At 38.2% G+C, this 144,179-nt stretch overlaps 1 protein-coding gene and 1 long non-coding RNA gene across 2 annotated transcripts; both read right to left on the bottom strand.

Annotated features, from left to right (window-relative positions):
* Positions 1 to 18,728: 18,728 nt before the first annotated feature.
* LOC136881409 (dehydrogenase/reductase SDR family member 7) lies at positions 18,729 to 117,223 on the bottom strand. Its single transcript, XM_067154150.2, has 8 exons — positions 117,095 to 117,223; positions 78,509 to 78,635; positions 65,955 to 66,104; positions 65,738 to 65,847; positions 48,375 to 48,614; positions 33,899 to 34,018; positions 28,209 to 28,372; positions 18,729 to 18,851 (listed from the first exon to the last, which is right to left on the bottom strand). The coding sequence occupies exons 2-8, from the start codon at positions 78,630 to 78,632 to the stop codon at positions 18,779 to 18,781; spliced, it is 981 nt and encodes a 326-aa protein (XP_067010251.1). The 5' UTR covers positions 78,633 to 78,635; positions 117,095 to 117,223; the 3' UTR covers positions 18,729 to 18,778.
* A 9,024-nt stretch (positions 117,224 to 126,247) lies between these two features.
* On the bottom strand, positions 126,248 to 130,291 carry LOC137502368 (uncharacterized). The gene is made up of 3 exons (XR_011018742.1): positions 130,111 to 130,291; positions 129,790 to 129,939; positions 126,248 to 126,970 (listed from the first exon to the last, which is right to left on the bottom strand). It is a non-coding gene; the product is annotated as an uncharacterized lncRNA (long non-coding RNA).
* Between the last annotated feature and the right edge of the window lie 13,888 nt (positions 130,292 to 144,179).

Below are 144,179 nucleotides of genomic sequence, written 5' to 3' on the forward strand. Positions count from 1 at the left end.
CTGAGTGGGAGAGTGTGTCAGTGAGCTACCGTCGTGAGATGGAGCCAGTCGCGTTCACGTATAGTCAGTAGCGACTGTCGATACTTCTCTGTGTGCAGTTGTGTGCTGTTTCAGTACAGTTGTGGCCTGGTGTCCGAACAGTTGTGATGTTGTCTAAGAAGCGTAAATATGAAGAGCAGAATTGAGCTTTCAATACCGACAGGAAGGAAGAATTCGTTTTTGTAGAAAGAAACGGTAAGCCAATGTGTCTTTTGTGTCAAATAACTTTGTCACAGTTCAAGGCCAGTAATCTAAAACACCATTGTGACACTAACCACAGCGGTTTCAACAAAGATTTTCCTGTTGGCTCTCAGTTAAGGAAAACCAAACTGAAATCACTAAAGGAAAAACTTCATGGTCAGAGTAGGGTTATGTCAATTTTTACCAAGGAAGCAGATTTGACAACCGAAGCTGGCTTCATCTTGGCTTTTTATATTGCAAAAGCAAAAAAAAAAATTTACACAGAGAGGGAGTTTATTAAGAACATGGTACAAGTTATTTCTGTTTTAGTACCCGAAAATAAGAAACTGCAGAAACTGGTCAACGAAATGCCCGTTGCTAGACACACAATAGAGAGGCGAGTTTCTGTTATTAGTGCGGATATTTTAAATAATTTACAAAAAAATCTAAGCGAGTGCTCAGCAGTAAGTCTGGCTCCGGACGAGTCTACTGATATCAAAGATAAACCACAACTAGCTATATTTGTGAGGTATGTATCAAAGAACTTGCAGGTGGTGGAAGAACTTTTAGACCTGGTTACTTTGAAGGATACTACTCATGGTTGTGACATTAAAGCAGCCCTGGATGGTGTTTTACAGAAAAACTCAGTCCCTATCGATAATATTGTCAGCATTGCTACCGATGGTGCACCATCTATGACTGGCACGAAACAAGGGCTTATTGGGCTTTTAAATGCTGACACATCATTTCCTGATTTCCTACCTGTACATTGTATTATTCACAGAGAACATTTAGCAGCAAAATATTTTCAATACTCGCATATTATGCAGGTAGTTCTAAAAATTGTGAACTGTATTCGCTCATGTGCCAAAACACACCGACAGTTAAAATATTTTATAGAAGATATGAACAATGATGAGCTTTAGATTTTTTTAATTACTTGATCCAATGAAACAGTTTATGGAAGGAAAATCATTCCCTGAACTTAATGACCACCAGTGGTTGTTAGATTTGGCGTCATGAGGTGAAGCCAGTCGCGTTCTCGCTACTGCGTATACGTGAACGCGACTGGCTTCACCTCACGACACTGGCTCACTGACACACTTTCCCGCTCAAAGCAATATCTTCCTTGTAAAGATATTTCTGAATTGGCCCAAACTGTATTTAGCCTTCATAGCAAGTTGAAGCATTTTGAGAAAGACCTTCAGACTAAAACATTTTCTCACTTCAAATGTTTGAAGAAAATTACTGAAAGCCTGCCTGACGTTCAGATGGAAACTGAAGATTACATGAGTAAAATGTCTGGCCTTACTGAAGAAATCAATGGCAGATTTAATGATTTGAGATCACTTAAAACTTCATTTTCATTCCTGGAAAAGCCGTTTTCTGTTGATGTTGTGGGCGATGGCAGTCCTGTTTCATCACTAATAACAAAGGATACAGCAGCTGTAGAGTTGGAGCTACAAGAACTGCAAGAGGACGAAGGACTAAAAGGACTCAAACGAAGTGGCATTTCTACCACAGAATTTTGGAAGAATGTTCCAGAAGAAATATACACACTAACAAAACAGTGTGCCAAAAGACTAATCTCAATCTTTGGGACTATTTATGTGTGTGAATCACTGTACTCAACGCTTAAATTCATTAAATCTAAATATCGATCTGAACCAACTGATGAACATTTAAGTGAACTTGTGCGAACTGCGCTTACCAATTATCAGCCAGATTTCAAAAAACTAACAGCATAAATGAACACTCAAAATATCTCAAAAGTAAAATCTCATTCCTTGATGTGTACCTGAAAAATAATGTTCTGTGTAGTGTAGAAAATAAATGTTCCTTCATTTGTTATCAAATTAAAAACGTGTCTTCATTTTATAAACCATTTTCTAAACATGCTCCCATTTTTTTGTCTCCTAAATTTGCGGCTCCCAGAAGTAAGGTTAGTGGCCACCCCTGTTATATACCGTATCTCTATATTATAAATAAAAAACATATTAAAAATTTACACCTGAGAATTTGGAATGTTTTTGGCATGAATCAGATAAGTCCTAATACACATTTCCCCTTAGAATTTTCCATTTACTTCCCCCCTCTGAAATGGGCAATTAAGCACTCCACAAGATCGCCGCTTCCTTCGCTACTTTAGAGTCCTATGTCCAGAAGTCCTAGAGCTGCCCTTGGTTTGGTCTCATTGTGAAGTCATGTAACTCATGCCATGTTATGCTATTGTGCATATCACCATTGAGGAATAAATAACTGGAAAATACAACACATATTCAGGCAGAAAGAAATCAAAAATTTAAAACAAAAAACATCAGCTGCAGATGCCACCTTTCCATGCCTGATAGGTATAGTAATTGGTGAAGTGAAGTGCTGTCTAACCTGGAACACTTGATTAAACTTGTAAAGCTATTACCACATAGCCCAACAAACACACAGCTCAATGGACTGAAAACAGTTTGGGTATGGTAATTTCAGTACAGGGACTGAATTATGAAAAAAGTCCATAGTTCCTCCTTTAATAATACCATGAATAATTAACACTGGCAACATGACTGTCTTACAACAGTTCATAGCTACTGGTACAATAAAATAAAATAATGCTTCTTCACGAACTTCATAAATGTGACCGAGAGCATGACACACTGACAACAGTATAGATGTAGTTCATAGGGAGGTGCTCCACTAAAGTATACCTTTTATTACTGTATTCTATGAATTTTGTGGCTATGAGTGTAGGATATTTTTAGTGGAAAGAAATAATTTCAACCATATTTTTATATATAGAGTACAGTACTTCAGTATCATGGTTTTCCACATCATTGTACCACATCAAACTACATGTATTGGACAACATACACTATATCAAAAAAGCATACCGATGGTAGTTCGAGAGAGCCTACAGATAATTTGCAACAAAAGAGTAGTGTTTCCAAAATGATGCAGAATTTGGGCTGGGAAGACTTCAGAGTATCAATTAATCAATCAATTATCTGCATTTAGGGCTGTGTGCTCCTCTGCTATTTAGATAAATACGGTATATGCTTGTGCTAAACCAGCCTATGTTATTCTTCTCGTATGCCCACGGCAGGGTTGGGCACAATGAGCATCGAGTAATAAATAACCGCAAAATACAACACATATTCAGGCAGAAAGAAATCAAAAAATCTAAACCAAAAAAAATCAATGGAAGCTCCAATCAACCAGAGGTAACAGGGCAATAAATAAGTACTTACCTATCATAGTTTGCGTGGACCGGGTTCAAAATGACCAGAAAAAAAGTCATGAACTGAACTCAAGCCTATTAAATCAAAAGGGTAATATTTAAAAGGCTACCCCTCCTACTCCTTCAATAATAATGCCGAGTAGGAAACATACAGTTTATTAAATAAACTTTAGGAAACCAAAATAATATCAACGGCCACATGAAAATCAGAAACATAAAAACAGGCCTCGTGAGATCAATACACAGACCTATAAACCTTTTGACTACCATCATAGTGTCATGTCTACCCATAATAGAATCCAGTCAACATGATCAACCCTCATAAATACAGGAGTATTCAAGATGGCGACTACTGTGTGTGAGTCTGTGATATCCGTAGTAGATAATGGTGTAAGATGCAGTGAAAAATGTGGCAAATGCAGAAGAGTAGTTAAAAATGGGATTCTGTGTCGTAAGTGTGATGAATGGTACCATTTTCGTTGTGCAAATATTGTAAATAGGACTGATATTGAAGAAAGTGAGTGGCTGTGTCCCGAGTGTAAACAAACTGAGAGTGAGGCAGAACAATCAAGAAAGAGAGACTTACGAAACTATAATTAAGATTTTAGGAGTGCTACAAGAGGACTTATGCGCTCTGAAACATGAAAATGAAAGCTTAAAGGACAGAATAAAGAAACTGGAAGATAAAGAAGACATTGGAGAAGAAAGATCGCCGTGGACGGAAGTGACGCGTGGCCATTTTAGGCTTAATGTTAAACATATGGGAGAAACTACGTACAACTTAAAACCGGGAAAAAACTCTTTGCAGTGCCAAAATAGATTTCAGTTATTGCAGCAAGTTCCAGAAGAAGACACACCAAGTTTTCCAAATAATTTTAAATCCAGTGGAGGTAAGCTACAGAAGAAAACCAACCGAAAGTCAAGATCGCCAAAGATTCATCTCTACGCAGACAGTCAAGGGCGGGGTATGGCAGAAGGCATCAAGGATGAGCTGCAGAATCCAGAGACTGAGGTTTTAGGACTAATAAAACCAGGTGCCAAAACTGAAGACGTCCTTTCAAGTTGTGATCCTGTGTTAGAGAAGGACAATTATGTGGTGATTGTGAGTGGTACAAATGACATTGCTGCAAATGAAGGTGAAGAATTAATTACGACTCTCAGAGGTAAGATTTCTAAACTACCTGACTCAAAAGTAATTGTAGTAAATGTGCCACCCAGGTTTGACCTTTTAGAGGACTCATGTGTGAACAAAGCTGTACATGATGTAAATATAAAAATCAAGAGATTAAGTAAGAGTTTTAGAAATGTCTATGTAGTAGATACTTTAGGTCTTGGCAGGCAAATGTTCACTAGACATGGGTTACATCTAAATGGTAATGGAAAAGCAACTCTCTGTAGACAAATTGCTACAATTATCAACAGAGATTTGCAAACTAATCTGTACTTAAGAAAACCCATACCACTAAACTGGCACATACAGGGAAACTTGCCAGAAAACCCAGACCCTTAAATCAAGATCTATGTACAAGGATCTGGGTTCCAAGGAAGTTCTCAACTCATGAGTCAAACATTACCCAATTGCAACAGTCAAGTTTTAGGGAGGAAGGAGGTCCGAGATTGCTCTTGGTAAACTGTCAGAGTGTAGTAAATAAACAATTAAAATTCGGTACATTGATGGAATCTTATGAGACGGATGTGGTGATAGGAGTGGAATCGTGGTTGAGAGAAGGGGTGGGTAATACAGAAGTATTTCCAGAAGGGTATACAGTCTATCGTAGAGACCGAGGAGATAAAAAGGGAGGAGGGGTATTTATTCTGGTGAAGGAAACTTATTGTTCGCATGAATGGTTTACTGATGAAAGGGATGAAATATTAGGGATAAAATTAGTTTGTGATAATATGAAGGAGGTGGGAATTATAGGAACATATAGGCCTGGAAGAGAGGAAAGAGACATGGAAATATTTGAGAAAATAATAGATTATACTCATAAAAACAATAATGATACGGTAATAATTGGGGGAGATCTAAACTTGCCTGAAGTTGAATGGAATGGGGCTGCAAGTGAAGCCCATGAAAAGAAACTGGCAAATAAGTTAATTTGGAAGGGAGGATTTACACAAGTAGTACAAGAACCAACTCGTCTCAATAACTTGCTAGATGTATTCTTGGTTAAACCATGGGAAATTGCTGATAAAACTGAGGTAATTGAAGGAATAGGTGACCATAAGGCTGTAATAATGGATGTAGGACTTGTACCAAAAATGCTTAATAAGAGGGTCACAAAAGACAAGAAATTATACAGAAAAACTAAAGTTGATGAATTTGGGATTTACCTTAAATCACAATTCAGTTGTTGGATAAGTGAAAGGAATAATGTGGATACACTTTGGGCTAAATTTAAAGGAATCATTTGGGAAGGAGAGAAGAGATTTGTACCTGTTAAGAAGGGTAAAATGACCTCAGACCCTGTTTATTACACAAGGGAAATAAGAAAATTAAAAAGAAAATGTAGAATAGTAAACAGGAAAATCAAAGAAGGTAGGGAGAGTAGAGAAAGTAGAAAACAGCTAATGAGGGAACTGAATAGAGTGAAAAAGGAAGCAAAAGAGAATTATATGAATGGCATTCTTCAAGAGGGTAATGACCACAAAGGGAAATGGAAAAAGCTGTATTCATATATTAGGAATCAAAAAGGAAAAGGAATCCAAATTCCTACAATGGTGGGAGAAGGGGGTGAACACTATTTAACAGATACTGAGAAAGCAAACCTCTTTAGTAGGGAATTCCGAGATTCAGTAGAAGATTGTCAGGACTTGGAAACCGTAACAGAAGATAGAGAGGGAGAGACACAGAGGGAAACAAGAAGCTTCTCATTCACAAATGAAGATATTTTCAGAGAAATCCAACTGCTTCAGCAAGGAAAAGCAGCAGGAAGTGATCAAATTACTGGGGAGGTATTAAAGACAATGGGGTGGTATATAGTGCCTTATTTAAAATTTCTCTTTGACTATGTCATAAATAATAGTGTGATACCAAAGGAATGGAAGGAATCTATAATAATACCAATTTATAAAGGAAAGGGTGATAAAAGGAAACCAGAGAACTACAGACCAATCAGCCTGACCAGTATAGTTTGTAAAATACTGGAGAGTTTAATAGCAAAGTACATCAGAGGGATATGTGATGATAAAAATTGGTTCATGAGGAGCCAGTATGGATTTAGAAAGAAATTTTCTTGCGAGGCACAACTGGTGGGATTTCAGCAGGACATATCAGATCAGTTAGATTCAGGAGGCCAGTTAGATTGCATAGCCATAGATCTTTCCAAAGCCTTTGATAGAGTGGAACATGGAATATTATTAAAGAAATTGGAGGGAATAGGATTGGATGTAAGGGTTATAGGTTGGATAAGAACATTTCTAAATTCAAGGGTTCAGAAAGTCAAAGTTGGAAATAATATATCACAGGAAGAGAAAGTCTGGAAGGGAATTGCACAGGGTAGTATAATCGGTCCGTTACTTTTCTTAATATACGCAAATGATTTAGGGAACAATATAACATCGAAAATAAGATTGTATGCAGATGACATAATTGTTTATAGGGAAATAAATAACATTGAGGATTGTTCAGAATTACAAAGGGACCTTGACAGTATCCAAGAATGGGTTGAAGAAAATAATATGAAGATTAATGGAGGCAAATCAACTGTTATAACATTTACAAACAGGAGCTTTAAAACTGAATTTGAATATACTTTGGATGAGGTAGTTATCCCAAAAGATGGCAAGTGCAAATACTTAGGTGTGAGATTTGAAAGTAATTTGCACTGGAAGGGTCATGTTGATGACATTGTTGGGAAAGCATACAGATCGTTACATGTCATAATGAGACTACTTAAAGGATGCAACAAAGAATTAAAAGAAAAAAGTTACTTAAGTATGGTTCGTCCATTATTGGAATATGCAAACAGTGTTTGGGATCCTCACCAAGAATACCTAATAAAAGAACTAGATGGTGTGCAGAGGAAAGCAGCAAGGTTTGTAACAGGGGATTTCAGGAGAAAGAGTAGTGTATCAGAAATGTTAAAGGAACTTGGGTGGGAAACTTTAAGTAAGAGAAGGGAGAAAACTAGACTTATAGGATTATATAGAGCCTATACAGGAGAAGAAGCATGGGGAGATATCCGTGAGAGGCTTCAGTTGGAAAATAATCATATTGGTAGAACTGACCACAAGTACAAAATTAGAAGGAATTTTAGTAGAAGCGATTGGGGTAAATTTTCTTTCATTGGGAAGGGCGTGAAGGAGTGGAACAGTTTACCAGGGGTAGTGTTTGATCCTTTTCCAAAATCTGTACAGATATTCAAGAAGAGAATAAACAACAACAGAGATAATAAATTAAATGTTAGAGGGCATTCGACCAGTGCAGGATATTGTAAATAATAAAAGTGTGTGATTAAATTAATTCCATCCCCTGGTCTAAGGAGTTTGGACAGCCCAAGTAGGGGACTGCCTGTAGGGGTGAAGTACAGTGGGGACTTCGAGGGCCCTGGGACCGTTACGGTAGCTGTGAAGGCCCTTCAGGAACTCTGAAAAGTGGTGGCAAAAGGGGCTCTGGTTAAGACGCAGCAGGTCGTTATGCTACTTAGGTTCCAACTTGAGTAAAATATAAATATGTAAATAAATTCAGTGTTAATTTTAATCTTATACCAGTTGTATAGTATTATTAGAAGTAATTTCACATACCGTACTGTATATGAGTTGACTATGTTTGTAAGATATTATAAGTAGAATTTTGTAAACAATATAAATTTATTAAGGATGATGTGTGTGTTTAATAGAAAAAATTATTAGCGTAAATTGTATAATATTGTATTCTAGGAAAATTTTCTTCGTCTCCTGTTAATTTAAAATTTAGTGCTTGACAATAATGTATTTTAGTGTACCATTTGCCACCGAGGTAGACACCTCATTTGCAAATAAAGAGATTTTGATTTGATTTGATTTGATTTGAAATAAAAATGTACAGAACATAGGGAAAGAAATTATTACCTTAAGAACAAAACATCCTTGTAGCATTACGCAGTCCTCGGCCCAGAGCAATGTATCATTTTGATATTATTTCAACAGGACTAGTATTTACTGAATACGACACACGGTTATAAAATAAAATATAACTCACAGCAATGATTTCCAACTAACTTCACAAAAGATGAAGGCGGAAAGATAAAATATGGCTGGACCAAAGATCAAAAGAAAGAGAGGTTCACATGAAACATGGTGCCCGGGATCGGGGATAAAGGAGTTGCTAAGGAAACACACCAAAAAAAGAAAAATGCAAGTGGCCAAGAAAATGCAAAGATGAGAACAAACAAACGACACAACTAGGCAATATGATATGAGTCCTACATATCTCACATTCAAACACTCACGCAATAGGTTAAAAGGGTCCAAGGAACAGAGAACAACGGTCGGAAAAAACTTGTCTCACATGGATATGCGAAGCCAAACCCACACAAGATCGGAGGTCCAGTTCACATCATCAATACATCTCCTCTCATGTACAACTAAAATGCCAATGCAGCACCAGCCTCCCATGTACTTGTTTTTCCGATACACAACCACATGGCAGGAACATCGGATAGCAAATTGGTACATGAATAATAAGGTTAGAGACCCCCACAACATGAACCGTAGAATAAAGTCAATTTAACACACTTCCAAGGTGCATCAGAGATCAATGATAGCAAGACACAGATCAATGTACCGAATTGTGACACCAAGAAGAAACATAGCTAATATAAATAATGTCACGTGGACAACAACAGTACAAACCAAGATGGGCCACAAAAAAAAAAAAAAAAATAAATAAATAGCTATGGAGAATAAAGAAATAGTAGCCAAGCATAGGCTAGTGCTACATGGTGATATAAAACAAACATGGTCCACGAGGCCAACCCCAAAAGAAAGGGATAAAGAATGGTGGAAGAAGCACAAAAATAGTAGATAAATTGCCTGAATCAGGCCATTCATATAACTGCAATAAAGTACGTTGGAAACCTTCGAGACCAATAGTGCTCACATCAGAAATGGTTGAAATAATGCTTGTAAAAACATGCCTCGAGAAATTTCATTTCAAAGAACTTGGAGATTTATCGAACATTTCCCTTAATAAATTATTACAATCCCTTACTCCTCGTCCTATAAATTAATATGTGCCCCAATTTGTCCACTTGAATTCCAAGTTATCTTCATATTGTGATCTTTTCTACTTTTAAAAGTGCCACTCAAGCTTATATACCAAAGTCATTCCACGCCAGAGGCACATCCAATGAGAGGCTAGGGGGCACTTTAGCTTCCCCTCCCCACCCACCTACTTAAATTTTAAAGTTGTTTTGTTTGATGAAACAGTTTTGTTTCTGCATTACATGCATAGGTTATGTCACAAAAGTTCACTAGTGATGAATAGTAGTACAGTGACTACAGGATAGTAAGTATTGGATTCGTCCTAGCAGCGGCCAAAGGACTGGCAACAATAGGCTGCATATTGGCGGCAACTGCCGAGTCCAGGCCTTCAAAAACAAGTTACAAAGAACTTGTGGATACCCAAAAAGAAATTGGGGTAGATGCTCCACCTAATCAATCTACCCCAATTTCCTTTTATGTATTGTCTATATCAGCATGGAATAAAAATTAATTATGAGCTTGTGGATTGCAGTGCATTAATGCATTAACACTCACAGAGAATATGTTTCTTACTTCACAAATAATACTTGAAATATTAGCTGAAAATATACTATTTTCTATGCAATGAATAACAAATGTAAATTTTCTAGTGTTTCAATTTCATCATTGTTTAAAAAGCCAAAAAATATAGAAGATAAAACATATCAAAATTCTGCAGATAATGGCTTCTTCTAATGGCATTGACATGATTACTACTGAAAAAAGAGAAAAATCTGCAGATGATGAAATTAGTATGAGTACTTTAGTCGTCTTCTTCTTCTTCTTTTTCTTCCATTCCCTTTTCCAGATTCTCTCTGGGTAGGGTAATATACCAAAGCCCCCCACCTTACTCGATCTTTCCACCATTCCTCTTCTAGTACTTTATTGCTATCGACTCCTCTATTTGCAATACAGTCCACAACAGAACTCCTCCATCTCATTCTAGGATGTCCCGTAGGCCTGTTTCCAGTATCTGTATCCATGAATGTTCTCTTCGGTATTCTCTCTCCTGGCATTCTCATCATGTGTCCAAACCATTTTAGCTTTGCTATATCAATCTCTTCTTGAAGTTTACACACTCCCATGCTTCTCCTTATTTCCTCATTTCATATTCTATCTCATCTTGTCTTTCCTTGTATGCTCCTCAAGAATCTCATTTCAGCTGCTTGTATCTTACTTTGGTTCCGCTTAGTTAACGTCCAGGCTGCTGAAGCATAGGTCAGTATAGGTTTATAATAGGACGAGTATAAAACCTTCTTGCACTTCATTGGCATATCTTTGTTCCATACAATGTATCTCACACACTTGTAGAAACTTGCAGACTGTTGTATTCTTAAATCAATTTCTCCATCCAAATTTCCATCTTGTGATATCATGCTGCCCAAATATTTTAAATTTTTCACTACTTCAAGAGGTTCATTTCGTATTTTTATCACTCCCCTGGATTTTCTGTTACCTCTTGTCATGATCAAAGTCTTACTTTTCGCAGTACTAATCTTCATTCCAGAATTTCTTATCTCCTCATTCCGTAAATCAACTTGTGTCTGTACTTCCCCTTCATTATCTCCCCAAACTACGATGTCATCAGCAAAGAGCATAGACTTTACTTGTTCGCCCATCATCTTCTCCTTGATATTATGTAGAATTCTATCCATGATGATAATGAAGAGTAAGGGAGACAGTACACTCCCCTGTCTTAAGCCTGTCTCAACTCTGAACCATTCAGTTTGACCCACTTTGGTTCTAACACAGCTTTTGCAATTTTGATACAATTCTATTACCATCTGCATTGTTTCATTCCCAAACTGTGCCTCTGTCAAGTTTTCCATACCAAATTCCTTGGGACACTATCATATGCCTTTTCAACATCTAGAAACGTTACTACCATGCCCTTTCCATATTCGCAATACCTTTCCATCATTTGACGCAATGTAAATATTGGGTCAAATGTGGACCTGCCTCTTCTGAATCCATACTGGTGTTCTGCCAATTTTCCCTCTACTCTGTCTCTTATTCGTCTATCCAACATTCATTCAAGGATCTTAGCTGTATGAGGTATCAGTGTTTTTTTCGAGATTTTACTAACGTGCACATCATTGAAAAATCAAAGAACACCATACAATTCAACCAGATATTCAAAGACTGTCATATAAAGAGTGTATGGTTCTTACCTGCAAAAGTAATAGGTGATCTGCAGTACATATCTGAGTGGAGGTTTAAGGATCATTTCTTTTGTTGAGTACTGTAGTTGCTGCCCTTAGAAGCTTGTAGTTGCTGTTTGGTAAACGTACATTGGTGACATACTTTTCTATTTGATATCATGTGCATCCTCTACACAAACAGAGCACTTAACAGTTCGGTGTTCATATTAGCATGGAACTCAGTCTTGTTCTTCCTCACCTCACGCAACTGAAAAATCGCAGCTACACACATACTACAGAACACGCGTGAATGAGATTTTGAGAAACGGAGTAAACAGGCCCACTCATTCGAGTATTCCTCCCTAAATTTTTGAACTACTTTTGGTTTATTACTAGCGTTACTAATCATGTAACGTCACCACACATATTTTCCTGCACAAGAAATCGCTTCATTATTTCAAACCTTTTGTAGTTGTAACACACGACTAGCATATATCCTAGAAGAGCAATTGACAACCAAAATCGCAATAAATACTTCAACAGTCACGCACGCAGTATCCACAAGGAAACGGAGTTTGTCACCACTTTGCCACCAAAACAAAGACAAAACAACTTGCATATTTGCATGGAAGTCTGGTCATGTGACGAACAAAGACAACAGCTCCGCAAGATATACCACTTTACAGGTGCCTATTTCTCCGGTACTGGAAGCACACATGCGTTCAGTGCGTGAAAACTCGAAATATTCTTAAATCAGGGACGCGAAAGGGGTATAAATGATTACTGAGAAATCCGAAAATAACATTCTGAGAATTCAAGCTGTAATGGCATACCTTGTGTATTCTTTTGAACACTTCATACACTTAGATTTTAAAATCAACTGATTCGTAAAGGCGTAATTGTGATGGGTAATTCATAATTATTACGATTGAATCATAATAGTTGGCATCTCTGCCTCTGTTGCTCTACCTGGAGTGGCTCGTACCAATTTCTCACAGACACCTGTCCTGAGTTCTGATCCTGAATAGAGCCCTTAGCCTGCAATCTTCTTCCCCTTAGAACATTAGACCACCTGTCTTCTACAGTCCCCTCTTTCCTTCCCCTCCCTCTTGTACACCTACTGTAACCTGTACATTGCTTGGGGGAGACCTATCTTCCTTCCTGTCTTCTGTGAGAATCCTAATTATCTCCCTCAAACTCTCCAACTCCTCCCTCATACCCCTCAATGCCTCGCCACACCCATAGTTCCTACGCTTGCACTCTTTAGCCATTCTTTATGGAAAAAATGAAAAGAAAAGAAAAAATAAAATAACTTGTTTTGTGCAAAAAAAATGAACGAAAAGAAATATTGTCTAGGTTAGTACTCAAAGATCACACACAATTAGGTAATGAATATACTACTACACTATAACACTACTTAGTCATATTCTATCTTTATCCTACAACACCCTAACAGATAAAAAATACTGTTAATTACTGAATACCGAAAGGAATACACAAAAATTACACAATTCTATACTGCAGTTAAGGCTGTCCTAATTAAAACAACAGAATTTTAGTAAGAGAGTTTCTACAGATACCTCCTCTTCTTCTTATTTTATGACCACATAGGATCCCTTTAGTCAGTCCGTCGTTCAGGTCTCTTTGAAGGGATTGTTCGCGCTTAGCGGTCCTCCCAGTACTTCTTCAGACGCTCTGATCTTCGTGCCCTTTCCTCAGTTGAAAATGTGCGTGTTGTTGGTTTGTTTTGTGTAAGGGTAAAGCGGAGGTTTGTATTCTTGAGTTTTGTATTCAATTTTATCTTATTTGTGGTGTCTTCTGTTGTAAGGCCTATTTCCTTCAGATCCTCTCTTACTTCTCTGATTCATTTACATCCTGCTGTGGTATTTTTTGAGACGAGATTGTGTTGTACTAGTTGTTTCAGAAGTCTCGAATCCTGCATCCTCATGATATGTCCAAAGAATCCCAGTCTCCTCTTACGCATAGTATCTGTAATGGGTTCTAGCTCTTTGTACACGACTTTGTTAGGTATTAACCGCCACTGTCCATCTTTCTGGTATTTTTTGTTGATGCAGGTTCTTCCAATCCTCCTTTCAATTTTCTGAAGTCTGTCAGTCTTTGATTGTTTATTCAGGTAAAAGAGTGTTTCTGCTGCATATGTAGCTTCTGGTTTTATAACTGTGTTGCAGTGTTATATTTTTGTATTTATTGATAGACATTTCTTTTTGTAGATATCCCATGTTAATTTTTGTGCTTTAGCTAATCTATTTGTTCTTATTTGGATCAAGATTTTTTTCATTTACGTTATGTGTTATTACTTCTTCAAGATATTTAAATTGAGTTACTATTTTGATTTTATTACCATTTATGGTGACTTCTTTTAGCTGTGTTGGTTTTTGGGGCATAATTTCTGTTTTTTCAAATGATATTTTGAGGCCAATTTTATTTGCAATGTTTTGAAGTTCTGATGTCTTGGTTTTTGCTTCTTTTATGTCCACTGCTAGTAATGTTAAATCGTCAGCAAAACCCAGGCAATTTGTTTTGATTTTTCAGCCAATCTTTATTTTGGGGGAACATTTCCTAAATCATTCCCTCATTACCATTTCTAGAGCACAGTTAAATAATAATGGTGAGAGCCCATCTCCCTGCCGTAGTCCAGTTTTAATTTCAAATGTCTCTGATGTTTCACCCCTAAACTTCACTTTTGATTTGGTGTTGGTGAGAGTCAATTTTATCATGTTTATTAATTTGGGGTGTAGTCCAAGGTGTCTTAAAATTTTAAACAGAGATTCTCTATGGATGCAATCATAAGCTTTCTTGAAATCTACAAATGTTATCACCATATCTCTGTTTCTTCTCCTGTTATAGTCCATTATCAACTTAACACTCATGATCTGATCAGGACAGCTCCTCCAGGGTCTGAAACCTCCTTGATATTCTCCTAGTTCTTTCTCAAGTTGTAAACTTATCTATTAAGGATGATTATTGAAAATATTTTGTATGTTATGTCTAGGAGCGAGATTCCCCTGTAATTATTAGGGTCAGTTTTGTCTCCTTTTTTGTGCAGTGGATGAATGAGGGCTGTTGTCCAGTGTTCTGGTAGTTCTTCTTTAATCCAGATAGAGACAAGTTGTTGATGGAGGGCAACTTTTCCTGATGTTCCTGCATATTTCTAGATTTCCGCAAAGGTCTGATCTTCTCCTGGCGCTTTGTAGTTTTTTAATTTATTCAGAGCTTGGTAGACTTCCTTTATTGTGGGGGGATTAAAGTTCTCTGGTGATGTTTTTATCGGGGTGTTGGTGTCCAAATGAAGGAGTTCTGTAGGTTCCTCACAATTTAAAAGCTTGTTGAAATGTTTAGCCAGAATTTCTGCATTGTCTGTATTGTTATGGGCCAGCTTACCATCTTCATCGTTCACCAGTACGGTCGGGGGTTCATATTTTTGGAGCTGCTTTCTGAAGGTTTTGTAGTAGTCCCTTGATTGAGTTTTATTGAATTGTTCTTCAAATAACTGCAGGGTGTCCTTATGATGTTGTCTTTTTATTCTTCTTAAGACTTGGGTAGTTTCTTTTCTCTGTTTTACTAGCTTTCGATAGGATATTTCTGTTCTTTGGGACTGATGTAATAGCCATGCTTGATATCTTTTCTCCTTTATCCTACAACACCCTAATAGATAAAAAATACTGTTAATTACTGAATACCGAAAGGAATACACAAAAATTACACAATTCTATACTGCTGTTAAGCCTGTCCTAGTCTACTATACTACACAAAAATTTTACAATAATAAACCAAGCACGCCTATTTCTAATAAGATATTACTCGTATACTACTGTACAGTACACTACAATAACTTTAAACTACGTTCAGACGTATCCTAATTACAATACCGGTACCGTATGTCACTACTAAGCACAAACAGAAATTGAAATTGCAAGTTTGAAATTTGCACGAACTACTGTACTCAAAGATTACCAACAAGGTTAAATGCTTAGGCAGATTATTATTAGTACTATGCTCTAATAGATACACACACAAAGTTACACACGAATATAGCAGGTAATATACTGTACTATCTAAATATACCGTATCTGCACTACAATTCTAAACTAAAATGTGGTTATATGGATTTTAGTGCTGATGGATTACTATTATTTTCCCTACTATGCGGGACAGAGAATATAAGTGTCCTTAAATGCCGAAAAATAAGAGGTTAATACAAGAATTTCTGTCAAAACTACGCCAGAGGCTTGAACTGCAATATTATTATGATAGGCTCTATAGGAATTTAATTATTAACTTTTAATCGATGTATGAACGAAGGTGCAAAGTACAGTACAAAGTATGCCGGGACCTTAGGCTACAAATTATCGGAATAAAGTAATCGGCTGATTTTGTGTTTGTTTACACAACTACCATGTGCCTGTAGCCCGTTCTCTTTGATCTCGTCGGAATGTACGGTATCAACAATCGTCAACAATCCAAAAACTGTTAAGTACCGTAATTATCCAGTGAAATACCGGGTAATCTCTTTAACTTCTTTTTAAATTGAAGTTTACAGGCGTATCATGCTTTTTAATTTAGTAAATTATTACCTTTGCGATAGTTTGAATGGATAACTATACGAAATACCGGAACTGTTGCGGCGGAAGTTACGGTACTATTATTCCTTATGATAATCTGCCTTTGTAAGAATTATACCAACGAACCTACAGATATTTACAAATATTTTTAAAGTTAAAATTATTACCTAAAGTATTTTCTAAACCTAAATTCGAAACAAGGTACATCTAGCTAGCCTACTTAACCTAGAAAACGTAATTTACTGAAGACCAACTGAAGTAGTTGTTATAAAATTTAAATAAATATCACTACTCCCCATTTCTACCAGCAAGCACTAAACACCACTATATAAATAGCACTAAATGAATCACAAACACACAAAATTAAGTTATTTCAATAGGTTTTAAGTACTTTATCACTACAATGATGCAAGAGCTCTAGCAACAGTCAACCGTTCACAAGCGCATCCAACAATGGTTTATAACGTGGCTTTTGAAATACCATTGGTTCAATTCTTTGCACAAGATATTTGGAGAATGTTTGCATCAAATCTGCCCTGCGCACACTCGAATTAGCTGACCAGTCTTGCTGATGTATGGCTGTCGACCGCAAAAGAAATAGAATATGTGTCACTGTCTCAAGGTTAACACATGCAGTATATCAGCTCTTCCTGAGTTCTAGACAAGCATACTACTGCTCCACACTTCAGTACAAAATGAAAAGACATTCAATAAAGATAAATGTTACATAAGTTGTCCATTTCTCTCCTTATTAATGGAATGTACCGATTTAGATTGGTTCTTACATTCCAATTTCATATATTCATTATGGCCGACCTGGAGATTCAACACTGAACAGGTCCCTCTGCAGCTGCTCACGATCCTGTATCTCATTTATTACTCTTTACAGTATAACATCAGCCACAAACCAGTTCTTTACTCATATAATTTATATATAAATAAGAAAACATAAAGGTCCAATAATACTGCCCTGTGGGACCCCCCGCTTAATCATTACCAGATCAGATAAAACTTCACCTACTCTAATACTCTGAGTTCTATTTACAAGAAATTTAGCTGCCCATTCAAACACTTTGTCTAGTCCAATAGCCCTCATTTTCATCAGTAATCTCCCAAGATCTACCTTATCAAAAACCTTGGATAGTAAGAAGATAGTAAGGTGATGAGCTGCTTGAGTAAGCAGTATGTTAAGAATTGTGGGTGGAGAGATTGTGCAGAATGATGTTCATAGACAAATAAGCTTGAATCAAGTTTTTAAATGTAGGAAAGATCATAATAGGAAGATAAAGTTGGAATTCAAGAGGACAAATTAGAGCAAATTATTGATTATAGGAAGAGGAATTAGGAATAATTTACCAACAGAGATGTTTAATAAATATCCAACATTTTTGGAATCATTTAAGAAAAGATTAAGAATAAACAATTGATAGGGAATCTGCCACCTGGGTGAGAGCCCTATATTCAATTCAGCGGTAAACTATTTGACTGAATCACCCGCACCTGTCCCAACACTGAAGAAGTTTCGCTATACCCTCCACAATGAAGGATGCTGGTTGCTGAGATCTTGGCTGAAAGGCCAGTGATCTGTAAGACTCCAGCAAAAACACCACAAAATGCCTACTGTTGTGTTGGCAGCATGCTGACATGTGTTACCATGGAGTACAAGCACACTTGCTGACAGTCTACCTGGTCAAAGCACCTTGTTTGCAACAAGAATTGAATCATAACACCGTATATTCATTCAGACGTAACCATTAAACACAAATGTTGCTTCAATTCTTTCCTCTACTTATATCAGACTGACCACAAATCTATCCTGTTACTACAAACAACCAAGGCATGCAGTACTGCCACTTCTTGCCTGTCCTGTCAGTTATCTGCATTGTTGCCAGCTCTGTGTCTGTTTCAACCAAACAATTCTTACATAGTACATGATATCTTTGAAATAAAACCTCACTTCTAACACAGACAGTATATTTTTCAGTCCATTGTTCTTTTTGCTAGGGGCTTTACGTCACACCGACACAGTTAGGTCTTATGGTGACGATGGGGTAGGAAAGGCCTAGGAGTTGGAAGGAAGCGGCCGTGGCCTTAATTAAGGTACAGCCCCAGCATTTGCCTGGTGTGAAAATGGGAAACCACGGAAAACCATTTTCAGGGCTGCCGATAGTGGGATTCAAACCTACTATCTCCCGGATGCAAGCTCACAGCCACGCGCCTCTACACGCATGGCCAACTTGCCCGGTCAGTCCATTCAACAGTGATTATCACTAAATACATTCGGGCATCATCACAAATACATTCCATAGCAAAATATAGTAATAAACAAAATTAGTTTCACAAATTTATTTAATTGACATGAACTTCAATTCAGAACACATCTACTTAGTCTTTAGTGTATCTTTGGTGTCTCGCAGCTTCAGGAACTGTTTTGGTCCAATGTATGACATTACTCTGAAACGAAGAAAACACACATGATCAATACTTCAACTATCATGCTCAGATTAGGATGGTGGTGGTGATTATTATTTTAAGGGAAAGTACAACTAGGCAATGGCTATTTATAGAAATCTCTTAAGGCCGATAGTAGTTAAAGGGGCATTAGGTGATTTATACACTAGTGAGGGGATAAATTTATTAAACACAGGATGAGCAACATAAAGCAGAACCAGTCCGCAGCCTGGCAGCGCAGCCTGCACACAGGAGGTGCATGCGTGACAGGAAGTCCACAGTAAACACAGTGCATTGTCGCGTAAGCTATTTCCAACAAACAAATAACACAAAACAACAACAAAATAAAAGTACTCACATATCCTGTATCATGCCAGGAGATGTTGAAACTGCCTTCCTTCGTTGTTCAAACATTTCTGGCACCTACTTAGGAAATTGTTCATTACCCTCTGCAGTTCCCTCTGAGAAATGGCAGCAATTTCTTGACAAATATTATTTTGAAGTTCATCTAAAATGTGTGAATTCATTTTGTACACTTTCTCTTTCAATGCCTCTCAGAGATAAAAATCGCAGAGGGTTAAATTGGGGGACCGAGGAGGCCATATGTTGTTCTTGATAACTCTATCTTCAAACATTGCATGGGTTTCCTGCAAGGAGAACTGGGCTGTATGTGCCATCGCAGAGTCTTGCTGGAAAAACGCGACACCTCTTTCCCTCTCAGTTAATTCTCAAAAATACCGCCGCAAAATGGTTTGCACATACCTATCAATATTGATAGTTTCCGAAAACAAATTGGGCCTATTATTCTCTCACCGCTAATAGCACACCACACTCCTATTTTTTACATCATGCAGGGGTACTTGGTGAAGCTGATTAAGCTTTTCAGTACTCCAATAACAATTGTTTTGTGTATTAATATAGCCACTTAGGTGAAACCACAATTTGTCCGAAAAGAACATTATATTAGGGTCAATTTCTCTGTTATGTATTGCATTCAAAACCCATTCACAAAATCACATTCGTAATGCAGGTCTTGCACTGCAGTCATCTTAGACAGCTTTAACTTCAGTAACTTCGTACCAATTCGAACAGAACTATGGGAATTTTCTATTTCCTGAACAAGTCGTCAAAGTGATTTTGTAGGAGACCTATCCAGAGCGTTACCAATGTTACCTACAGTTTTTTGTGCAAGTACTGTACGTGATTTATTAAGTTTCTTATCAAGAAGATTTCCCATCTTACGTAATTTATTTACTAATCCACTAATCGAAGTCCAACCTGGAACTTGAACATCAGGAAACTTCTTTTGAAATAATCTCTTTACGGCCCTCACACTTTCTGTACGCTCATATTAATAGTAAATGAATACTCTTAGGGGAACAGAATACCGATACCCGACTTGAGCCACCTGAGTAATTTCACTGAATTCACACACTGTACTAATGTCACCAACTAAACATGTGCCACGTTTGCAAAGGTTCAACAAAGACTGAAACCTGGAGCAGTAGCACTGTGGTGAGTACATCCGGCACTGCATTTCGTCACTGGCCGACTCACTCACTGAGGAATTCCCCGCGCACAGGATGGAGCGGTTCCGAGTAAGCAACTCAGTATATCTGCATTTATTTGAGAGGTCCTCTTGAAATTTGTCATATGCCCAAGTGGTGGTGGTGGTGGTGGTGGTGGTGGTGGTGGTGGTGGTGGTGGTTGTTTTAAGGGGAAGTACAGTTGGACAACCAATCTTTCTTAACAGTAATCAGAGGAAAAGTGGAAGAGTCCCAAACTTCTGAAGAATGAGGGTATCGGCAAAAGAAAGACAAGGGCTACTAAGGACGTAAAACTGAAAGACATCCTAGGCCTCACAAATCTAATAACATTGGGGTCAGAAGAGAACAAGAGTCGACTGAGGGAGGTTGGATAAGAAAGATAAAAGTAAAATATGACGCACTCAGCTAGGGGTCCGTGGTTGCCAAAATGGAGAGTATACCTCAGGACCTTATGACAGGCAAGGGATACCATGGATGTAAGGCTATTCCACTGCCCCATCCACAGGAAAAATATGCCTATCGTATTCATATATGTTATACAAGGTAACATTGTTTTCAATTTAAGACTTTTAACATTTTGTGTGATACATTCTCTAAAAGAAAAGATGTAAATGGCAAAATTTTTCACATCTGTCAGATGTACAGGATGAACCACAATAAGATTAATATGAATAATTATATGATATTTTTTAACTTCAAGACAAAGTTGGCATCAGTATCTCCAAGGACAAAGTTATATGTGAAACAAAATAATCTCAAACTAAAATGTAAACACATAACAATAAGTCTAAAACTACAAAATAGTTCATAAAATATCAATCAACATCACAATTAAGAAATATACAAAAATTCACTTCACACAATTAACAGGTAAAAAAATCATAAAAGTAAGCCTTCAAAAAAGTACCCAGGTAATGCATGTAGCAATACCACATCAAGACATGTGATCTGAATTATTCATAATGAATGCTGTACACCCGCATGGGTCCTTTAGTAACTGAACTGAACTGCTAGTTGCTTTACGTCGCACCGACACAGATAGGTCTAATGGCGATGATGGGACAGGAAAGGCCTAGGAAGGGGATAGAAGGGCGGCCATGGCCTTAATTAAGGTACACCCCCAGCATTTGCCTGGTGTGAAAATGGGAAACCACAGAAAACCATTTTCAGGGCTGCCGACAGTGGGGTTTGAACCCACTATCTCCCGGATGCGAGCTCACAGCTGCGCGCTCCTAACCGCATGGCCAACTCAACCGGTGGTCCTTTAGTATTATTATAAGTTCTGGTTTAATGAGAACAAGGTAATTACAAATTATTACCAAAGTAAAGACCTGAAATTATGTTATTGTTAAGAGTTAATTGTAAGCTACACGTATTCAAACTATGCAATACTACATATGTTGGAGACACAAACACACACTCTCTTTCTTTCTCTCTCTCTCTATTTATATATAAGTACTACTCACTGCATATGACTTGTGTTGCGTCTACATATCAGATTTGTTTGATCATTCCTTTCGGTCCAGTTTTATATAAAAAGCTTAATTTTGATGTGGCAAGTAATTTCCCTGTATATTTACTGCGCTTTCCCTATTTTCCCTGTTTTTCCAGAAAAAGGCTACCCAGAAAGACTTCTAATTTGTTTCATGGTGTTCAATTTGAACATTTACACATTTGACTAGACATCATCATCACCATCATCAATGTCCCACTCCACTCCCACATTAATGTAAAATATATTTTTACCATTCTAAAATTTTAAAAAGAGAGTGATTTCCAGTTTTCTCTAATTTCAAACCACCAAGAATGCAGTGTGCAAATAATATATTTTCCTTTTAAAATGTTATCTGATCTGATCATAGATACAGATTCTCAGATAATATTATGTTTGATAACTGAATCAAGGAAAACAGACTGTACATAAGTACCAGGTGTCCACAATTAAACTGACAGTGTTCTGCGTGGCACAGCACAAACTGTAATGATCATAGGAGTCTGAAATTTCATAGCTATGCCAAGCGCTATGCTATGCGTTCACGAATTACACCACAAAAATTATTAGTTCCAAGTCTTATCACCACACAAAACTATGGCGCTGTAAGCAGTCAGAATGTTCAACATTCCACAACTCTGACGTCAGTTCCATGGTGGCACATACTGACTCCTTTTTGGAGCAAGAAACCTTCAGTAATGACTGCATCATCCCTAGGCATTTTCTAGATGCGTGGCCTTTAAATGCCCCGACCTATATTCACGTGACTTCTGGTTGTGGGGATATTTGAAGGATTATGTCCATCAGGAACATATCCAGTCTCTGCATTATCTAAAAGCTAGCATATAACCACATGTCGCTCTCATTTCAGCCGATACGCTGCGAGCAACTGTCGACCATGCAGTGTTACGGATGCAGCATGTTGCTGAATTGGGAGGCCATTTTGACATTTTTTTTTGTCACCAGAAATCCTAATATAAATGCCAGAACCACTGTTATCATGTGTTTGATCTTTCCTGCCTTTCTTCTGGGACCCTACCTCTGCTTTCAGCACCATAGTTTCACCTGGTAACAAGAATTGGAACTAATAACTTTTGTGCCATAATTCGTGAGCACATTACTTAGTTAGTATATCTATGAAATTTCAGACTCCTACAATCATTACAGCCTGTGCTATGTCATGCTGAACACTGTCAGTTTAATTGTGGACATCCAGTAGCCTATATATCAATGATATGTGTAAAGAAGTGGAATCAGAGATAAGGCTGTGTGCAGATTATGTTATTCGGTACAGAGTAATAAATAAGTTACAAGAAAGTGAGCAACTGCAAAATGACCTCGATAATGTTGTGAGATGGACAGTAAGCAATGGTATGATGATAAACGGGGTTAAAAGTCAAGTTGTGAGTTTCACAAATAGGAAAAGTCCTCTCAATTTTAATTATTGCATTGATGGGGTGGAAGTTCCTTTTGGGGATCATTGTAAGTACCTAGGTGTTAATATAAGGAAAGATCTTCATTTTGGCAATCACATAAATACGATTGTAAATAAAGGGTACAGATCTCTGCACATGATTATGAGGGTATTTAGGTGTTGTAGTAAGGATGTAAAGGAGAGGGCATATAAGTCTCTGGTAAGACCCCAACTAGAGTATGGTTGCAGTGTATGGGACTCTCACCAAGATTACTTGATTCAAGAACTGGGAAAAAAACCAAAGAAAAGAAGCTCGATTTGTTCTGGGTGATTTCCAACAAAAGAGTAGCGTTACAAAAATGTTGCAAAGTTTCGGCTGGGAAGACTTGCGAGAAAGGAGACGAGCTGCTCAACTAAGTGGTATGTTCCAAGCTGTGAGTGAAGAGATGGTGTGGAATATGAAGATAAATTTGGAATTCAAGAGGACAAATTCGGGCAAATATTCATTTATAGGAAGGAGGGTTAGGGATTGCAATAACTTACCAAGGGAGATGTTCAATAAATTTCCAAATTCTTTGCAATCATTTAAGAAAAGGCTAGGAAAACAACAGATAGGGGATTTGCCACCTGGGCGACTGCCCCAAATGCAGATTAGTAGTGATTGATTGAATTTATATGCAAACAACAATAAAGAATTTAGTTATTAACTCTGCATCAAAAGTACTGTAATTTTTTATTTATAATATATTTTAAAATAGCCATATTTAACTTTATCATTTTTGAGTCATATTTTGTCATTTTTGAGTCATATTTGGTTGTATATTTGGACAGTTTTTAGGTTTTAAACAACCGATCCATAATTATAAGTATGTCAACTATTTATTTCCTAGAGATTAATTTAACTTGTCTGTTGGAGTACTTCCAAGTGCCAATACACTATGTTTTGCTGTTAAGCACATGTACCTAATACCTTTGGATGAAAATTTTCCACTAGATGAAAACAGCAACTTGTACTTTTTTGTACTTATGCTGATTTACTACAAATCCCAATACTGAACTCCGAGCTTGTGCCCTTCGGGAAGTTTTTGGTTTTTCAATTCTATTGGTGAAAAAGAGACACCTTGGTGGAATGACAGAGTCAGATTGGCTATAAAAGAGAGAAATTGGGCAAAAAAGATGCTAGACAGAGAAAAGCAAAGAGATGCACCAGATCCAGATGGCCAAGAAATGACTAAACTACAGGAACTCTACAGGGTAAAAAAACTTACAGCTAAGAGAAGAGAAAGAGAAAAAATGGAATGAGTTTGTGGAAAAGTTGGAAGAGGACAGCAGAGGAAACAAGAAACTTCTTTACAGACTAATTAAAAACAAGCAAAATAACCTAGAAGACACCAAGGTAATAGAGCAAGACAATGGACCAGTAGTACTAGAGGAAGATGGAATCAGGAGAGAATTCAATACCTTCTTTGACAAGCTCCTGAATGGAGAGGCATAAAATGTAATTCGAAACAGCCCAGTAAAAATATGGAGCCACCAATCACATGGCTGGAAAGAGAGAGGAGCCTTAAAAGTATGAAGAAAGGGAAAGCTGCAGGAATAGATGAGACATGTTGAGAGCAGGAAGAACCCCAGCAATCCAATTGCTATATAGACTCTTAAATGTAGTATGGCAGCAAAATTCCATCCCAGAAGACTGGAAGAAAGGTATAATTGTACCTATATCATGAAAGGCAGCAGATGGAAATGTACCAACTACCATGGCATCACTCTACTCTCTCATGAACTAAATATTCTGGAAAAAATTAAAGAGGATAGATTACGAGAAATTATGGAACCACTTTTAGGAGACGAACAATATGGCTTTAGGCCTGGAAGATCAACAACAGATCTTATATTTGCTGTCAGGATGCTAATGGAAAAACATTGGGAAGAGAGAAACCTTTATATCTACTGTTCCTTGACATCGAAAAGGCCTATGACACCATACCAAGGGAGCTTATTTGGGAGTGCCTGAGAAAGCTCAAAGTTCAAGACAGTCTAATTTCAAAAGTTAAGGTGCTTTACGAGAAAACCAGAAGCTGTGTACAAGTCGGTTCTGGACTGTCAGACTCGTTTGAGACAAAAATGGGAATACAACAAGGTAGTGCTTTGTCGCCACTATTAATTATCATTGTAATGGATACCATATTAAAGGCGCTAAAAGAAAAGAGGCAACAAGATTTAAAAGCATTTGTATTTGCACATGATGTAGTAATTTGGGGTAACTCAGAGAAAGATGTGGAAGAGAGACTGCAGGGGTGGAGTCAGGACTTTGAGAGATATGGATTAAACATCAACAAGGCTAAAATGGTGGTGTTGCAGGTACAGAAGGGAGACAATCAGCCAGAAATCATGCTAAATGGCACTAAGCTGGACAGTGTCACAGAATTTAAGTACTTGGGTCATATAATGTCCAAGGATAACTTAGTTAAATATGAAGTAAACAGTCGAATCAGCAAAGCAATACGTTTTTACTTCCAAGTAAGACTGCTACTATGGGATAAACAAGTACCACTCAAATTCAAGATGACACTATATAAATCATACTACACCCGTATCCTCACATACAGCCTGGAAACTGCTACATTAAGAAGAAAGGAAAACTCGAAATGAAGTTCCAGAAGACCAGGAGTGATAAAATCAGGAACGAAAAAGTCAGAGAAGACGTAGGACTAGAAGACTCCTTACTCCAGAAGATCCAAAAGGTAAGACTGAAGTGGTTTGGTCATGTGAAAAGAATGAGTGCCAATAGGTCTGCAAGAAAGGAGTATGAAAGAGAAATAAGGGAAAAGAGGGGCAGACCTAGAGAAAAATGGACAGACTTAGTGAAGAAGGATGTACAGGAGAGAGGTCAGGATTGGAAGCAGATTGTGAACGAAGAATGGTTCATGGATCGAACAAAATGGAAGGGGCTCGTATACCACACCTGGGAAACTGGAGTTAGTCAACAATGATGATGATGATGAATTCTACTAGTGATCTTGTTGATATCAGATTTTTAGGTACAAAGTTTTACGTTTCTAGGACACCCCATTAAGTCATCTATTTCTTTTTATATCTACTTTTATACACTGCTACACTTCGACCTCCATTTATTTGTAAAGAATACATCCTTAATATCTTGAAAATTTCCCACAACAACTTCTTGAGGTTTGATTTTAAAAATTAATTTGGGCTTTCAAGGAACTTTTACGTCTGAAAAATATTTCCCACACTGTGAAAAATTGCTTATACTGGAATACTTATGCTGTTTTGCTTCTGTGTCCCAATTTCAAACCCCTAGGAAGTTTTAGGAATTGATATTTAAAAAGGGAGAACAAGAAGATATGTGATAATTACTGAAGAATTACATTTATATCTCGGGTAGCAAAAGTACTTGAAGGGGTACTAGAAAAGAGAATAAGAAGAAAAGTGGAAGGACAATTGCAAGAAGAACAATATGGTTTTTCAAATGATCAACACTAGATCCCATCTTCAGTATGAGGTAGTTAATGGGAAAAAATTAGGAATACAGAAGAAATATGATGATGACATTCTTTGATTTAGAAAATGCCTATGATAGTGTACCCAGAGTAAAGGTATGGAAAGTAATTCAGCAGAAAGGATTTAAAAGACACATGATAGAATATGTGCAAGCAATGTACAAAAATTGTTGCAGCAGTGTCCAGACACATGTCGTTATTCATAATGGTTATGGATGAAAGTATGAAGAAGACAAAAATGAAATATGGGGACAGGAAGCCGAAGGTAATGCAGTTTGCAAATGATATTGTGGTGTAGAAAGCAAACAGAGAGGAAGTATAAGAGCAACTCGGCATGTTCAAAATTATGGAATGAAAATCAGCATGGAAAAGAGTAAGATAATGGTGCTGACTAGAGGTGAAAGGAATTATAAAAATAAAGGGACAAAACCATGGAATTGTGGAGAGCTTCAAATACTTGGGAAGCAAACAGATACAGGATGCAGCACTGGACATGGAGATCAGTAAAAAGATTCAACAGGTAAATGAATTCTTTTTTTTGTTTTGCTACGGGCTTTACGTCGCACCGACACAGATAGGTCTTATAGCGACGAAGGGATAGGAAAGGCCTAGGAGTTGGAAGGAAGCGGCCGTGGCCTTAATTAAGGTACAGCCCCAGCATTTGCCTGGTGTGAAAATGGGAAACCACGGAAAACCATCTTCAGGGCTGCCGATAGTGGGATTCGAACCTACTATCTCCCGGATGCAAGCTCACAGCCGCGCACCTCTACGCGCACGGCCAACTCGCCCGGTAAATGAATTCTACCAGTGTGTGAGAAACCTGGTGTAGAAGAAGGAAGTACCAATGAAGAGTAAAGAGGTGATGTATACGATGTAATACTGCCCAAATATCGATATATGCAGCAGAGACCTGGACACAGATAAAAACACAGGAGAATAAAATCCAGGCCAGTGAAATGAAATTGTTAAGATGATAGGAAAAACAAGAAAACAAGAAATGAGAAAGTCGGGAAGGAAATCAGAATGGAAAAGCTTTACGACAGATTGGAGCGGTATAAACGTAGATAGTTTGAACAGGTTAAGAGGATGGAAGAGGGAAGGATGCTGAAGCGGATGATGGAAACCCAGATAGAAGGAAGGAGGGCAAGAGGGAGACCCAGGCTAAGGTGGTTGAAAAGAACCCAGATTGGAACACAGTTAAGGAGGAATAACGGTGGTTGGATACACGAAGATGGAAAGGGGGCATAAACTTCCCAGCAAAGAAGTCCACTGTTCCCGGCAGAAGCTGGACAAGGGAAATGGATGATGATGATGATGATGATGATGATGATGATGATGATGATGATGATGATATAGCTTTAAAAGAATACATAAAATTAAACTTACATTTTTGCAATATTTGGGAAGTATACCAAATAGGTCAAGGGGATGAGAGGAAATAGCGCAATCCAAACTTCAGGCAAACGGTTGGCGAGAGCAACAGCGCTCAAGTACCCACATCGTTCACTTGACAACCTCCGGTCTGTAGAACTCACTTGCTGACCAAACTTCTACAACAAGAAAATACCATACAAATGTTATTCATCAATATTCTACAGGGAGAATATCCAAGAAGTTCCATTAGCAAATAAAAAAGAGAGATAATAATAATAATAATAATAATAATAATAATAATAATAATAATAATAATAATAATAATAATAATAATAATAATAATAATAATAATAACAACAACAACAACAACAACAACTCCACCACTGCCGGTCCCAAGTCCGGGGCCTCATCTTGCAAGTTATGAGGAAGGAGAATGGAGAGGAGCAACACCTCGTTAAAAACCTGGGTCCATGCGGCTCCGGATAGTACTACCCTGTAAGAGGCCCCTGCCTAGGGTTACTATGTGAAACCTGGTAAATGGTCTCAAAGGTGAAAAGACGAATTTCAGATTACCAATGGCGGAGAGAGCGGATGACTTTCATCAGTTATGGAAGTGTGTGATGTAAAAACGATTTACCACAGGTGGACGAACCACCATACGCCAGTGCATCACCAGACATTTGGATTCTGGGGAGTCTGCAACGTTACACAAAGACAAAAAATGTCAAAAACATATCAGATGTAATGCTTTTCAGGCGTTTGCTCTATTAACCAGCGTTTCGTCTTAGGTCTGACACTAGACTCATCAGAGTGAGATGTGTCAGACCCTACCCAAGAGGGAGACCCAGGCTAAGGTGGTTGAAAAGAAACCCAGATTGGAACACAGTTAAGGAGAAATAATGGTGGTTGGATACACAAAGATGGAAAGGGGGCATAAACTTCCCAGCAAAGAACCCCAGGCTATATAAGCCGGGGTGGAAGGCAGCTCAGGGTCAGTTGGTCATGAGAGAGGTCAGCAATTAAACATCTGTGGTATCAGCCCCTCGGGTACGTCACCCCTGATACCAAACCGGGTCATCGGAGTATGCCTCAGACTAGATTGGACTCGACATACCGGCAACAAAAACTTACTCCTCGTCGGAAGTTACTTTATAAGTCTACCAGTGTTACTCCAATTGTCCAACAGTCACGCGCTACTCAAAGCACATCGTCAGTCGACACCATCACCGAGATTCTAAACAAAGTCGACGCTGAACAAGACATGTCTCAGGATAACATCAACGTTCTCACTGCGACCATACAAGCCATGTCGGACCGATTTAAGGATATGGAGGCCAGACTGGGTAGGGTCTGACACATCCCACTCTGATGAGTCTAGTGTCAGACCTAAGACAAAACGCTGGTTAATAGAGCAAATGCCTGAAAAGCCTTACATCTGATATGTTTTTGACATTTTTGACATGCTCTATTGGTGAAAAATATCTAATTCCCTCCATGGGAATTTAGAATTTTCCATACACAAAGACAAGTCGGAGTGTCTTGCAATCTCATCCAAATTTCAACATAGACAACCAACGTACTTAGCAACTTTAAACAAACTCATTGTTAAAAATTGGAAAACTCAAACATCTAACGGATACATTAAGGGACCACAAAACATACTCATAACAGGAATTCTAGAAACAAGATACATACTGTAGATACAGATACCTTCAATTCTGAAGATTTTAGGATATACAAAGGGAAAGTGGGATCAAGAGTGATGAAAAATGCACCACACCTTGGAACAGCCTTTATAATTGACAAAACAAATGTTGAATTCATTAGTTGATTTTGATTCCAAATCTGAAAGACTCTCAAGTCTTACATTCAAAAAGCACAAACAAAATCTACACAATTATCAATATGCATGCCCCTATAAATGAGGATAATAGGAAAAACAAAGAAAAAGTGGAGATATTTTGGAATCAACTAGATGACCTTATTCAGAAAATTCCAGATAGAAATATCATCATCCATCTTGGAGACTTTAATGCACAGATTGGTAAAGAAAAAATATATAAGAAAATTGTTGGAGATTATACTGCCCACAATAGAACAAATAAGAGAACAAATAGAAACGGCATCAGGTTAATACAACTTTGCAGGGCACACAATTTAATTCTTAAATCTAAAGATTTCCAAAAATTACCACAAAAACAAAAGACATGGGTATCCCCAAATCCCATTCTAGGGGAATTCCAACTTGATCATACGGCAATCAAGAAAAGCTTTCACAAAGAAATCATGAATATTGAGGTATTCAGGGGTGCCAATTTGGACTCGGACCACTACCTCTCTAAAATTAAGTTCAAAGTCATCACAAACAGGAAATACAAAGTAAAGCAAATTAAGGGTCGGAAGTACAGCACGGAAAAAATACTAAGTCCAGATGACTTCACGAAAGCAACAGAAACAATTCAGACCCAAAGTTGGTAGAATATCAAAGAAAACCTACTTACTAAATCTGAACAGATAACACCTCAAATAAAAATTAGAAAACATGCCTGGCGGTCACTAGGACGTGATTTACACACTGAAACAAGAAAACAGGCATGGCAAAATTGGCTATCATAGAAAACAGAAAAAAGCAGACAAAATTTTATTACAATTAGGAAACTGGTAGATAAAAATATAAAAAGGGTTAAGAAGGCGCATGAAAACAAACTCTCCTCCAAATTGATGAAAAATTTACCAAAAACAATACGAGAAGCTTCTACAGAACTCCAATTTTGGGATGTAAATGGGGGCATTGCTCACAATAACACAGAAAATTGCAAGAAAGTAGCAGAATACTTTAAGAAACTCTTGAATTGTGAACCAATCGTCGAAAAATTTGAATCAATCCCAAATAAATTTGAAAAGCCAGATTGAGAATCACAGACAACTGAAGAATTACAAAAGATCATTTCAGAACTAAAAAACAACAAAGCATCTGGCAAAAACCAAACAATGGCAATTACGTCCTTTTAATGCGTTTTCAATAAAATCTGGAAAGAAGAACAGATACTGATGCAAGTGTGATAAATGGATATAACTTGAAAACAATATTCTCTCACCCATGGGTAACTAATACAAGTGTCAAGCTTGAATTATTATTATTATCATCATCATCATCATCATCATCATCATCATCATCATTATTATTATTATTATTAATATTACTTGTATGTATGGCTATGAAGTGTTACATACAGTTAGTATTTGTATTATTATTATGATATGATCGCATTGTTTGTGAGGTTATGTCATGTCACATGTGTTGTACATAAATATTTATATAAGTTCAGTTAATGTAAATACCTGGAAATTAGTATTATAACTTATTCTTACCTGTATATATATATAATTTGTAATACATGATTGTGAAACACACAGAATGGTAATAGGCACTAGAATGATGGAGAATATTCTATACATTATAATCTATGTATTAGGCACTCTAGAATTTTCAAGAAGGTAGTTTCTTTTCTAATGTAGCTTTCTAAAAGCCTGGCCAGGCACATATATAAGGAGATGGTCTTGATGGTAATGATGAGTTATTATTTAGCAGGAGTTTCACTGGTGAACATGTGTTGTGATTAACTGACATGCCAATGTAGGCAGTCAGTAGTCAACTGTTTCAACTGTGTTTCAAGGTTGTAATCTCCATATGCAGCGACTGGCATTTTTTTTAAACGGCAGCTTTGTGATGTGAGTGTTTTGTTTGTGACAGCAGTGATTAAGGTTATGTGTGTGTTTAATTTGTAAATACCGGGCGAGATGGCCGTGCGCGTAGAGGCGCGCGGCTGTGAGCTTGCATCCGGGAGATAGTAGGTTCGAATCCCACTATCGGCAGCCCTGAAAATGGTTTTCCGTGGTTTCCCATTTTCACACCAGGCAAATGCTGGGGCTGTGTCTTAATTAAGGCCACGGCCGCTTCCTTCCAACTCCTAGGCCTTTCCTATCCCATCCTCGCCATAAAACCTATCTGTGTTGGCGCGACGTAAAGCCCCTAGCAAAAAAAAAAATTGTAAATAGATGTGAATAAAATAATTTTACCAACTGACAGCATCTCGTGTGCGTCTTTGTGGATACGTTAATACCCATAGAGTGGAAAACAGTTATCATCCACCCTATTCACAAGAAAGGATTGAAAACAGACCCAAACAATTTCTTTAATATTTGGTTCCTTTGATAAATAGACACATGATCCAACTGGAATTCTCTCAACATTGGATTCTGAGATATCCATGTTTTACCTCTTCTTGGTAGTTTTCTGAAGAAAGTCAACATTAATTTCAACTGAAAGGTTTTACAGAGATTAATTAGTCTCATTCCATTTTTGTTCATTCTTTTATGGGCTGTATATTCTCCTACTGTTTTCTGAAAAGCTTTTTCTCTCCCTATTTGTGCATAAAAATCTCCCAATAGTACCACAACATTTAATTTTGGGATTTTGAACATTTCCTCTTCCAGAAGTTCCGAATTCTTCTACTTTATTGGGATTTTTTTTGTTATCTTCATTTATATGTTCATGGCAATTTACGAAGGTATACTATTTATTTTTGCATATAATTGTGAGATGAAATATTCTTTCTGAACTAGATTTGAATTCTGCTACATTATCTATTATATTTTTATGAACATTAAAAGGCAGTACCTAGTAGTGGCATTCCTTTCATAATTTTGATTGCTGGTTTACCCTTAAAAATTCTATGGTTCTTGGTTTCCGTTACATTTTCATCTGAAAATCTTGTTTCCTGTACTGTTAGAATTTGTATTTTGTGTTTATCTAAAAGAATTTCCAGTTCTTTCTGCTTATCAGTAATAAGGAATTTACATTCAAAGTACCTGCAAAAAATTTCTTCTTAAACTTGAGTCTGGAAGAATACCAAGGATGCTCAGACTCATCCTTATTGCAGATGTTAGGACTCCCCAGAACCCTAGGGCCCGATACATTGCATTACGCAATGGTGGGGGTATGACCGATGTTTTGTCTTGGTTTTATAATTAATTATGAACTATGACTCTGTTAATACGTCTTATTGATTAGGAATGAAGACAGTGATGGGAACAATGACAACCCACCAACGCCTTTCTGATTAAAGATCCAACGAAGAAAGTGTCAGGTTTCGATCTTCCTCGACATGAGTGGTCAAAACTTAACCGTTTCAGTAGAGGCCACGGCAGGTGCCGATATTTGATGTCAAAGTGGGGATATTGTGAAAGTGCTGCGTGTGATTGTGGTGCTGAGAAGCAGACATTGCTTCATGTTGTTGAGAGCTGTCCACTGTCAGCATTTAAGGACAGTTTACGGACTCTGCATGAATTGAAACCAAGTGCAGTGGACTGGTTGTCGAAGCTGGACATTCTAGTTTAATTACCTCTATATTTTAATTTGAATGTTAATTGTACATTTTTACACATTATGCTTGTAAATGCCATATGATGATAATAATAATAATAATAATAATAATAATAATAATAATAATAATAATAATAATAATAATAATAATAATAATAATAATAATAGATTAGGATATTTTTTATATGTGAACTGTAAGACTTTCTCTCTTTGTTGCTCCATGCACTATTTTCCATACCACAAATGGACCAGAGTTTTTGAAAATTATTTTGAATACTTAACCAAACAGTGATTAGATTGATTGTAAGCCACTTACCACTCCAGCTTTATCAGTGAAGCTTTCAGCCAAGAAGTTGGTATGAACAGGCCCAGGACATAGAAGAGTTCTATGAATATTACAGCCTAGCTTCTCAACCCAGAGGCTATTGAAGAAACCCTAGAATGAAAGTCAAACATACAACAAAATTTGTAATTTTCTAAGGTAGTGAGGGAATAAACAGATTGATATTGTCTTTGTTGGCAGTGAAGTTAGGGCTCTGGACTCTTTCTTACACTTAACCACTATCACATTACTTGATTAAAATGCTAGAAATGTAAGCCACACTACAAACGAAAGCAATCAATCAATCAATCAATCAATCAATCAATCAATACTGATCTGCATCTAGGGCAGTCACCCAGGTGGCAGATTCCCTATCTGCTGCTTTCCTAGCCTTTTCCTAAATGATTTCAAAGAAATTGGAAATTTATTGAACATCTCCCTTGGTAAGTTATTCCAATCCCTAACTCCCCTTCCTATAAATGAATATTTGCCCCAGTTTGTCCTCCTGAATTCCAACTTTTTCTTCATATTGTGATCTTTCCTACTTTTATAAACGCCATTCAAACTTATTCGTCTACTAATGTCATTCCACGCCATCTCTCCGCTGACAGCTCGGAACATACCACTTACATGTTATAATTCTCATGTTAGGCCCGTATTGAAATGTCCGTAAATACAAAGTATGTTACAAGTGTTTATTTATATATCCACCTATTCAATACAAAGAGATCTTTTTAGAAATTAAATATTATTATAAAATGTTAAGGGACATGTTTCGTCCATATTAAGGGCATCATCAGCCTCAAATTCAAACCTGTATGGTGAAAAATCAGGATCCTGATTGCTCTTACAAGCCATAAAAAGAGGATATCATTATAGGTGTCAGTCTAAACATACAAAATATTAGAATGTCCTTGGCTAAAATTGCAGTATCAAGCTGCATGTCATAAGTTCATATGAATATACTTTCCGGAGCGTTGAAAAACTTGTTGGGGTAGGGCAGTAAACAGCTCAGTCTTTATAATGAAACAGAAATGTGCTTCCTTGAAGATGATAAGAAAAAGCAAAGCTGATACACTGTTACAGATGTCAATATCATATGTTGTGATAAGACAACAGATCTCTTAAATGGCTGTTCAGTTGCCTATAGTCTATTTAACTGGCTGAAGGAGTGAAAGTCGAATGTGTTATGATAAGATAACAGTCTTCCTTACGTAATTGTGGGAGCAAGGAAAAAGCATTCGGTTGTCTAAAGATGTATCTTATTTGAAGGACGAAAGTCGAAGGTTAGAGCTCTTTGGTGTGAAGTCTGTAATAAGAGGAGAGTGAATGCTTAGGAACGTATTTTTGAAGAGAATGTGGGTTTAAAGAAAGGTAAAACATGGAAAATGTATAAAAACACTTACCCTTTCGTGTGTGAAGATGTAAATCAGTTATGGAAAGGTTAGTTGAAGAAAAATAACTTTATGTGTAGGTTCATTTATTTCTTTGACTGTTAATGCAGTTGCTATGGTAGCGTTGAATGAATGACACTTGTACTTCTGGTATTGTATCGATGTGAGATTGGCGGAGGAGGGTGTGGTTGAGGGGAGGGGGTAGGCGGAGCGTTAAGTTTATGTGTTGTTGGTTGCGAGAGATTTACATGGTCGGACAGGGAGGGAGTCGTGTTGGGTTGCGGGAGAATTGTGGGGGCGGGCATGAAGGGAGTCAAGTTAGTTAAAGTAGTGGAGGTTCTAGAAGATGTTAACTTAAGATTTTTAAGAATGTAGTTATGTTTTGAATTTAGAGTTTGCAATAATTTGGGTAAACTTTCGTATAATGGATTCTTGACTTCAATTAAATCATTGAGGTTTAGATTTTTGTTGTAGTGTTGGTCCAAAAATATATAGATGGTTTCAAGTTCATTCATCAACTTTCCTTTGTCTACTCTTTTAATAATTGTGAGGTATCTTTCTATTGTTATGAAGTGATGTCCTGTTTCTTTCATATGGGAGCTCATTGCTGAAAATTTATTGTGCTTAATGGCATTATAGTGTTCTAAGTACCTAGTTTGAAAACTCCTGCCTGTTTGACCAATATAAGAGGCGTTGCATTGCGTGCATGTGAGCCTGTATATGCCTGATCCTGAGTAAATGTTTTTGCTTGAATTGACTGTGTTGTGATTAAAAAATAATTTTTGGTTAGTGTTTGTTGTTATAAACGCTATACTGGTATTTTTGTTTTTTATTGGGTTCAAGATCTGGTGAACGTTTGGATTGTTACAGGTGAAGGTAACGAATTTGGATTTTTTGGGTTTGTCAAGGATGAGGTTTGTTGTTAATTTGAATTTGACCTTATTTATTAAACGGTTAATCATTTCAGGTTTATATCCATTGATTTTTGCTAAATCCTTTATATAATTTAGTTCTGTTTGAAGGTTCTTGGGTGTTAGAGGGATTTTTAAAGCTCTATAAATTAAACTGTGAAATGTGGCCAATTTATGGGAGTTAGGATGTAAAGAAGTATTTTTGATTGTTAATGGGGTGTGAGTAGGTTTTCTGTAAATTTTAAAATCGAAGTTGCCATTAATATGAGTTACTGTGAGATCTAGGAAATTTAAGGATCCACTGACTTCATCTTCCTTGGTGAATTTAATATTTTGGTCTAGGTTGTTTAAATAATTGAACTTAGCACACGAGGGCGAAACGCAGGCAACCAAGAATGAGTTAGCTGGAAAATTTATAATGTCCAATAACGGACTATTATATTGGTATTATAAATTTACTCATTCAGGACAAATATTTTAGGTTCCCTATGGGAATCAACATCTACATCATCATCCTTGTAACCAACAATCTTTACATACTGCTGACTGAATACTTCTGCCTTTTGAAGATCCTCACATACACACTCCCCTTGTTCATTAATTATTCCTGGAATGTCCTTCTTGGAACCTGTTTCTGTCTTAAAATACCTATACATGATGATGATCATCATCATGACTAATTATATCATACAATACATTACTTATATGAATAAATTGTAAACATTTTAATGTCTAATCATTTGATTCTTCTACAGTTTTTTTAAAAATATTTATCAACTTCAGGTAAATTTATATTGGTCAAACAGGGAGGAGTTTTCAATTAAAATATCAAGAGAATGTTTATTCATGCAATTTAATGAAGAGCATAGAGAACAAGTCTCAATTTACAGTATACTTTACAAATTTTCAATATAACAGTAGCCTACGTATATACTAATTAATTGTATTAACAATGATGATAGACAGTCTAGACCATTCTATATTCAGGAAGTAGAAGCTGCTATCAAAATGCTGAAAACCGGTAAGGCTGCTGGCCCTGATATCTTCAACGAATTCCTTCGAAATATGGGTCCACATAGCATAAAGTGGTCACTTCTCTTTTTACTTACATCCCTCAGACTAACAACCTGCCGAAGCAGTTCAAATGGTCAAAGGTGATCGCCGTTCTTAAACCTGGAAAGTCGGAGCAGAGACCTGAAAACTACTGCCCAATAGCACTTCTCAGTTGCACTTATAAACTCTTGGAACGAGTCCTCCTCACTAGGATAGCACCACTCACTGATGCTGTAATTCCCCCAGAGCAAGCTGGTTTCAGAAGAAATCGTAGCTGCACTGATCAAGTTTTGTCTCTTACCACTCACATCGAGGCAGGCTTCCAAAAGAAGTTAAAATCAACAGCTGTCTTTATTGATCTGACAAGTGCATATGATACTGTCTGGCGACATGGACTAATTCTTAAAGTGCTGGAAGTAATTCCCTGCTTGGAAATTTCAAACCTAATTTCCAACATGCTCTGTGAGAGAGAGTTTGTAGTATTCCTAGGTGATTCTAAAAGTCGCAAAAAGAAAATTAAATAATGGTCTGCCACAAGGATCAGTATTGGCCCCAGTTCTCTTCAATCTCTACATCCATGACTTACCACCAACCACAGCTATTAAGTTCATCTATACAGACAACATCGCACTGGTAGCTCAAAGCAGAAATTTTGAGGATGGTAAAGGCATTCTTTCAGCAGACTTGGTCAAAATGGCAACATTCTTCAAGTCTTGGCATTTGATCCCAAGTGCTTCTAAGACCGAGGTTTCATGTTTTTATCTCAGCAACCGACTCGCAAACTATGAGCCATCTGTCTTATTCCTTGGTGAAAAACTAAAGTACAACCCGTTCGCGATATATCTAGGAGTCACACTGGACAGAACTCTGAGCTACAAAGAACATCTCACCAAGCTCTCTCACAAAATCGCTACAAGGAATAACATCCTGCACAAGCTTTGTGGCAGTTCCTGGGGAGCCTCGGCTGACTGCTTACGATTAACGGGTATCAGTCTTGTCTACTCTGCAGCAGAATACTGTGCCCCGGTATGGTTGGAAAGTGCACATGTGCACAAAGTGGATACTAAGCTGAATGATACCATACACTGCATAACTGGTACTGTAAAGTCAACACCTCGCCACTGGTTACCCGTTCTTAGTCATACGCCACCACCCCACCTGAGGAGAAAGGAAGCTCTGCTGAGAGAAGCAAAGAAGATCTGGTCATCTTCCGCATTACCAGTTCACCAGGAATTTTGTTACCCATCGCCACGACGACTTCGATCTAGGAGACCAGCAACTATACTCGCCAGCCGACTCTTGAGGGATAATTTTAATCTAAACGAGAGCTGGTGGAATGAGTGGTCAATTTCAACATCTGGAACAAATGCTCTTGACCTAAATCCAACCCAGAAAATGAAGGGATTTGACCTCCCAAGAAAACTATGGTGTCGCCTCAACAGACTGAGAACTGGGCATTGACACTGCAATTTCTTATGCCATAAGTGGGGTTGGATGGATTCTCAAATGTGTGAATGCAGTGAAGAGGAGCAGACCATGGACCATGTCATCCTGCACTGCTCTCTTCATGCCTACTCCGGAAGCCCCAGCGACCTGTTTCATCCTTCAGAAAGTGCTGTAGAGCGGCTGAAACACTTGAACCTGGACTTATAAATTTGTAGTTATAATCATCATACGATTAAATAAACTATGATGATCATGGGAATGACATTGGTTTAATGATAATGAGATATGAAGAAAAGAACATAATGATGGCAAGGACTGTAACAACTTCATGTAATACTTACTACTAAGTTATGGTAATTACTAGCTAATTGATCCTATTTTAAACTGTTGTTAGTGCCTAAATCATGAGCCTGAGCTAATGGAGAAATTTTGGTTGTTGCAACCAAAATCTAGCTTCATATTTTTCAGAATTCGACAGAGCTTTGAGAGACCTAAACAGGAGCAAAGCACCAGGTATTGATGACATTCCCTCTGAATTACTGACTGCTTTAGGAGAAACCAGCATGGCAAGGTTATTCCATTTAGTGTGCAAGATGTATGAGATAGGAGAAGTGCCATCTGATTTTCGGCAGAATGTTGTTATGCCTATTGCCAAGAAAGTCAGTGTTGACAAGTGTGAAAACTACCATACCATTAGTTTAGTAGCTCACGCCTGCAAAATTCTAACACATGTTATTTACAGAAGACTGCAAAGACAATATTTGAAACTGAGTTGGGAGAAGATCAATTTGGCTTCAGAAGAAATGTAGGAACACGTGAAGCAATCCTGACTTATTGTCTGAACTTAGAGGTTCGAATTAAGAAGGGCAAGCCCACATACATGGTGTTCGTAGATATAGAAAAGGCATTTGATAATGTTGACTGGACCAAGCTATTTGAGATTCTGAAGGTGATCGGGATCAGGTACCGAGATCTAAAATCTATATAAAAATCAGTCTGCAATGATAAGAATCAAGGGCTTTGAAAAAGAAGCAGCAATCCAGAAAGGGGCGAGGCAAAGCTGCAGTTTGTCTCCCTCCTTTTCAATGTTTATATAGAACAGGCAGTAAAGGAACTCAAAGAAGAATTTGGAAAGGTAATTGTTGTGTGTGTCCTCCGCCGCCTGCAAGCTCCGCAACCCGCTCAGCATAGACGCTTCTAGATACCATGAGGAGTGGACTGCAGCGTGCTGACATAATCGTGTGTGACATCAGTCAGCATGTATAAATTGGGCGATGTCTTCTCCACTTGAGGCACTCCCACAGTGTCCAGCGATCAGACTACACCGTATGTCAGACACGGAAGTACCCTCTTAAAAAAGTGTTCTGAACAGGTGGACTAATTCTGATCTGGAGGTATCACCTCAGGAAATCTTTGCCTCAAGTTATCCTGCCTCCCGTATCAACGACATACGTCCTGGCTAGCATTCTGCTACTCTTGAACTTTACCACAAGTTCCCTGCAAGTTCTCCAACTTTGGCCTAGCATTCTGCTACGACGAACTTTACTCCAAGTTCCCTTTATAATTCTCCAAACTATAGATAGTCATCAGCTATCACAAACATTCATTCCTTCGAGCATCCTATCTTATCAAGATAGATATCATTGTACATATAAGACTCCAAGTGTATAAATGTATATTTCTCAGACCATCAGTCAACTAGTTTATGTTGTTATTTAACATGTACAGCACTTCAAGCAGCAAGTCAAATTTCGTTCATTTTTGTATATACTGTGTGCATATTTACAAAATAATAACTTTTATGTTGTGCTTTGTATATCGTGATTCTTGTATACAACACAACAGTAATCACAATCCAAGGAGAGGTAATCAAAACCCTGAGATTTGCCAATGATATTGTTATTTTATCTGAGACTGCAGAAGATCTTAAGAAGTTGCTGAATGGTATGGATGGAGTCTTGGGTGAGGAATACAAGATGAAAATAAATAAGTCCAAAACAAAAGTAATGGAGTGCAGTAGTTCAAAGTCAGGTGATGCCAAATATTAGATTAGGAAATGAAGTCTTAACGGAAGTGGATGAATATTGTTACCTGTATAGTAAAATGACTAACGGTGGCAGAAGTAAGGAGGACATTTTCTTGGGAAAAGAAATTTGCTCACTTCGAAAATAGATATAGGAATTAGAAAATGTTTTTGAAGACTTTCGTTGAGCGTGGCATTGTATGGAAGTGAAACATGGACGATACTTTGTTCAGAAAGAAAGAGAATAGAATAGAAGTAGAATAGAATAGAATGCTGAAGATGAGATGGATAGATCGAATCATGAATGAATGAAGAAATACTGAATCGAATTGATAAGAGGAGATCCATGTGGCTAAATTTGACGAGAAGAAGAGATAGAATGATAAGACACATCTTAAGACACCCAAAACTTGTGCAGTTGGTTTTTGAGGGAAGTGTAGGGTTTAAGAATGGTAGGGGTAGACCAAGGTATGAATACGACAAGCAGATTAGGGCAGATGTAGGATGCAGCAGTTATATGGAAATGAAAACGTTAGCACAGGATAGGGTGGCATGGAAAGCTGTATCAAACCAGTCTATGGACTGATGACTCAAACAACAACACTGTTCACAGCCATTCTGTTATAAATTGCATATTCTGTGAAGTGGTGAGTTACTGTTTTCATATTTTCACAGTAGAACATTAATTAAACTCGTGTTTTCGCCTATGGTGCATTGAAGTTTAATAATGAAAGAAAATATTAATTATCGAAGACACTATTTACAACTATGTGCATAAATCTCTATGTGATCTAAGAGATATGAAATAGGCATCTCTGAGCAGACATTTGTAGCTCACATTCAAAAGAAATTCATTATACTTCCTCATGTATACAAATGTCAGGAAACGTTTCTGGACTCTTCCTATTATTTCGATACCTTTATTGTTAAATATTATAGTAGCTTATTCAAGTCCAGTGCGTACTAATATATTGAAGAGTGTAATAATTGTTGTTTGATGACACCGATTTAATGACAAGAACTCGAAAGGCAATGGAAGAGACATTCATTACCCTTGAACAGGCCAGTAGGAAAATGGGACCGAACATCAACCAGCAGAAAACTAAATATACAGTATGGCTGCTGGGAAAGCATGTAAGGAGAACATGCTAGCCTCAATAACTGTGGATAAATACACCTTTGAGAGAGTTGATCAGTTTAAATATCTGGGATCGACAGTCCCCTACTAAAATGATATCTCCTATGAAATTAAACAGAGATTAATAGCAGAAAACAAGACTTGCCTCCTCAAGGCTCTTGACTCGTATCACCAAATTAACCATCTACAAAACACTTATAAGATCTGTGTTTACATATACCTCAGGAACTTTGCCATTAACAGCAAAAGATACTGAAATGCTAGATGCCTTTGAAAAAAAGATACTTCGAAAAATCATCGGCCCAATTCGTGAAAGAGGAAAATGGAGGAGAAGGTACAATCATGAATTGTGCACTATTTATAAAGATCCACCAATCAGACGAGCAGTGAAATTAGCCAAACTGAGGTGGGCCGGACACTTAGCACGGATGAGTGATACGGATGTCCAGAAAGTCATAAAAAGAAGAAGAATTGTTGTTACTCCATTAAATGGTTTTACATTTCACATGACAAATCCTAACATACATTGGCCCAGGACATAGAGAGTGTTATGAATATTACAGCCCAGCTTCTCAACCCAGATGCTACTGAAGTATTGACAAGGCTGATTTTAAATATCAAATGTGTATTTATTGGAGTAGATATATTTTGCATGCGGCAATAATGCCCCCTTTGTCCCATATAATCCTTTTTTTTTTTTTGCTTTACATTGCACCGACACAGATAGGTTTTATAGCAACGATGGGACAGGAAATGCCTAGGAATGGGAAGGAAGCGGCCGTGGCCTTCATTAAGGTAAAGCCCCAGCATTTGCCTGGTGTGAAAATGGAAAACCATGGAAAACCATCTTCAGGGCTGCCAACAACGGGGTTCGAACCCACTATCTCCCAGATGCGAGCTCACAGCTGCGCACCCCTAATGGCATGGCCAACTTGCCCGGTACCCCATATAATCCAACAGAGTATCTATACACTACCATTTCCAGCACAGACATTAGCAATGTCTTCATCACTTAACTGTTGAAAGCCTTGTTCTCACAAGCCACTCAGAAAAACATTCATTTAAGTTATCCTCATCAATTTCTTCAAACCCTTCATCTTTCTAAGCATGAACAAGAATTTCTTGAGAACTGACTTCTTCATGGATATCCTGTTCTTCTATTTGTGGTAGAAGTTTCCTTCATGACTGCAATAGGGTGCACGGTTTTACTTTTCTCCAGGCTGCTGTGGCAACTCCATGTACTGCATCCGATAAAGAATACTGTTTCCAGAAATTTGTTAGAGTAACAACACTTTCTTCCGTCAAATTTTTCAGGAGTGTGGATCTATAGTAATTTTTCATGAGTGTGGATCTATAGTATTTGCTTCACAGATGCAATAATGCCCTGATCCATAGGCTGTATCAGTGCTGTCATATTCAGAGGAAGAAATCTGGTAACAATGACTCCATCGTCTGGAGTTAACAATTTGTTAACAGCTGTTGACCATTTAAGTGGAGCCCACAATGGAATGCAGACAGCACTTGCCTTCTAACAACCTTGAAATAAGCCTATCCCCACCTCCTAACGGAACGTACACTTCACTATTACAAAACAAGACAGGACAACGCAAGAAGTCATCGACCTGCCACAAAGTACCGTACTAAAAATAACTTACCCCCACAGAGACCATACTGCAGAAATATGTATGAAAAATACTGTAAATTCAAACTTATTCAATTTCAATTACAGTATTTTTAATAAGGCAAAAAGGTGCATGATTAATCCACAAACTGGATATTCTGTGCCGGATAATTGAGAGTGTACAGTATTTCTGTAATTTCCTAAGGTAGTAAGTGGGGGAATGGAGCATGTTAATGCTAAAAAGCATAACATGTTTTAGGCTAAGGATGAACACATGAAATATTTTAAGCATCAATGTACATCTACTGACAAATCTTGCATACAGTGGAGAAAGGCAATCTGCTCATTAATTACGAGAATATATTGAGCCCCATGCTCAATGATTGGAGTCCAGTGTAATTGGGATTAAATAAAATGAAAAATGGAAATAATATATTTATACTGAAAGAATGCATGTCCGTCCCAAGCTAGACAATACAGTGGACTAGGAGGCTTTCGCAACGAGGCTCACAGAACAGGACAATAGTGAAGATAGGAGCACCAGACAATGCAGTCATAAATAAGCCAGCTGGTGAATGTGCCAGCATAAAAAAGGAAGTGAAGACAAGGAATATGCAGGGTGTCGATAGAAAACGATACAGCCACAAGGAACCCTTTAGAAAGTGCCATCAAATCCAGCAGATGTGAGCGGGCAGAAGGTCCCTCAAAACATTTGGTGCATCTTGAAAAAGCGTACAAAAATATCATAGAAAGTAAACACCAGAGTTGAGTTAGAGCAAAATACAAAGGGATTTTGGACATAGATTTATGGTGAATTAGGGAATAAGGAAAGTCTGTATCCAGACTGGGGATAGAAGACATGAACTTCAACATCCAATGGAGAGTAGCAACACTACGAAGATGGAGGAATGGGTTTGAATCAGAATTCAAGGGGAGTAAGACCCAGAAAGTGGGAAAAATTAGAACTGATAAATAGACTGAAGACATGTTAGGCACCTTTCTCGATCTGTTTTAGCTAAGCTTATCTTGTCTTATCGTCTTAGTCATCATATAGAACCGTCTGATAGAAAGAGAGTCGTGTGATAAGGAGAATTAACAGTAGATGAGAACGTATGCTATCGCAAAATGAAATTGAGCCGAGAGAAGAGAGTCATGACTGAACTTAGTTTACTGTAACATTGAACAGAGAACTGAGTTGAACTGGATATTGTGTATAATAGGTTGAAATTAGTAACCAGAAAGGCGAAAGGTAACAGAGAGAGTGAAAATGTGTGCACCTTAGTACCGTATTTTCGTAGACCGGAAACCAGGACTTAGTTATGGACAATTCAGGAATGGTTTCCGTCGTGTCAACCATGGAGTTATAAATTGTGACTGTCCTAAAGGTACTTTGAGAGTGTAGAGGCGTTAGATAGGTCAAACAGAACACAGAACTAGAATATTGTTGCAATTATACTTCAATTGCAAATAAACAAGTAGGCCTCTCTACCTCGTCAGAATTACACTTCGATGGCAAATGCAATGCAAACAAACTGAAGATCCCATGCTCCTTATAAAAGACCCTGGCCTGCCACATGATTTCAATAATGGAGTAAAGTAATTATATCACAGCTAGAGATTTTGCATTGATGTATGGATTATTTGGAAAGTATAGTGAGAGGACAAGAATCATCATCAAAGGCTATTAAAGCATGTGAGGATTTCGGTAATTTGTGTACCATATGTGTTGCATGGACCTGGATGTGAGGCCAGGGTCTTTTATAAGGAGCATGGGATCTTCAGTTTGTTTGCATTACATTTGCCATTGAAGTGTAATTCTGATGAGGTAGAGAGGCCTACTTGTTTATTTGCGATTGAATTATAATTCCAACATTTGCCATCAAAGTGTAAATCATTATTTATATCTTTTTAAAAAGACAATGGATAAGTTGTTTAAAATACTAGGGAAAACATTTTAAAAGTTAAAAACAAAAATATGTACTACTACTACTACTACTACTACTACTGCTGCTGCTGCTGCTGCTGCTGCTGCTGCTGCTGGTGCTGCTGGTGCTGCTACTACTTCTTCTTTGACACTATCTGCCCTATTAATACTATTTGGTGGTATTTTTTAACCTTAATTTAGTGGTTTGTAGCTAAAATCTTCTTTGGCTTTGGCTTGTCTAGTGGTATTTTCTGACGTTAACAAAAAGAAGAGGACTCTCAAGTCTAGCTGGTGGAACTCCTCTCAACTGCAACTGATGTATAATACGGAAGTATTTACTTGTCAGCTGTTGCAATTTGTTGTTGTTATGGAGTTTCCCTGCTGGCCCCTTTAGAACCTGTTGTCGCTTGTGTAGCTGGTGGCTGACTGGCTAGAAGACAAAGACGTTTACATAGTTTCTTCTTTTTTTTTTTCCATGTTATTTTAAACAACTTGTCCATTGTCTTCTTTTAGATAAAATTATCTCTAAAGCTGAAGATGTTCCGTATAGAGTAGGCCTTTCCAACTCGAGCACTTAGTGCTGGGGCGCACCAGCGCTGCACTCAGCAGCACCGTTCCCCTCCTTCCCCACCTAACCCATGCTGTGGTCGGTGCATGTGTACGTAAGAGACAGTACATTCATTCTCATTCTCTCTGTATGTGTGTGTCATTCTCAGAAGAATCTATTTGATAGAACAGACAGCGGAGCAGTTAGTTTCTCCTTCGTTAAAAATGTTGTTTAATCCTTCATGGGTGGATTCATATTTTGTTCTCAGTACCGAAGGGAAAGCTCAATGTTTAATTTGTCATGTTATTTTAAGCGTAAAGTCTTCAACCGTTCGACAACACTACCACAATAAACATGTTTCCACCTATGATAACATTGTTGGTGCAGCAAGAACCAAACAAACTGCTAAGTTAAAATCGGAATTGCCAAGTTCTTCAGAGATATGAAATAACTTACTCATTAGGAATTGTTTTACATGAAATTTAGGAGATTTGTTATCGTTTTTTGGTTTTGTATTATTAGGAACTGTTTAGAATTAGACTTGTGCTGCTAAGAAAAAACACCAGGTGAGTTGGCGGCGCGGTTAGGGGTGCTCAGCTGTGAGCTTGCATCTGGGAGATAGTGGGTTTGAACCCCACTGTCGGCAGTGCTGAAGATGGTTTACCGTGGCTTCCCATTTTCAAACCAAGGAAATGCTGGGGCTGTTCCTTAATTAAGGCCATGGCCGCTTCCTTCCCATTCCTAGCCTTTTCCTATCCCACCGTCGCCATAAGACCTATTGCAAAAAAAACACAAAGATAATTATTTTAATTATTTTATCTCCCTGTCCCACAGATACTTTAGCCCAACACTTTAGAAGGCGCAGTTTGAGCATGGTATGGGCTATTGTTGCTCTGAAAATTGCAAAAAGTGGGCGACCCTTTACTGATGGTGAATTTGTAAAAGAATGTTTAATAGACTGCTCTGAAGTACTGTGTCCACACACTGTGGCTCACTTTGAGGCGATAAGCTTGTCAAAACAAACCATCTCTCATCATGTACAGGAACTTATGTTTGTCTACTTATGAAAATCTTGGAGAATCAGACATCGTTACAGATTTTGCACTCTGAACTCAATGCCCGAATCAAAGAAATGAATGATATGGCACCTCAACTTGAAATATTTATGACCCCATTTTCAGCATGCCTTGAAAAATCACCATCATATTTCCAAACAGAGCTGATAAGAATAGAGTGTGACGCAATCCTAAAGGACAGGTACTACCACTACAGCGGTGGTTTAATATAATTTTACAAAGGTGTTCAACCACAAGAATTTCCAAAATTTCAACCAGTTGCCTTAAAATTTATGTCAATGTTCGGTACAACGTATGCATGCGAACAGATTTTTCAATTCTGAATTTAAATAAATGGAGAACTAGGACTTCTCTGTCTGATGGGGACTTAGAGGCTTTACTTAGAATTTCTACTGCCAAATCGATTGTTTCCATTATTGGTAAATTACTTGCTGCAAAACAATGTCAACAATCGACTTAAACTCTAAATGTAGATTAAGGCAAGTGTAAAGTATGTACAGAATAAATTGTGTGTTTATGTGTTCACAGAACTGTCATAAATAATATTGTTTTCATAAGCTGTGCGCTGACTTGATGACCTGTGGTTCTGCCCCTGCCACTTCCCCTCCTTCCCCCCCCCCACCTCAACGGTGCTATAGCACAGCACCAGGGCTGCTGCCGGGGCCGGCCGGGAGCGTGGGAGCACCTCAGTTGGAATCGCTTGATATAGTGGAATGAAACATGTACTAATTAAGTATCATTCTAAATGTGTGTGTGTTTTTGATTTAGACAAAACACTAATAAATGTATTGAAAAGGTGCGCTATCTCTCAATTACAAATAAGGGAGGAGGCACCAGGAATGATGTGGAAGTGGAAACTGCAACCATCTTCTGCTGGCCAATATAAAGAGCAAGCTGGAGATCTGCAGATCAGTCTTGAGTCAGTCACGAGACAGTCAGTTCGTCCTGAGTGACACATTTGGGAGTCTGAGCCATGCTGAGTTCAGATCAGCATGTTAGATGAAGAGTGAACTGCTAAGGGAACAACACTCTGCTGTTGAGGAGCAGGGTTTCAACACACCAGAGGGCAGTGTGTTCAGTCAAGTTTTAGAGTACAAACTATGTGATGTGAAAACCTTATGCTCAAGTGCACTTGCAAATATCTGTAAATAGTAGTTTATCAAATTTAGTTGACTGTAAAATATGTTACCTCTCTGAGTGCCATTTTAGATGACAAACCACAACAACATAAAGGAAGCCGTGGAGGAAAAAAAAAATCATTCTTTACTGATCACCTTCATAACATTGTTCTCTGGCCAGCACTAATAAATGAACCCAAGAACACAAGCCATACTTACATGAATGGCATGTTTGGTTCCAGTGTAGGTGCCTGAAAAGGGAACTCCTAAGACACCAGCTAAACTTGATGTAACAGCAATATGACCTTCTCCCTTTTTCAAAAAGTAGCGAACTGCAATACGAGATAACGAGACAATGCCAAACACGTTCACTTCAAACATTTCTCTGTCCACTTCAGTCTCAATATCTTCCCACATAGCTCTCTGTGATCTTCCAGCATTATTCACTAAAATATCCAACTGAAACAAGAAGAATACAGCAAAAAACACCCTTTAAGTATTACAAAAATTACAGTATATCAAAGGGAATGCATAATAAGATAAACAAAATTACAGATCAGAATCAGGAGAGAGAGAGAGGGGGGGGGGAGCAATAAAAAGAGGAGACAAGGACAGACAAGGGCAAACAACAAAACACAAAAGGGCAAGGTGAATATCTACATCTTCATATAATGACACCTTCAAATAAATGGATGGTGTTATGCATCAATTGACCAAGCGCCAAAATGGAATTTTCTAGATTATTGCACCATCTGGTAGCTAATGGTGTAAACTTTACGTAGGTTATTGTTCGGACTTTTATTCTCAATATGATTTCGCGGCAAATGAATTTTGACCAAACGCCAACCTCTCAATCATTAAACTGAAGTTTTGCATCAAGTGACCAACTACTATTTCTGAGTCTGAATTACGCATCAAATGACCACACGACAAGCTTGCAGTCGCTTGGTCGTGTGATGCTAAATGTAGATTCCCGCGTAACAGATTCTCGCACAGGTTTTCTTCCCTGCGGCATACGCCCAGAACCTAAAATCCTCCGATATGGAAAAATAGAAGTTGGATGAAAAACTGGAAACGTTTTGTTTTGACCTTGAAAAAACACTGCCATTTTCCCGTATCCCCACAAATGTGGTTCTTTACAAGCTCCAGTTGTGGTCAAAGATTCATAGTGGGAAAGATAATAAAGGTCCTTTTTATGTCTGGTTGGAAGGAGAAGCAGGACGAGGGGCTCAGGAGGTTGGATCCTGCTTGTACAAGCATCTCATGGAAAACATGCACAACGCCAAAGAAGCCATACTGTGGTCAGATTCTCAGAATCGTAATATAAAGATTGTTCTACTTCTGTAAACAGTTTTGGAACAACACCCTACCATTGAAAAGATTACCAAATATTTCTATTTCCAGGCCATACCTTCCTCCCTAACGACAGTGACTTTGGAGATGTAGAACGTGCTTTCAAATTTCAGCAGCGCCTCTATACCACCGAAGACTACATAAATGTAATAAAGATGCGCCGAAAGAAGAACCCGCTTGTTGTGCACAGAATGACCGGACCGGATTTTTATAGTACAGTTCATCTGAAGAACCACATTGTACACAGGAAGACAGGAACAAACAGTGAGACGTTGAGAAATAGAGTGGAAGAAAGATAAAACTTTTAGCAATTTCTTCAAAATGCATTTTGATGCACAACGCACTGTTGAAGTGAACATTAAGAAATCTACAGTTGGTCGCAGCTTCAGAATGAAAATGGATCAGGTCTGCTCATTCTGTTATGGTCCAATAGAAAACCAGTTTCAGAAGCAAAACTGAACGACCTGCGCTCTCTCATGGAGCTAATTCCTGGAATAGACGGTGATAGAGATGGGTTTGATTGTGGAAAAATGGATATTGTACTCGAAAATTCTTAAAATTCTGCATTATATTACACTTGGAGGAACTGTGTGTTTATGATGCCTTAATACTATGATCTACCAGTATAATTTCTTTACTACTGTATATTCTAAAATTCATGTTTTTTCTATGTCATGTTGTATGGTGTTATGTATAATTTAATCCTGTACTTAAATAAGCAATACAGTTAGTTAATAAGTACCATATTTTACACTGCACTGAATTTTTAAAAGTCAAATCAATCACTACATGACAAAATTATTTGTTGGTCAAGTGATGCAAAACAAAAAACTAACATAACGGCAACAAAGCATCAAGTGACCAAGCACTATTATCTCAGATTACTACGTTATATTTCAAATATCCCTAAATTGAATACATTAAGAAGAAAATGTATGTTTTTATCTTCATTTTGGTATATAATACCTCAGATTTAACAGGAAATATGAATTAATACAAAGGATTTTGCGTTTGTGTGAATATCTCAAAATCTACTTTTGGCGCTTGGTCAAGTGATGCAAAATACCATCCAAATATTCTCATTATCGATCCCAATTCTTCTACAGCCATTTCTTCTCACCCCCCCCGACAAGCCCACTTCTGCTTCACACCTTCTTCAAGTGGGTGGGCTTCAACGCTCACGGAGGAACTACCTTGATGGATAGTCTTGATATAGCAAGTATGAGATAAGGAGAAATCTGGATAAATATAGAAAATGGAAATCACTAAAAGATCAATACAGATAATAAAATATTAGAAACAAAGGACAGCCACAAAAGGAGAAAAGAAATCCAATTGGTCAATATAAGTTCCTTCCCATTATCTTTACCTTCAAATATTTCAAAAAAACCTGCTCCAGAGTAACACAATATAACGTCAAAATATTTCTTTGATCAGTGTACCAGGCAAGGTATTCACAAACATTTTAGAATAAAGAGTATTAGCAATGTGGAGAGTACACTTGGGTTAAAACCAACGTCAATTCAGACGAAAGAGGGGTGTCAGAACCGAATTTACACATCAAGTAATTGAAAAATGCCACCAGAGAAATAGACAAGTTACATTTATGTTTCTTAAATCTTAAGTAGTCGTATGACAGAGTAACAAGGAAAAATATGTTGACCATATTCTGGGAATATGGGAAAAGGGGCTTAACACTCCTTACGAATACTCCAGAGGTTTGAGCTACTTTTACAATTTCCGGAGAAGATGAGATGCCGAAATTTAGTCCGTGCCAGTAAATTTACCAACAAGAGGCTGACGTATTTGAGCACCTTCATATACCACCGGACTGAGCCAGGATCGAACCTGCCAAGTTGGGGTCAGAAGGTCAGCGTCTCAACCATCTGAGCCACTCAGCCCGGCATAAGAAATTGTTTACCACCACCTCTTCTATCCTGACGGCCAACACTCTGATGGTGAAAACTGTTCCCACCAAAGAGACTCAAACCAGCTAACTTGATCCCTTATTGATCATGGGTACCAGGTAGGCTAACAGGGAAATAATGACACCCTTGCTCCAATCAGCAGGTATCTTGTCACTCTTTCACACTGCATTGAGCACCCTGTGTAGCCACTGTATTCCTGCTGCTTCAATCATGTCCATGTTGAATTTATCGATCCCAGGGGTTTCTCCTTGTGGCATTTTTGTAAGTGCTGCCTCTATTTCTGCCCATGTAATGGGAGGTTCCTCTGTGTAGATTTCAACAGCTAGTTCTTTCTCTCTCTCTGATCTGCTTCTGACCTGTTCCATAGGTGATCAGAATGATTCCTCAGAACCTCTCTGATTTCTTTCCTGGCAATGTTTCCATTGCGATCCTCAATTGCCTTGATGGTTTCAACTGCACTCTTTTGTTTTTGATCACTCTATACAATGGTTTTATATTGCCTCTGCTGTCTTCCTCCAGTTTTTGAGTAAAGTTCTGCCAGCACCTAATCTTCTCCTCTGGAACTACTCTTTTCACTTGCAGATTTTTGTCCCGGTAAACTTGCTCAAGGTGTCTGATATTCTCCTCGTCCCTTACCTGTTCTGACGTGGACTTCTATCGCGTTCCTTTTGTGCTGTGTTCCTTTTCCTTAGTCAGCCTCTCAATCTTTCATTCCACCAAGATGTCTCATTTCACCTTACATTCACACTTGTCTTTCTGCAAACCTCAACTGGTTCTGTTACAAAGGTATTTTTAATTTTGGTCCACTTTACCTTATAGCTCTCTCAATTCATCTGTAGGCAACTATCCTCTTACATAGTCCTGATGATCAGTCCTCTTTCCAATCTGTTGTAGTTCCCACACTTTGATCTTATTATCAATGACTGTCCGTCCCAAATGTATCAGGTAATCTTGTGACTGACTTTTGCTAAACCAACTGTTTTTCACTATCAAACACTTTCTTATGCAGAAGTAAAAGAGATGTTCCCCTTCTAAATTGTGTCTACCTTGACCGTGTGGTTCCATCTCATCCTCATAACCATTCCTGTCTGTCCCGAGCTGTGCATCCAGGTCCCTGAGAGAACTGACCTCTTTTCACTGATGGTCTCTTCTAGGTCTACCAGGAACTTGTTCTTATCATCTTGACTAAAACCCCTCTGAGAAGCATATACCTGCCCCAGCATCAGCTTCCCCTTTATAAGTAAACCATTGCCTTTTTGGTGAATACCATCTCTTTTGCCAATATCAACCCCACTCCATTCCTCATCTCTCTGTTGTTACCATTCCAGTAGAAGGTCTAGTTCTTTGTCAACTCCCTCTTCCCCTTACCTTTCCTTGGTTTGATATTTTCCTTCTCTCCGTGATGTCTACTAACTCTTCAGACTTCAATTTGGTAAGTGCACCATACAAACCATGTAGCTTCACACCACAGTGACACAAAATCAGAGTGAACAAATCCATTTTTTTTAAGATGAACTTGCAATGTTTGCTGCCTTTATCAGAATCACACAGTATTAGAGGAACTGTTGAAAACCAGATAACATATTGAAAGACACTCACTGTTCCAAAATGCTTGATGTGTCTTGTAGTATTGAAAGGTAGAACAAGGATATTGAACTGTTCAGTTTTTCTTAGATATATAGGCCTCTTTAAAATAACCTGGATAATGTTATGTACAAAATACTGTATAACAAAGCTGGTAAATATCTTCCTTTATGTTATAGCAATAAGAAATTTGTCACATTATGTAAGGTATTATTTTCTCTTCGTATTTGAATACCAACTGCATGATGTATGTAAATTGTGATGTCAGTGCTGTAATACAGTAGACAATGAAGTGAGTGATCAATTTACTTCATCACATACATGCAATAAAATAATGTTCTTCCACAGTGACCAGAAAATCCTAGCTTTAAAACGCAAAATCTATATTGTAACCGTAAAAGTTTGTTTCGATGGCTAGCTGACCACAAGACTCGACACAGGGGTGACCGGTCCTTATCTGACTTGTTACAGAGGAGAGGGAAGTAAGATAAGTATAATGGAATGCTAATTTTTTTTTAAGTTTATTCATAAAATAAAGTCAGAATTTAACATCATCTCAGCACAGCAGTTACAATGAGTACTTCTCCTGGGGTTGAACTGGTCCTGATACATTGCGGGGTCGCAATGTTTGCTCATGATGTCACCATCTTCCGAGCCGGTCTCGAATATCTAGAAGGTCTCGAATATCTCGGAGGTCTGGATGGTCTAGGAGCACTCGTGGTCTTGGTTGTAATGCGGCAGTGGGGTATGAAATGGATTCAAAGTAATTGATCTGCATAAATGAGATTATGGTTAATAGCGATCTTTAACGAGTCACAAGCTGCACTCAATAGTCTTCACAGTGGGATTTCACTAATTAATTAGAAGAACACAGTCATTACTGATGGATTAAGCTGAACTCAAAACTAAACTTGTGATGTATTAATCACGTAAAATAAAAGTCACCTTATTAAAGTTAAGTGTGAGAACATTGTCCGAATAACGACATAGAAAACAAGGTATCCTGTTTTAATACTTCACACAACATCAAAGGAAAAACAATAAGTTCCGTGAATTTAGTCCCGTTCACTATCGAAAATGGCAAAAGAAAACACTGTTCTCTCCGGAACCGTCCTGGGTTCGACACAAGTTATTGGGATAATTATGGAATGTTAAATGCACCAGATCATTTAAATACTGTATTGAGTTTATGCTCACTTAAGAATCTGGACACTTGTAAAAGAGAATCAAACTTCGACGACACTGTTAAATATGATTAGTTATATCAGTCATTCGTAACATAGACGTACAGTTTGAAAAATGTTCCAACCCATTTGGTAGAACAACTATGCACTGTGATGCTTCACTACCGTAAATTCAATAACCTGAACAGTCTGAAAATATTGGATTATGTTTCACTACTAGCACACTTTATCATTTGTGAAAATTAAATATAAACTCATGGACAGTTTTGACGTTTCACTGACGATCACATTTCAACACTTTCAGTATTCAATGTAAAGTTAATCACTTTCGTTCTAATACGAACATCAAATTATATTAGCGTAACATCGTATTGGTGAGAAAATGTAAGTTTCAGTCACACTGTTCTCGTAAATGGTAAAACTCCTCAACTGTTCACATTTCAACTAAGGCACAGTTTCTATCACCACACACATGACAGTGAAAAAGTCTTGCAGTGCGTCGTAATACGCGGACTTAAACTTTCGCAATGGGTCAAACTGACGACTTACATTATGAACGCAGAATACCCAACAGCCGGCCATCCGATCTCGGCTGTGGTACAAGGTGAGCTGGCTTGACAAGCAAAATGCCTGCCTTTTTATTCAGTATCCCCAAGAAATAGTAACTGTTAATATCTTCCGTAATTTTCAACAGATCTATTTGAAACTTGGGAATCATGATTATAAAAAATAGGCTACACGGTGATGTAGTTCATTTATTCATATCTTAATTCATTCAGAAGAAATTAATGATGGAAAGGAATTGAACATTCTGTCGTCTGACGTAATATAGCCTTGACCAAGTTCTCCAGTTTGTGACGTCTCACTTCCCCGCTGCTCGCAGCTGACATGCTCACAGGGGAAGCATGCTCGGCAGGTAGCATAACTCAACAACAATAAAGGTGTTTTAATTTAATCCACCTATTCAATACTTTTATTTTCACTTATAGTGGTTACATAAATAGACTCACAGTTAAATGGGACATGTTTCGCCCTCAATTAAGGGCATCTTCAACCAGAAACAATCATCAAGAGTACAACTAATATTAAAAGTGGAAGCTAAAAGTTTAGTCAATTATTAAATTTCGGGACATAAAAATGTAAAAAATGATACAATATATAAAGATGCTAATGGAAACACTGTCAATGATTAAACTATAATCTTGTCGGAGACTAGAACTTCTTCCATTAAAATTCAAATTAAAAGAGTTCAATTAAAATGTTAGTGGAAAACCAAAGTGGTAATAATATAAAGTCAACGACATGAGGGTGTGAACACAAGCATTAACATGATTGTCATAAATACAATATATCCAAGGCCGCTGATGAAATTCGTCAGCAAGAAGTGAGACAGAAGCATCAGTTGAAAAATTGTAAGTGGCCCTTAGCACCGGTAGGTAATATTATTGGCTGAAACCTTGCCAGGAAATGTCAGTAGATACTGAAAATAATGTTTTCTGTAAGAGAAGGAAAAGATGTAATAAGAAGTTGAACGTAAGGAGAGAATTTGGATTACAAAAATTGAAACAGATGAGGACTTACATGTTAGTTGAAAGTTGTTATTTGTTATCTACTGTTGTGTTAGTTGCTGCCCTTCTGTTAGCTCTGAGTCTGGTGTTGTAACTGTGCTGCAGAGGCGGCAGTGAACTTGGAGGGGAAGGAATAGGGGAGTGTGGAAGGGAGGAGAGGATGGGTGGAGTCAATTGTGACGAGGCTGACAAAGGGACGGAGTCAACCATATTGCTGAAAGTAGGCCTAATATCTGTAGGTATGGGAGGAGTATTAGAGTATGAAGAATTAAATATATTAGGTATCCTAAATTTATTCGAACTAACTGACTTTAATCATTTTGGTATTAATTCATATAACATACTTTTACTGTCCGTGGTTTCATTAAGATTCTGTTGCTTATTGTACGTCTGATCTAAATAGATATATAAACTTTCTAATTCGTTCAACATTCTTCCTTTTTCTATGATTCTAATTATTGCTAGGTCTTTCTCTGTGGATTCAAATCTGTGACCAGTCTCCCTCATATGCAAACTTATCGCTGAGTATTTCCTATGTTTTTCTGCGTTAACATGTTCCATGTATCTTGTCATAAAACTTCTCCCAGTCTGTCCAACATATAAAAAATAACACTGAGTACATTTGAGTCTGTATACTCCTGATCCCAAATAATGATTTTTATCGTAATTACAGTAACTTTTTTATGATTAAAGAATATGGACTGGTTAGTATTAGTAGTTCTAAAAGCTATATTAAAATTATGTTTCTTGAATGTGTTAGTAATCTGGTGTATAGCTGGATTATTAAAAGTGAATGTAGCATACTCAGTTTTTGTTTTTTTTGTTTTGTTTTTTTGTTGTTTTTTCTCGTATCAGATTTGTGGATAACTTGTTCTTAATTTTATTGATTAATTTGTTGATCATTTCTATTTTGAAACCATTTTGTTTAGCGAGGTACCTAATATAATTTAATTGTTTCTTCATATTTTTGGGAGATAGAGGGATTCTAAGTGCTCTTTAAATCAGACTGTGAAAAGATGCTTGTTTATGTGAATTCGGGTGTAAAAAAAAATTGTTTATAGTTGTAGGTGATTGTATTGGTTTTCTAAATATTTGAAAATCAAAAGTGTTAACCTTACATGTAATTGTTACATCTAGAAAATTCAATGGGTTATCGACTTCGTCCTCTTTCGTGAGTTTCAAATTAGGTTCGATTTCATTTAACTTATTTAAGATTTCTTGACTATTAGTGACATCTTTGTTTATGATTACAAACGTATCATCTACATATTTCAACCATAAATCAATTCCTTTAATTTTTGCTATTATTTCATTGTGTTCAATTGAATCCATAAATATGTCGGCAAGGATGCCCAATATTGGGTATTCACCCATTGCTAATCCATTCTGTTTATAAATATTATTGTTAAATAAGAAGTAATTATTGTCTAATACAAAATTTAACAATCTAGTGAATTCTTCTACTTCCATTTTACTAAGATTACTGTGTTTACAAATATTATCATGAATTATATTAACAGTTTTATCTGTCAAAATATTCGGGAACATATTCACGTCATACAAACACATCATCTGGTTTGGACGCATGCCAAATTTAAGCAAAATGTCACACAAGTCAATGGAATTTTTTAATGGTTGTTTATTATTAAAAGTGTAATGTCTTTTCAAAAAATTATGAATGTATTTGGAGACCTTATACGTGGGAGAATTTCGACAATTGATAATCAGACGAATCGGAATATCTTTTTTATTGTATTTTGGGCTCTAGTTTCTGGGAGCCTAGGATTCATATTGATAAGTCTTAATTGTTCTTTTTCAGTAGAGAGAGATGTGGATCTTTTACGTAAGGCCTTTAAGTTGCGTTGAATTTTAGCTAACGGATCTTTAGTCACGAATGTGTATTTGTTATTATCAAAAAATCTTCAGTTTTCTTGATATATGTATCTTTATCCATCAAAACGATCGCACCCCCCCTTGTCAGCCTTGGTTACTATAATATTGTCATCTTCAATTTTTGATTTCATGTTTTTTATTGTTTTCTGTTGTTTAGGATCAAAATTGGTATAAATCTCTTTAGCTAATCTGGGTAATCTCTTCTTTAACTCCAATCTTACTTCGTCTATTTATGTAACCACTATAAGTGAAAATAAAAGTATTGAATAGGTGGATTAAATTAAAACACCTTTATTGTTGTTGAACTAAATTTTCAATACGGACCAAAAATGAGATTTATAACATGTAATATGACAGCCAACCAGGCAAAATGTCGATGAAATAAGTTTCTCTATCTGAAAATGAAGATTTGTAAGTCAGTAAATATTTAGCTTTTCTTAAACGATGTCTGAGGCTAATACTGGTACCTACTTTTCTTAAATCAACACAACGTAAAAACATAAGCAGTCCAAGCCATAATATAACCCAAAATAAGGTAAATGAATTATGGCTTAAAAATGAAATCAAGGCATATTACAGGAAGAAATCCAAATTGAATTTGCAATTATATAACGATCACTTAGCGGTGACACAGGATTTAGCCCCGTTAGAATGGCAGTCATTTTATCAACACATGGAACACAAATTAACATACGCACTTAGTAAGAAACAGGATACAGTGAATAAGAAATTGAATCATTTGATAGACACACAAATACGTCACAGTAAACAAGCAAAACAAGAACAAATTAGAGGCCCATCGGACAATGTTACTCCCATGGTAGTTAACTTAATCAAGGTACAATTTACGGAAGGAGAGAATGACCTACTTAAAAGGGGTCCAAAATACAACTGGCCTAATAAAGATAGAGAAATAGACATCATTAACACAGTTGCAGAAGCGGAGGCGAACATATCAAAACTCCCACGCGATGTACAAGACGAAGTAAGATTGGAGTTAAAGAAGAGATTACCCAGATTAGCTAAAGAGATTTATACCAATTTTGATCCTAAACAACAGAAAACAATAAAAAACATGAAATCAAAAATTGAAGATAACAATATTATAGTAACCAAGGCTGACAAGGGGGGTGCGATCGTTTTGATGGATAAAGATACATATATCAAGAAAACTGAAGATTTTTTGATAATAACAAATACACATTCGTGACTAAAGATCCATTAGCTAAAATTCAACGCAACTTAAAGGCCTTACGTAAAAGATCCACATCTCTCTCTACCGAACAAGAAAAATTAAAACTTATCAATATGAATCCTAGGCTCCCAGAAACTAGAGCTTTGCCCAAAATACAATAAAAAAGATATTCCGATTCGTCCGATTATCAATCGCCGAAATTCTCCCACGTATAAGGTCTCCAAATACATTCATAATTTTTGGAAAAGACATTACACTTTTAATAATAAACAACCATTAAGAAATTCCATTGACTTGTGTGACATTTTATTTAAATTTGGCGTGCGTCCAAACCAGATGATGTGTTCGTATGACGTAGTGAATATGTTCCCGAATATTCTGACAGATAAAACTGTTAATATAATTCACGATAATATTTGTAAACACAGTAATCTTAGTAAAATGGAAGTAGAAGAATTCACTAGATTGTTAAATTTCGTATTAGACAATAATTACTTCTTATTTAACAATAATATTTATAAACAGAATGGATTAGCAATGGGTGAATACCCAATATTGGGCATCCTTGCCGACATATTTATGGATTCAATCGAACACAATGAAATAATAGCAAAAATTAAAGGAATTGATTTATGGTTGAAATATGTAGATGATACATTTGTAATCATAAACAAAGATGTCACTAATAGTCAAGAAATCTTAAATAAGTTAAATGAAATCGAACCTAATTTGAAATTCACGAAAGAGGACGAAGTCGATAACTCATTAAATTTTCTAGATGTAACAATTACACGTAAGGTTAACACTTTTGATTTCCAAATATTTAGAAAACCGATACAATCACCTACAACTATAAACAATTTTTCTTTACACCCGAATTCACATAAACAAGCATCTTTTCACAGTCTGATTTATAGAGCACTTACAATCCCTCTATCTCCCAAAAATTTGAAGAAAGAATTAAATTATATTAGGTACCTCGCTAAACAAAATGGTTTCCAAATAGAAATGATAAACAAATTAATCAATAAAATTAAGAACAAGTTATCCACAAATCTGATACCAGAAAAAACAAAAAAACTGAGTATGCTACATTCACTTTTAATAATCCAGCTATACACCAGATTACTAACATATTCAAGAAACATAATTTTAATATAGCTTTTAGAACTACAATACTAACCAGTCCATATTCTTTAAACATAAAAAAGTTAATTGCGATAAAAATTATTATTTCGGATCAGGAGTATACAGACTCAAATGTACTCAGTGTAATTTTTCATATGTTGGACAGACTGGGAGAAGTTTTATGACAAGACTAGCTGATGTACCCGTGCTTCACTACGGAATTCTAGGTTAGGTAGTGTAAACGTTGTGAGCAAGATTGTATTAAGTTGCATAGCTCTTAAAGTTGCCCTAGAAGCACGACGGGCAAGTCACCAACGTCTTTTCTTATATGAAGACTGGGTTAGGGAATTTTAATTGTAATGGTAGGCCAGCTTGCCTACCATCAGTCACAATCAGGTTGGGGAGTTTTCATTATAATGGCAGACACTCACTCTCCGCCTGCCTGTATAGATTCTCAGAAAGACTCTCTTAGTGGTTTTCCCAACTGAAATGAACATGTGTCATTACAATGACATCAGCAGGAATGGCGTGATTAAAAACAATGCCTTCATATGAAATAGTCGATCAAATGAAAAACCACACATTTTCTCACTTTTAACGAACAGTACTATGCTGCCAAACTAACAGTCCAAAGCTACAGAGCTGGAATGACCAAGATTCAGACATCCATGATCCGTGAACAATCTTCGTCCTTTTTTCGGCGGGGGGAGGGGGGTTTCAAATAGTGGATAATCCCAGGGCAAAAACTATGCCCGTTTACTTATATGTTTCCTGGGAGTACCCGATGAGTCGGAAAATCTCAATTCACCACACTGGCGGGGGAAAGAACTGTCTGACGTGGAGGCAATTTTTCCTCCAAGCCAGAAAAGGAACCACATCTTCGCTGCTAATTTGGAATAAAATTAATGTAGATTTCATGAAAATGAAGAGGAAGAAGCTTTTCCTCAGAAACGGCTCTTTTCAGGGTTGAATTTTGAGTTATTTAGTGAATTGTGGTACTATAATTTGGAATAGGGCTAAATTGTAATTCCAGACCAGTTCATACTTCTACTCCTACTACTAATAACTGAGCCACTGACTTAAGTGCGTACACTGCTCATTCAAAACAGCGCGTCAGAGTAGGTATCGAATAGTTGGCATACTATGATGTACCAGTGTGTTATGTACCAGCAGTATCAGAAAATGTATGAACCAGAGGATTGGCATGCTAAAGAAGAAGGTTATCTAACTCTTCAGTTATTTCCCGCCAATATTCAGTAAGGCTGTTATACTCGGTACGCAGCAGTAATCCGATCTATCGGAGTTGAGCGGCAGCATAAGAGACAAAGAACATTACAACAAACAACGGTCAGTGTAATGTTATTGTTGATCTATGTTACGCGCTTTCGATATTGTAGGCCTTCACATTATTAATTGTCTTCCGGTTCTGAAATACCACTCTTATCATAGTCGGTACGGTAAAACTGAATAAAACATAAATTATATTCTCTATAACTTTTGTTATGTAGTACTTTTCCATAGGACCAAGAACGTAGGTAAGCTATTTAAAAGTTAAATTTTAGATGCCTTCCCCTAAACTACCATTTCACCCAGGGTGAATAACATTGTCTATAGCTTAAACTGTAGTTTATTATTCCCCGAATCTATATACCGATTTTCATTAAATTCTGTTTACCCATTTTGTCGGGGCTCGGCGTTGATATGGACTTAGCAACAAAAATCCAAATTCATGAATATCTGTGTTATCATAGCCGGTACGGTATAAATGCATAAGACGTAAATGATCAGAAATTTAATTCTATATAACTTTAGTTATGTAGTATTTATCGATATGACCACTAATAATATAAATATTTCAGAATTGAATTTTAGGCCTTCCCCTAAACTACCATTTCACTCAGCGTGAATAAAATAATTTATAGCCTAGATTGTAGCGGTTCACCCCCCGACTCTACAAACCGATTTTTATTAAATTCTCTTCAGCCGTTTTCTCGTGATGCGTGTACATACATACATACATACATACATACATACAGACAGACAGACAGAAATTACGGAAAAGTAAAAACTGCATTTTCTTGTTACTGTGGACATGACCGATACAGAAATACCATTCTTTTCAAATTCTGAGCAATGTACAGACAAAATTCTTATTTTATATATATAGATATATGGAACATGTTAACGCAGAAAAACATAGGAAATACTCAGCGATGAGTTTGCATATGAGGGAGACTGGTCACAGATTTGAATCCACAGAGAAAGACCTAGCAATAATTAGAATCATAGAAAAAGAAAGAATGTTGAATGATTTAGAAAGTTTATATATCTATTTAGATCAGACGTACAATAAGCAACAGAATCTTAATGAAACCACGAACAGTAAATGTATGTTATATGAATTAATACCAAAATGATTAAAGTCAGTTAGTTCAAATAAATTTAGGATACCTAATATATTTAATTCTTCATACTCTAATACTCCTCCCATACCTACAGATATTAGGCCTACTTCCAGCAATACGGTTGACTCCGCCCCTTTGTCAGCCTCGTCACAATTGACTCCACCCATCCTCTCCTCCCTTCCACATTCTCCTACTTCTTCCCCTCCGAGTTCACTGCCGCCTCTGCAGCACAGTTACAACACCAGACTCAGAGCTAACAGAAGGGCAGCAACTAACACAACAGTAGATAACAAATAACAAACTTTCAACTAACATGTAAGTCCTCATCTGTTTCAATTTTTGTAATCCGAATTCTCTCCTTACGTTCAACTTCTTATTACATCTTTTCCTTCTCTTACAGAAAACATTATTTTCAGTATCTACTGACATTTCCTGGCAAGGTTTCAGCCAATAATATTACCTACCGGTGCTAAGGGCCACTTACAATTTTTCAACTGATGCTTCTGCCTCACTTCTTGCTGACGAATTTCATCAGCGGCCTTGGATATATTGTATTTATGACAATCATGTTAATGCTTGTGTTCACACCCTCATGTCGTTGACTTTATATTATTACCACTTTGGTTTTCCACTAACATTTTAAATGAACTCTTTTAATTTGAATTTTAATGGAAGAAGTTCTAGTCTCCGACAAGATTATAGTTTAATCATTGACAGTGTTTCCATTAGCATCTTTATATATTGTATCATTTTTTACATTTTTATGTCCCGAAATTTAATAACTGACTAAACTTTTAGCTTCCACTTTTAATATTAGTTGTACTCTTGATGATTGTTTCTGGCTGAAGATGCCCTTAATTGAGGGCGAAACATGTCCCATTTAACTGTGAGTATTTATGTAACCACTATAAGTGAAAATAAAAGTATTGAATAGGTGGATTAAATTAAAACGCCTTTATTGTTGTTGAACTGTAAATTTTCAATACGGACCAAAAATGAGATTTATAACATGTAATAGGTAGCATAACTCCACACACATTGGGAACTTTAACTTAGAACCGTGTTACGGGTATAATATATATAAAACCCCTAATTCAGTCTGTCATTCACAGCGATATTCAGAAAACAAGAAGGTTTCAACAGCTGTAATTGGTACCAGTTAGAGATTGTTAAGTCTTCTTTACAAGAAAAATACAATGAACCTCTCACAACCACGACTTCTGTACTTTTTTAAAGAAAAATATGTTTCTATCAGTGAAGTCGTCACATATTCACCATGATGACATTGGTACACATTTATATCTATTGGCATGATGTTGAACTGCATACATCCTGGCTTCTATTGCCTTCCAGAGATATTTGAGAGACTTAAACTGGTTCCAGTTATGGGTTACAAGAGCAATACAATGATGACCATCATACTTGAACTGTTCAGTGAAAAATACTTTCTTTCCATTCTGAGGTTTATGTCTATTGATAAGTCCAAGATACAACATCTCACCTGAAGGCTATGGTCGTTTACATGTCAATTCCATGTGGTTTTACACCGTGGTTGGCCGGTTCGAGTCCCGTTCATTGAAAATATTTTTACCATCAGAATGTTGGCCGGCAGGGGAGGGGAGGTGGTGTTATAGAATTTCTAATCACTAGAATGCATGTCAAAAGCCTAGATTAAATTCCAAAACTTTCCACAGTGCTCATATGGAGGGAAGGCATTTGATGCTGTTGATGGTGATTCGTTTTGGACAGTTGCATGTAGCTTTCTCACTAGTACACAGATCCTAGACGTCAAAGTACAACTCCAAGCTACAACTGCACCCAATATGGCGTGTAAGGAAATACTACAATACATGTTTCGATCCCATTCGAATGCCGTATAAAATCTGGAAAGTGTAACTTAAGATATATTAATAGTCCATTTAGTATCTGAGAGGAGAGAGAAAATCCACAAGGGATAGCTGCCCTAGAACAAGGGGTACCATAGAGTAACAGCATCAAATAGATAGTAATTTTTGCATTATTTATCTTACGATAAAATGAGCTTACATGAGCTTACAGACTAGTTGTTAATTATAAAACACCTGTTTTTTGTTGTTGTAGATAAAAATGTTTATGGGAGTTTATTGTGTATGATAATTTGATTTAATATTGAATTTTTTATGGATACCATTTCCAGGATATTTTGCTTTTGTTGTATGTGATGATAGGGGCTGCCTGACCGAGACGGTAAAGGCGAGCTCGGTTCACCCGGAAGGACGTGGTTTCAAATCCCCGTCAGGAAGTCATAAAATTTAAGAAACGAGATTTCCACTTCTGGAGCGGCATATGGACCTGAGGTTCATTCAGCCTACCCAAAAATGAATACCAGGTTAATTCCTGGGGGCAAAGGAGGCCGGGCGTAGAGCTAGCCACTCTACCCCATCATGTGCCGAGGTGGAAGCCTTAAACTTCCACCCCTCCAAGGGCCTTCATGGCCTGTACAGAGATGACTTTGCTTTGTATGTGATGATAACATACAGCCAACCCCCTATATATCACCACACAATATACCGGTACCCTCAGTTATCGCCCACGATGAGCAACAAACAGATATTCCTGATGAAAGTGGTATAGTAACTCCCTCGATATAATGCCACCCCTGCCTATCGCTATCCATCATTGGTAGTACTGTTAGAGAAGTGTCATATAGTGTTAAAAGTGTACTTGACATATCGCCAACTGTTGATTTAAAATCAGGAACCCTGAGAATTTATCTTCAAATGGGAACATGCCTTTTACTCAATCCTTTAGGAATATGAAGAAGATGGATACTACTAACCATCATTAGTAGATCACTGTCTCAATTGGCATAGCCCAGGGGATCCACTGTACCTACTGTGAAGGAATGATGATGCATACAGTAGGAATTTCCTTGCAGCTTAACACTGTGGACTGTTTCTGAGAATACTTTTGGAACCCTGGACAAAGCAATTTGAGGGTAGAGAGTTAGGCAGTAGCTCACTTTGACCTGCTATGAACTTTAATCCTGTCTGTGTATCTGTATGTTATACTGAAATCATAAATGAATGCATCTACTTTACTTTACTTATGATAACTGTATAAAATTTGCATGCAACATCTGTTATGGTATTGTACGAATACAAAATACTTACATAAATTAATTGTTGAAGTAATACTATTCCAGAAAATCCCTGTACAGTATATCACTACATAGCATAAGTCATACAAATTAATGTTTTAAAATGTGACCTTGATTTAATGCCACCCTATTTATTGCACCAACTACACTCAGAAAAAACAAAGGGTGTTTATAGCAAGATATAACTGTATTTCAAGACACTTACTGTTCCAAAATGTTTGATGACTTTGTCAAAGCTCTCCTGATGAGTTGCATACGCTGTAATATCGAAAGGTAGAACAAGGACATCATTTTCTGTCAGGTGAGATCCAACTTCTGGAACAAAATCCAATGAAGTCCATGTGTTAAATAGATTAAGTACCATTTAATAAATAAAATACATACATTAATGTTTTACATAACTGCACATGCATACAACTCACCTAGACATTTTGCCTTGACTCGTTCTAGTTCACCAACCCTCCTTGCTGACAACACAAGCTTGACACCACCTCGTGCTAAGGCATATGCCATGTGTTCTCCAATACCACTGGATGCACCGGTCACCCAAACTACTTTCCCTCGAAGACTGTCTATATTTCAGACATTGAGAAGAAGAAAAGCAAAATGACAAAATCAAACATTCAGCGAATTTGATATGACAATCAGCATGGAAGAAAAAAATGTACTGGAAGAATGGAGAAAGGGTGTGATAATTCCAGTATTCAAGAAGGGGAATAGTAAGGAATGTAACAACTATACAGGTATCACCCTCATACACATGTAGCAAAGATCTTTGAGAGAATTAGAGAGAAGACTGAGGGTGAAAGTAGAAAGAAAATAGAGGAAGAGCAATATGGATTTTAAAAAGATAGATCAACTTTTGACCTAATTTTTTTTCATTAAGGAACATGATGGAGAAAAGATGAGACTTCAGAAAAGATTTAGTGATGACTAGGGCCTGGATTTTGATGTAATAACAAAGTGCAAAATATGTAATAGTTTGAATGCATTATTTTTACAAAAAGTTTATATATTCCTTTTATTATGAATTATGGTTATGATAAGAGACAATAAAACTGTTTTAAATACCTCCATATTTTATACCAAAATCATCATTGCTGCTTTAGATAATTTATATAGTCTCTTGCTTACTAATTCTGAGAGTTTAAAGTAATAAATTTCAAGGTTGGGTTCTGTATTGAGTTAAGACTTAACTTAAAATGAATACAAGATTTATTGCTCCACCTTCTCAATACTTAAAATCATTTAACGTTTATCAAAACATTACAATATGATAGTGTCAAGTACTAGTTTCGGTCCGTTTTTTGGACCATCATCAGCCTAGCCGAAATTACAAGCAAAAGACATAAACTAAATTAATATGGATGAACAAGAGGATGGATGGTAGTGGAATGACATACAAGTAAAAACCTTATACATAAGTTACAATAAATATAACCAAAATATGTTAAAATTAACAGATGAATAAAATAATTGTGATGTCGCTTAAAATTTCTTGATGCCAAAGTCTTAGGTTGACGATTAAACTCGTATTGCACATTTAAATTCAAGTGAAGTCTTAAGTTTCTGGAAAGTTCTGAGAGCAAGTTCCACGATGGCGCAGAGGGAATTGTCCAATATAGACTTGACGAATTGAGAAAGCTGGACTTGTTCTATGTAGCATAAACAAATGCTGTGTTTAAAGGAAGTCTCAATTAAGTCGGAACCCAAAGAACCTGAAGAACAAAATTAGAATTAACTCGAAAATCTGATAGAGAAGTACTAAGAGGGTGTGTGTGTGTGTGTGTGTGCGCGCGCGCGCGCGTGCGTGCGTGTGTGAAATGATGAGTACTCACCTTGCGCTTGTTTGGAACGAGCTGCTGGAAGGAGTGCAACAGACCGAGTGTGCGTCACGCAGCGTAGATCAGCAAGAGAGAAGGGATGCGGAGGGGAAGGATGACGAATAATGTTATGCTCTCTAAATAGTTAAGTGTATTACACAGTGTATTGTTGTGGCTAATTTCCTGTTGCCCTCATGCCCTGGAAATGAAACAAATACAGGGTGTCCAGCTTGAATGTATGAAAATGAAAATCCACAGCCTGTTTCCATTCATTTGACCAGGTCAGGAATGGAATGAATTGAAGCCTCCTTCTAGCGGCGAGGATGGGAAATGTGCCGACTGCTGAAGCCTTTCTCACTCCTCTGGGGCAATGATTAATGAATAATTAATGAAATGATATTGGAGAGTGTTGCTGGAATTAAAAATGATGGGAAAACCGGAGTACCCAGAGAAAAACCTGTCCCACCTCTACTTTGTCCAGCACAAATCTCACATGGAGTGACCGGGATCTGAACCACGGAACCCAGCAGTGAGAGGCCGGTGCACTGCCGCCTGAGCCACAGAGGCTCTTGAATGCATAATAAAAGAAAAATTAATATCTTGAGAATTAATAAAGATAATCATTGTCAGTTTGGTTCTAGTAGTAGAGAAACTCAAAATGTTTCTTTACATCCCTAATACACCTCGATATGCGTATTATTAGTGATGCAACAGATGCCGAATCTGTATTGCACTTTGACTTTCTGAACCCTTGAATTTAGAAATGTTCATATCCACCGTATAACCCTTACGTCCAATCCTATTCCCTCCAATTTCTTTAATAATATTCCATGTTCCAATCTATCAAAGGCTTTGGAAAGATCTATGGCTATGCAATCTAACTGGCCTCCTGAATCCGACTGATCTGATATGCCCTGCTAAAATCCCACCAGTTGTGCCTCACAAGAAAATTTCTTTCTAAATCCATACTGGCTCCCCATGAACCAATTTTTATCATCACATATCCCTCTGATATACTTTGCTATTAAACTCTCCAGTATTTTACCAACTATACTGGTCAGGCTGATTGGTCTGTAGTTCTCTGGTTTCCTTTTATCACCCTTTCCTTTATAAATTGGTATTATTATAGATTCCTTCCATTCCTTTGGTATTACACTATTATTTATGACATAGTCAAAGAGAAATATTAAATAAGGCACTATGTACAACCCCATTGTCCTTAATACCTCCCCAGTAATTTGATCACTTCCTGCTGCTTTTCCTTGCTGAAGCAGTTGGATTTCTCTGAAAATATCTTCATTTGTGAATGAGAACCTTCTTGTTTCCCTATATATCTCTCCCTCTCTATCTTCTGTTTCGGTTTCCAACTCCTGACAATCTTCTACTGAATCTCTGAATTCCCTACTAAATAGATTTGCTTTCTCATTATCTATTAAATAGTGTTCAACCCTTTCTCCCACCATTCACCCCCTTCTCCCACCATGGCAGAGGCCATCCAGATGGCACTTCAATCAGTGTTGAAGCCGACTGTCATGATGAATAGTGTCCTATATAATTGGTACTAGTTTCGACCCTACATACAGTGGATCATCTTCAGCTATGATCTAATTGGAAATATATGTTTAAATACAACCAATAATAAAGAATACAATTTAGTCTGTCTTAATTTAAAATCTAAGTCTAAAACATTGATGAAGTCTGACTACACATTTAAAACTGAATCCAAAATGACACATCAAAACTGCTGCAGTTGGTGTTGAACCATGCCATCGTTCTTATAATAACCAAATATCCTTGAGTTGATCTGGGAATTGGTATGCCTTATCTGTATAGTTGAGCCATTTGATTTATAAAATATCTCTTGTTGAACAGTAACATAAGCTAACAGTATTGAACATGTGGACCTTCCTCTACTATTTGATAGTCAATATAGACCATAATGAAATTCATAACTTATGTGTCCTGATGAAGTCTGAAACCAATGCCCACTACAACAGTGCAAGTCTATATGCCTACTGGTTCAGCGGATGATGTGGAAATTGAAAGAATATATGAAGAGATAGAAGATTTAATACAATATGTAAAAAGTGACGACAACTTAATTGTGATGGGAGACTGGAATTCAGTGGTAGGCCAGGGAAGAATGCAGTAGGAGAATTCAGATTGGGACAAACGAATGAAAGAGGAAGTCGGCTGGTTGAATTCTGCACCAATCACAATTTAGTCCTTGCTAATATTGGTTAAAACACCACAAACAACAGCTGTACACATGGACGAGACCTAGAGACACTGGAAGGTATCAAATAGACTTCATTATGATTACGCACAGATTCAGTAACCAGGTGTTGGATTGCAAAACTTTCCCAGGAGCAGACGTGGACTCTGAGCACAACTTGTTGGTCATGAAATGCTGTCTGAAGTTGAAGAAATTGAAGAAAGGAAGGAATCCAGGGAGTTGGGATCTAGACAAGTTGAAAGAAAAGAGTCTGAAGGATTCTTTCAAGGAACATGTTACACAAGGACTAAATGGAAAGGCTGAAGGAAACACAGTAGAAGAAGAATAGGCAGTCATGAAGAATGAGGTCAGTAGGGCTGCTCAAGAGATGTTAGGAAGAAAGGAAAGATAAACTAAGAATCAACTGATAACTCAAGAGATACTAGACCTGATCGATGAACGACGAAAATACAAGAATGCAAAAAATGAAGAGAGCAGAAAAGAATAGGCGATTAAAGAATGAAGTGGATAGGAAGTGCAGGGAAGATAAGGAAGAATGGCTGAAGCAGAAGTGCAAGGATGTTGAAAGTAGTATGGTCCTGGAAAGGTAGATGCTGCATACAGGAAAATCAAGAAAACCTTTGGAGAAAGGAAAACTAGGTGTATGAATATTAAGAGCTCAGATGGAAAACCACTTCTAGGGAAAGAAGACAAGGCAGAAAGATTCCAAGAACATATCCAACAGTTGTATCAAGGTAAGGACATAGATGATATGGTTCTGGAACAAGAAGAGGCTATTGATGCTGATGAAATGGGTGACCCAATTTCAAAGTCAGAATTCAACAGAGCTTTGAGAGACCTAAATAGGAACAAAACACCTGCAATTGATGACATTCCCTCTGAATTACTGACTGCTTTAGGAGAAACCAGCATGGCGAGGTTATTCCATTTAGTGTGCAAGATGCATGAGACAGGAGAAGTGCCATCCGATTTTCGGCAGAATATTGTTATACCTATTCCCAAGAAAGCCGATGCTGACAAGTGTGAAAACTACCACACCATTAGTTTAGAATCTCACACATGCAAAATTCTAACATGTATTATTTACAGAAGAATGGAAAGACAAGTTGAAACTGAGTTGGGAGAAGATCAGCTTGGCTTCAGAAGAAATGTAGGAACACGTGAAGCAATCCCGAATTTACATCTGATCTTGGAGGAACGAATTAAGAAGGGCAAGCCCACATACATGGTGATCACAGATCTAGAAAAAGCATTTGATAATGTTGATTGGACCAAGCTCTTTGTGATTCTGAAGGTGATTCGGATCAGGTACCAAGAAAGAAGAATGATCTATAATCTATATAAAAATCAGTCTGCAGTGATAAGAGTCAAGGGCTTTGAAAAAGCAGCAGCAACCCAGAAAGGAGTGAGGCAAGGCTGCATTTCTCCCTCCCCCCCCTCCTTTTCAGTGTTTACATAAAACAGGCAGTAAAGGAAATCAAGGAAGAATTTGGAAAGGGAATCACAATCCAAGGAGAGGAAATCAAAACCGTGAGATTTTCCAATGATATTGTTATTTTATCTCAGACTGCAGAAGATCTGGAGAAGTTGCTGAATGATATGAACGGAGTCTTGGGTGAGGAGTACAAGATGAAAATAAGTAAGTCCAAAACAAAAGTAATGGAGTGCAGTCATACAAAGTCAGGTGATGCAGGAAATACTAGATTAGGAAATGAAGTCTTAAAGGAAGCAGATGAATATTGTTACTTGGGTAGTAAAATAACTAACAGTGGCAGTAGTAAGAACGACATAAAATGCAGACTAGCACCAAGCAAAGAAGGCCTATCTTAAGAAAAGGTATTTGCTCACTTCGAACATTGATGTAGGAATTACAAAGATGTTTTTGAAGACTTTTGTCTGGAGCGTGGCATTGTATGGAAGCGAAACATGGACGATAACTAGCTCAGAAAGAAAGAGAATAGAAGCTTTTGAAATGTGGTGTTACAGAAGAATGCTGAAGGTGAGATGGAAAGATCGAATCATGAATGAAGAGATACTGAATCAAAATGGTGGAAGAAGATCAGTTTGGCTAAATTTGACGAGAAGTAGAGATAGAATGATAGGACACATCTTAAGACACCCAGGACTTGTTCAGTTGGTTCATGAAGGAAGTGTAGGTGGTAAAAACGGTAGGGGTAGACGAAGGTATGAATATGACAAGCAGATTAGAGCAGATGTAAGATGCAATAGTTATGTAAAAATGAAAAGGTTACCAGAGGATAGGGTGGCACTGAGGGCTGCATCACACCAGTCTATGGACTGATGACTCAAACAACAACGTGTCCTGATGAAGCTGGAAGATAGAAATTAACTCATCAGGTGCTGAGAGTAAATGAATGTAGAAGAGCTGGACTTGATAGGGAGACAAGTACAAGTATTTGAAGATGTGGAGAGTGTCCTTGTCCTTTTGTGTTATCATGTTTGTATTTGTCTCCTCTTTCACTTGCTCCCTCTTCCAGTGGCAAACTGCCATTGTGATTACCCTATCATGAGTTTCTATTCAAGTTCCTTATCTTTCTACACCGGGCGAATCAGCTAAGGTCACTTAACTCATGAACCGTTATTTAAAGATATTGAAAAGTCTATTTTAACTCTCAGTAACATTAACAGGGGCTCGTAATCAAACTAGTAGTATTTTTCCAGAGTGTTAACATCTGCCAATATAACAGTAAAACCTTTGTATTTTATGGAACATTTTCTACAGCTAGCATTAAAGATATGAAAATTGTATATTCAAGGGTGTGTTTATTTTCAAAATCTGACTAGCAGTTCTCAAGAAACTATTATATCTACAAACATGCTTCATTCACCAGCCACTTGCCACCCTGTTCAAAAGAATCACTATCCAGACAACCAAGGTACATGCTACGTACGAATTCTAAGCTTTTTACATACAGCGGTCCTTCACCTTCTTCTGACAGCTAGCTATTTCCTCTAACGTCCACGTATGATACCACTGTATGATTTAAAATGTGACATTTAATCAGTTCACATAATGTTTGCAAGTTAACCAAAGTTAACATTATACCTCAGGATAATGTCTCTTAGAGCCATTGCGTATCATCTCCCCCTTTCATAACACTCATTCATTGAGCTCCTGGGCCAGGCTGTGGATCAGTGACCTCCATCCACTTCTCACACCTCTCTGGACACAAGAGAAGTGCTTCTCTTCTAGAGTTCTCCTTAAATGTTCTGATTCACTTCAACATAGAGTATTATATAGGCTATTATTACAGTAGACTTGTCACACCAAAAGGCTACCTTTGACAGCTTTAAAAGCTTTAAATCATATAAAGTTATGACTGTATGACTGTGTAGTTATGTTTATGGTAGAGCAAATTTGTAGCTTTCAGGAACAGGTGAAGGATCACTGAACATCAACAGGCTTAGGACTGAATGTAGCACAAGCCTTGTCTGCCTGGTTAGTGATTTATTCAAACAGGGCGCCCCACAGATGATGAATGAAGCATATTCAAAGGCATTCCATTTTCTCTAGATAGAGAGAAAATCCAAAAAGGATAGCTGCCTTTGTATAATGGTTTTTTACTTACAGAAGAAAAGGTGGACTGTATGAAGATACAGCCTCATAATTAGTTTTTTCAAATAATATTTCAATATTATTTTGAGTGAATGTGTCTATTATTAACTAGTTTTTTGTTTGTTTGTTTGTTTGTTTGTTTGTTTGTTTGTTTGTTTGTTTGTTTGTTTGTTTGTTTGTTTTTCAAGATTCCCCTGAAGAGGTCCCAGAATGGAAACATTTATTTCATTTGTAATTTTTTGTACCAGGCCTATACAAAACACTATAAAACCATAACTGTCCCAGAACCCACTTACGCTTGTGAAACTCGACTCCAAATTAAAAACGTAAAAACTGATCTACTCCTCAAAACTGAACAGAGAATCATCAGAACTTGCATAAATAAAAAATACCAGGTCGAAGGAGTCTGGAGAATCCTTCCCAATTAAACCGTTTATTGAGAGATTGACCCAATTACCAGCACAATGAAGAAGAAAAGAATCTTGTATTTTCTTCACATCTTGCAACTGCCAGGAAACAGGATTTTATGACTACTAGTGATATCTTGGAAATAAGACAGGACAATGGATTCATGAAATTCAGCAAGATCTCAGGATAGCAGATGCAGAGAATAAAAATAAAAATCAACACCCTTCTTTAAGACTCACAAATTTTCATCAGAAATTACACATAGAAGGGCTATAGAGATTTCAGACGAATTGAGAAAATTTTGATTGGAGCAAATGAAAAAATACTGGGCAGATCACAAGAACCAAACAGTACGACCTTCAAAGAGAAAAAGAACATCATCATCATCATCATCATCATCATCATCATAATTATGGTGAAAATGAAAATCCACAGCCTGTTTCCAGTCATTCGACCGGGTCAGGAATGGAATGAATGAAGCCCCCATCTAGCGGCAAGGATAGGAATTGTGCCGGCTGCCGAAGCCTGTCGCACTCCTCTGGGGCAATGATTAATGAATGACAGATGAAATGAAATGATATTGGAGAGTGTTGCTGGAATGATATATATGACAGGGAAAACCGGAGTACCCGGAGAAAAACCTGTCTGCCTCCGCTTTGTCCAGCACAAATCTTGCATGGAGTGACCGGGATTTGAACCACGGAACCCAGCGGTGAGAGGCCGGCGCGCTGCCGCCTGAGCCACGGAGGCTAGCATAATTATGGTGATTTACAATTTGAAGAGATTCCCTAAGAATAATAGTGGCAATTTCTTCCAGTTCCAACAACTTACTACAGTAATTCCAAATTCCAAAACGAGTTAATGCAGAATTTAGATATCACTCCTTGACCACCAAACAGCAGCCCAGCCCTCCCACTTCTGGAACAGGACGTTGTATTTCTCCTCTATATGTTCGTACTGCCTCTTCTTTCAGCATCAGCTTCTTCTGCTTGTATGTTTCCTCTTTAAAACCTCACTGTTGGATAGATAACAAAGACAATGTTCTGCTTTTCATCAATAGCTATGATGCTAGCAATCTTATGGGAGCCCTCAGATGAAATACATGGTAGTTCTTCAAATACTTCAAACTTGCTCAACTTTTTGAGGAAACTAGCAATACAGCTCTGCAAACTGTAGTGCCTATTGTTTCTCAACAGATCCCCTTTGTGGCAGAAATTAAGAACATGGGGAAAGGTTTCATTCTCATTGCAGTGATGGCAACGGATTTTGAAAATAATCACACCCCTGAAATTACAACGACCATGATTCTAATGACAGAGGTAGAAAGCAGTGCAGCTCCATTTTTAAAAGAACAAAATCACCCACAAATTAAATAAAGGATTTTTCTTCTATATTCTATCTGTTCTTTGTCACTAAAGATAGCTTTCTCTACATTATCATTAGAAGTGGTGGTGGTGGTGATTATTGTTTTAAGAGGAAGTACAACCTGACAACTATCCTCTGTACTGGATGGTTCATCAGCCCCTTATATTTTTTTGAGATAGGTAACCCAACTAATGCATACATCATAGTCATATGAAAAACAACACTACCTGCTTCTTTATGGCCTTTGTACAATAATGTCAATTTATAATAATGCTCACGAATATGGTAGAAATCATTAGCGGCAGTGTTATTTCTATTACCGGTACTTAAACTATAATCAACATGCTAACTATGCACTATGGTTCGTGGTAGCTAAGGTGGTTAAATCACACATCACTGCTCTAGCATCAGCCAAGCTGTTTACTATTAGGTTTGACTCACAGGGTGGAACACTTTTTTTCTTCGATTAACGCTGTTTACAGTAACCGTAATGTGGCCCCATATCAACCTGTTCCTTTCTTTCTTTCTTTCTTTCTTTCTTTCTTTCTTTCTTTCTTTCTTAATCTGTTTACCCTCCATTGTTGGTTCTTTCCTCGGACTCAGAGAGGGATCCCATCTCTACCACCTTAAAGGTAGTGTCCTGGAGCGTGAGACATTGGGTTGGGGATACAACTGGGGAGGTGGACCAGTACCTCACCCAAGCAGCCTCACCTGCTATGCTGAACAAGAGCCTTTGCGGTGGGGGGAGGGGGGGGGAGATTAGAAGGGATAGACAAAGAAGAGGGAAAGAAGCGGCTGTGGCCTTAAGTTAGGTACCATCCTGACATTTGCGTGGAGGAGAAGTGGGAAATCACGGAAAACCACTTCGAGGATGGCTGAGGTGAGAATCATCTCCCTTCTACTCGGTTGACCTCCTGAGGCTGAGAGGACCCCCGTTCCAGCCCTCATACCACTTTTCAAATTTCGTGGAATCAAACCCGGGCTTCTGGGGGTGGCAGCTAATCACACTAACCACTACATCACAGAGGTGGACACCCCTTAAAACCAATAGCAAATAAATATTGATTATTGTATCCCCGCTAAAATGGAGCACCTCTGTAGTTCAAAAAATTTTCCTGGTGGTGGATTCGAACCACTACACTGCTGGTACACACCTGGCGCTCCAGTCCTTAACGGATTCAGCCACAAAGTCAACATACATCATTCTTGTTCGAGATTTAGTAGTTAAGTATGCCTGTTCCACCTAGAAAGTTAATATCCGTGTCAAAGTCTTCAATGATGGTTTACAGTGTTCAGTTAACTTCTTTACATTATAGAGCATGTGGCATAACCTATTAATTCGGTCGTATTACGGGTACCCGTGTTTTTTTCAAGGCACAATTAATCACATGTTTGCAGAATGATCCTTAGTATTTGGCACAAAAATGTACATAGTAGTTTTTCATTTCCTAGCTGCCTCTGAGGATCAGTGGTAGAGTGTCGGCCTCCGGATCCCCAGATAGTGGGTTCAAACCCGGCAGAGGTAGTCGGATTTTTGAAGGGCGGAAAAAAGTCTATTCGACACTCCATGACACATGATGTCGGTATATAAAAGATCACTGGTAACACATTTGGTGTTTATCTGACAAAATTCATTAAATCTTAGCCATAGACACCCAAGAGAGTTTCGGTTTACTCGGTCTGCCATCTAGTAGGCCTAGAGTAAAACAGAATGTCGAAATTGATGAACAGACTGCCAGATGACATCAAATTGAAATGTCTGCACACGGTAGCTGAGGCATTGTTGTTGTTGTTGTTGTTGCTGTCGTCGTCGCCGTCGTCGTTGTTGTTGTTGTTGTTGTTTCCTATGTCCATGGATCAATTTACAGTGATGACACACAGGTAGGGAAGAGCCTTATCAGCCATAAGGAGAAATTTCGAGTTATCTGGTGTTCATAAAACTAAATTACAAGGTTCTTTAAGTTATATGCATTATTTGGGTTGCCTATCTCAGAAAAAATAAGGGGCTGGTGAACCACCTGGTATAACATTAATCAGAGAGAAAATGGAAGGGATCCAACACTTTAAGGTATTGGCCAAAGGAAGGCAAGGGCCACGAAGGGTGTGAAAATGAAAGTCTCCTTACACCTCAAGTGCTCGAGGATAGATGAAAGACAGGAGCCTGGCACAAGTAAGTGGAAGCAATACCAGGACTCAGCTAAGGGCCCCGTGGTCGCCAACCCACACTCCCAAGTTGAGAGTCCCTGGGGCCACTTTTAGTCACCTCTTACGACAGGCAGGGGATACCGTGGGTGTTATTCTACTGCCCCCACCCATGGAGGGACATTACCATTAGAATTATTCTTTATCTTTTATTCTATATTGTAATTAGATTACTGAATTTATATTGTGTGCTATTCTTTTTCTTTGTTAGTGGCTTTACGTCGCACCGACACAGATAGGTCTTATGGCGACGATGGGATAGGAAAGGCCTAGGAGTTGGAAGGAAGCGGCCATGGCCTTAATTAAGGTACAGCCCCAGCATTTGCCTGGTGTGAAAATGGGAAACCACGGAAAACCATCTTCAGGGCTGCCGATAGTGAGATTCGAACCTACTATCTCCTGGATGCAAGCTCACAGCCGCGCGCCTCTACGCACACGGCCAACTCGCCCGGTGTGCTATTCTTTGTCGGCTTGGCAATCTCAATAATAATAATAATAATAATAATAATAATAATAATAATAATAATAATAACATCTCAACTGATAATGGCACTCAGGAAAAGTGCTGCAAGTTCAGTTATGAGACCCTTAGTAACATTAGTAAAAGTAAAAACATATTTTGATAACTTCAACAGTTTATGAATTATATGAGGTGAATAATCCTGTTTATAACTTGAAAATTACTCCTACATCACAGTGACTCAACATGTTGAACAGAGCACAGTAACAAGACCTCAAAAAGTTTTAACTCACCTCTGTAATACAGTAGGGTTTTTTTGTTTTGTTTTTTGTTTTGTTTTTTAACACAGCACTAACACATCCAAGGTTTTTGACAATAGAAGAATGGGAAAGAGGTAGGACTGGAAATGTAACAGCTGTTGCCTTAATTAAGGTACATCCCCAGTTTTTGCCTGGTGTAAAAATAGGAAACCACTTTCAGGGCTGCCAATGATGGGATTCAAACCCACTCAAGCTCACAGCTATGCGATTAACTGCACAGGCAACTTGCTTGGTACATGCTTGTATCCTCCCTCCTAGTTCCCCATCATTAAGATGCACAATTTTATGTATTTCCTTTCCAATGCATGTATTCAGTATAGAATAGAATACATTCATGCAATATCATCATATGATCATAAATAATTGATATTCTATAACACAAACAATGACACTCCTATTAAAGATGTTCACGTCCCATTATAGAGCAATGATGTCTAAAAGAATCTACAAATAATCCATCAAATTTCTTGAGAAGATGTATTCACAACCAAACATAAATACTAAAGATATTAAAAAACAATACATTCAATTGTGGCTAAATAATCACCAACATATATTCCCACATAAGCACAGAGACTGACTTACCTACAGATTTCCCAAACTTTTCTGACCATGCCAATGCCAAATCACAGTCAACGAGCAGAAGGACCACGATATATACCACGAAGTATATAAAAGTCAAAAGACCAATGAATGTGAAGAAGTCCATGTCCTAACAAAAAAAATATATATATATATTTATGAACTATTAACCAGTATGAAGGAGATATTAAATGATGTAAGGTCATCACATACATACATACATACACACTAGAGGCCTGCAAAAGCAGTTTAGAATCTGTTTGACTTTGACTCAGCCAAATATTTTATGGCAGATCAGTCTTCCCCTTGAATATACCATTGCTTAAGAGACAACACCACATAGCCGACAGAATACAGACAAATGCAGTAGTTCAATATCACATAACTAGACTGCCTGACAAACAAACTGAAGCACCCAGAAGAAATGGTCAGATGTTAATGTAACTTCATAAATGATTAGAGTTGCAATTATCGGTGACAGGTAGAATGGCCAACAGAATGCATTAGTTTTGTTTATGTTTAGTGTTGTTACTAAGCCTGGTAGCGCACATAAGGGGCATGAACAGCATCAGATGTTGAGCAATCACTGTGAAGGATGCGGAGATGCCATTCACTCATGTGAGACGGCGTTATCAGCACCTGACAGAGTTTGAAAGGGGCCTCATTGTGGGTCTCCATTTGGCTGGCTGGTCGAATTGTGCAATGTCCAGATTTGTGGGGCATTCAGATGTGACAGTGCTGGATGCCCGATGCTGGACTGCATAGGGATGTGAGGGCAGGCATATTCTCATCATGGTTCCAGTTGACCATGTCTGATCATCGCAAGGAAGGATCCCCGTATTCTTCACCATGCAAACTGTAACCACTTCACATCTGCGCCTGCCATCCGAGAACACGTAATGGACTCCCTGCAACATTCTGCGTCATCCCGTACCACTGGTCGGAGACTAGCAGCAGCTGGACTAGAGAATTACTGTCCTATGCGTAGGCTGCTGTTAACACCACAACACAAATGGCTGCGTTTGGAGTGGTGGCATAACCGGGAAGCATGGACTGCTAATGAATGACGTTGCTTTGTGTCCAGAGATGAATCGCGGTTCTGTACTACCCTCATTAACCAACCTCTGCGAGTATGGCAGCAACCTGGGGAGAGATCCCATTCTTCCAATGTTTTGGAGAGGCATAGCGGTGTTGCTCCTGGTGTGAGGAGCCATCGGGTATGACTTAAGGTCACGGCTGTTAATGATTGATGGCACTTTGACAGCACAACGGTACATCACGGATATCCTGCATCCTCACGTGTTATCTCTCATGCAACAGTATCGTGGTGCCATTTTTCAACAAGACAGTGCTTGTCCGCACACGGCACATGACTCTATGAGCTGTCTGCATGATGTTGAGGTACTCCCGTGGTGAGAAAGATCCCCAGATCTGTCCTCAATAGAACGTGTGTGGAACCAGCTCGGACACAAACTCCATCCCAGTGCCAGTACCCAGGATATCAAGGATCAATTACAATAGTTGTGGGCCAGCTTGCCTCAAGAGAGGATACAACAGCTTTATGACACCCTTCCCAACCAAATCAATACATTAATCCAGGCCAGAGGTGCTGCAACACCATACTGATAAGTGGGCTCATAGTGCCAAGTTCCTTGTCAATTTGACTCAATTTTTTAATCATTGAAATAACATCACATACCCTCTCAACACGTGAAGTTTCAATTTGTTTCCTCCTCCCCTTCTGGATTCTTCAATTTTATTTCAGGCATTGTAACATACAGAAATAGGTTTTAAATATGTTTTGATATATGCCTTCTCCATGACTGTGAAATAATGCTTTATGAATTTATAAAAACACACTGTTACCAGTCACTTTCAAGACTAAAAATAAAATCGATATGAATCCACAACCACCAATAATGCAATCTCAACCTAAAATTCATAAATCTGGTCAGACCAAATTGTAGCCTGTGAAAAGAATAAGAATTATATCAGAAGAACTGGAGGTTCTACTGTACATAACATAACTGATAATCAGTAATAGATAGTAAGTAAGGAACAGTTAATTATAATTAACAACATCAGGCTGTCTCCTTGATGAAAAATCTAAGAATTTTATACTAATTGACAAAGAAGACAATATTGCATTCTCCCCTCCCACAGTTTCATTAGTAACAAAGTCCTTCAAGTGGGTAGGAGGTCATCTAGTGCAAGAATTTTGCCTTAAAATTTGCTTCTCATCGAGTTAGCTGTTCTCTTTAGGATGCAGCTAGTGTCCACCAGTCTGTGTATCAGGAGACCTTGTTTGATGGACCTGAAATGGTTCACTACTATCTCCTAAAGGTTCTATAGCTGTGGGTCCATAAATGTAATTTCCAGTGTGAGGTGTCTAGTAGTTGTTTCCCTTCTGTCAGGGTACCTGATATAGGCATATTGATTGGTTAAAAATAAGATACCTCAAAGAAGCTAGATCTGAGTTACATGAGATTGAAAGTTTACATCTATAAAATCAGACATTCCTGGTAGCTTCTTATTCTTTTATCCTTCTGAGCCACTGTAGAATGATACATAATGTTTTGTTCCTGTTCAAAACTACTGTATTTCAAAAGAGTGCAGTTATGAAAAGTTCAACACAACAATATTGCCCGCTGGTGAATCATCAGACATTTATTGGTAGGTATCTAAGATCGGTCAACTTTGAGTAATCCTAAAATCAAATCACTAAATGACCACTCCTATAATTGCAGGCGAAGGCTTACCCTAGTCCGCAATACATTCTGTACCTAGCGGGTTGCTATGCGAGTAACACTTTCGTTAATGTTTTGATATATGTCATTTTCATCCTTAATAATGTGCCTGCATGCAGCCATCTTTGATTACTACCTGTCAACCCAGAAAGCATACACTTCCTCTGATCATGGAAGAATACTATTCTCTGATAGATACTCTTTGATTCTTTGACCTTCCCCAGCTTCTAACAATACACAACAGATGGCAGGACGTTCCTAATAACTTACATGCTGCTAAGAGAAAACAGACGATGTACGCACAGACAGCAAAGTATCAAGTCGACTAGCCTTCTGTATATGATCATTAATAATGCGCAGGGACAAACTCTTGAAAAAGTGGGCATCTTCTTACCCGAACCAGTATTCAGTCATGGCCAATTGTATATTACATTATCTCAAGCAAGATTGTTTGAAAATGTTAAGATCCAGATATACCCAAATGGTCGATGCGCAGTCAATATTGTATGGAAAGAAGTGTTATAAACTACATTATGAATGAATCAGTTATTAAAAATAGGGGAGGATTTCCACCAATCAATACTTATTTATTGTATATATTAAACTAAAGGACCGGTTTCGACCTCATATTCAAGGTCATCTTCAGCTGAACCATACATACATATTTATATAATGAAGCTTTGATTAAGATTGTGGTGTTGAAGGAATGCCATATGATGATGATGTACATTTAGTTACATACAAATGGGGCACGTCTTAGCGTGAACTGGCGTATATGTCATTCTGTACAATATTGCACCTGTATGTCTAAAATGTTGAAGGTCTTAAAACTAGTGTATAAAACACGTCTTTTCCTAAACTAACTTATATATATGTACAAGACATTACAAGCTCGCATGTCAAACACAACTCAGCTACACCAACAGCAATAAACATAACATTATTGCACAGCTACAAATGTTGAAGGTCTTAAAACTAGTGTATAAAACACGTCTTTTCCTAAACTAACTTATATATATGTACAAGACATTACAAGCTCGCATGTCAAACACAACTCAGCTACACCAACAACAATAAACATAACATTATTGCACAGCTACAAATGGGAAAGGAGCCACTACTTTGAAACCAATGTCATCCAAATTTACGGACGCCAAAAAGACAACATGAATTGGTTCTAATAAAAGGGCAACACACACAGCAGAGCTGAACATATTTTACTTGAATTTCATCCATACATTTGGCACCTTTTTAAAATTGAAAGTGTTTTATCTCACATACGCACAGGAAGACAAAACTTTTATCCATGCAATTTTACAAACTCCAAGAATAGCAGCTGAAGCGTACAACTGTGAATAAGACTTAAATACGGAAGTTAGTCGATGTATTGACCACCAAGCAAGAACGAATGTTCATATGCATGAAGTGTTTTTATATATTGTTTTTATCTTGTACATATATATAAGTTAGTTTAGGAAAAGACGTGTTTTATACACTAGTTTTAAGACCTTCAACATAATATTTTAGACATACAGTTGCAATATTGTACAGAATGACATATACGCCAGTTCACGCTAAGACGTGCCCCATTTGTATGTAACTAAATGTACATCATCATCATATGGCATTCCTTCAACACCACAATCTTAATCAAAGCTTCATTATATAAATATGTATGTATGGTTCAGCTGAAGATGACCTTGAATATGAGGTCGAAACCGGTCCTGTAGTTTAATATATACAATAAATAAGTATTGATTGGTGGAAATCCTCTCCTATTTTTAATTGTGCAATTGTCAATACGGAAATGAAGATTATAGATTACGATGAATCAGTTATTACGTACCAGTATTAAATGTTCATAAAACTATTAAAAAGGGCAGGCAAAACAATATGGCTATGACAGCCACATAGAAGACAAATTATCTGACCTATTTTTAATGAATGCTGCGGAGCAGCACAGGTCCACTAGTTACCGCAGTAATTATTTGGCTTAGTTTGGTTTTGATTAGCGGTATGACTTACTGCAGTACTCAACCAGAGAGAGCTTGAAAAATGGAATAGAATGATATGAATAACTCAAAATTGACAATTTTTTAGTTGTCGCACTTAAGAATCAGACGATCAATATTCAGGGTTCACTTCTACTAAGGTGACTTCTACTACGGAATCATATTTGGATAGCCAACTGTGTCAAGAACAGGTCCAGGCCTTATTAGCTGGCTTATAAATTGTCCATTGAGTGCTGGTACAAAGAAAATGTTCCTTCATAGGGTGTTTGATTTGTGGATATGCATAAGAGAGATCTTATGGAATGAAGTGCATGAGAAAAAACACGCTCCCATTTACTGATGTGGAGTCCCTTTGTCCTGAGGGCCAATTGTACAGTCTTCCAGATAATCCCTTTATACATCTCTGCCTGCCCACTGTCTTGAGAATTATCTGCTGTTGTCCTGCTAGTTTTGCAACTCCTTGACTTCCCATGACATGAAGGAAGCTTCTTTGTCTGTATGAATATAGGTTGGTGATCCAAATATGGAAAATAAGTCAGTAAGTTTAGAAATAACAGTAGCTGACATATCTGGACAAGCAAAGCAAAAGAAAAGAATGAGTATTCATTGATTATGTAAGAATGTAATGATTGTTCAGCTGGAGGGAAACGGGTCCTTGAAGAATATACTGAAGCACTGCAGTGGAGCTGTAGCTTTCATCAGTGTTCCAAAACTTCATACAAACTAGGTTTAAGTTCTGTACAAACATGATATGAGCACATTACTCTCCTTGTTTGGTCCAAAGAAAATGGCATGTTCTTATGATGAATCCACTGGTTCAAGTGAGTCTGGGGGTGACAAACGGAATCACGAAGGCTTTTACGTTTGGTGGCTGAGGTGTCTATGGAAGCCCATACTTGTGAAAAGGCATCAGCGACTAAATTTTCCTTCCTAGGTCAATATACAATCTCCTACTTGTAATACGACAGTTCCTGACGCCAGCATTAAGATCTTATAAAAAGATCATCATCATCATCATTTCCCCTTATCCAGCTCCTGCCGGGTCGAGATATTTATGACACTTCTCCAACTTCCTCTTTCCTTCCACCATTTCTCTTCCATGATCTTGTCCCAGTCTAAATTTCATCTTCTTATGCCACTCATCACGGATTCAATCCACCTTGTTCTAGGTCTTCCTCTTGCTCTCTTGCCCTTGCACTTTGCCTCCAGCATCTGTCTTGGAATTCTATTCTCCTCCATCCTCTTTACATGTCCAAACCACCTCAGTTTATTCTTTTCAATTGTCTCCTTTAGCTTTCCTATACCAACTTCTTTCCTAACATCTTCATTTCTCACTATCTTTCCTTGTCTTTCCTATCATACTTCTAAGGAATTTCATCTCACTGGCTTCTATTCTACTCTCTTGCCTGCTAGTCAAATCCAAGTCTCAGCTGCATAAGTCAGTATGGGTACATAGTACATTTTGTACATTACCTCTTTACTTGTCCTTGGTACTTCTTTGCTCCAAACAAGTTTTCTTACACTTTGGTAGAATGCATTACCCTGTTTGTACCCTCCTGCTAATCTCTATGTCCACCCTAGCATTTTTCATTAATTCACTTCCTAGGTATTTAAAGCTGTCTACAATTTCCAGACTCTGACTTCCAATTTTCACAGTGCCCTTTCCTTGCCTTTCACCTCTCGACATCACCATAGTCTTGCTTTTCTCTTTACTGATTTTCAGGCCATACTTCTCAATTTTTTTGTTCAGTACATCTAGTTGTTGTTGTTGCACTTCTTTTCTGTTCTTTTCCCAGATCACATCATCTGCAAATAGCAGTATCTTCATCTCTTTATCTCCATAGGGTTTTTTTGTTTCCTTTACAATTTCATCCATGACCATAATAAACAAAAGAGGTGACAGCACACTCCCCTGTCCTAGTCCAGTCTTATACCTAAACCATTCTGTCTTTCCAACTGGGGTCAGTACTCTGCTAACACAGTTTTTGTACATTGCTTGCACCAAACATTTCTCTTCCAAGTCTCTTTTTAACCATGGGTACCCAAACTAAAAGAAAGGAAGGAATGCAAGGAGATGGGCTCTAGACAAATTGAAAGAAAAGAGTGTGAGGGATTGTTTCAAGGAACATGTTGCACAAGGACTAAATGCAAAGGCTGAAGGAAACACAATAGATGAAGAATGGTAGTCATGAAAAATGAAGTCAGTAAGGCTGCTGAAGATATGTTAGGAGGAAGAAAAGATCAACTAAGATTCAGTAAATAACTCATTAGAAACTAGACCTGATTGATGAATGATGAAAATATAAGGATGCAAGAAATGAAGAGGATAGAAAAGAATACAGGTGATTAAAGATTGAAATGGACAGAAAGTGCAAGATAACTAAGGAAGAATGACTGAAGAAGTGCAAGGATGCTGAAGGTGGTATGGTCCTAGGAAAGGTAGATTCTGCATACAGAAAAATCCTTTGAAGAAAGGAAATGTAAGTGTATAAATATTAAAAACTCAGATGGAAAACCAGGGAAAGAAGACAAAGCAGAAAGATAGCAGGAACATATCCAACAGTTGTATCAAGGTAAAGACGTAGATGACTTGATTCTGGAACAAGAAGAGGCTGTTCATGCTGATGAAATGGGAGACCCACTCCTGAGGTCAGAGTTTGACAGAGCTGTAAGAGACCCAAATATGAACAAGGCACATGGAACTGATGACATTCCCTTTCAATTACTGACTGCCCTAGGAGAAACCAGCATGGCAAGGTTATTCCATTACAAGATATTAACATCATTCCGTATTGATGGTTTTCACTTTACAAAGGAAATTTAATATGTCCTCCTATTGAATAATTTTACACATCTCCATCTTTGGATGGAGTAATATTAGTCATACATGTTTCAGCTCATTTGAGCCATCTGCAGTGACAAAATGTTAAAATTTACATAACTGATGCTAAAAGAATATTTTAAAACACAATGAAGAAAAGAATGAAAAACAAATGAGACATGATGGAATTAAAACAATCAGTGATTATAGCGAGGTTGTGGACCTCTTAATCTAAACGTGCAGTATATTGCAATTTAAAACGAGAAAGAATACACTGTATTAAAAATTAAAAATGACAGTCTGTCATCGTTGAGTCACAATCACAAACAGTCAAGAGGGCAGCGAAAAAATTGAGGTAACTATGTTTGTGAAGAAATCAAATGTCAGATACAATGTGTATGACTCACAGTGAAAACCGCCAATGAAGTTCAAATCTGTAATGGAGAAACTGAGTGTGTATATAAAACTTGGGCTAATAAGTAAAAAAAAAAGAAAAAAGTGTGAAGAAAACTTTCAACTTATTAAGTAGTTGCTCTGTCAAATGGCCTGACCTCAATTTGGCGGTCCATTTCTTACCGATCATGTCTTGCTGGCTCAGCTGTGTGTCCGAGGATGGGAGGAGTGGTGTTGAGGTGGAGAGATGGAGGCGGGGTTTGTTTTATTATACAAGTGCTGACAAATATATGGAAGATATTGATGTTGATTCCCATAGGGAACTTGAACTATTTGTCCTGAATGAGTAAATTTATAATACCTTCTTTTTTTTTTAATGGTTCATGGTGTGGGTTACTGTAGTCACGTCCTAGTTTGTGAACCATGGGCAACGGCCGAGTGGCCTAGTAAGTAGTCCTGAGAGTCGGGATACCAGCTGCTATGGAATAGGAGTAGGCATCTCGGACATATTCTGAGTCATGGCCCTCCTTGTGCTCAGACGGTTAGGATTATACAATCCACCGGAGGTCCATAACCCGTTAGAGGAGACATCCTCACTTGGACTATGTGCAAGTAGGGTAGCATCCTGCTTCATGAATTTACTGAGCTCAGAACATTTTAAACAAGCCTCGGACCTATGGGAGTAACAGAGTCCCACTCCCATTTGACAGGCAAGGGACTCCTTGAAAACAACTTGGCGAACAAAATGGAATTCGATGGGGAGCTATCAATATTAATGGGGCTTATGGAAGAAAGAAAGTGGAACTGGCTGAGTCAGCAAAGAGGATGCATCGGGATGTGCTAGGAGTAAGTGATATATGGGTAAGGGGAGATAACGAGGAAGAAACAGGAGATTATAAAGTGTACTTGACGGGTGTTAGAAAGGGAAGGGAGAGTATTAGGTAGGGCTGTTTATCAGGAATACCATTGCACGCAACATAGTTTCTGTTAGGCGTGTAAATGAGCGAATGATGTGGGTAGATTGGCAGTTGGAGGAATTAGGACGAGAATTGTCTTAGTGTATTCACCATGTGAGGGTGCAGATGAGGATGAAGTTGACAAGTTTTATGAAGCATTAAGTGACATCGTGGTCAGGGTCAACAGCAAGGACAGAATAGTGCTAATGGGCGATTTCAATGCGAGAGTTGAAAATAGAACTGAAGGATACGAAAGGGTGATTGGTAAATGTGGGGAAGATATGGAAGCTAATAGGAATGGGAAACGTTTGCTGGACTTCTGTGCTAGTATGGGTTTAGCTGTTACGAATACATTTTTCAAGCATAAGGCTATTCAACGCTACACGTGGGAGGCTAGGGGTACCAGATCCATAATAGACTATATCTTAATCAACTTCGAATTCAGGAAATCTGTTAGGAATGTACAAGTTTTTCAGGAACTTTTCGATGATACAGACCACTATCCGATCTGTAGTGAACCAAGTATCTCTAGGCCTAGGGTAGAGAAAGTGAAATCTGTCTGCAAACGAATAAGGGTAGAAAATCTCCAGGATGAGGTAATTAGACAGAAGTACATGGATATGATTAGTGAGAAGTTTTGTACAGTAGACAGTAAGCAGGTTCAGGATATAGAAAGAGAATGGGTGACATACAGGGATTCTCTAGTAGAAACAGCAAGGGAACGCCTAGGAACAACTGTGTGTAAAGATGGGCAAAGGCAAACATCTTGGTGGAATGATGTGAGAGCAGCTTGTAAACGTAAAAAGAAAGCTTATCAGAAATGGCTCCAAACAAGGGCCGAGGCAGACAGGGATCTGTACGTAGATGAAAGAAACAGAGCGAAACAGATAGTTGTTGAATCAAAAAAAAAAAAGTCGTGGGAAGATTTTGGTAATAACCTGGAAAGGCTAGGTCAAGCAGCAGGGAAACCTTTTTAGACAGAAATAAAGAATCTTAGGAAGGGAGGAAAAAAGGAAATGAACAGTGTTTTGAGTAATTCAGGTGAACTCATAATAGATCCCAGGGAATCACTGGAGAGGTGGAGGAAATATTTTGAACAGCTTCTCAACGTAAAAGGAAATCTTCCTGGTGATGTTGCGAACAGCCACGCTCATGGGGAGGAGGAAAATGGGTTGGTGAAATTATGCTTGAGGAAGTGGAAAGGATGGTAAATAAACTCCATTGTCATATGGCAGCAGGAATAGATGAACTTAGACTTGAAATGGTGAAGTATAATGGGAAGGCAGGGATGAAATGGCTTCATAGAGTAGTAAGATTAGCATGGAGTGTTGGTAAGGTACCTTCAGATTGGACTAAAGCAGTAATTGCACCTATCTATAAGCAAGGGAACAGGAAGGATTGCAACAACTATCGAGGTATCTCATTGATTAGTATACCAGGCAAAGTATTCACTGGCATCTTGGAAGGGAGGGTGCGATCAGTCGTTGAGAGGAAGTTGGATGAAAACCAGTGTGGTTTCAGACCACAGAGGGGCTGTCAGGATCAGATTTTCAGTATGTGTCAGATAACTGAAAAATGCTATGAGAGGAATAGGCAGTTGTGTTTATGTTTCGTTGATCTAGAGAAAGCATATGATAGGGTACCGAGGAAAAAGATGTTCACCATACTGGGGGACTATGAAATTAAAGGTAGATTATTAAAATCAATCAAAGGCATGTATGTTGACAATTGGGCTTCAGTGAGAATTGATGGTGGAATGAGTTCTTGGTTCAGGGTACTTACAGGAGTTAGACACCTTTGCTGTTCGTAGTTTACATGGATCATCTGCTGAAAGGTATAAACTGGCAAGGAGGAAGTTAGGTGGAAATGTAGTAAGCAGTCTGGCCTATGTTGACGACTTGGTCATAATGGCAGATTGTGCCGAAAGCCTGCAGTCTAATATCTTGGAACTTGAAAATAGGTGCAATGAGTATGGTATGAAAATTAGCCTTTTGAAGACTAAAGTGATGTCAGTAGGTAAGAAATACAACAGAATTGAATATCAGATTGGTGATATAAAGCTAGAACAGGTCGGTAATTTCAAGTATTTAGGTTGTGTGTTCCCCAGGATGGTAATATAGTAAGGGAGATTGAATCAAGGTGCAGTAAAGCTAATGCAGTGAGCTCGCAGTTGCGATCAACAGTATTCTGTAAGAAGGAAGTCAGCTCCCAGACAAAACTATCTTTACATCGGTCTGTTTTCAGACCAACTTTGCTCTATGGGAGCGAAAGCTGGGTGGACGCAGGATATCTTATTCATAAGTTAGAAGTAACAGACATGAAAGTAGCGAGAATGATTGCTGGCACAAACAGGTGAGAACAATGGCAGGAGGTAACTCAGAATGAGGAGATAAAGGCTAATTTAGGAATGAACTCAATGGATGAAGCTGTACGCATAAATCGACTTCGGTGGTGGGGTCATGTGAGGCGGATGGAAGAGGATAGGTTACCTAGGAGAATAATGGACTCTGTTATGGAGGGTAAGAGAAGTAGAGGGAGACCAAGACGACGATGGTTAGACTCAGTTTCTAATGATTTAAAGATAAGAGGTATAGAACTAAATGAGGCCATAGCACTAGCTGCAAATAGAGGTTTATGGCGACGTTTAGTAAATTCACAGAGGCTTGCAGACTGCACGCTGAAAGGCATAACAGTCTATAATGATAATGTGTGTATGTATGTATGTTTTTTTTTTTTGCTAGTTGTTTTACGTCGCACCAACACAGATAGGTCTTATGGCGACAATGGTACAGGAAAGGCCTACGAATGGGAAGGAAGCGGCTGTGGCCTTAATTAAGGTACAGCACCAGCATTTGCCTGGTGTGAAAACAGGAAACCACACAAAACCATTTCCAGGGCTGCCGACAGTGGGGTTCAAACCCACTATCTCCCCTATGCGAGCTCACAGCTGCACACTCCTAACCACACAACCAACTAGCCCAGTATTTATAATACCAATATAAATGGTCCGTTATTGGACATTATAAATTTTCCAGCTAACTCATTCCTGATTGCCAGTGTTTTGTCCCCATGTACTATGTTGGGCTCATCAGTTGGGGAAAAGAAGACATGAATGTTCAAGAACAGTTGGATGTGGTGAATTGGAAGATTGAAGAATGTGGATTGAAAATAAGTGTAGAAAAGAGTAAAACTCTTGTTATGACTAGAGGGAAGTATGAAGGAAAAGGTCAGATTATACTTGCAGACAAGCCCCTGGAAGTAGTGGAGACATTCAAATACCTGGGAAGTGAACTAATGGAGAATGCTCAACTGGATGCTGAAATTAGTAAGAGGATTCAAGCTGGAAGCTGTGTCTATCATAGTGTAAGAAACATGTTATGGGACAAAGATGTGCCAATGGAAGCACAGGACACTATGTACAAGATGTATTACATACCCATAACAACTTATGGAGCAGAAACTTGAACAATGACAAAAAAGGATGAGAGTCGAATACAGGTAGCCAAAATGAAGTTCTAGAGGAGTATGATACAGAAGAGTAGAAGAAAGAAAATAAGGAATAAGATATTCTGGGAAGAAATTGGAGTGGAAAAAATAAATGATAGAATAGAGAAGAGCCGACTAAGATGGTTTGTGGACATAAAATGAATGAGTGATGAAAGAATGCAAAAACAGGTGATGGAAATGCTAATGCAAGGAAGGAAAAGCCGTGGATGAGCACGGTTGAGATGGAAGGACATAATCCAATGCAGTGTTAGAGAAAGAAACCTGGAATGGGACACAGTGTTGGAGGAGGAGTGGTGGAAGGACTGAAGAATGTGGAGAGGTAACATATTTGCCCCTACCTGGCTACAACTTGATAATGGGAAATGATGATGATGATGATGATGATGATGATGATGATGATGATGATGATGATGATGAGTGAGCAGTTCAGGTTTAGGAAAGGTTATTCCAGAGAAGCTCAACTTGCAGGATTCCAGCAAGACACAGCTAGATATTCTAGACTCACAACAAAAGGACTGTATCTCTATTGCCCTATCCAAGGTTTTTAATGGAGTAGATCATGGCAGACTACTGAAAAAAAATGAGCGCTATTGGGCTAGACAAAAGAGTGGTTGAATGGGTAGCTAAATTTCCATAAAACAGCACTTGGAGAATTAGAGTAGTAAAGCTTTTTAGGATTCTGTAATGAATAGGGGGGGGGGGGTTCCTGCAAGGCAGTATTTATTTATTTTATTTTTTTTTGCTAGGGGCTTTACGTCACACCGACACAGATAGGTCTTATGGTGACGATGGGATAGGAAAGGCCTAGGGGTTGGATGGAAGCGGCCGTGGCCTTAATTAAGGTACAGCCCCAGCATTTGCTGGTGTGAAAATGGGAAACCACGGAAAACCATCTTCAGGGCTGCCGATAGTGGGATTCGAACCTACTATCTCCCGGATGCAAGCTCACAGCCGTGCGCCTCTATGCGCACGGCCAACTCGCCCAGTGAAGGCAGTATTATTGGAATATTTTCTAGAATATATAAATTATATGAGTATAGAACTCGAATCACAGACAAGGCTTTTTGCAGATGATATTAAACTATATAGAGGAATAAATAAGTTATAGGATTGTGAGCAACTGCAAAAGGACCTTGACGAAGTTGTGAGATGGATGGTAGACATAGGTGAAAAGTCAGGTTGTAAATTTCACCAAGAGGAAAAGTCCCTGAATCTTAATTACTGCATTGATGGAGTGAATGTACCTCATGGGGATTCCTGTAAAAACCTAGGTGTTAATATAATGAAAGCTCTTTAATAGGCTAATCACATTAATGAGGTTGTAAATAAGGATTATAGATCTCTTCATATGAGGGTATTTAGAGGTTGTACGTAGGACGTAATGGAGAGGGAGCATAAATCACTGGTAAGACCCCAATTAGAGTATGGTTCCAGTGTATGGGATCGCCACAAGGATTACTTGATTTGAGAACTGGAAAAGATCCAACAGAAAGCACCACGATTTGTTCTGGGTGATTACTGACAAAGAAGTATTGTTACAAAAATGCAAACTTTGGGCTGGGAAGACTTGGGAATAAGAAGACGAGATGTTCGATTATGTGGTATGTTTCCAGTTGTCAGCAGAGAGATGTTGTGGAATGACATTAGTAGATGAATAAGCTTGAGCAGAGCTTTTGAAAGTAGGAATGATAATAATATGAAGATAGATTTCAAGAGGACAAATTGGGGCAAATATTAATTTTTAGGATAAGCAGAAAGGAATTTGAATAATTTACCAAGGGAAATCTTCGATAAATTTCCAACTTCTCTGCAATTATTGAAGAAAAGACAAGGTAAACAATTTATAGGGAATGTGTACCTGAGCAACAGCCATAAATGCAGAGCAGTTATAAATGTAAAAATGTGTTTGATAAACTTCTAAGTTCTTTGAAATCATTTAAGAACAGACTAGGTAAACAGCTGATAGGGAATCTGTCACCTGGTCGACAGTCCTTTTAAGTGCAGATCAGTGTAAATGAATGAATAAATGAATAGGTATCCGATGATATGCACTGCAGAGATTAATTCTGTGCACAACACTGTATAATTGCATATCTTTTTGTCAAGTAAGTGGATATTCATCTGGTTGCATAAATCGATGATTGTTTTGAAATAGTAAATGACCATTTGCCACTTCTGTTTGTCACCACAAGTGACTAAGGGTTGGGCTCACCAAAGTGACTGACAGGGTTTAGATTTACCTTCTTTAAGTACATAGTTTCCTCACCTCCTCTTCTATAAATTTTGAACCAGAAATTGTATAGGGACAAGAACGAATACTGTAGTTACAGGCTTGCAGTCTGGTAATACATACTTGAACAGTAAAGTAGGCTACATCAGAGTGGTGATAAGGCTTTGGACTTGCAAATTCCCTTTCTGGTCGAGATAGTAGGCTCATTATCTCTCTCCCTACAATTACATCAGAATAGAAATGTGGTAATACAAACAATAAAAAGATTTTAATAATAATAATGTTATTGGCTTTACATTCCACTAACTACTTTTATGGTTTTCGGCGACGCAAAAGATTTTATAAGTGTGTTCAAGCAAGTCGAGGTGTGCTAAGCATTTACCTAAGTCGATGAATAGTGAGAAGTAGATGCCATCATTACCTCTTCTCATTTACAAGGATAGAATATAAGATTCATGGCTACGTGTTCGCTAATAAATGGCGGAACTACGTGTGTCCAGAAGTGCTGTACTGGCAATTCCATAGATGTAGATCATGACAGTAACTTTAGAAGATTCTGTCAAAGAACAATATACAGATGAAAGTGAGGAAATCGTACATTTAACTTCTGAAATATTGTTATTCATTCATGATCCCAATCTGCAAACTTTACTGTAGTGTCCTTTCTTTCTGCATTTCTTACAAATAGAACTCCTGGCAGAACAACTTTCTTGTGAGTGTCGGTCATATTCACAGAAACATTTTGGTTAGGATGCTGCTACCATCGGGGAAATACAACATACATCAGACTCAACAGACTACACAGAATGTAGAGGGACAAGTGCGTAGTATTGTTTCAGCTGTACCTGAGCCAACTCCAGGGCCCTTGCCTGTTCATCGGTAACTTTTATGGTAAGAGTAAGATTCTCTAATAGCCTTACATTTTGAGTCTGTATGAGACTGATAAAGGTGTCTCGGATGCAGTCATCTCTGTTTACAGCTGCCTCTGTGGATCCGTGGTAGAGTGTTGGCCTCCGAATCCCAAGATAGCGGGTTCAAACCCGGCAGAGGTAGTCGGATTTTTGAAGGGCGGAAAGAATTCCATTCGACACTCCATGTCGTACGATATCGGCATGTAAAAGATCTCTGGTGATACATTTGGTATTTACCCGACAAAATTAATTAAATCTCAACCACAGACGCCCAAGAGAGATCCGGTTTACTCTGTCTGCCATCTAGCGGCCTAGAGTAAAACGGAACATCGAAATTGACGAGCAGACAGCCAGATGGCGTCAAATCAAAATGTCTGCATGCGGTAGCTGAGGCCATACGATTATTATTATTATTATTATTATTATTATTATTATTATTATTATTATTATTATTATTATTATTATTATTATTATTATTATTATCTCTGTTTACATATGCAGTGGCTAAGAAACTGAAGATGTGTTCTTGTACAATGAAACATGTCATTCTGTTAATAATATTTTTGTATTTAAAGGTATGCTATACTGTTCTAAGTGATATATTTTGTGTTTCAACAGACTGAAAAGTCTTAAAAGTTATATTAACGGAATCAACACTAAAAACAATGGCTTCCTTCTTAACAAAAAATATTCCTTAAATGACATACTAGGTTTTTGAAACCCACCGGCTACACAATGTATTCTTCCAGTCTAGAATCAATAGATGTCTCCTTAAGATTCCTTCGGAATATAAATGTGCTAATACAGACAATAAGCTGTAGGTCCTCAGTATGGACTGTCCATGCATTTTGGAAGAAAGTAAGTTTTTTCGTTTTCATTACAGAATTAAACATAAGGTTAAGTGATGGCAGGGTAGTTAAATGAGCACAATAACTGGTAGTGTTTAACTTCTAAAATGTATTGACTATCTACAAATAGCAACTTACACAATTACACAGGCACGTCAGGACACACAATTACACAGTTCCCGCTCCCTCTACTCTCAATGTTCAGTCACACTAACTCACACTCAAGTCTTCCTCAGATGATACTTACAGTCTAAACAGCCACATTACGCACACTTCTGAAACTGATATTCATAGTCTCAATCAGTTACAGTTACTCTCACTGTTACTATCACATTCCTCAGTTCACAGCCCACATGAGTCTCACAGTTCAGTATGATGTACACTGTCCGCACTCACAGCAGACAAGAAATAAAATTAATTTTTAAGCCCGTACTGTCAACCTGAACAAGTGTTATGGTTCTTTTTTTTTTTTTTTTTTTTTTGAGAAAATTCCACCTTTACAATACCAATTAATTTATTCCTTTCAGAATAACATCAATGAATCATGGTACATGTTTCATGTTTGTTAAAAAACATCTACAGCCATCAAAATACAAAAAATTTAATTTTAAAAACACTAGATGTTGCTTAAGTGTCTAATCCTGTCTGTGAACTCTAGTCAAAAACTAGTCAAAATTTAGAAACACGCAAAAAAAGTGTATTCTTATATATGTACATGTAAATTTTTTTAATAATGGTGATTTTGACTACAGTTCTGTTTCTATGAGTTTCAACTTGACAATTAACCAGAAGTCAGGCATTGGTGCCAAATTGTTACGAGTACAAACAGATGATTCACAACACACAACACGAACAGAAATGTATATACATATACATGAATATAGGTCCTGAATCAATTATTCTTTGTAGCAACATGTATAGCTCACATAAGATTAACAATAACACACAACTTATTTAGGAGAAGGCTATATGAAAAAAATAGATCAATGCTCGAACAGATAAAATGCAAGAAATTGAAATGAAATTTCTACTCACCATCTAGAAGAGCTCGGGTTGCTAATAGATTCAATTTCTCCTAAGGAAAAATCATACAAAGGGAATACACCACTCATTTCTGAGTCACTATCGGCATTGTCATCGTCTGTTGAGGTTTCCCTCACGCTTGACCGTAACAACATAATAACGTCTTCAATTGTATGTGATACTTTCCCTCTCCCAAGCTTCACTTACCTTGGATTGTGTCTCACAATCTTGCTCCAGTCTTCCATACTTACATGGCCTATGGCTTCCCTAAAAAGTCTTTCAAACTTCCGAACCTGTGAAGAATTGAAAATCAGTTCTATGGCATAAAAATAGCAATGGTATTTTGGAAAGCAAACAACTTTATGCCCATGTCTTCTGGCTATTTCATTCACCATGTAAACTGGATACTAGGGCTTGTTTTGTTTCATAAGATGCACGAGATCTCCCTATCCACATGTTATCACAAACCAATTAATTGTGCTCCTTCAACCACTCAATCAACTCATTATTTCTAGTCGCCAGTGTTGGTGCTTTGTCAAGAATGACCGAGTGAAACGACAAAGACCGCGGAAAGAACTGAACACAATACAACACACAGCTGATAGCACGTGGTTACAGTAAACAACAGATCGACAACACTAGTAACCGGAACTAGAGTTTAACACACTCCATCAGAGTGATTGGCTGTTTATTAATTCACTTAGCCTCTGCCAAAAGGTAGAGCCCAAATGTCAAGTCGAAACTCATAAGAACTGAACTATAGAGTCCATAGATTTTAACTCAATATGCATGTGTATTACTATGATCATGGGCTTTCAGTAGTGACAATTTCTGACTAGAGTTCAGAGACAGAATTAGACACTTAAGTAACATCTAGTGTTTTTAAAATTAAATATATCCTTGTTTTCATTTTTTGTATTTTGATGGCTGAAGATGTATTTTAACAAAGACAAAATATGTACCAGGATTCATTGATATTATTCTGAAAGGAATAAATTAAATGGTATTGTGAAGGTGGAAATTCATCAAAACAGAACCAAAACACTTCTCACAGCAGACTTTGTTCACTGTCCCTCACCGATACAGAGTCGAACTCTCTCATGCTGCTCCAGGGACATGACGCTCACTCACATCAACCGAACACAATAGACTACTCCTCAGACACAGACATACAGAATGAATGCTCAGTTCAACAGACAGAACACACTACAGACAACCTTCTCAACTCAGGCTGTCACACTCAGACTGACCACCAGATGGTAAGGGTATATTTCACCAGCCAGCACCATTTTGCAGTGGGTGGCATATGAGGTGCGAATGGGCATCTTAGCCCGGTACTCAACCATCGTTCTGTACATGTTTCCACGCGGCATCACAGTAAACACTTGAAACTGTTGCCAGTCATTACGAATGTGCTGTACGACATTAACCCGCACCTGAGGTGCCAGTGAGCCAGTGCCGTACATTAAGAAAGATATAAAAATGTAAACAGACTCTGGGATGGGTTTAAAGCAATTGTTGAGAAATGTGAAAGCAGGTTTGTACCTTTAAAGGTGGTAAGGAATGGTAAAGACCCACCTTATTATAATAGAGAAATAAAGAGACTAAGAAGAAATAGAGGTAGAAATGGCTGTGGAAGTAAGGAAAAATTGAAGGAACTTACTAGGAAATTTAATCTAGCAAAGAAGGCAACTACGGATAACATGATGTCAAGCATAATTCGCAGTCATACAAATTTAAGTGAAAAATGGAAGGGTAACTATAGGTATTTTAAGGCAGAAACAGGTTTCGTGCTAGGGGCTTTACGTCGCACCAACACAGATAGGTCTTATGGCGACGATGGGATAGGAAAGGCCTAGGAGTTGGAAGTGACCGTGGCCTTAATTAAGGTACATCCCCAGCATTTTCCTGGTGTGAAAATGGGAAACCATGGAAAACCATATTCAGGGCTGCCGATAGTGGGATTCGAACCTACTATCTCCCGGATGCAAGCTCACAGCTGCGCGCCTCTACGCGCACGGCCAACTCGCCCGGTTCCAAACAGGTTTCAAGATGGACAATCCAGGAATATTTAATGAACAAGGGGAGTGTGTATGTAAGGATCTTCAAAAGGCAGAAGTATTCAGTCAGCAGTATGTAAAGATTGTTGGTTACAAGGATAATGTCCAGATAGAGGAGCAGACTAATACTAAAGAAGTATTAAAATTTACATATGATAACAATGACATTTACAATAAGAGACAAAAGTTGAAAACTAGAAAAGCGGCTGGAATTGATAAGATTTCTGGGGATATACAAAAGACAATGGGTTGGGATATAGTACCATATCTGAAGTACTTATTTGATTATTGTTTGGTTGAAGGACCTATACCAAATGAATGGAGAGTTGTGTATAAAGGAAAGGGTGATAGACATAAAGCTGAAAATTACAGGCCAGTAAGTTTGACATGCATTGCATGTAAGCTTTGGGAATGCATTCTTTCTGATTATATCAGACATGTTTGCAAAATTAATAACTGGTTCGATAGAAGGCAGTTCGGTTTTATTCCACTGAAGCTCAACTTGTAGGATTCCAGCAAGATATAGCAGATATCTTGGATTCAGGAGGTCAAATGGACTTTGTTGCAATTAACCTGTCTAAAGCATTTGATAGGGTGGATCATGGGAGACTACTGGCAAAAATGAGTGCAATTGGACTAGACAAAAGAGTGACTGAATGGGCTGCTATATTTCTAGAATATAGATCTCGGAGAACTAGAATGGGTGAAGCTTTATTTGACCCTGTAATAATTAAGAGGGGAATTCCTCAAGACAGTATTATTGGACCTTTATGTTTTCTTATATACTATATAAATGATATGAGTAAAGAAGTGGAATCAGAGGTAAGGCTTTTTGCGGATGATGTTATTCTCTATAGAGTAATAAATAAGTTACAAGATTGTGAGCAACTGCAACGTGACCTCGATAATGTTGTGAGATGGACAGCAGGCAATGGTATGACGATAAACAGGGTTAAAAGTCAGGTTGTGAGTTTCACAAATAGGAAAAGTCCTCTCAGTTTTAATTACTGTGTTGATGGGGTGAATGTTTCTTTAGGGGATCATTGTAAGTATCTAGGTGTTAATATAAGGAAAGATCTTCAATGGGGTAATCACATAAATGGGATTGCAAATAAAGGGTACAGATCTCTGCACATTGTTATGAGGGTGTTTAGGGGCAGTAGTAAGGATGTAAAGGAGAGGGCATATAAGTCTCTGGTAAGACCCCAACTAGAGTATGGTTCCAGTGTATGGGACCCTCACCAGGATTACTTGATTCAAGAACTGGAAAAAATCCAAAGAAAAGCAGCTCGATTTGTTCTGGGTGATTTCTGACAAAAGAGTAGCGTTACAAAAATGTTGCAAAGTTTGGGCTGGGAAGAACTAGGAGAAAGAAGACGAGCTGCTCGACTATGTGGTATGTTCCAAGCTGTCAGCGGAGAGATGGCGTGGAATGACGTTAGAAGACGAATAAGTTTGAGTGGTGTCTTTAAAAGTAGAAAAGATCACAATATGAAGATAAAGTTGGAATTCAAGAGGACAAATTGGGGCAAATATTCATTTATAGGAAGGGGAGTTAGGGATTGGAATAACTTACCAAAGGAGATTTCAATAAATTTCCAATTTCTTTGAAATCATTTTAAAAAAGGCTAGGAAAACAACAGATAGGGAACCTGCCACCTGGCGACTGCCCTAAATGCAGATCAGTTTTGAATGATTTATAGGCAATAGAAAAAACAGGACCTGACTCACTTCGTAGGTACAACAAGATAAGATACCATTACACCTACAATAACAATGAGTTCCACAACTAACGAATCCTGTTATGGAAAAGAAGAGGAAAATTAAAAATTCACCCCCTTTTTTATTATTTCACCCCCTTAAGTTGATTTTCTCTGCAAATAACCTCAGCCTTTGTGGATGGAGTTAACTTCCAATAAGTAACCAGGGGAACCTGACCCCTACATAGCGCGTCCCCATGTGGCGGATAGGGGGTCCCTACAAATTGTAGGGCTGGTTGAAATACTCAATACAACCCATGGACCACAGGTAGCCCAATTCCTGGGGGCTTTAAAATACTGGGACACCCTCTCACCAAGGGTCAAAATACGGAGTGCCCTTGCCCTGGGTTATGGGTGAAGACCTCAATGGTATCTACGGCGGACAAGATGGACTTCGGTACGGTGGAGATGGTGGAAGGGGCAAACCTGTAGCGTCTGTACTCCGGAGGAGCGGCAACAAAAGGCGTCTGACTCCATGTTAGGGGCGACATAATTTGAACATGGCAGAAGGTAATAAAATGCCTTTGGGAGTAGCGAACCCATCGTACAAACAGCCTATAAAATGAGTGCAAGTGAATCGAAGCCTCAGAAAATGCTAGGGCGTCACCCTGAAGTGACGCGCAGTTCCTAGTGTTCTGGGGGAACTGTGAGAAGTGGGCTACCAGACATCATAAGAATCAGTATCATCAATGTCATGACTTTGAATGGCAAGGTAGAAGAACTGATAGAGAAGAAGAAAGACATAATACCAACATAAATGGTCCATTATTGGACATTACAAATTTTCCAGCTAACTCACTCCTGGTCGCCAGCGCTCCGCCCCCATATGCCAGGCTGGGCCCATCAGCTAGCACCCAGCACACCTACCAAGACGCATGGCCAGTGCATACCGTTGTAACCGTCCAGGCTTCTCCAGCCCTACTAATTTAATATAATATCATTTTACGCGATATCATTTGATATCAAGTTTATCCGCCATCGGCAATTATTTGTAATAACATATTTATTCAACGTCAATCATTTGTAATCAAGGCTTTTTGGAATCATATTGTATATATGATAACATCGTTTTATTATTTAAATTATTATATTATGTAGGATAAGAATTCATTATGTTGTAAATACGGTCAATATGTTGAGACATAGTTGTTTTCATTTCATCTCATGTTTGTGTATACGGAGGGTTATTCTTGAAGCTTGGGATTTTGCGTGAGTCATGGGTTTATTTTATGACCAAGGCTAGTAAACAGCGACCCGTGCACGAGGCTTGCAAGCTGGTCAGCTATATCATCGCCACGCCTTCTGGACTTGTCGAGGAGGAAGAGAAGGGGAATTGATGCTTCGATCTATCGAATCAGATACTTCGTTGTATATGAGTTTTTGAGATTGAACTGTTACCAAGAGTGGGGGTGAGCCCGGATATATACTGATTCTCAACACGAGAACGGAACCTTACGACCTTACAACCTTACAACCTAACTACGGATACTCCATCACTAGTACTTCTACTGTGAACATCTACTTTGAATGACGTGATTTGATATTTGAAACAGTGTGTGGTCGCTCCGTGACATAGTTGCTTTTGTACAATGTGTTATCGCTTCGATACAGTACTTACGTGCGGTAATGTTATCGGATCTATGAGAAACGAAACAAGCTTATGGCTGGTGTGATATTCAGTAAATATTGTGGACGAAGAACTATGTTTAGTTCAAGTCCACGGAATTTTGGTACAAGTCTGTACCGTATAAATAGTATAGCTCAGTTGGATTGAGATTTCAACTAATATGGAAAAATTCATATCTCTGAATTTTCTCCTCATACAATCAAAGCTGATCAGTTATTACAAGTATAGGGCCAATGTCTAATTTAAAGACTAGGCAATTAGGGAGTGTTAGTCCAGATAGCCCGTACCATATCAGAGAAGGAAGGAAGGATGTCCATGGAGGAAATTCTACATCGAGAAGAAGAGAACGAGTAACCACGGAAACCAGATGACTTCAACGGAAGCTGCAATTGGTGAGCTTCAACTAGATAAAGCAAGCAATAGTAAATTCAGTAAATTCTAAATCCCTCCACGCTTTAAGGATATTTTCCGATTCATCTCATTGTTTTGTATAATAAATTCATTTGTATTTTATATTGCGTTAATTTTCTTTCTTAAGCGATACTTAATGGTTAATTATCTAAAATCCTACCCCTGTGATTTAAGTATAAGTCTCTATGCTAGTAAATATAAATTTTGGTTTACAGTTTTATTTAAAACTGTAACCATGGCGCCCAAACATTACATAGAGAAATGGGGAACCATGGAATGTTAATTGTTTCTATTTGCGTGGCAATTTGCGGGCAAGCCACAAATAGTTTATTTAATATTCATGTGTCCCAAGATAATAACTTTCATCTCCCCAAGTGTTTTGATGAGAGGGAACAGTTACATTTGTCACACCAACGTGGAGCTCGAAAACCATTAAGTATTCGTGGAAGGAAAGCAGTAAAGTAGAGTCTGTGTTTGTGGGGGTTAAGTGAGTGTGCATATAATTTGTATGTGTGATTTTGGGGGAATCATGGCTGCACAAGGTGAAAAGGACATGAAATTACATAGTGGAAACTTAGTAAAGGGAGGCGAGACGCTGAATTCTAGGAATGTTGTTGATGAGCGCATTGAAGTAGATAAAACGGTAGAGAGTGGTGGGAACATGGAAAATAGTACAGAATCCGATGTAGCTAGGATGGAGGGCGAGAAAGGTAATACGAATAGTGATAAGAATATGGAACAACTGTTTGTGATGATGCAAGGGATATTTGAACAAATGAATGAAATAAAGAAAGAAGTAGAGAAAACACAGACAGAGATTAAAGAAAATAGAAAGGAGATAGAACAGACGAAAACCAAAATTAGCAAGGAGATAGAACAGACTAAAACGGAAATTAGCAGAGAAGTGAATGCTAGGATGGATGCTTTAGATCATAGATTAGATGAAGCACTAGAGCAGCAGAAACTTTTTGAGAATCAGTTAGCGGAACAGGAGATGAGACGCAGCCAACATGAGAAAGTGGTAGAAGAACTGAACATAAAACCGAAGTCATAGAGTTGGTAGAGAAAGAAAATAGTAAAGTTAAAGAAAGAGTACAACAACAATACGATGATCTGTGTGGTAAGGTAGAGATTAATGCCAAAATATGTAATGAAAAGTTTAAGAAAGCAGAGGAAAATGCTATTGAAATTAAAGCCACCAAGGAAAGACAGGAACACATTGCAAATGACGTAGAAACTAGAGAGAAAAGAATGAATGAACGTATTGCTAGATCGGAGGCACAAATACGTAAAGAAATCAGAGAAAAGCAAGGTAATATAGGAAGTCAGTGCCATGGTACAAATATCATATATGAAACTGAACTACCTAAATTCAATGGGAGGCAGACAAACCCTTTAGATTTTTTAAACACTGTTAAGAAACGGTTTGAAAAGCGAATAGAAGAAGGAATCATTGAATGGGAAGAAGCGTTAGAAATAATTGGTAAAGCTTTTATTGGGGAAACGAAATCATGGTTTGCGGTGTATAAGAGCAGCATGACCAGTATGGTGGAATTCCAGAAATATTTCACGGAAAAATTTTGGAGTGAAGCTATACAAAGCAGGGAAAGAGAACGCATTGTCTTTGGGAAATTTAGGCCACACGAGGGAGTTTCTATGACAGAGTATTTTCTAGCCCATGTTATGATTTGTAAAAACGTAGATGGGATGTCAGCGGAGAGATATATTGTGAAGTTATTACTCAGACATTTTCCCAACAAAATCCGCGAAGCAACAGATAGAGTCTATTCAGGGAATGGAAAGATTGCTAGCAAGTTTCGATGCGTTAGGAAATACTAGTAGTACACGAGAGCACACAAACTATCAGACACCACCCAGAAGACAAGAACACAATCACCGTGGTCAGTTTCAACCGAGACAACAACCTGTAGGTAATCAGTCACACCAGCAAAATAGGAATGTTCACAGGGAACGTAATGCAGAGGAAGGTACAAGCCGAAATCAGGATACAAGGAGAGAAAGTAATTTAAACTGATAGTAGACGGTAATGAGAGATCAGATTATCAGTCTTCAGTACATGTTGCGAGAAATTGTGTAATGACGCACATGAATTATGATCTCGATGTTAGAGATGAGTTATTACGGGAGGTTAAAGTGAATCAAGTCGAAGTTGGTAGTAAAAGTGAGAACCCCGTTGTTACGATCGTTGTATGGAGGGCGCAGTATCAGGCTTTATTGGATTCAGGCAGTCAAAGATCATGTGTAAGTTTGAAGTGGTATGAGGACAGAAAGAAGGAGAATATTGAGATTGAAGAAATGCCTGTGAAATCCACATATATTGTCACTGCTGTAGGTAAACGATCCAAGCAAATATGTAAAGAAGTTGCCATACCTATTTGTATTAACGGGAAGTCGAAAATTCAGATCTGTCTTGTTATTCTGAATCTTATATTTGATGTTATCTTGGGATCAGCTCGGCTAGATTACAATGATGTGATAGTATATTTAAGGTGGGATAATGAGGATGTTAAATTCACGTGGGATGCCGAAGTTCAGACGAAAGTGGAGGTTTGTAACGTGGTGTGTTAATGAGGTTTCAAAAGATGAAGAAGAGAGAGCGGATTTTAAGTTGTGTGAAGTGTGGTTAGAGGAGAACCACGATGATGCTTTGAGAGAAGCGGTAGATAGTAGCAATTTGGAAGAAGGTCAGAGGGACCGACTGTTGTATGTGTTGAGAGAACACAAGGAAGTATTTTCATCGAAACCTGGCAAAACACATGTGTATGAACACTCATTTTCAGTGCTGGATCAAAGTATATTCGCTGGACCGAGATATCCGATACCACATAAGTATGCTAAAGCGGTAGACAATCAAATTGAAGCTATGTTAGAGGATGGCATTATTGAAGTTTCGAGTAGTCAGTGTGTCAATCCTTTATTGGTTGTGCCTAAGAACGACGGTTCTGTCCGTTTGTGTATTGATGGGAGGGAGATGAACAGACGCATTGCTGCTGATCAATTAAAATCGTTAACTGTAGAGGAGCTGATACAGGATTTTCAAGGGAAAGTTTGGTTTTCTACTGTTGATTTACGTAGTAGTTTCTGGCAGATTCCGTTAAGGGAGGAAGATAGACCTTTAACAGCTTTCAGTCACAAGAGTAATCTGTATCAATTCTGTCGTGTCCCATATGGTACTCGTACTAGTTCTTCTGCTTTAATTCGTGCTTTGAATATTGCTCTGGGGAACGAAGCTGACCACTATGCCACTATTTATATTGATGATTTAGTAATTTCGTCTTGCAGTCTTGAAGAGCATTTAGAACATCTCGACAGGGTATTTACCAAGTTAGAACAGGCAGGTTTCACTCTTAAACTGGAGAAATGCATTTTTTGTCAGTCCGAAGTCATCTTTTTAGGACACTGTGTATCTGCAGTAGGTGTGACTCCAGAAAGCACGAGAATAGAGAAAATATTGAATGCAAAAAGGCCCAGGAATATAAAAGAATTGAGATCATACATTGGAGTATGTAACTTTTTTAGAAGATTTGTTTTAAGATTTTCCTACTTATTAGAGCCGTTTAGAGATTTGCTGAAAGCTGGAAATAAGTGGAAGTGCGCAGAATACCATGAGAAGGCATTTGAAGAGCTAAAAAATGGTTTTAGGAAAGCTGTGATTTTGAAATATCCTAGAGGAGATAAGAAGTATGTTATGTTGACTGATGCATCACATTGTGGCATTGCTGGAGTTCTATGTCAGGAGGATGACGAGAACAACTTAGGGATTGTTTCATTGGCTTCGAGAGGGCTTAGTGCAGCTGAGAAACGCTATACGATTACTGAATTAGAGTTCTTAGCGATTATTTATTCGCTAAGTAAGTTCAGGATGTACGTGTTGGGTACTAAATTTGAGATCTGGACCGACCATCATGCGCTATCTTTTATTTCTACTTGTAAATTGTCATCTAACAGAGTCAGTAGATGGATTTTAGCAATACAAGAGTATGATTTTAAAGTGGTACACATTAAAGGCAAGAACAATGTGTTAGCCGATTTGCTATCCAGAGACCGAGATTTGTGTAATGAAGGTAGTGTTATTAAGACCCAGGAAGGCATTTTAATCTGTGCATGTCTTCATAAAGACAATAAGGAAGTCTTGAATAAATTAAAGAAGATGTGTTTTGAACAATCTCAGGATAATGAGTGTAAATATGTGATAAGAGAACTTGAGAACGGAGATCAGGAAAGTGTGCAAAAAGGTAGACACACCTTCTTCGATCAATTTTTAACGAGGAATTGTGGTGACAATCATTGGCTTATATGTGTACCTAAGTCTTTGAAAACGGAATTAATTTGGTTCATTCATAAGGAGTTGGGACATTTTGGTGCAAGTAAAGTGTTGTATGAGATTCAGAGAAGTTTTGTATGGGATAAGATGGGAAGGGAAATTAGGAAAACTATTTCCTCTTGTGATTTATGTCAACGGAGTAAAGCTCCCAATAGGTATCTCGAAGGACCTAGGCAAACGGTCATTACTGAGAAAACCGGTGATCTTGTTTGTATTGGCTTATTTGGACCAGTAGTTCGTGGTAAATATGGCTACCAATACGTTTTTGTGGTGATTGACGCTTTTTCCAAGTTAGTCAAATTGTATCCGATGAGAAAAACGACAGGTCTTAGTTGCAGTAAGATTATTAGTGACAAGTATGTTCATGAATTAGGTACGCCTAGGAGGTTATTATCTGATAGCGGTTCTCAATTTACATCGAAGAAGTGGAAGGCTGTGATGACAGAGTTAGGTATCACACATGTTTTTTCCTCAATTAGGAATCCACAAGCGAATATGTGTGAACGCACGATGAAGGAATTAGGTAGGATGTTTCGATCGTTAGTTCATGACAAGCACACTGCGTGGGTTGGTTCTTTAGCGTTGATTGAGAAATGGATTAACATGGTTCAGCATGATAGTACGAAATTCACCCCATTAGAGGTTCATTTTGGCAGCAATCCAAGGAATGAGCTGACAAAAGTACTAGGTATTACACAGGAACCTCAGCGGGACTCTCAGATATATGTCAGATTAGCGAGAGAGAATTTGATTAAAGCGGCTGAGAAGCGTAGCAGACAGCAGAAACGTCAGGTGTTAGACGAATTTCAGGTAGGAGATTCTGTTCTGTTACGTGTTCCCATGCTCTCGTCCAGTGAAGAGAAGGTGACGAAGAAATTCTTTTTGTTGTATCAGGGTCCATTCCAGATTCATTGTCAGGTTGGTCCTTGTGCATACAGATTGAAAGATGGTAATCGTGTCATGTTGGGCACTTATAATATTCGCTCTCTGAGACGATATATTTCTGCGAATTAAGTGTAATGTCTCCCAGATGTTGTTTTGATAACATTAAATGTACTTGAGTTAGAAAACGTGAATTCATGTATAGGTTGTGAACCTAGACCTGACACCATTGTAGAAGCCATGAGTAACTTGGGATTTTTTTTAATAAACTGCAGAAGAAAATTAATGCAATAATTTTCTAAGTAGTAATATTTTTTTTGCAATGAAAACAAGAAATTGCTTGCGGCCATCTAAGAGAGGTAAGCCACGTGTGATTATGTGTGTGTGTGGTGTATATATTATGATAACCTGGAACTGCCGAACACTTTGATGGTGAAGTGCAAAGATAGTGTTCCTTACCTGTTGTTGTAAATATTATGAGTGTTGCTGACAAACTTTCGGAAGAAAATTGGCAGGAATTATGTTATATGGTATCGTTGAAACAGACACTCTACAGTGAGATACAAGATTTAATTATGTATGTTTTTATTAAGTGTGTGTCAGATGTAATGATGTGTATATCAGCCATTTTGTTGTAGTGTGTTATTTTCATATATCGTCCCTGCTCTGGCAAACTAACGAATCTGAAAATTGTCAAAAGGTTACGAGAGCTGAAAGAAGTTGTGATTACTCATGTCAAATCAATGTTTATATTTAATTATTGGTTTTATGTGTTAGGCATACAGAATGAGCTGCAGATGTGAGACTATGTCAGAGGGTAGACAGTATATAAATAACAAAATTTAGACCAGAACTTCAGAACTACAGATTCCTTAGTTTGTCAGTTTCACTAGTTTGCCAGAGCAGGGACGATATGTTATATCTGTAAATAACAGGAGGGCGTATGTAACCGTCCAGGCTTCTCCAGCCCTACTAATTTAATATAATATCATTTTACGCGATATCATTTGATATCAAGTTTATCCGCCATCGGCAATTATTTGTAATAACATATTTATTCGTCATCAATCATTTGTAATCAAGGCTTTTTGGAATCGTATTGTATATATGATAACATCGTTTTATTATTTAAATTATTATATTATGTAGGATAAGAATTCATTATGTTGTAAATACAGTCAATATGTTGAGACATAGTTGTTTTCATTTCATCTCATGTTTGTGTATACGGAGGGTTATTCTTGAAGCTTGGGATTTTGCGTGAGTCATGGGTTTATTTTATGACCAAGGCTAGTAAACAGCGACCCGTGCGCGAGGCTTGCAAACTGGTCAGCTAAATCATCGCCACGCCTTCTGGACTTGTCGAGGAGGAAGAGAAGGGGAGTTGATGCTTCGATCTATCGAGTCAGATACTTCGTTGTATATGAGTTTTTGAGATTGAACTGTTACCAAGAGTGGGGGTGAGCCCGGATATATACTGATTCTCAACACGAGAACGGAACCTTACGACCTTACAACCTTACAACCTAACTACAGATACTCCATCACTAGTACTTCTACTGTGAACATCTACTTTGAACGACGTGATTTGATATTTGAAACAGTGTGTGGTCGCTCCGCAACATAGTTACTTTTGTACAATGTGTTATCGCTTCGATACAGTACTTACGTGCGGTAATGTTATCGGATCTACGAGAAACGAAACAAGCTTATGGCTGGTGTGATATTCAGTAAATATTGTGGATGAAGAACTATGTTTAGTTCAAGTCTACGGAATTTTGGTACAAGTCTGTACCGTATAAACAGTATAGCTCAGTTGGATTGAGATTTCTACTAATATGGAAAAATTCATATCTCTGAATTTTCTCCTCATACGATCAAAGCTGAATCAGTTATTACAAGTATAGGGCCAATGTCTAATTTAAAGACTAGGCAATTAGGGAGTGTTAGTCCAGATAGCCCGTACCATATCAGAGAAGGAAGGAAGGATGTCCATGGAGGAAATTCTACATCGAGAAGAAGAGAACGAGTAACCACGGAAACCAGATGACTTCAACGGAAGCTGCAATTGGTGAGCTTCAACTAGATAAAGCAAGCAATAGTAAATTCAGTAAATTCTAAATCCCTCCACGCTTTAAGGATATTTTCCAATTCATCTCATTGTTTTGTATAATAAATTCATTTGTATTTTATATTGCGTTATTTTTCTTTCTTAAGCGATACTTAATGGTTAATTATTTAAAATCCTACCCCTGTGATTTAAGTATAAGTCTCTATGCTAGTAAATATAAATTTTGGTTTACAGTGAAAACTGTAACCATGGTGCCCAAACATTACATAGAGAAATGGGGAACCATGGAATGTTAATTGTTTCTATTTGCGTGGCAATTTGCGGGCAAGCCACAAATAGTTTATTTAATATTCATGTGTCCCAAGATAATAACTTTCATCTCCCCAAGTGTTTTGACGAGAAGGAACAGTTACTCCGTGGAGGCCACTGTGCAGGCTATCTGGAGCCACCGGCAGTGCCAATGCATTATGAGAGACCCCGTCTCATTACCAAAAATTGATGCCTGCCTGGCCACGAGATGATACAGATGTTGACTCCCATAGGGAATCTGAAACATTTGTCTCAAATGAGTAAATTTATAATATCAACATAAATGGTCCGTTATTGGATGTTACAAATTTTCCTGGTAACTCACTCCTGGTCGCCAGCAATGATGGGAATAAGTGAGACAAAATGGAAGGGGAAAGGTCAAAAAGAATTGAAGAAAGGATATAGAATATATTGGAGTGGAGGAAAGATGGCAACAAATGGTGCTTGTGTTATATTGAGACAAGACCTAGCACAATATGTGGACAAAATTGACCAGATCAGTGACAGGATAATTAAAGTTAGACTTGGACTTGAGAGTGGAATCAGGGATTTTATAAAGGTTTATGCACCCCAATTGGAGAATGCAGATGAATATTTAAAAGAGTTTCTAGAAGAACTGGAAAGTTGTATTGAAGACAAAGAGGTTGTAATAATGGGAGACATGAATGCACATGTTGGAACAGACAGACAGGGAAAAGAAGAGATAATTGGCCCTATAGTTATGGAAACCAAGATGGAGATTAGGTAATAGATTTTTGTAGAAGGAATGGATTAATTGTTGGCAATATGTGGTTTAGAAAAAAGAACTCGCAAAAAATAACTAGATATGGTTGGGGAGATAGAAAGACAAAGAAAATGACTGATCTTATTCTGGTGGAGAAGGAGAAATGTAGACACCTGGAAGATGGGACAGCAATGCCAAGAGCAGATTTTGAAGGAGACCATAAAGTGGTGGTAGCCAAATTAAGACTTGGTAAAATAATGAAGTTAAGAGAAAGAAAGGGAAAGAAAAAATAAAGGGATGGAAGTTAAAAGAGAAAGAAATAAGGGAAATGTTTCAAGAGGATCTGAAGAAAGAAATTCCCAAAGTTGACGTGAACAGTGTGGAAGAGGAATGGACATGTTTCAGAAATGGATCTGTAAAGTAAACACCTATGGAAGACTATCAGGGAAGAAAAAGGAAAAGGAGATTCCATGATGGAACAGCAGGGTAGAAGAAGCAGCTAAAGAGAAACAAATGGCTTGGAGGAAGTGGATAGGCAGCAATAGTACAGAGAATTTGCAGAAATATAAAGAAGCTAAAAAGGTATGTAAGAAAATAGTACAAGAGGAGAAACAGAAGAGCTGGGAAAGCTTCACAGAAACTTTACAGGAGGATATAAAGGGAAGTAAAAAGGTTTTGTATGGTTTGGTGAAGAATAGTTTACAAAATAGGGAAGATACAAAATTTGTTAAAACTGAAACAGGGCAGATATTGACGCAAAGAGATGACATACTAACAAGATGGGAAGAATACTTCTCAGAATTGCTAAATATTCAATACAGTGAACTGGTAAATGAGAAGGAGCAAGAAGAAACAATGAGGAAAGAAGAAGAAGAAAAGGAGATATCAATGTTAGAAATAGAGGAAGCTATACAAAAGATTAAGAGCAGTAAAGCAGCATGAGTGGATGAGGTAACTACAGAAATGATAAAAAGCAGCAGGACCAATAGGGCTACAGTGGCTGTATAGATTATTTAGAATAATCTGGAGGAGAAAGAGATCCCAGAAGATTGGGGAAAGGGTTAACTTATCCCGATATTTAAAAAAGATGATTAAAAGGAATGTAATAACTACAAAAGGATCACCCTTATTGCCCATGTAGCTAAGATATTTGAGAGAGTATTGGAAGGAAGACTGAGGAGGAAGCTAGAAGGAGAAATGGAAGAACAGTATGGTTTTACGAAAGACAGATCAACGTTTGACCTGAAGACATATGATGGAGAAAAGATAGGAGTTTGGAAAAGACATAGTGATGACATTTATTGACATTGAGAAAGCTTATGACAGTGTACCCAGACAGTTGGTATGAGACACATTAAGGAAAAAACAAGTTAAACAGAGTGGAAGTGCAAATGATAAAAGCTATGTACAAAAACTGTGTTAGCAGTGTGAAGACTAGTACAGGAAAAATAAAATGGTTTAAAGTTGAAACTGGTCTCCGACAGAGAAGTGTACTATACCCCATACTATTCATCATAGTCATGGATGAAATTCCTAAGAACATTAACAGAGATTGGGAAGACAGGCAACAAAAACCATATTGTTTGCAGATGATATAGTGATAAATAAAATGAAATGACGTATGGCTTTTAGTGCCGAGTGTGTCCGAGGACATGTTCGGCTTGCCAGGTGCAGGTCTTTCGATTTGACTCCCGTAGGTGACCTGCGCATTGTATGAGGATGAAATGATGATGAAGACAACACATACACCCAGCCCCCGTGCCAGCGAAATTAACCAATGATGGTTAAAATTCCCAACCCTGCCGGGAATCAAACCCAGGATCCCTGTGACCAAAGGCCAGCACACTAACTATTTAGCCATGGAGCCGGACAAGATAGTAATATAGGGTGAGGATGAAACAGAAGTGCAAAAACAATTAAATGTATGGAATCAAGAGTTAGAAAAATGTAGGATGAAAGTAAGCACAGAGAAAAGTAAAACAATAGTGACGACAAGGGGAAGGAAGGAAGGAAGGAAGGAAGGAAGGAAGGAAGGAAGGAAGGAAGGAAGGAAGAGGAAAGATAAAACTGAATGGTAAAATTCTGGAAGTGGCTAAAAGTTTCAAGTACTTGGGAAGTGTGATCACAGAAGATGGAAAGATAACCGAGAAAATAGGTAAAAGAATACAACAAACAAACAGCTTTTACCAGAGTGTAAGGGATAATTTGTAAAACCAAGAGGTCCCGAAAAATGTAAGAAAGTATTATATTCAACCTATTATGAACCCATACTAACCTATGCAGCTGGATCATGAACTATAACAAAACAAGAGGAGAATAGAATAAAAGCAGCGGAGATGAAATTCCTAAGAAGTATCGAGGGCAAGACCAGAAAGGATAGAATTAGAAATGAAGAGAGAAGAAAAGGACAGGAATCTTGAAACTTCAAGACAGGATAGAAACAACAAAGCTAAAGTGGTATGAGCATATGATGAGAATGGGAGAAGAGAGAGAGTGGCCAAAAAAAAAACTTTTTTAGAGAAGTTAATAGGAAAAAGAGCACGAGGAAGACCCCAAAAGACATGGACAGATTCAGAGTTAGAGTGCATTGAGAAGAGGGGAGGAAAACCAGAAGATGTACTTTAAAAAGGAGAAGAGTGATGGAGAGACAGGCAGCAATGGAGGTACTTGATTCACAACCCGACCCAGGAAGCTGGAAACGGGAAATGAAAATGATGAAGTGAATTTTCCAAAATAGTGTGTTCATTTATTTTTAAAGGAGATTCCAAGTTCCAATTTTAATGCCTGTAACATCTTAAGTTTCTGAGATATATGTATCCTCATATAAATAATTCAAATCTTTCCTCACTTCTTTTCACCTCCCCCACCCCATGACCTATTAAGTGGATTTTCTGAAAACAAAAACTTGTATTCTTTTTATTTTTAAAGGAGATTCTAAACACCAGTTTTCATGTCTGTAACATGTTATGGTTTCTGTGATAAGTTGTATTGTAGATAATCTCGCTGCTGTAGAATCTTGGAGATGACATTGCCATGGTTACGGCAGTTAATTTCTTTATGCGATTCCTAGAGCAGGGGTAGTGTGGTGCCAATATCTCCATAACGGTTGGTTTTAGGGCCTTAAAACATGGTTTTTTGGGCCTGTAGGGCTTACCGAGTTTTGTTCTTTGCGTCAAGGGGCTTAAATTGAGCTTTGTCTCGTCCTTGTACGACAAATTCGATGTTTCGCCTATATTAACCTAGTATTTTTATATGTCCCCCCGTACCCCCTCCCGAATTGTTTTGAAAATAAAATACAGTCCATGTCCCTCAGGGATAATGAATATTTACATTAGTAACATAATTTTTAGAATTGCTCCAGTACTTGCTGATATTAGCCATTACATAGTATGGATAAATTTGTCATTTAATCAACGTGATTTTATACTGCCTTTATGAATAATCCTACTCTCTAGTGAAGAAACGTGATATTTTTCATAATCTAGTACCTTTACAGGGGAAAATTTTGTACAACTTCTTGACTGGTGGCAACCCTGACAATGATAGCGGCAGAAAAAGTGGTTCAACTGGCAACACGGAGGATGAAGGCTGTTAATCATTCTATTTCTGCCGTCATATTTAATTTATTTTAACCCAAGATCGGTCGAGGGGTAGCGCAGCGCTAACAAAAGATTTTAACTGGCCGTGCTTGTTTTTCTTTTGTTCTGCTGACGTGTGCTGCTATTTAACTGACCGGTGATATGTCAGCAATCGAATAGTGCTGTTAACGGCTGCCTAGGTGTCATCAGAGTGACCTAGACTGCTTATTTGTGAAGTCGTGAGCGCTGCGCTAACACCTCGACTGATGGTGTTCGTTTGGATTCTAAGTAATGTTGTGTCGTGATTATTGAATTAGAAGACTCCGAGTAGATGTTTTGAGTTCATTGTTTGCTATTTCAGTGCACGTGAAGTTACATGTAGTATTCATCAGGAACTATGGATCGTTCAGATGCTCAGGTAATCCAGTGGCTGTTGGAAGAATCTGATAATGACACTGAAATAGGCCCATCTCAAAAGTTAGATGATTCAGTTGATTCAGACGCAGAACAGTCAAATAACAGTGACCATGATAGCGGAAGTGAACAACCTGCCGGTGATGAGCAGGAAATAACAGAACCTTGAGTGGAGTATATAGGTAAGGATCAACTGACCGTTTGGCATGCTCATGCAGCACGCCAACAAGTACGTAGGAAGCGCAGAAATATAGTTATTCATCCACCGAGAGTCAAAGGAGAAATTGTAAAAAAAAAAGGCTAGCACTGTTCTTGATGCATGGAAAATATTTTTCCCTGACGAAGTGATTGAAGAAATTACAGCGTACACAAACGATTGTCTTCATAAAATTTGAAGTAACTACAGCAGGAAAAGTGGTGTTATAGATACAAATCCTGATGAAATAAGGGCAGTTCTAGGTCTCTTGTATTTAGCAGGCGTGCAAAAATCGTCACACAAGATTGTGGAGGATTTATGGGATAAGGATGGGACTGCTCCAGAATATTTTCAACTTACAATGAGTTCACAATTAAGTATTTATTAATTTTCCACCTAATCAATACAATGATTGCTTAAGGCAATTTTTAATGGTCAAAAGTGGTACATGTTTCGTATATTATCAACATCTTCAGCCACACTGTTTAGATGAAAAATGTATAAACTGACAAAGTAATGCTTTAGAGGAAGTGTCCTTAAAATTAACATAAGATTGACAAATACTTAATTGTGAATCTATTGAAGTGCGATATGGACCATGAAGCTGATTTTATGTAATTACAATGAGTTACCGAAGATTTCTGTTACTGTTGCTTAGTCTTCGTTTAAATGATGCACGGACGAAGTTGACAAGGAAAGCACTTGATAGACTAGCCCCGATCAGAAATGTGTTTGAAGGTTTCGCAGCAAGATGTGTGAACATCTACAGCATTTCTGAATACGCTACAGTTTACGAAATGCTTGAATCATTTTGTGGTAGATGTGCATTTAGACAGTTCATGCCAAGGAGGCCGGCCAAATATGGCAAAAAGATATTTTCTCTGGCAGATTCAAGGATATTTTATACATCAAATATGGAGATTTATGTGACCGGACAGCCTTCCGGGCCTTACATGTTGGATACTAGACCCAGTGCCATTGTCAAGAGACTTGTTGAACCAATCAAAGGGTCGGGAAGAAATGTTACAATCGACAATTGGTTTTCGTCTATTCCGCTTACACATGAATTTCTACACCAATATAACTTGACAGTAATTGGGACTCTAAAAAAGAATAAGGTGGAACTGCCACCGGAACTTGTAAATACGAAGCAACGGCCTATAAATAGTAGCCCGTTTGCCTTCCGAGAAGACTGTACAGTTGTTTCGTATGTTCCCAAAAAGAGCCGAAACGTTGTTCTGGTTTCAAGTATGCATGACTCAGATGAAATTGATCCAACTACTGGCGACAAGGAGAAGCCAACAATGGTGACATTGTACAACCTCACGAAAAGAGGTGTAGATGTCATTGATAAGATGAAATCACAGTATACTGTTGCCAGATTATGTTGTCAGTGGCCACTCAGATATTTTTTTTTTTTTTTTTTTTTTTTTTTTATGGTGGTGCCATCAATGCTCAAGTAATCCTCTTTTGCGACACTAACAGTAAAATGGAACGAAGAAAATTTTTGAAAAGTCTGGCATTGGGTCTCACAAGAAATCATATGGTGGCAAGTCTTTCAAAGGAAGGAGTTCAGAACGACCTGAAGATTTGAATAAGGAAATACCTCCAATATCCAAAAACAAAGTGTACTCATCAACCTGTTACAAACAAAGAGAGGGTGAGATGTGGCTTTTGCCCGGAAAGAAAGAATCGTTTTTCCATGGTTCGGTGCATTTCTTGTCAGCCTTCAATTTGTGGAGAGCATACAATAACCATGTGTCATCAGTGCTATGGTGAGAAGGAAGCCAGGGATGTCAGCAGCAGTGAATGAAGCTCCAAGATACCAAAGACAATATTCAGAATATGGATGAACTGTACATAATACAATAATTTTGTTCTCTCATTGGCATATTGTACATTGTTTTGTATATTACATCGTTTAATATCATTTGTGAATAGATTCTCTAAATTTAAAATAATAATTTTCATCATTTATTACGGCACTCGTCGTTCATTTGTATAATAAGGCATTATGACTTACGTTACTTTGGGGTTTGAGACCAAATGTGATAAAAATAAATTAAAGTGCTCCATAAGGTGACAAAAGAATAAAAATAGAAACTTCATATCAAGATAATATCCGATTGATATACATAAGAAAGGCGGAAACTTCTTTTTAATTAGCGTGAGCGCCGCGCTAACACCTCGACCGATGACGTGACGTTCCGAAGTTCGACCGATGTTGGGTTAATGAGTAATAAACTTCAAACCGGGGTTGAAAACGAATTTATATGCCACAAATTATGTTTGCCTATTTTGATTCATACCTTTCACGAGCGAGTTCACAAAGAAGGAAGGTTATGTTTGATGATTCTGCTCTATGACCAACACAATAAATAAAATTGGCAACGGGAAATACAATACATGTTTGACCTGGCTGAGCGGCGGAATGCAATGAAACGATTATTCTAAGCCAGTCAAACGAACTGTGTATTGTGAAAATGTACCGGTGACTATCCGTCTCACTAAGTATACCGGTATATCAATATTCTTTCTAAATATCAATATTTGCTAGGCCTATAGAAAAAGTTCGAGTACAACCAATACCTTCATAACATTTGCTCGGGTAGTGTTATAGAAGGGCATTCGGCATGCAGAGCGAATTACAAAGAAGTTTGCTGTACGATGATAAACTTGTTCTAGGCCTGATTTGCTGAAAATACCTGAAATGTGTACATAACTTTATCGCCAAATCAATAACTTATAGTAAAGTATATCTTACACATCAGTCAGAGCAACTGGTCCTATCTGCGACTGAGCCGAACTGAACAATCGAGAAACACTACTTGGTAAAGATAAAGATTTAAAAAAAAAAAAATTTAAAAAAAGACTGTGGTAATGAATTGCCCTGTTCAACAGCAAACAGTTCAAAGGTCAGCCTTGTAAAGGAGTTTTAGCATAGATATGACTACTACTCTGTAGTGATATGTGCAAGTGATGCTTTATTGCCTTGAATCGCGAGTGTCGACTGTATTACCCAACAGGCCGGTCTCTCACTGTTTAACATTTAACACATGTTACAGTTGACATGTATATTGTGATTGTGTCTTCCAATTGACTTTGCATGTTAGCTCAGAATGTAGAGTTAACACTTTTAACATGTTGGCGTGTTTTCCGCTCCAAGTGGAAAACATGTCAATTCGTTGTTCGTGCGATGTCGGCACAGCTTCGGCAACTTCCATCCTGTACTTGTGTCTAGGGAATGTCGAGGTGCAGCCATCATCGGCTAAGCTCGCGACTGCTCGAGAAATCTCGGCGTTTAGCACCTCCTACCTATCATGGCGATTTCGCGCCACGTGTGGAGCAGGAGGAGGAGAAGAAGAAGAAGAAGAAGCTTTGTTTTGCTGTCAGGCAATGTCGAGGTGCAGTCGATGCAGCTTTTCGTGAAGCCAGCGCTGTCTCTCGTGAGCGCAGCGCGTGGAGCCGCTCCCACGTTTTAAAGTATGAATTTCCTTCATTCTTAAGCAACAGTACAAATAAAATCTGTCCCTCCAGACGCCGTACATGTTTGTATAACTTTAAAGCCTAGAGTTTTAACTATGGTACTTAACTATATTTTTAAAGCGTTTTCAAGTCCCTGAAAAATAATCAGGCGGCAAGATTGAACAACGAACGTTACGTGTTTAAAATTGATAGAAATAATGAAACTAAATAATGATTTTTGCTTTTTTCTATTACGATAATGGAATGTTACTGATAGTAATAATAAAACTCAATAAGGATTTCACTTTGTTCGAATCCTTGGCTGAACAGCCAGCGTTGTGGCCGTCGTTTCAGAAGGTCCCGGATTTGATTTCTATCCGGATCGAAGATTTTAATCCCGTCTAATTACTTCTGGCTCAGAGACTGGGTGTTAGTGTTTGTTCCACCACTTTTCTCTTAATATTCAGACAACACACTGAGCCTCCGTATCTCAGACGGCAGCGCGTCGGCCACTCACCGCTGGATAACGGGGTCCAAATCCCGGTCACTCCATGAGGGATTTGTGCTAGACAAAGCGGAGGCGAGACAGTTTTTCTCCGGGTTTCCCTGTCATCTTTCGTTCCAGCAACACACTGAATTCTCATTTCATAGCATCTATCAGTCATTAATAAATCACTTTGGGAGTGGCGACCCCATCGTACTAATAGCCTATATATGCTTCATTCATGCACCCTTTATTATTATTATTTATTTTCCACCAATTGTAGGTACAATTTATGGATGTTGAATGGAGAAAGGGCATAGCCCCACATACACGAAAGTGCCCCCATCACCACTTAAAATTACAATATTCAAATATACAATTACATTCTACATAGTGTGCTTATATACAGTTACCGTATTTACAGGCATATTTACACCCTTGACCCAGTCAATGACTGGAAAACAGGTTGTAGGTTTTTATTCAGACAACACACTGCACTTCCGACCACCGCAGAAACATGGAATAGTGATTACTAGACTTCGGATCTTTAGGTGTTAAAAGGTTATTTTAGCTGCCTAAAAGACTCTCAAGTAGGTTCTAAAATACTTTTAGGCAGCTTCAATTGTACATATTTTAATAGGCTTCAATTAAAATACCATACTTATTTTGCTAAATTGATAATAACTTGTTACGGGGAAGTAAACAACTTTACTCACCTCTTTGCTGCAAACTTTCAGGAACAACTCCTGTAACAACTTTTTAATTAAAGACGAGTTGGAACCTCACACTTCCGGCATAATTCACACACTGAACAAACGGGAACACCGAAATATTCTCACAGAATGAAATATTTTTTTTCCCAGCAGGTCAATGGATACTGTATCATCTCCTGCCTTGTGACAAAATATGGGAGTGTTCGCTGCGGGAGGTTCTTAAGGCATTTCGGGGAGTGTGGTTTAGAGCTTCCCGATTTTAAAATTTTGTTTAGGATTCTGAACACAAGTCAGCAAATATTTTATTTCCTCGGAATATACTAAAGGCATTTTTAACTGATTTAGGGATTGAAAAACGAATTATATAGGTTTTAACGTCAATTCAGACATTTTTAAGCACAATAGGACCACAGTTTCTAACTTTACAAATACATGAAACGTGTAAATACAACTTCATTTTAAGTCATTTCTTCAAGAACAAAATAGGTCTTTCCCTAAAATCCGAGGGCTGGTGATTACATCCCTCCATATAGGGTTGGCATCAAGAAGGGCACCCGGCTATAAATTAGGGCCAAATCCACGTGCGAGACAGGTCACACCCCCGACTCCACATGTATGGGAAAAGCAGTAGGAGAAGGAGAAGAAGAAGAATATTTTTGTTTTATGTATTTTATTTTAAATTTTTCATCAAATAATATATTAACACAAAATTCTTAATATTCACAAACAATAGGACAATAATAATAACTGGGACTCTTCTGCTTCCTTCCCCCTCACAGCCCTTTCCTATCCCATTGTCGCTAATAAACAATTTTACCACCTAAAACAAAAAATCAAGGACAACTTACATAAAGGCAATACTACTGTACAGTAATTGTGGATAAAACTGAAGACAGAACATTTTTCAGAGATAATAAATTCAATATTGTCAAGAAAGACCCCACTAATACCATCCAAAAGAAGCTCAAATAAATAATAAAAAATTCTCAGTTTTTGTTAAATGAACAGCAGACAATGAAAATGATTAACATGAACCCCACACTACCAACTGCAAGAGCACTCCCTAAAATACACAAAATAAACATAGCAGTACCTATCAGGCCCATTATCAATTTTAGAAACAGCCCCGCTTACAGAATTTATATTTATTCAAAAATGTCTAAACATCATTTTGCAGTTACAAAGTTACAACCTCATTTTTCCATTTATTACCACAATATCACCAACATGCATTTCAACATACCGACAGCTGAAACTATCCAACCCATTGAAAGAAATCTCAATAACTATAGCAAATTTAGTAAAATCGAAATAATTATTTTATGACTCTCCTTAAATTTGCTATTGACAAGAAGTACTTTTCTTTTAAGAATACCATTTATAAACAGGATGGTCTTCAGATGGGATCCCATGTTTTCCAGGATTTTAGCTGATATTTATCTTGATAAATTTTTTTCTTACAGGTTGCTTTACGCTGCACTGACACAGATAGGTCTAATGGCGACAATGGGATACGAAAGGGCTGTGAGGGGGAAGGAAGCGGAAGAGTCCCAGCATTTGCCTGGTGTGAAAATGGGAAACTACGGATAAACATCTTCAGGGCTGCCGACAGTGGGGATCGAACCCACTATCTTCCGAATGCAAGCTCACAGCTGAGCGCCCCTAACCACAGGCCAACTTGCTCAGTCTTGATAATCTAGAGCACACTAAGATTATTAACAAATTTCAAGGAATCGTTTTCTGGATGTTATGATATGTGGAAGACATTTTTTTCTATAATTGACCATCATTTCATCAAAGAAGACACTTAGAACTCATTAGATCCGCATATTAAATTTATGATTGAATCTCAAGTAAATAATTCGTTAAATATTTTGGATCACTCAATCACTAGAAACATTAGTATAGAAAACTCACACAAACTTGCAACAAAAAAGACAAGATTCTCAACATACAGGTAACCAGGAAGAAAAGCTGAATCTTATAGTTTAATTTACAGAACCTTCAACATCCCTCTTTCAACTGCTAATTGAAAAAAAATTGATAACATATTGAATATCACATTAATTAATGGCTATAACAAGCAATTTGTTGACAAAATAATGCATGAATTGAAAAATAAATCCTCCTCAACCCTTGTTAGAAGACCCACAAACAAAAATAAATATCTCACTTCCACATACAACAATATTTTTTCAGATAGATTAATTTAAAAAATAAAATTTGAAGATAGTGTTTAGAACTAATGGCCTGCCACTTAGCCGGAGGCCCTGGGTTCGATTTCGGGCCAGGCCAGGAATTTTCACCTGGATCTGAGGGCTGGTTCGAGGTCCACTCAGCCTATGTGATTACAATTGAGGAGCCATCTGATGGTGCGATGGCGGCCCCGGTCTAGAAAGCCAAGAATAATGACGGAGATGATCTGCAGGCCCTCAGGCTGAGCAGCGGCCGCTTGGTAGGCCATGGCCCTTCGGGGTTGTTGCACCATGGCAGGGGGGGGGTTCAGAACTAATAACACTAATTCTAACATTTTCTATAATATGCATACATGTCACTGCTAGCAACGTCCGACTTGTTGGCTGAACGGTCAGCGTACTGGCCTTCGGTTCAGAGGGTCCCGGGTTCGATTCCCGGCCGGGTCGGGGATTTTAACCTTAATTGGTTCATTCCAATGGCACGGGGGCTGGGTGTATGTGTTGTCTTCATCATCATTTCATCCTCATCACGACGCGCAGGTCACCTACGGATGTCAAATAGAAAGACCTGTACCTGGCGAGCCGAACCCGTCCTGGGATATCCCGGCACTAAAAGCCATACGACATTTCATTTTACTGCTAGCAACAAATATTTCAATTCAGGTATTTATAAGCATAAATGTCATAAAGTGATTCCAGCTACATACGCCAAACTGGCAAAAGTTACCAAATATGATATCAAGAGTACATCAATGCCAAGAAGCATAATAGATTTTCCGTATACGGCGAGCACATGGCACATTTTAATCATCAATTTACGACTACTGGAAAAAAAGATCAATAATCGACTTTATGCCAGAGAAATATTTTCGTACATCTGGACCAAAGCAACCATCCCATTTTTAATGTCAATGATATTTCCGGGCAGCCCAACATTCCTCTTGAGGCTTTAATATTTATTTCCAACAATTACATACAGTATATGGTTCTTGGTGTGGGTTACTGTAGTAACATCCAAGTTTGTGAACCATGGGCAACGGCCGAGTGGCCTAGGAGTGGTTCTGAGAGTCGGGATACCAGTTGCTATGGAATGGGAGTGGGCATCTCGGACATATTCTGAGTCGTGGCCCTGCTTGTGCTCAGGCGGCTAGGATTATACAATCCACCAGCGGTCCCTAACCCGTTAGAGGAGGGATCCTCACTTGGACTATGTGCAAGTAGAGTAGCATCCTGCTTCATGAATTTACCAAGCTCAGAACATTTTAAGCAAGCCTCGGACCTATGGGAGTAACGGAGTCCCATTCTCATTTGACAGGCGAGGGACTCCTTGGAAACAACTTGGCGAACGAAATGGAATTTGATGGGGAGCTATCAATATTAATGGGGCTTATGGAAGAAAGAAAGTAGAACTGGCTGAGTCAGCAAAGAGGATGCATCTGGATGTACTAGAAGTAAGTGATATTTGGGTAAGGGGAGATAACGAGGAAGAGATAGAATATTATAAAGTGTACTTGATAGGTTTTAAAAAGGGAAGGGCAGAGTATGGGGCAGGATTGTTTATCAGGAATACTACTGCACGCAACATACTTTCTGTTAGGCACGTAAATGAGCGTATGATGTGGGTACATTTGGCAGTTGGAGGAATTAGGACGAGAATTGTCTCAGTGTATTCACCATGTGAGGGTGCAGATGAGGATGAAATTGACAAGTTTTAAGAAGCATTGAGTGACATCGTAGTCAGGGTGAACAGCAAGGATAGGATAGTGCTAAGGGGCGATTTCAAGGTGAGAGTTGGAAACAGAACTGAGGGATACAAAAGGGTGATTGGTAAATGTGGGGAAGATATGGAAGCTAATGGGAACGGGAAGCGTTTGCTGGAATTCTGTGCTAGTATGGGTTTAGCAGTTACGAATACATTCTTCAAGCATAAGGCTATTCACCGCTACACATGGGAGGCTAGGGGTACCAGATCCATAATAGACTATATCTTAACTGACTTCGAATTCAGGAAGTCTGTTAGGAATGTACGGGTTTTTTGGGGATTTTTCGATGATCCACAGACCACTATCTGATCTGTAGTGAACTAAGTATCTCTAGGCCTAGGGTAGAGAAAGTGAAATCTGTCTGCAAACGAATAAGGGTAGAAAATCTCCAGGACGAGGAAATTAGAAGTACAAGGATATGATTAGTGAGAAGATTTGAACAGTAGACAGTAAGCAGGTTCGAGATATAGAAAGAGAATGGGTGGCATACAGAGATGCTGTAGTAGAAACAGCAAGGGAATGGCTAGGTACGACTGTGTGTAAAGACAGGAAAAAGCAAACATCTTGGTGGAATGATGAAGTGAGAGCAGCTTGTTAGCGTAAAAAGAAGGCTTAACAGAAAGGGCTCCAAACAAGGGCCGATGCAGATAGGGAATTGTACGTAGATGAAAGAATCAGAGCGAAACAAATAGTTGTTGAATCCAAAAAGAAGTCATGGGAAGATTTTCGTAATAACCTGGAAAGGCTAAGTCAAGCTGCAGGGAAACCTTTCTGAACAGTAATAAAGAATCATAGAAAGGGAGGGAAAAAGGAAATGAACAGTGTTTTGAGTAATTCAGGTGAACTCATAACAGATCCCAGGGAATCACTGGACAGGTGGAGGGAATATTTTGAAAATCTTCTCAATGTAAAAGGATGTCTTCATGGTGATGTCGCGAACAACCAAGCTCATGGGGAGGAAGAAAATGATGTTGGTGAAATTACACTTGAGGAAATGGAAAGGATGGTAAATAAACTCCATTGTCGTAAAGCAGCAGGAATAGATGAACCTAGACCTGAAATGGTGAAGTATAGCGGGAAGGCAGGGCTGAAATGGCTTCATAGAGTAGTAAGATTAGCATGGAGTGTTGGTAAGGTACCTTCAGGTTGGACAAAAGCAGTAATTTCACCTAACAATAAGCAAGGGAACAGGAAGGATTGCAACAATTATTGAGGTATCTCATTGATTAGTATTCCGGGCAAAGTATTCACTGGCATCTTGGAAGGGAGGTTGCTAATGGCTTTACATCGCACCGACACAGATAGGTTTTATGGCGACGATGGGATAGGAAAGGCCTAGTAGTTGGAAGGAAGCGACCGTGGCCTTAATTAAGGTGTAAAAATGGGAAACCACGGAAAACCATCTTCAGGGCTGCTGACAGTGGGATTCAAACCCACTATCTCCCGGATGCAAGCTCACAGCCGCGCGCCTCTAACCGCATGGCCAACTCGCCCAGTTTTAAAAGGGAGGGTGCGATCAGTAGTTAGTTGAGAGGAAGTTGGATGAAAACCAGTGTGGTTTCAGACCACAGAGGGGCTGTCAGGATCAGATTTTCAGTATGCGCCAGGTAATTTCAAAATGTTAGGAGAGGTTTAGACAGTTGTGTTTATCTTTCGTAGATCTAAGAGAAAGCATATGACACTTGTGTCTAGGGAATGTCGAGGTGCAGCCATAATCGGCCATGTTCGGGACTGCTCGAGGAATCTCGGCATTTAGTACCTCCTATGTAGCGATTTCGCGCTACGTGCGGAGCAAGAAGAAGCTTTGATTTGTTTTGTGAAAGATAACTTTAGAAGCCTATCTCAGCATTGCTTGTTTTGTGATAGTTAACTTTACAAGTCTTAACGTCGAGTTTGCCGTATAATATCACGGGTAATGAAGTCTTTTTTTTTTTAAATCGTGGTTAGTTTGCCATTTAATTTCATGGGTAATGAGATTTATTTTAAATCGTGGTGCTGTGAAGTACAGACAGTATTTTTAGACTTCTAGAGTCTTTTGGGGGTCTACTTCATGAAATAGTGAATTAGTTATATACATTAAGTGCTTTATTGCGCATTGAAGTGAACTTTTTGTGCTTGCACGATGGACAATTTTGTATCTAGTGAGTGTAATAAATTCTTCAACTACAGGAAAAATTTAAATCATCACGGGAGAACATAGCACAATAACACTTTTACCTCTCACACAAAATACAGTTTAGAACGGCATAAAAATTCACAACATAAGATTAGTTACTTGTTACTTGCAACAGGCAATTGCTGCAAATTTGTTACTCCTCTAAGAAAAATGTGTAATAGGCCCTACTTCAGTACAATAAACTGTTTTATAGAAGCAATCCTAAAGACAACAGTTACGGTAGCAACTACTGTATGGGTGAATTGTGTAAATATTTTCTGAAATGTGCAAATATTTTGTGAACGGTATAAATATTTTGTGAGTTGTGGTGGCAAAAGTACAGTATTCGTGAAAAGAACTTCGAAACCGATGAGCTAACGATGATAAACAGCAAGCACTGTTCAGCTGAAGGGCCCAGAATTGTATTTACGTAAGTTCCATACTATTCTATTTGGTCTACAGTATATTATGTGCATATATAATATGATTTCCTAATGAAGTTAATAACAACAGCGCTTTTCAAATTTCCAAGTAGATTGTCAAGTGAAATAGAATGTACTATCTCACTTGTGTCTAGGGAATGACGAGACCAACATAGGAATAACTGAAATATACTTATATAAATGACATTATCAAAAGAGAATATGTGACTTTTAAAATGATTACCTAATTTTAAAAAGTAACAACAGTTTGCGTCCGCCTCGGTGGTGCAGTGGATAGTGTGATAAGCTGCCACCCCCAGAGGCCCGGGTTCGATTCTCGGCTCTGCCACGAAATTTGAAAAGTGGTACGAGGGCTGGAACAGGGTCCACTCAGCCTCGGGAGGTCAACTGAGTAGAGGTGGGTTCGATTCCCTACTCAGCCATCCTCGAAGTGGTTTTCCATGGTTTCCCACTTCTCCTCCAGGCAAATGCCGGGATGGCACCTAACTTAAGGCCACGGCCGCTTCCTTCCCTCTTCCTTGTCTATCCCTTCCAAACTTCCCATCCCCCTACAAGGCCCCTGTTCAGCATAGCAGGTGAGGCCGCCTGGGCGAGGTACTGGTCATCCTCCCCAGTTGTATCCCCAGACCCAGAGTCTGAAGCTCTAGGACACTGCCCTTGAGGTGGTAGAGGTGGGATCCCTCGCTTAGTCTGAGGGAAAAACCGACCCTAGAGAGTAAACAGATTACGAACGAACAACAGTTTGCACTCGTGCTACTGGCCATTGAATAAGTGTTGCTGGCTTCACATGTGTCTTGGGAGCGCAGCGTGGAGCCGCTTGGAACGTCTACCATGACAACTGACGTACGCAGTGTATAATTCGTGCAACCAAAGAGAGCGGAGATGTTCAGAGTGGTTCCACACGCTGCGCTCCCGAAACACAAGTGAACTGATATGCTTTAGAAGATCAATAATACATTGCAAGAGCAACAGTTTTATCGCTGTCAGTGAATCGCCTTCCTGTGCTTTTATGAACAAAGTTTTTTCACTTGACCCTTAAAAAAATTCTTTGAGTATGAGCTGGAATGACCAAAGTACTTTATTAAGTCAGACTTTGTTTCCACTTTACTTTTCTCTAACCTGCACACCTCACCCTTCAATTTGATGATAAGTGCATTCTTTCTGCAGATAGTTTTTGGAGCCTTACACAACCTTTTCCTAATTATATTAAATTTAACTTCGTTATTAACACTTTTAGGACACCTTGCATTAGGAAGTCTGTCTGTTGGCTGCACCTGAGCAGTACTGGTGGAGATGTTCCATTATGTTCCACTTCTTCTCTCTCCCTTCCTCTTGCGTGGACTCCCTCTTTTTCTTGATCCCAAAACACCCTTCACGCTGCTGCTGGGAAGATTTCGTGTTGGCACAGAATTGGATTTCAGCCTAAAAAAAGAGTTCATTGAAACAAAGTTAATATTCATATTAATTACACACATTGCTTTTTGAATAAGCCCATGCTATAGTACTATGAAATGCAAAACTGGTAGGCTGTAATAATACAGCATATAAATTACAAGAATATGATGAACTGTTGTGAAATACCATTCAATTTCATAGCAGTTGTGTAACAGCCGAACATGTATTATTACATTATTAATTTTTGTGGTTCATGGTGTGGGTTACTGGAGTCACCTCCTAGTTCAAGAACCACGGGCAACGGCTGAGTGGCCTATAACGTGGTCCTGAAACTCGAGATACCCTAACATTTTCAGAGTCATGGCCCGCTTTGTGCTCAGGTGGCTAGGACCCGTCAGGGGAGAGGTCCTCACTAGGACTATAAGTAAGGTAGCATCCTGCTTCACAGAATCGACCGAGCAAGCCTCGGACCTATGGAAGTAACGGAGTCCAGGATACAGGCGTACGATACAGAAAGAGAATGGGTGACATACAGTGACGCGGCAGTAAAAGCAGGAAGGGAATGCCTAGGAACAACCCTCTGTAAAGGTAGTAAAAAGCAAAATCTTGTCGGAATGACAAAGTGAGAGCAGTTTTCAGCATTCAGTCACCACAGGCCAAGTCCTCAGTGTATCTGCGCTCCATGCGGTAGAGCTTGTGATAGGTATCATACTCTTATCTGTCCTCAGAGAAAAGAATCGCTGACATGTTTCTGCTGCAACTAATATTTATTCGCCATTGTGAGTAGTGAAATGTTGTTTGGTGCATTTATTATATATAATAATAATGAACTGAAAGATACTATGCTGTAATATGCAAAATATTCATGTTCATATTATGCTCATGTTATTCTAGTGTAACTTAAAGGATTTATGAAATGTAATTTAATCTTATGACCATTGACTGCAATAAAATACTAAGTAATTTATATCATTATTATTCTGACTCCTTTTGTATGTAATAGGTGCTCTTTAACTTATTTATTAATATAGTCACTTACTACTTTATTTATATCTTTGTTGCAATTCTTGTATTTTTATAGTCTAGAAATAATCATTGTTGTACTCTGGATTGTCATTGTCTCTGTGTATGTGTTTTCCATTCATTCTTCTTCCTTGTCTTTATTATCTTCAGCATTATTATCGTGTATTTATCTTTACTTACATGTATGCATTATAAGTACTGTTGACTGTTGTGTTAAGAAGGTACTGTATTGGGCTTACTGCCTGTGTACTTTCAAAAAGTCAAATAAATAAATAAATTATTTAACTCACAGAGGCATGCAGACTGAATGCTGAAGGGCATAACCGTCTATAGCTATGTATGTATGCATGTAATATTCATTTTCTCTATTTCAAGCAGTAAAGGGAAGTTAAAAGTTTTATACACAAAAACTATTTCACTTCATAAAGCATAAAGCTGAAAATTACAGGCCAATCAGTTTGACATGCATTGCATGTAAGCTTTGGGAAAGCATTCTTTCTGGTTATATTAGACACGTTTGCAAAATTAAGAACTGGTTTGATAGAAGGCAGTTTGGGTTTAGGAAAGGTTATTCCACTGAAGCTCAACTTGTAGAATTCCAACAAGATATAGCAGATATCCTGGATTCTGGAGGTCAAATGGACTGTATCGCAATTGACCTATGTAAGGCATTTGATAGGGTAGATCATGGGGACTACTGACAAAAATAAGTGCAATTGGACTAGAAAAAAGAGTGACTGAATGGGTGGCTAAATTTCTAGAAAATAGAACTCAGATAATTAGAGTAGGCGAAGCTTTATCTGACCCTGTAATAATTAAGAGGGGAATACCTTAAGGCAGTATTACTGGACCTTTATATTTTCGTATATATATCTATGATATGTGTAAAGAAGTGAAATCAGAGATAAGGCTTTTTGCAGATGATGTTATTCTGTACAGAGTAATAAATACTTACAAGATTGTGAGCAACTGCAACGTGACCTTGATAATGTTGTGAGATGGACAGCAGGCAATGGTATGATAATAAACGGGATTAAAAGTCAGGTTGTGAGTTTCATAATTAGGAAAAGTCCTCTCACTTTTAATTACTGCATTGATGGGGTGAAAGTTCCTTTGGGGGATCATTGTAAGTACCTAGGTATTAATATAAGGAAAGATCTTCATTGGAGTAATCAAATAAATATGATTGTAAATAAAGGGTACAGATCTCTGCACATAGATATGAGGGTATTTAGGGGTTGAAGTAAGGATGTAAAGGAGAGAGCATATAAGTCTCTGGTAAGACCCAAACTAGAGTATGGATCCAGTGTATGGGACCCTCACCAGGATTACTTGATTCAAGAACTGGAAAAAATCCAAAGAAAAGCAGCTCGATTTGTTCTGGGTGATTTCCGACAAAAGAGTAGTGTTACAAAAATGTTGCAATGTTTGGGCTGGGAAAACTTGGGAGACTAAGTAGTGTGTTACAAGTGATTAAAATCATGTTGGGTCCATACTGAATCTCAGTTATGTTTCGAACTGTCAGTGGAGAGATGGCGTGGAATGACATTAGTACACAGTTTGAGTGGTGTCTTTAAAAGTAGGAAAGATCACAATATGAAGATAAAGCTGAAATTCAAGAGTACAAATTGGGGCAAATATTCATTCAGAGGAAGGGGAGTTAGGGATTGGAATAACTTACCAAGGGAGATGTTCAATAAATTCCCAATATCTTTGCAATAATTTAAGAAATTGCCAGGAAAACAACAAATAGGGAATCTTCCACTTGGGCAACTGCCCTAAATGCAGATCAGTAGTGACTGATTGATTGATTCATAACTTACCCTTGACTAAAGAGCTGAGGATTCCTAAAATCTGTGGATTGGAAGTGATCTCAACATATCTTGTATGAGGTATTTAAGTAGGTAGGTCCTTCTTTCTTGTAAATGCCATCCAAATCACTTCTCCTACATTTGATAACCCACTGATCACACCTACAACGAAAGAAAACAACAAATTAAAATTAACCTATGAGTGCAACTTTTACACCATTGTCTACTTTCGATTTATGTAATTAATTCAAGATAAGAGTACTTGTTGATACCTAAATGTTAAACCTAATGTGATGTGTACACTAATATTTTACAATATTGGAATTTACTTACACTGTTTCACAGGACTTTGCTGCTCCAGGGCATTGTAGTTCTTGGATTATTGGAAGTTGTTGTTGATTTGTAGTGGATGCCTCGTGGATTATTAAATTACTGTCTGTAGATTCAGCTGCACTGGAAGACTCTCTACTTGCTATGTTGCATATCAAATGGATGTGATTACACGAGCTTGATTGCTCCCAGTTCGTGAATTATACGGCAAACTCGGCGTAAAGACTTGTTAACTATCACAAAACAAGCAATACTGAGATAGATTTGTAAAGTTATCTATCATAAAACAAAACAAACCTTCTTCTTCTTCTTGCTACACAAGTGGCGCGAAATCGCTAGGTAGGCGGTACTAAACGCCGAGATTCCTCGAGTAGTCCCGAGCATAGCCGATTATTGGCTGCACTTCGACATTCCCTAGACAAAAGTCCATCCTGTTTCCATGCCAACACACAGCCTAAACGACGCAAACGACGGGCTCCTCATGAAGTAGGATTATAATTACAACACTCCGCAGCACTCATTCTCTTTGTTATAAGCTACAAATACAGTACGCGCACGTGTGTCGTTCTCTCTGCACTATACTAAAATGTATAGTCAGAAATGTACCGGTAGTAGAGCAAGGAGATTACTCTGGACTTAATTAATGATATAATAGAAAGGCCTTATTTGTGGGATGTCTAATCAGAGGAATACAGATAGAAAGCAGACAGTTTCCAGGAACTCGAAAATATCTATAATTGTTCCCGCGAGTAAATCGAAAAAAAAAAAAAAAAAAAAAAAACTAGCGTCCCTCCACTCCCAGTACTGTCGAGAATTGCAGAAAGTTCAGCAAATTCGGTAGTCGGGCGCGGACGAAGTTTATACTTCAAAGTGGTTTGCTTTTGAAGCAATGAGCAGAGTGAGGGGAGGAAATGTGTCTAATAAAAATGCAACAAGAAGCAACAGTGGCAGTAACAAAGACTGATGTGCCCGTGCTTCGCTACGGGATTCTCAGAAAGATTGACTTGGTGGTTTTCCTAGCTGAATTCAACATACGTCAGTAGGAATGTAGCGATTGAAAGCAATGTTATCATATAAAATACTCGATCAAATGAAAAACCGCACACTAGAGATGGGTAAGAGTAGTTCACCAGAAGGACTAGTGTCAGAATTGCTCAGTCCCTGAAATGAACAGTTCTTTGGGAGCAGTTCTTTTAGTTTCTACTCTTCTCCCTCAGTAACTTCGCTCGCTAGAATCCCAGGCGGCTGGGCTGCCAACAAATGCTCCGTGACCAGCACGTGGGTATTTTATATCTGCTCGCGCTACGCACCACAGCAGCCGAATGTACCTTTAAAAATTAATAATCATGATTGTTTTAAAGGGCATAGCAATTATGTTACCGAGAATTAAAAATTATTAATGGTTGGATTTTCAGTGCATTTTCTTTAAATATCTACAGGAACAATGTTACAATACCTCTGAAATTTAGCCATCATTCACAAAATACGATCACGAACCGCGGTATTAATTTCACTTGCAAGTGGGGGTTTGGAAAAGGATTTGGAAGGAATCAGCCATGGTTTTTGAAGAAGGTACTGTTCTAGCATGTTCCTCGAGGGAAAAGGGAAAAGTACGGAAAACCCTTAGAGAACAGCCGTTGGGGAGATTCAAACTCACAGCGCCTCTCGAGTCCGGGTTACACGCAAGCAGTGCTTACTGTCATGCTACACCGGTCGGCAATAAACTATGAGTTCGGTGATTCCACATTATTAATATTTTGATTATGAAACTTGGGCCATGATTTCAAACTCTCTAAATATCACATTGCGTGCGTTTGGATTAGGCCTATTTTAGCTTAGAGTACTTTACATCACGAACAAACAATGTAAAAAATTGTGTCGATACTTACACAAATTTAGGCCAAGTTTTATGGTTTCCCTACTGGTGTTTCGTGTTGCAATCAATCTATACAAGTAAATTTTCATTTCACTAGAAAGTTTCCTCAGCGCACTCCTATAGAAGAGTCTCGGGCCAACCTTCTGGTTAGTCTTACTCCAACTCCTACTCCTAGTCCCATCACGTCCCGCTCAAATCGCATACAAGCCTCTCATTGGTCGCTTGGGACTAAAAGAAGTACAGTTCCGTAGTTAGTCTCCCGACACGAAAATATAAAAGATTATGTCGACAATTACATAAATGCCGAGCTCGATAGCTGCAGTCGCTTAAGTGCGGCCAGTATCCAGTATTCGGGAGATAGTAGGTTCGAACCCCACTGTCGGCAGCCCTGAAGATGGTTTTCCGTGGTTTCCCATTTTCACACCTTAATTAAGGCCACGGCCGCTTCCTTCCCACTCCTAGCCCTTTTCTATCTCATCGTTGCCATAAGACCTATCTGTGTCAGTGCGACGTAAAACAACTAACAACAAAAAAGTTACATAAATATACGCCAAGTGTTATGGTTTCGCAACTGCTATCACATATATAATCAATCTACACAAGTAAATTTACATTTCATTAGAAAGTTTTCTCCATGCACTCCTGTAGAAGAGTCACGGTCCAACCTTCTGGTTAGTCTTATTCCAACTCCTACTCCTAGTCCCGGCACGTCCCGCTCAATTCGCATACAAGCCTCTCATTGGTCGGTTGGGACCTAAAGAACTACAACTCCGAAGCTAGTCCTTCCTTGAAGAATTACTCTTCCCGCCTCTCATTGGTCGGTTGGGACTAAAAGAACTACAGCTCTGTAGCTGTCCTCTCGACATGAAAATGTAAAAGATTATGTCGACACTAACATAAATAAACTCCAAGGTTTATTGTTTCGCAACTGGTATCACATAATGAAAATAATCTACACAAATAAAATTTACATTTCACAATATCATTGGCCAAACTTCTGTTCAGGTTAGTCTTACTCCTCACGGCCGACTGGATCCCTCGCTGCGCTGAGCTAGCTAGAGCGACGGATCAAGTCAGCCGTGTACTCCTACTCTTAGTTCCATCATGTCCCGCTCATATCGCATGCAAGCGTCTCATTGGTCGGTTGGGACTTAAAGAACTACAACTCCGTAGCTAGTCCTTCCTTGAAGACTTACTCATCCCGAGGAGCAGTTCTCTAGGAGCAGTTCAGTCAGGAACGACACCTCTCTACCGCACACTTTCTCACTTTCAACAAACAGTACTACGGTGCCGATCTAAGAGTCCAAAGTTCCAGGGATGGAATAACCAGGTCGCAGACTGCCGTGAACACTCCTCTGTCATTATTCCGTTAAATATGCACACTGCTCATTCCAATCAGTGCCTCAGTGTAGGGATTGAATAGCTCCAATACTATGATGAACCAGTGTGTTACGTACCAGATATATCAGGAAATGTATGAACCAGAGGAATGGCATGCTAAAGAAGAAAGTTATCTTACTCCCCAGCTACTTCCCGCCAATATACAGGCAGGCTGTTACAGTCGGTATGACCAGGCGAGTTGCCCGTGTGGTTAGGGGCGCGCAGCTGTGAGCTTGCATCCGGGAGATAGTGGATTCGAACCCCACTGCCGGCAACCCTGAAGATGGTATTCCGTGGTTTCCCATTTTCACACCAGTCACGCCAGGCTGTACCTTAAAGCCAAGGCCGCTTCCTTCACACCACTATTCATTTCCTATCCCATCGTCGCCATAAGACCTACCTGTGTCGGTGCGACGTCAAACAAATTTTTAAAAAACCTCGGTACGCTGCAGTTATCCTATCTATCGGGGATGAGAGGAAACAGAAGACAAAAAGCACATCACAACAAACAATGGTCAATGTAATGTTATTGTTGATAAAGTTTATGAGCTTTCTATATTGCAGGCCTTCACATTAGTTTTCTTTCGACTCTGCGATATTAGGGTGTCCTACAAAATTATTTATATCGTAGACTGTAGTTCCTTATTCTCAGATTTTACATACCGATTTTCACTAAATTCTGTTTACCCATTTTCTCGTGACTCGGCGCTGATATGGACTCAGTAACAAAAATCCAAATTCATGAATATCACCGATTATATGCGGTACGGTAACGATGTATAAGACATAAGTGATCGGAAATTTAATAACTTCTTACATAACTAATACTAACTTACGACATAACTAAAGTTATGTTAGTTATGTAGTATTTATCGATACGACCACTAATAACATAAATAACTTATTTGAGAATTACATTTCAGGCCTTCCCCTAAACTACCATTTCACTCAACGTGAATAAAATAATTTGTAGCCTAGATTGCAGTGGTTCATCACCCGACATAACATACCGATTTTCATTAAATTCTCTTCAGCCGTTTTATCGTGATGCCTGTACATACATATATACCTACAGACAGACAGAAATTGCGGAAAAGTAAAAAATGCATTTCCTTGTTACTGTGTACATGGCAGATATAGAAATACCATTCATTTCAAATTCTGAGCATTGCACAGGCAAAATACTTATTTTATATATATAGACTAGCTGATGTACCCGTGCTTCGCTACGGGATTCTCAGAAAGACTGACTTGGTGGTTTTCCTAACTGAATTCAACATACGTCATTACAAAAACGTCAGTAGGAATGTAGCGATGAAAGCAATGTTATCATAAAATACTCGATCAAATGAAAAACCGCACACTTTCTCACTTTCAACGAACAGTCCTACGGTGCCGATCTATGAGTCCAAATTTCCAGACCTGGAATAACCAGGTCGCAGACTGCCGTGAACACTCCTCTGTCATTATTCCGTTAGATATGCACACTACTCATTCAAATCAGTGCCTCAGAGTAGGGACTGTATAGCTCGAATACTATGATGAACCAGTGTGTTACGTACCAGATGTATCAGAAAATGTATGAACCAGAGGAATGGCATGCTAAAGAAGAAAGTTATCTTACACCCCAGCTACTTCCCACCAATATACAGGCAGGCTGTTACAATCGGTACGACCAGGCGAGGTGGCCGTGTGGTTAGGGGCGCGCAGCTGTGAGCTTGCATCCGGGAGATAGTGGATTCGAACCCCACTGCCGGCAACCCTGAAGAGGGTATTCGGAAGATAGTGGGTTCGAGCCCCACTGTCGGCAGCCCTGACGATGGTTTTCCGTGGTTTCCCATTTTCACACCAGGCAAATGCCGGGACTGTACCTTAATTAAAGCCACGGCCGCTTTCTTCCACTTCCTAGACCTTTCCTATCCAATCGTCGCCGTAAAACATATCTGTGTCGGTGCGACGTTAAGCAAAAAAAAAATGGTATTCCGTGGTTTCCCATTTTCACACCAGTCACACCAGGCTGTACCTTAAAGCCAAGGCCGCTTCCTTCACACTACTATTAATTTCCTATTCCATCGTCGCCATAAGACCTACCTGTGTCGGTGCGACGTCAAACAAATTTAAAAAACTCGCTTCGCTGCAGTAATCCTATCTATCGGGGATGAGAGGAAACAGAAGACAAAAAGCACATCACAACAAACAATGGTCAATGTAATGTTATTGTTGATAAAGTTTATGAGCTTTCTATTGCAGGCCTTCACATTAGTTTTCTTTCGACTCTGTGATATTAGGGTGTCCTACAAAATTATTTATATCGTAGACTGTAGTTCCTTATTCTCGGACTTTACATACCGATTTTCACTAAATTCTGTTTACCCATTTTCTCGTGACTCGGCGCTGATATGGACTTAGTAACAAAAATCCAAATTCATGAATATCTCCGATTATATGCGGTACGGTAACGATGTATAAGACATAAGTGATCGGAAATTTAATAACTTCTTACATAACTACTACTAACTTACGACATAACTAAAGTTATGTTAGTTATGTAGTATTTATCGATACGACCACTAATAACATAAATAACTTATTTGAGAATTACATTTCAGGCCTTCCCCTAAACTACCATTTCACTCAACGTGAATAAAATAATTTGTAGCCTAGATTGCAGTGGTTCATCACCCGACATAACATACCGATTTTCATTAAATTCTCTTCAGCCGTTTTATCGTGATGCCTGTACATACATATATACCTACAGACAGACAGAAATTGCGGAAAAGTAAAAAATGCATTTCCTTGTTACTGTGTACATGGCAGATATAGAAATACCATTCATTTCAAATTCTGAGCATTGCACAGGCAAAATACTTATTTTATATATATAGACTAGCTGATGTACCCGTGCTTCGCTACGGGATTCTCAGAAAGACTGACTTGGTGGTTTTCCTAACTGAATTCAACATACGTCATTACAAAAACATCAGTAGGAATGTAGCAATTGAAAGCAATGTTATCATAAAATACTCGATCAAATGAAAAACCGCACACTTTCTCACTTTCAACGAACAGTCCTACGGTGCCGATCTATGAGTCCAAATTTCCAGACCTGGAATAACCAGGTCGCAGACTGCCGTGAACACTCCTCTGTCATTATTCCGTTAAATATGCACACTACTCATTCAAATCAGTGCCTCAGAGTAGGGACTGTATAGCTCGAATACTATGATGAACCAGTGTGTTACGTACCAGATGTATCAGAAAATGTATGAACCAGAGGAATGGCATGCTAAAGAAGAAAGTTATCTTACACCCCAGCTACTTCCTACCAATATACAGGCAGGCTGTTACAGTCGGTACGACCAGGCGAGGTGGCCGTGTGGTTAGGGGCGCGCAGCTGTGAGCTTGCATCCGGGAGATAGTGGATTCGAACCCCACTGCCGGCAACCCTGAAGAGGGTATTCGGAAGATAGTGGGTTCGAGCCCCACTGTCGGCAGCCCTGACGATGGTTTTCCGTGGTTTCCCATTTTCACACCAGGCAAATGCCGGGACTGTACCTTAATTAAAGCCACGGCCGCTTTCTTCCACTTCCTAGACCTTTCCTATCCAATCGTCGCCGTAAAACATATCTGTGTCGGTGCGACGTTAAGCAAAAAAAATGGTATTCCGTGGTTTCCCATTTTCACACCAGGCTGTACCTTAAAGCCAAGGCCGCTTCCTTCACACTACTATTAATTTCCTATGCCATCGTCGCCATAAGACCTACCTGTGTCGGTGCGACGTCAAACAAATTTAAAAAACTCGCTTCGCTGCAGTTATCCTATCTATCGGGGATGAGAGGAAACAGAAGACAAAAAGCACATCACAACAAACAATGGTCAATGTAATGTTATTGTTGATAAAGTTTATGAGCTTTCTATATTGCAGGCCTTCACATTAGTTTTCTTTCGACTCTGTGATATTAGGGTGTCCTACAAAATTATTTATATCGTAGACTGTAGTTCCTTATTCTCAGATTTTACATACCGATTTTCACTAAATTCTGTTTACCCATTTTCTCGTGACTCGGCGCTGATATGGACTCAGTAACAAAAATCAAAATTCATGAATATCACTGATTATATGCGGTACGGTAACGATGTATAAGACATAAGTGATCGGAAATTTAATAACTTCTTACATAACTACTACTAACTTACGACATAACTAAAGTTATGTTAGTTATGTAGTATTTATCGATACGACCACTAATAACATAAATAACTTATTTGAGAATTACATTTCAGACCTTCCCCTAAACTACCATTTCACTCAGCGTGAATAAAATAATTTGTAGCCTAGATTGCAGTGGTTCATCACCCGACATTACATACCGATTTTCATTAAATTCTCTTCAGCCGTTTTATCGTGATGCCTGTAGATACATACATACATACTGCACCCGTCCACCTCCCGAGTCCCAGACTAGCATTTATCTCAGGGGTGTCGGTTCATTATTTTAAGTCCACGAATATATAAATATAGAGGCGTAATAGAACACGGGAATGAACGGAGCAATTAAAATGGGGAAAGCTCGATTGTAAACTTGAATTTAAGGACTCCATGATAGGACTAGGAAGTTGCACTTAACTTTAAAAAGGGTATCATCTAACTACAATAAAAAGGTTATGAGAATGGTTTCCTTTGAAATAATTGCCAGAAGGAGCAGTTTATTACGCCATCCGACGTACGAAACTTTGATACATTTGGCAATGATATTTAAATTTCCACACCTGTTACATAAATAAATCACTTGCTATTCCGCAAGTGGTATCAATATGTTGCTGGGTTGCTTCTGGAAGAAATTACAATTGGAGTATAACTTATGGGTCGATTACATTTGAATCGAACCGTTGTTCAAGGATATAGCTTCCTTCTATCGGGAGCCCGAGCATAACCTGTGTCCCTTTTCCCTCCATTTGCAAGAACAGCATCATATCAAAGTGGCTTCTTTAGTCGTTCTGCTCGGTTGTGGAATGAACTCCCACCGCAGATAAAAGAACTACCTGCAGAAAATTTCTGTAAAGACGTAAAACGGATGTATATATAACGAAACCCTCTGTACAAAACATAATTTTTCTATTGTGAGAATGTTCAGTATGAGTGGGAGGATGGATGAAAGTTATGGGGTCCCGAGTGATTGAGACGGTAAATGTGTATGAGTGAGCCGGCCTAGCTAAAATATATGTGGGGTTTCTAGAGAGAGAGAATTGAATTGAATTGAATTATTGATCATGATTTACATGCCACTGAGACTGAAAAGTCCCTTTATGCAGCGCCTCTTATAATACAATGCAGAGAGAGAGAGAGAGAGAGACAGACTGTGTGTGTGTGTGTGTGTGTGTGTGTGTGTGTGTGTGTGTGTGTGTGTGTGTGTGTGTGTGTGTGTGTGTGTGTGTGTGTGTGTGTGTGTGTGTGTGTGTGTGTGTGTGTGGAATGACTTGAATGTTGAACAGGTCTTGCGAGTATTACTGTATGTAAATATGTCTATGTAAATATTTTAACTGTATATAAGAACATCGTGTAGAATGTAATTGTATATTTGTATATTATAATTTTAAGTGGTGATGGAGGCACTTTTGTGTATATGGGGCTATGCCCTTTCTCCATTCACCATCCCTAAATTGTAACTACAATTAGTGGAAAATAAATAATAATAATAATAATAATGATTGTCATCACTCGTCATTACAATGATTACAATATACGATCATTTATGTGGAATCTGAACTCTCATTATCCTTACATCCGTAGTATCTCGACGAATAGCGGTGCAGTCTATTTATTTCGTACATGCTATCACGGGTTCGAATTCTACCCGCTACGTAACTCAGTATTTCTCTGTGACACTGCCCGTACATTTTACACTTATTTCAATATCCTAAGTGTCTCTCGTACGAAATTTATATCCCTTTATATCTCAATATTCCTTGATTCATTTATTTCTCACAGAATTATCAACTGACTTATTTATTCCACTTCTGACATCGTACGACCTTTTATTATCTGACTGCAGATTCTTTAACATTTTTCTATCTCATTTTGATCTACGCCTTAGTTCATTCTCCACAAATAATCGTAACATCTTGAAATTATCTTTACCAAAATTTGACAATCATGGTTTCGTAATATTAGCCCTACGTGTTCCGGCTAATGAATTGCAACTTTAAGACACGACATTTATTCGTTAAAAAAAATATTGGACCGTAATTTAAACCACACGTTCATTAACATGTACGGATTATTAGCACCAATCTACATTTCAATATTATTAATTTATCAAGTTAAATTACCACACACTTTAATTCCGAATTAAAAACGACATCCCGTCATTAAATGATTCCCGACAAACTCAACACCTGATCACTTAAATTTTATTACTACGCACTGCTCACTAAAATTTCCAATATCTCATGAATCATTATTATTATTAATATCGCTTCTCACAAATTTAACAACTTCACTTTGAAAATATGAACACACTAATCAACAACAAAACACAGCTAGCATGACAAGGCTGGACTTTCCTTCAATGTCATTACATAACTCGTTAAAATGACAAACAGAAAAGCATAGATCGGGTCTATTAGACTATGATAACAAAATCAAATGTTAAAAAATATATATATTCTTGACTACAAAGAAAATATGAATGCATGCATGACTTAACGTACTACCCTATATCTACAAAATTTACATCTACAACAAACTGAATACATTAAAAGACCCGATTATTTACATTGTTATTATTTAATACTGTCCGTGCTACAAATTTAGGATGGGGTCGTTAAGCGACTCATCTTGTTACAGAAGGTAACCAAGTCTAATCAAATTATTCCCATTTTTCCAATCACGCTAACATTTCCCAAATATTATCTACATTTTAGAACTCATCTTAGTTATCGGTAATCCATTGCAGCTTGGCAGATGAGAGGCTCCTTTCGGCCCCTATCCGCCGTATTACTCCTCCATTCTTGATGGCGTAGTTCCACAAATGATTTCCTGGCACATTACCATTTTTACACTAATACCTTAATTATCACAATACTTCATCATTGACAATGTTAACATTGAAAACTTTACTTTTATAAAACAAATTAATACCCTAGACCCAAAAATTTAATATTTTACACTGTTTTAAGCTTCGTCCAATTACCGCACACATGGACATGGACACGTATAACGGTGTGTCGAATTTTACGCCCGTCGCGATTTATGGCGTCCGACGCGATACGCCTGTTTCATATGGCCCACTTGAAGTGTTCACGATAGCGGTGCGATATTCGAAAGTACAGGCTATTATTCCCTCAAAGTACTGTTCGTCACACAGTATGTTATTTACGTACTTATTGCGGTGCAATTTATATTACTCACTCTTACAATGCAATTAATTGACTTCACTATGATATTTATAACTGGCAAACACTGTCCTAAGTTAACTACTTTCAGTTCATGTTGCTCGAGCGCGATCACATTTTATAAGTATTGGCGGATGCTCGCGCCATTAAATGTTGAGTTACTGTACGCCCGACGGATTTGAAGTCAGCTGCGAACGACGGCTCAGCTCCAGAGATTCATTTCAAGTGTGTTTTCGAGTATCCCTTGCGCCCGTATATATGGATGAAGCTTTCCCTCGCGGATTCATTGACGTCATACCCATGAGGGAGGGGGTGGATTTTTAATATCGGCACTTGCACTCCGAATTGGACGTTAAAATTTATATCAAATTAATCCACTCCTCTAGCTTATTTGCTGGATTAAATATGAACTCCTGACGATCATAGATTTAGGAGATACGGGTGGATTTAGCTCCTCACATTTCGCGCCTTTGGGAAGCGTCCCTTACAACGTGGTTTTCGTCCAGCCAATGACATTCAAGCTGTCTGGTTTCCAAGAAATCCAGCCTTCAATTTATTTAATTCGCCAATAATTAGCGATTATTTTTCTATACGTGACATCTAATAAGTTCATTACATCGATCCGTGTACTCACAATAATTTATTACTGATTACTTTTGAAGTTACGAGAATATCTCATCCATCATTCCTTAAGATGGTATCCCTGAGTCTCCATCTAAATTTTCGTGATTGGCCTGCAACTGGTCACGTGATTTAAATTTCCACCTGCGATAACCTAGGCTAGCGAATGTCCTCGCAACCACTGTACTTTTTCATTCAACCTTTCCTGGAATTCATGACGTCGCGGAAGTTTCCGTCCGCCAAAAAATATCCCAGCGCACTACTCATGTTGCAAGCTTCCTTTGTGTCAAACTACCCCCTTCTTTTTCTGACCAAGACTTATTTGTGGACTTGTATTTTTCTGGTCGCCAACTAATGGGCCCCCCTGCTGTGAAGCAGCTAAATTGTTGTGTCGAGCTAATCCGCCAGACTCCAGTCTGTCGTGTTCCTTAGCTCATATTTCAACACTACACAGATGAAATATTCTCAACTACACTTCTGTATTTCAATAAATGTACTATTTCCCTTCATAAATCACATCATGATTGACTTTGGGCCTAAGTCACTCGGGTTCAATACAGACAGACAGACAGACAGACAGACAGACAGACAGACAGACAGACAGACAGACAGACAGACAGACAGACAGACAGACTGACTGACTGACTGACTGACTGACTGACTGACTGACAGACAGACAGAGAGACAGAAATTACGGAAAAGTAAAAAATGCATTTCGTTGTTACTGTTGACATGACCGATACAGAAATACCATTCATTTCAAATTCTTGCAATGTACAGGCAAAACACTTATTTTATATATAGATTACATTTCAGGCCTTCCCATAAACTACCATTTCACTCAGTGTGAATACTATTATTGATAGCCTAGATTATAGCGACCTATTCCCCGACTTTGCATACCAATTTTCGTGAAGATACGACCACTAATAAAATAAATATTTGACAATTAAATTTTAGGCCTTCCCCTAAACTACCATTTTTCTCAGCGTGTATAGCCTATATTGTAGCGACTTATTCCCATCTTTGCCTAGCGATTTTCACTAAGACACGTTCACTAATAACATAGATATATGAGAATTAAATTTCAGGCCTTCCCCTAAACTACCATTTCACTCAGCGTGATTAAAATAATTTATAGCCTAGATTGTAGCGCTTCATCACCCGACTTTACATTCCGATTTTCATTAAATTCTCTTCAGCCGTTTTCTCGTGATGCGTGTACATACATACATACATACATACATACAGACAGACAGACAGAAATTACGGAAAAGTAAAAAATTCATTTTCTTGTTACTGTGGACATGACCGATGCAGAAATAAAATTCTTTACAAATTCTGAGCAATGTACAGACAAAACTCTTATTATATATATATAGATTTTATTCAACTACTTAATATTCATAACTCCCTTGTCAATCTCGAAGCTCTTGCTTAGCCCGTCTATCCGTAATATACTCGTACTGGCTTTCAATTCATGTGAACTGCGCACGTTCCGTGACTGGATACTTGTCTGGAATGAACCCCCTTGGAAGGAAATCTCTCCGTCCGTACCTGGGCGAAGGGAGTGGCGAGGTGCGGTGGGACATCGGCCGGTACGTAGACAAGACCAGGATATCGCAGAAACAGATATCTGTAGTTTACGCATGCGCAATATGCCACTCTCTCTAGTCGTGTTGTCGGGGGGTGTTGGGGCAAGGTCTGTCTAGACTGACCTTGTGTTGGGGTAAGTATGTGCCTGCCATCTGTTGCCCTTTTTTACAGGAATTAAACTACGTAGCAGAAAACAGTGCACATAATTAGCGCTAGTGTTGAAGAGCATCATTACTGCCAGCAGTCACATTAAACTTCCAAATTCCAATTGATGTCTTTTCCCAAATAGATCAATATTTACTAAACATCTGTTAATTTGCCTTCTCTGGAATAATTACTTTCTTGAGAGAAAATTAACTTGAAAATCACCGAGGCAAAGAGTAGCGGGAATGTAATATCAAAGAAAACGCTAATTGCCTAGCCACAGGAGTTTTTAATATTAAGTTACCAACATTGCGAACATACATCCCTAAAGTTTACTCTGTTTTTCAAGTGTGATGCTAGTGTTTACAACAGTTTGCAATAGTTATCATAATTCGTAATATTATTGTACGCTGTGCAAGCGTGTGAGTGTTTTTTTGCACTGTTGTGCCGTTCAGAAACTTAATTTTTAGGACATAAAGAAATTACAATATTTTCTCCGTGTGTGTATTTTTGTGCACTGTAGTTGCGTCCATAATTTTTGTTCCCGGGAAAGGTAAGGAGCTAATAATGAGTTTGAACAGTGATATGATACTTCAGAAGACAAACTTTTCTTCTCTCTCTCTCTCTCTCTCTCTCTCTCTCTCTCTCTCTCTTGAGCGTAAACTTAAGATTAAGGATGCCGGACGCCCAATGCCTGATCTTGATATAACGAGGCATCCTACAAGTAAAAGTAATGAAATCGTGCGTAAATTAAGAATGAATTTATACCGTATAAAAGAATCGAGTGGATCTGTGGGTGCGAAATTACTAACATATTGATTTGTTTTCCTTTTTTATGATTCATGAGTGATGAAAGCAAAGGGACTTGGACCAAAGTCGGAGTGGTAGATATAGGATATTTGTCCAAAAAATAATAAAGAAACACAGAAGTTCTAAATCTCATATGCTTGCCCAGTTACAATTCGATCTCCTGGGAAGACACGATAACCGTCAGTAATTTGACTGCGCTTACAGGCAGTCTGAGAAAGAGACAACGACCAAGTACGGAAAATTCGTT

Source organism: Anabrus simplex, chromosome 1 (genome assembly GCF_040414725.1).
Source record: "Anabrus simplex isolate iqAnaSimp1 chromosome 1, ASM4041472v1, whole genome shotgun sequence".
Taxonomy (NCBI): Eukaryota; Metazoa; Arthropoda; class Insecta; order Orthoptera; family Tettigoniidae; genus Anabrus; species Anabrus simplex.

Bases quoted from the DNA above. Each gene is read 5' to 3' on its own strand.
- LOC136881409 (XM_067154150.2), bottom strand. From the start codon at position 78,632: ATGGACTTCTTCACATTCATTGGTCTTTTGACTTTTATATACTTCGTG. The intron at 48,615-65,737 runs GTAAGTGTCTTG...TTCTTGTTTCAG, and splicing joins TCATCAAACATTTTGGAACA to TTGGATATTTTAGTGAATAA. The intron at 34,019-48,374 runs GTAAGTATGGCT...CTTTCATTCTAG, and splicing joins GAACCAAACATGCCATTCAT to GGTTTCTTCAATAGCCTCTG.